Source organism: Neovison vison, chromosome 3 (assembly GCF_020171115.1).
Source record: "Neovison vison isolate M4711 chromosome 3, ASM_NN_V1, whole genome shotgun sequence".
Taxonomy (NCBI): Eukaryota; Metazoa; Chordata; class Mammalia; order Carnivora; family Mustelidae; genus Neogale; species Neogale vison.
This window is the reverse complement of record NC_058093.1, coordinates 103,977,504-104,121,085: the sequence shown is the minus strand read 5'-3', so window position 1 is coordinate 104,121,085 and position 143,582 is coordinate 103,977,504. Positions and strand designations below refer to the sequence as shown.

The 143,582-nt window shown below is 45.5% G+C and overlaps 3 protein-coding genes, 1 non-coding gene and 1 pseudogene across 5 annotated transcripts; 1 reads left to right on the top strand and 4 right to left on the bottom strand.

The window, feature by feature from the left end:
* Positions 1 to 22,944: 22,944 nt before the first annotated feature.
* Positions 22,945 to 29,203, bottom strand: TMEM177 (transmembrane protein 177). Of its 2 annotated transcripts, XR_006383856.1 has the most exons (3): positions 29,152 to 29,203; positions 25,838 to 27,598; positions 22,945 to 25,663 (listed from the first exon to the last, which is right to left on the bottom strand). XR_006383856.1 is itself a non-coding variant. In XM_044242624.1 (2 exons), the coding sequence occupies exon 2, from the start codon at positions 27,574 to 27,576 to the stop codon at positions 26,641 to 26,643; it is 936 nt and encodes a 311-aa protein (XP_044098559.1). In that variant the 5' UTR covers positions 27,577 to 27,598; positions 29,152 to 29,203; the 3' UTR covers positions 22,945 to 26,640. The 2 variants fall into 2 exon arrangements, 1 of the variants encoding a protein (XP_044098559.1); XM_044242624.1 differs by having other exon boundaries at positions 22,945 to 27,598.
* A 4,577-nt stretch (positions 29,204 to 33,780) lies between these two features.
* Positions 33,781 to 33,881, bottom strand: LOC122903695 (annotated as a pseudogene).
* A 9,592-nt stretch (positions 33,882 to 43,473) lies between these two features.
* Positions 43,474 to 128,456, bottom strand: CFAP221 (cilia and flagella associated protein 221). Its single transcript, XM_044242623.1, has 24 exons — positions 128,369 to 128,456; positions 126,656 to 126,841; positions 124,362 to 124,462; positions 116,769 to 116,855; positions 116,550 to 116,648; positions 114,868 to 114,968; positions 100,751 to 100,854; positions 86,532 to 86,691; positions 81,779 to 81,899; positions 81,583 to 81,694; positions 81,276 to 81,384; positions 78,716 to 78,803; positions 74,648 to 74,737; positions 73,599 to 73,697; positions 70,274 to 70,379; positions 68,151 to 68,284; positions 65,690 to 65,770; positions 65,011 to 65,118; positions 64,390 to 64,521; positions 54,549 to 54,707; positions 53,131 to 53,222; positions 48,114 to 48,206; positions 45,455 to 45,550; positions 43,474 to 43,682 (listed from the first exon to the last, which is right to left on the bottom strand). Exons 2-24 carry the CDS (start codon positions 126,792 to 126,794, stop codon positions 43,574 to 43,576), a joined length of 2,520 nt encoding a protein of 839 aa, XP_044098558.1. The 5' UTR covers positions 126,795 to 126,841; positions 128,369 to 128,456; the 3' UTR covers positions 43,474 to 43,573.
* On the top strand, positions 58,055 to 58,699 carry LOC122902733 (60S ribosomal protein L17). Its single transcript, XM_044242622.1, has one exon. The coding sequence runs from the start codon at positions 58,090 to 58,092 to the stop codon at positions 58,642 to 58,644; it is 555 nt and encodes a 184-aa protein (XP_044098557.1). The 5' UTR covers positions 58,055 to 58,089; the 3' UTR covers positions 58,645 to 58,699.
* Positions 58,680 to 58,786, bottom strand: LOC122903823. The gene has a single exon (XR_006384042.1). It is a non-coding gene; the product is annotated as a U6 spliceosomal RNA (small nuclear RNA).
* Positions 128,457 to 143,582: the final 15,126 nt, after the last annotated feature.

Here is a 143,582-nt window from a genome sequence, read left to right as displayed (position 1 = left end):
GTGTGTGTGACACCTTGTGCAAGGACTGTTCAAGCTTAAAAGACACTCAGGGAAACAAAAGACACTCAGGAAACATACCAACCAAATGCAGTGTGTGGACCTTGCTTAAATCCTAATTCGAACAAACCAACTGTGAAATAGACATCTTTGGAACAACTGGGAGAACTTGAATATGAATTGGGTGTTAGATGACCAGAAGGAACTTTTGCTCATTTTGTTAGGGATGCTAATGTGTGAACATAACATGGAAACGATTTAAATATACTTGTTATAGCCTTAATTTTTTGGAGATACATCCTGAAATCATTTAGCAACGGACACCCCCCCCCCCCCCGCCAACCCATAAACATAAAAATAGATGACGGTTCAAAAAAAAATAGGTGACTGAAGTATGGCAGATTGCTAATCATTGTTAAATGTACGTGATGGGGGCAGGGTGGTTCCCGGGTGCCTCAGTCATTTAAGTGTCCATGTCTCTGGTCAGGATCCCAGGATCCTGGGATGGAGCCCTGCATCAGCTCTCTGCGCTGTAAGGAGTCTGCTTCTCTCTCAACCTTTCTCCTTGCTCATGCTGTCTCTCTCTCTCAAATAAATAAAATCTTTAAACTAACTAACTAAATAAATGTACATGATGGGTGTTTGTTGTTTACTGTACAGCTTCTCTAAGTTGAGATCTAACCAGGAGGCAAACAGCCCCTGAGCCTTTAAGGCACAGGGACTCGAGGCCAACTATTGGTTACACAGGAGCTGGGAGACTGGGGAGGCCAGCTGAGCACCCAGAGATTAGAGTCAGCCACCACCAGCCCTGGGTTGGAGGGACAAGACAAGAGGATGTTCTCATGGGGAGCTGCTTAGCAAAGTAGAAACCCCAGCAGGCCTTTTGTGGGGGAAGGGCATGGGAGCCACGGAGCAGTCCCACCTGCTGTGAAGACACTCTCCAAGGTAGAAAGGGAGAGACAAACCCTGCTTCTCCCTTCCATCCATGTTCCAGCCTCCTGCGGGGGTGGGGGGGGGCTCCCTCTCAGTCAAGCCCACTGTGCCACCAAGATGAAGTCCCTGGGGTTCAGCCCCCTGCAGCACAGAGAAGAGTAGCGTCAGGACAAGGGGCATGGGTCTGAGGGCAGACAGCTAAAGGGCCCCCACATTGTTCTCTCTATATCTGTGCATGTTTTGAAAAACAGAAGGAAAGGAGACCTCCAGCCTAAAACATTGCTTGCACAATGACAGCTCATAAAGACCCCTTGCTATCCTGCCAGAGCTCTGCACAGCCGGGCTCTTGGGGAAGAAGAGCCCTTAGTTCCATTTTAAGGCATCTCCCAGTTGCTCAGATGATGCCATTCCAGCAAATAAACTGAGCGTATTGACAAAGAACCCAGAAGGAATCAACTGTTGTCACTGCAAAAACCATCGACTTTGAGAAGCCATGAAGATTTGGCCTACAATAACCCTGCTGGTGACCCACAGTAACCCTGCTGGTGACCTACCCCAAATACATTTCCCATCTTTCCGCTAATAGGACGTTGATTTTGTTCCTGCTGGCAATGGGCCCCCAAATTAATTTCTCCAGTTCTCTTGGAGTTACTGCTAACTATGTGATTACATTCTGGCCAATAGGATGGAGGTGGAAGTCCTTGGGGAGGGTGATCCTTCCAGAATAAAAGGGCAAGTCTCTTTGCTCTGCCTGCCTCTTCTTGTGTGAAATATGTATGCAATGCCTGGTGATGTTGCAGCAGTCTTGTGACCATGAGGACTAAAGTTATATGCTGGAGGAACAGCTGCACCAGCCCTGGACTGCCTGCCTACCCCTTGGCTTCTTGCTAGATGCTTAGAAGAAATCCCTCCTCCTCAAGTCACTGTTTTCTGGGTCTTCTGTGACTTGAAGTAGAATACACACCTTAACTCAAAGCAAAGAAATATGCTTTTACTCAACAAAAGTGAATGAGTGTGTGACCAAGGCAGAGGCTAGCACATTATCTCTATGTATAACATCAGGCACACAGCAGAAGCTCAAGAAATATATGCTGCTAAGTGCCATATATGCCACTTTATCAAAAGGGTGACAGTCTGTCCCCTATGCCGTACCTTGTTGGTGCCAATACATGGTTGGGTCAGTGTGGACAATGAGTGGCCGCCTGAGTGGCGAATCTGAAGAGTATAAAGGCTTCTAGAGATGAAGCACCTCTTCCATCACCTCAAAGGAAGCCGGTGGCAGACATCCAGGAAACCTGATGTTAAAACAGTGATCTGGACATAAGGAATTTCTTCCTGAACATTCTGGGAGAAAGGTAAATAGTGTATATGTAAGGAAAATATATGTGAGCTCATCGCCCAACAGATAACAGGACTCTGAGAGGATAGGTGTGGTGCATATACCCTAAGGTGACCCCTCAAGGAATCACACCCTCTATAGTCCCCACCCTCTCCCAGTGGAACCCGAGACTTGCTTCTGAACAGTAGGAATACGGCAATGTGGTGGACAGTCATTCCTTTGACAAAGTTACATTATATGGTGAAGGTGATCATACACACACACACACACACACACAAACACGCACACGCATGCACACACACCTGGCCCTGAGCAGACCGGTGTGAGAGAGATACTCTTTCGTGCTGACTTTGAAGATGAAGGAAGGGCACCACTTGGCGAGGAACTGTAGCCGGCCTCCAAGAGCTGAGAGGGGCTCTTTCTGACAGCCTGCCGGAAAACGAGGACCTAAATCTATGACTAAGGAGACGTAATCCTGCCAACAATCTGAATGAGTCTGTGAGATCTCCAGGATGGGCAACACTGCAAGCCCAGGCTCTGAGGCCGCCCCAGCAGAGCCTCCAGATAAGAAGGCAGCCCACCATCTCCTCAGGCACAGCCTGTCAGTCCCCTCCCTGCATACCCAGCTAGTCTGGGCCCAGAAACTCTGAGATAATAAATGTGTACCGTTTTAGGCGACTAAGTTTGGGGGGGGGGATTTCTCAGACAGAAATAAACAACTAATATGCGGGGACAGAGAAGAAAAATTCTTCGGTGAAAGAGTGGAGGCTGGGAAGAGTCTTCCCGGGACCCAGCTTGGGGAGGGAGATCCCGGAAGAAGTCTCCCTTGTTCCTTCACTGATTTGTCGACTCTCCTTGAGGGCCATTGCTAAGCTCTAGGCACTAGGTGACAATAGGAAGCTGTTGTGTCTCACGCCCCATTTCTTCTTCCCCATGCAGTCCCAGCACCGAATGCCCTCTCTACACATGGCGGAAGGGATAAAACGGGGACTCACATGTGTTCGGTTCCCATGATGACCTGGGCGCAGGGCCAGACCCTTCACATACACTGACTCATCCATCATCACAGCGCCTCTTAATATAATCACTCCACAGATTAAAAACGTTGAGGTCACACAGTGTAGTGCTGGGAGTCCAGAACGTGAGTTGGCTCCTCCCATTTTAAGTTGGGTTGGAATTTGCCTCGGGGAAAAATCAGGTCATCTGAGCTCCTGTGGCCTACTTTATCAAGCAGCCTCCTCTTCCTCCTCCTCCTCCTCCTGCTCTTCTTCTCAGAAGCACATTCTTAAAGAGTTACAGTATTCTGCATTAAAAAAACTACAATCTGGGAGTCGCTTTATGGAAATAAGCTGAAATGGAATAAATATCTCGTGGGCCCTCTTCACTTTTTTCTTTGTCAGCATATTCTTCCCTGTCTGTAAAGACATTATTAGAATGTTCCCTCAAATGCTTTTTTTTTTTTTTAAGATTTTATTTATTTATTTGACAGAGAGAGATCACAAGCAGGCAGAGAGAGAGGAGGAAGCAAGCTCCCTGCTGAGTAGAGAGCCTGATGCGGGCCTCGATCCCAGGACTCTGAGATCATGACCTGAGCTGAAGGCAGCGGCTTAACCCACTGAGCCACCCAGGCGCCCCCCCCCCCAAATGCTTTCTAAATTTGAATCTGGTGTCAACCCTTCTCTCCACTGCATTCCACCGCTTTGCTGTGAGCGCTCCGTGAAACAAGAGGGTAAAGCCCTGGGCCCTTTTTTTTCTTTCTTTTTTTCTGTACAAAGCTTCCTATTCTCTTTTCACTTAACCTGTGTATTAGTCAGGATGCTGGCAGGAAACAGCATTCACGCTGATGGTTCAAATGAAAAGCCATTTAGTGAGCTATGATTTACAGAGGGTGTGGGAACTGGCCAAAGATGCTGAGACATCCAGGAGCCGGCCAGAGCAGGAAGACCTTCTCACCCTCAGATCCCAAAGGGAGAGCAGAGAAACTGATGGGAAGAGAGTCCAGACAGCCCAGAGAGTGCTTCAGTCTTAGAGGGGACTGACCAGTAGGAGCTATAGTCCTAGAGGAGGAGAGGCGGGGGAATGGAGAAGACACATCCTAGTGTGTCTCTCTTCCTGCCCTTCCATCTCCTGTTCACGTCCTTGCATTGGCCGAACCCACCCTGCAGCCAGAGGGCAAGGGAACAGGGACACGTCCTGGGGTGCAGAGTGGGGCACAAAATGATTCTGGAAAGAATGGAATTCTGGAAAGATTCTGGAAAATGGAGAAGAACTAGCATATTGTATTATGAGCACTATCCCATGTCATTAAAGACTATTCTTTTTTTTTTTTTTTTTTAAACAGGCTCCAGGTCCAGCATGGAGCCCAACATAGGGCTCAAACTCATGACCCTGAGATCATGACCTGAGCTGAGATCAAGAGTCAGAAACTGAGGCCCCTGGGTGGCTCAGTAGGTTAAGTGTCTGCCTTCAGCTCAGGTCAAGATGAGTCCTGCATTGCATTGCATTGGGCTCCCTGCTCAGTGGGAAGTCTGCTGCTCCCTCTGCCCCTCCCCCTGCTCATTTTCTCTTTCTCTCTCTCTCTCAAATAAATACATAAAGCCTTAAAAAAAAAAAATTGGTCACTTAACCCACTGAGCCACCCAGGCACTCCTGAAGACAGTGTTCCTAATGGCTACATTATATTTCATCATTTGGTGAGTCTATAATTTATTATTACTAGTTATTAATATTAGTAGTAGTAGGGGCACCTGGCTGGCTCTGTCTGTAGAGCATATACATATACATCTTGATCTTGATCAAGATCTATGATCTTGATCATATACATATACATATACATATGTATATGTATATACATATACATATACATCTTGATCTCGGGGGTAGCAAATTCAAGTCCCATGTTGCACATAGAGCCCACTTAAAAAAAAATTAGTAATGCAAGTAATAGCAGCAGTAAATTGGAGGGTCCTAAGAGTGGTCTCTGTCCATTAACAGCAATGGTGTCTTTGTTCATAATTATGTTTCATTTTCCATACCTGCCATTTTAAGTGACAGAATTCATGGAGGTGTCTCCACAGCTGGAAGGCTTGCAGCCTAGGCAAGAAAGCAGCCCAGCCTCCCACCCCAGAAACCACCTTGGGCCTGCAAGATCTGACCTTTCTTTGCCCAGTTGCGTGCACGTGGGAAGGCTGGGAGTGGGGTGTGCACCTGAAAGCACTGTTCTTCAGAAATTGCAGGGTTTAGGGAGGATGGATGGATGCCCAGGGGTGGGGGGTGGTTTGGACGCCCACAAAGGAGCCCACTCCCTAGAAGACAATTAAATGCTGGGACACTCCCACATTGGTTTTCCATCCACCCTTCTCCTCCTGGGCCTTGGGCTGTGGCCAGCTTGCTCCCCCTGCTGGCCAGCCAGGGCATCTAACAAGAAACGGTGGCCAGCCGGATTCCGGTGGGTCCTGTGCATTAGTCGCCCTGGGCATAGTCAGCAGTTTGTACCCAGGCTCCACAACCAGCTCCCTTGAAGAGTTCGTATGGGATTTTGAGCATCTAGGGTATGTTTGGACCCACTTTCCTAGAACAGAGAGTTGTCTTAGCTACAACAGGATCTCTTGGACACTGGTGGAAATTTAAATTGACCCACGTAGGGAGAAGTTACAACTCTTCCAGAAACCACGTTTGAACCTTTCAATCAGGAATTTTCTAACGAGGTAATCCGCACAAGAGGAACTTCCCTCCCCCACCTCTCACTTCCTTCCCCCTAAGGGAAAATGACCTAGCCAGAAAGAATCCTTTCTTTTGAGAAGAACGTTCTTGCCCCACCCTCCTTCCTATAAAAACCTCCCATTTTGTACAGCTTCTCGGAGTTCTCCTCCTTGTGGTAGGTGGGGTCGTGCCTCTTTGTTTAATAAAGCCAATTAGAACTTCAAATGTACTTGATTGAGCTTTGGGTTTTTTTGTTTTTTTGTTTTTTTTTGTTTGTTTTGTTTTGTTTTGTTTTTAGATTTTATTTATTTATTTGAGAGACACAGAGCACAACTAGGGGGAGGGCCAGAGGGAGAAGCAGGCTGAGCTCCCCACTGAGCAGGGAGCCCTAGGACCCTGAGATCATGACTTGAGCCCAAGTCAGAAGCTTAAAGCTTGGTTTTTTAAATACAGGTTTCTCTGTCCTAGCGGGAGGTGGAGGAAAGGGGAACGCTTATGTCGCTGAGGCCTTAGGGGACAGGGAGCTACCAGGCTTCTTGGTCTGTGGGCACTGGATTTCTGAAAGAACAGCTAAGGAAAAGATAAAGCTAAGCTCTTTACAATTTATCCCCTCCCCCCACCTGGTACCTCCCAGGGAAATGATGGCCAGGTCCCCCCTGCTCTCACATCCTGTCACCCCACCTGGTCCTGCCACACACCAGGGTATCCCCTCAGGAAGCAGGGCCCTGCACGTCTGCCTCTTACCTCCTCCCCTCCAATTCGTCCCCTTGACCCCTCCTCTTGCCCACCCCAGGGAATCTAAGCTAGGGCAGGAAACCTTGCTCTCCTTCCCGGCGGTTTACTCCCTGGTCTTTTGTCCAAGCCCTTAGCGACTCTCTGCCCTTAGTGGTCTGAGAGGGCTTCGGAAAAACAAAAGCCAGGAAGTGACCGCTTTTACTCTGCTCCCTCGGCTCACACACACTTTCCTCTTCCCAGAGGGGAGGAGCCCAGCTTAAAGGAAGAGGTGAAAGGAAGGCGGGAAAAGGGGGTGGAAACCACCCAAAGTTTCAAAAAAACGTCATACCAGCCCGCCTTCTGGCGGCCTCACCTGTCGTCATCCATTCTGTCCCCTGGGGAAGGGGGATTGCACAGGGTCTGCTGTCTCAGGTAGAGGGGGCCAGAAGCCCTTGCATGTCTAGCACAGGCCCGGCCTGCACACCCTCAGTCTGTCTCTGTGAAATGCCTGTCATTGGGGAAGATCTTCAAGAGGCCAGAAAAAGTGAAAAAGGGAAGCAGAAGGGACTCCATGTTAGAAACGCTCTGTCTCCGATGCTTTCCTGCTGGGCCCCACTGACTCATGTTCCACATTTTGCTTCTGAATAAGCCCAGAGCTATGTTCCCACTTCAGTATGGAAGCAGCAAAGTGAATCACTCTGAGTGCGGTCCTAGGCCTCAAACACCTGCTAACACTCAAGAAGAAACAGATCCCAGACATGTCCCGGGACGTTAGCTTCAAATAAATTGGCTGATGTTGGCATCAACACCCCCACAGCAAGGGGAAACCAGACTTCGTGGTGGTAATTTTTTTTTTTTTTTTTTTTTTTAAGGAGAGAGAGTGATGGAGTGAGCCTGTACGTCCAAGCTGGGGGAGAGGCAAAGGCAGAAGGAGAATCTCAAGCAGACTCCAGGCCCAGCGTGGGGCCCCAAAACAAACCCATCTCACGACCCTGAGATCAGAACCCGAACTGAAATCAAGAATCTGACTCTTAACCCACTGAGCCACCCAGGCTCTGCAACCTTTGGTAATTTGTGGAGTAACACCTGAACTTGCCTTTGATTGGACCTACCCTGGGTTCCTGGAGGAACACAGACCCTAGACTTGTTGTAATATAAATCCGTGGCCCCAAGCGGTGACAAGATTCATTCATCTGTTCTTTCTAAGTCTCCCAGACACTCTATCTGCTCTTCTCTACCTGTCACACATTCAATAAACTCTGTTTTCTGTTTGATTTCTATTCTGCGTGAGGCCAAGGACTCTCTCGGCTGGTCCCATGGGACCCTCCCTAGGGCTCTCAGACCCAGCCTGACTGCATCCGTTTAAATGTCCGGGGAAGTCTTGGGGTCCCAACACACGGGAACTGAAGACTGCATGCTTCATGCCTTGAAAGTCTGCAGATTCTCACCGTGTCTGGCTCCCTCTTTTCCTGCCCTCCTTCCCTGGCCCAATGATGATGTGAGAAAAATGCTCTAAAGGCTTGATATACAAGGGAAGACTTTCTAGCTTTTCTTCTAAGTTCACAAGACTATACATAAACTTAATTCAAACCCCAAAGCCTGATTTATGGCCCACCGGGCACGCGTCATGCATCTGCTTTGGGAATGAGAAGCCTTAAGGAAAATGATCTTGCCCTTGAGATACCCATCAATGCTCCTACTTCCTGCATTCCTTTATGACCAAACTCTCGATCCCTGCCTCTATGTGACTCTGTAATCTCTCGAGCTTTTACAAGTTGTACGAAGTATAGAATCCTGTCATAACTCTTCTTTCTCTGGAGTCCGTCCTTTCCTGATGAAGAGCCTGTTTCCCGGGGAAGCTGTTTCGACTTGGGCTTCCATAGAACTCTCTTTCTGACTTTTAGAGATTCTCAAAGGTTTGTTCATTTTGCCTCAACAATGCACACCGGCTTCCCGCCCCCATATCCTGTTTCATTTCCGCTCCTGGCTCCTCTCCACCCTGAAGTCCAGGTTCCCCTTGCTGTTCAAGCAGAATTTCCCAAGTTCTGCGCACCAGCGGCAATCATGGGAGATGCTTGCAGAAAGGGGAGTGAGGTAGACTTGTTAGGAGGAGAAAGAAGGAAACCAAGGAATCACCTGACACATGATCCAACAAAACAACAGCAGAAGCCGGTAGGGGGGAGGGGAGGGAAGGGGAGTGGGAGGGATGGGGATGGGGATGGGGGATGGGAGGCTGCAGGTGCACGGACAGGGGAGAGGAGCCGGTGTGTGGAATCAGGCTGGGTTTCCCCCCAGGGTTTCGGGGTCTGTAGGAGCCATGCAGAGAAGGTTGTGGGTGTTTCAGGGGAAAAGGACGGCTCATGCAAATATCTGGAGGTGAAAAAGAAAGACGCTTCTAGTTCCAGACAGCTGGATCCCCGAAGTGAGGTGTTATGGGAGGCATGGAGCTGAGGCAGAGGAAAAATCTCAACCTTCCTTCACAAGACCCTACACAATCTAGCCCTTTCCCCCTCCTATTTTCTCTCCTGCTTCTCCCTCCTCCTCAAGTCTGCTCCTACCCACAAATATGCAGGGCTCGCTCCTGCCCTGAGGCCTTTGCCATGGCCCATACCTCAGCCGGGAAAGATCCTTCTTACATTTCCCCTCCCTCATTTTGTTTGGGCCTTTGCTCCAAGGTCACCTTCTCAGTGTTAGGCCTCCTGCGGCCACCCTATCTGGAAAAGCACCTGTTCCCCCAACCCAGCCTCTCCCATCCCTTGTCCCACAGCAGCCCTGATCACCGTCTTATAGGCTCTATAATGACTTCTTTCTCATTTCTTGTCTGTGCCCCTCAGTAGAATATAAAGGCGGGGATAGTATCCATTCCTGCGTTTCCAGTGCCTGGAACAGAGCCTGGCACATAGTAGGTACTCAGTAAATGTGTGCTGACGAATAGCTGATGGTAATGGTGTGCCCCTCCCCCCACCTCCATGGTCACCATGAGGTCAGTGATGATACTATCTATCTATTGTCTCCCCAGGTCCCATCCTACTGGGACAAGCAGAACTCTTAACAGTGAACTCCACAGCTGTCTGCCCGTCCACTGTTCCCAGGATTTGGTCCCTCTGGTCACACTGAATCTATGAGCACTCATTTCTGCCCACGTGCTCTCAGACAGCTGGGATATCTGGACAACACCCCCGCCTGGGCTGCCCAACCTCACTCTGCCATTTATTCCCTGCAGGGTTCCTTGGCTGGGGCCTGTAGGGTGAGTGGAGGCCAAAGAAAGGATCTGCTCTAGGCCTCCAGCCCCTGTGCCTGATCCTTCTCCAGCCCTCCAGGCCTGAGCCTGGCCCCAGCCGTAGAGGTCAGTGGCTGGAACATTCCAAGGTTTACAGTGAAGCTGGGGCCCTCCAGGAAGGCTGTGAGTGCTTAGCCAGTCCTTCCCTTTCCGAAGCCAGGACGCTGAGCTTCCTGAGGTGGTACGCAGGTTGGGGGCAAAGCCAGGACTCAAAACAACATGCACGGCCCAAGGTTTTCTGCTTTTTTGTTATACTGCCTGTAAACCCTGCAAACCCCCACTCTTCTGAAGGAAGACAGGACAACTTACGAATCTGAAGTTCAGGACACAATATGTATGATAGTTTGTAAACTGATTAGTGTATCTTAGAAATCTAGACTTTTCCCCAGAGCCTTCCTTGCCTGGTGACTGTGTATACAGCGGTGCTCAGTAGATGCTTCTGGATTGGGTTGCTGCTGTCAGGCCCACAGGGTCTTCCCTTCCAGTGCTTCTTCCCTTCTCCCCACCTTCCCCCCCACCTTCCCCTCCTCAGTCTACGTGAGCCCCGCCCCCAACGCAGAGGTGTTCAGTCAGGTGGCCAGGATGCATGATGGGAGACACTGTCCTGCCCGCCAGGCATTCACAGCGCAGTTGGGAGAGCCTGACAAGGAAGCAGACGCAAAGCTCCGTGTGAAGAGTGCACCCAGGAGCCTGCCAGGCTGCCATGGGAACAGAGGGGGGTTTATAACCACAAGAATGAAAACAGCTCCTCGCATCTGTGGGTTGCTTTCAGCTTTTCAAAGAGCTGGGTGTGAAGGGAAGGGGGTGGGATGAAGACATGGAGCTCCCCCCCACTTCCTGCTTTGTTTTGAGCCTGTGGGCTGTCACCTCCGTTGAGCTTCTGCTCTTTCCATGGGGAGGGCGGGGGAAGAAGAAAGACACACAGACGCTCACACAACCCTAACACAAGGCATTAGTAGCAGCTCTGTGTTAGCAAGATCATTTCTTTTCATTTCCATACCACCCTTTCTCGATGTTTGTTTTTCAGAAAGGCATCGCTGAGGCTGGAAAGGCCTGAGCGGAAAGAATTGGCAGGACCACTTCAGCAAGCAGAATTCTCACCTCCTGCTAATGAGCCCCTCCACAACCCAATTCTAGTTGAGTGCCCAGATTAGGTGACTTGTCTAAGCATAGTGAGTTTAACCCTTGTGGTGGCTCATCTCGTCAGTGTGGTATAGCAGCAGGAAGGGGGTAAGTCATGGGGTTGGAACAAATAACCCCAAATCTGGGCCTTAAAACCACACAGGTTTCCTTTTTAGTCTCATTACATGTCCATCCGGGGTGGGTGGGGTCTGTGTCCCACGCTGTCCTCACTCAGGGACACAATATTTGGAGGCCAGCTGGGGGAAGGAAAGATGGAGACACCTTGGATCTCAAATGCTTTCACATGTAAGTGACTCTGATCACCTATCAAAGCCACTGGACATGGTGGGTCATGGGGTCAGGGCTACCTCTAACATGGGAGCGTTGGGACAGAACCCAGTCGATAGCTGCACAAGTGGCCAAGAGCCTAACCCACTCACAGCACGGACTCCATCACTGTTAATCTCTGAGGGTCTCCCGGTTCTTCAGCTTTCACCATGGACTCTTGTCTTGTACCCGTGATTTAACTATCCAAGAGAGAATGTGATGGTACAGTGAATTAACGTCACCTTTATTTAGGACATATTTCCAAATATTTCCTGGGGCATGGTGTGTGTGTGTGCGTGTGTGTATTTGTGTGTTGGGGTGGGTATGGTATGTGTCTGTGTGATGGGTGAGGGTTTGGGGTGTGTGTGCGTGTCTGGGTTATGTGTGTGGTGTGTGGTGGTGAGGGTTCGGTGTGTGTGTGCTCTGTGGTGAGGTGGGTATGGCATGTGTTGGTGTGTGTGATGTGCTATGTGTGTGTGTGTATGTGTGTCCTCTGTGGCTCCAGTCACAGACAGAGGTCAGGTGAGGGGACACATGGTTCCTGCAGGATCCCTTTGCCTCAGGAATGGCTGAAACCATTTTCCTCAGAAGGGGCAGCAAGCCCTGGGAAGGGCCCACTCCTCAGGTATCAAAGAACATCAACCTAAATTTTGGCTCACCCAGGGCACTCCTCCCACTTTGGGGTCCACACAAATCATCACCAGGAGAAGCTGGTGACGAATGGAGCTTCCTGCGTCCCATTGGCAGACTGTCTAATCGGCTAGTGCTCAGGCAGGCCTGGGGATCTGCATTTCATGAGCACCTCAGGCGGTTGAGAAGCTTCCTTTTCGAAAGCAGATTTAATTTCACTCCACCTGAAGGAAGTTTTACCAAGAGCCCACTTTTCAGGAGAGGCCTCGGGCCAGAATCAGATCCCCCCCAGGAGAGAGCGGTGAGTCAGTGACCAAAATGTTCCAGTCAGGGCTCCAGGGTGCCCCGCGTGCTTCGAATCCCTCACCAAGAACGCCCCAGCAGGGAGTGGGGCTCCCTGGCATCTCCAGGAGGCTCTGCTGCTTCCCAAAAGGGTGCTGCTGTCCCAGATGTAAACACCCCCTCACCCCCTGACAAACCCCCCATGATCCCTACTTCCCCAGTGAGGCTACAGCTTTGGTAGAGAGCCCTGCACAGTGCTCCAGGGATCCCATCTTGTTCCCACCAGCAACCGCTGGGTGTCCTTGGGCAAGTTACATACCCTCTCTGGGCGGCAGCTTCCCAGCTGGGCCGGAGGACAAATACCTGCCTTCCTTTCTTTAAGGGGTTTTGTGGGAATTTAAGGGGATCGCATGAGCTGATACAAGGCAACGGCGTGGCCCAGAGCAGCAGTGCACACATGGTAGCTCTACTACTGTTCCACAGGGGCGCTTCCCTGTGGGGCTGGGCAGAACTAGCAAGGGGAAGACTCCTTTTGAGGGGCCTGGGGAAACATGGGAGCTCTGTCCACCTGGATGGGCACCGAAAGCCAACCGTGCTCCCTCTGCTGAGGTGGTCCGGGGTCGGGCCAGTCAGGGGGACACGGGCCTGGTCCTCTCATGAGGACCACCACAGGGGCTTCCTCCTGAGGCCACAGGGCCTTCGGCTTGCTGGGCCTCCATCACTGTCTCTAGGCCTCCCGCCTGCCCTTTCCCTGGGCTGTCGGTTCTGCCTTCCTCAGGTTAATGGAACCCCTGAATGATTGAGCGAGCCTCCCCTTGCTCGACTGAAGATCTTCTTGCGAGGCAAAACAAAATTGATTTCTACGTATGCCAGCATTTTCCCCGGCAGCTGCTGTGGGCGTTGGCAACAGACGGCTCCTGACATTCGTTTGGCTGGCACGCAGGGCCTTGGGTATGGGATCCAAAATGGGTCGCACAGGAGTTGGGAGGTAGAAGAAGCTGTGGGGTGGCCATTGGAAGGAGGCACCGTTGGGCCAGGGCTGGAATGGGGCAGCTGGGGCCCGACTGCCTGTGGGGCCTCCCAGAGCCTCACTTGTCTGCAGCCTGGGACTGCCACACGTTTCACACATTCGTCCTCTTCAGTCCAGACCTCTGGGCTGGGATACCTTTCCTCTCCAGGGACCAGTGCAGGACAGTCAACGTGTCAGCCAGCCTGGATCAGGATCTGGGGATGGAGGCCTGAGGGTGGCCCCAGCTGCTGTCGGGAGCCATGTCACAAGGGGTTGGGGGCCCCTCTTGGGGTGACCTATCCAGGGGACAGGGGACAGGACTGAGAAGTTTGGGTTGAGCTGTGGTTCCCAAGCCAGGGCCTCCGGGGTCTCTTCACTCGTCACGCTCCTTCCTTCCCTTCACTCCTCACCATGTCCTTGCCAAACACTATCGGAACACTGACTCTCAGATATTAGAATAAGGAGGTGGGGACAGTCTCAGAGAGGTCCCAGGCTGACAGGGGAGTCCGGCACATGAGTAAGACCGGGCTGGAGGTCAGAGGATGCTGTGGAGGGCAGTACTGTCACAGTGCCCAGCGTGGGCACTGTGCAAAGTGCTTTACAGATATCAACTTAAGGTTCTTAAAACAACCCTAGAAAGCAGACATTGTCATATTTCCTATTTCCAGACTGGAGAAACTGAGGTACAGAGAAGGTGAATGACGTGCCCAGGAGAGTACGTTGTAGAGCCAGGATATTTTTTCTTTTTTAAAGATTTTATTTATTTATTTGCAGGAGAGAGAGAGAGAGTGAGCGAGAGCGAGCAAGAAAGCACAAATAGGGGATGTCTCAGAGGAAGAGGGAGAAACAGACTCCCCACTAAGCCCCGATGCGGGGCTCAAAACGAAGGCAGACACTTGACCGACTAAGCCACCCAGACGCCCCTACAGCCAGGTTCTGAAGCCAAAGGCTGCCTGGAGAGGCACCCACAGATTTCCCCCTGGCCATGAGCCTCCCACTGGACCTGGGTCTCCCAGGACCCTGATTCCGCATCTCTCCTGCCTCCACCAATCAACAGAGACATGCATGCTTCAGGACTGCAACAGGGCTGCCCCCAACTAGAAGGGGGCAGAAGTCAGCGGGGGGTTTGCTCTGAGGAGGAGCGGCTGGCTGGTCTGAAGCCCTGAGGCCCAGGTAAGGGAGGGAGAAAGCTGTAGTAAAGAGAGCTGTGACCTTGGGCTTTTCACATGTGGATGCTCTTAGGGAAAATTCAACCCTGACATTGATTGGAGGTCGTGGAAACTGAAGCTAGCTGGTGAGCAGACGATGCCCACCTGATTGTGACCTGTCCATGCCCGGCCTGCTGCTCAGTGTCCAGGCATCAGACTCTGGCAGGACTTGTCTGTGATGACAACAGTAAAGTCCAGAACCAGAGAGGGTCTCGTTAGAAAGCAATGAGATACCGTCGTGTGCTGTGTGGATGCCCATTCCCTGTCTCCTTCCATGTGGGCTCTGGCTCCATAGTCTGTTCCTTTGGCCCAGGTCCCAGGGGACTGCCCTCCACCCACTGGCCAAGCCTGCAGGGTCCAGCAGCCCACTCTCTCAACCATCCCATGCAGCAGGCAGGGGGAGGCCCCAGGGATCCGGATTGGAAGAAGTCCGGAGCTAGGGTGTCTTTGAGCCCAGGTGACTCCAGGCCGTGCAAGGGCTCGGTGTGTGCTTCCCAAGCCTGCTGGAGCTGAGCGTGGCTGAGAGTGCAAGGAGGAGAGGGCAGAGGCAGAGACATAGCCGAGGAAGAACTGGGCAGCATCCCGCCTGTGAACCCCAGCTGCTTACCTCCCTTGGCCTTCACCCTGAACAACCTGTGGATGGTTTAGAGAACACTGCTGAGGTCTCCTTACGCATGCTGCCTCAGTCTGGGAGTTCTCAAGCATTCCATGGGCTGCCAGGTTTCAATCGTTGCCACCGCCGCCAAAACTCTTTCCAGGGAGGCAGAGTCAGTAAGGGAGGAGGGACATCCCAGGAGACAGGAGGAGAATGGAACTCAGCGCCTGCCAGCCCCGCAGCAGAGATAGGAGAGACAAAGGGTACACCGCAGACACCCAGCTGCCAAGCGGGAACCAGGGGACATTCCCTACCCTTGAGCCCTGACATTCGTCTCTTACACCCCCAGACCCAGCCTGCCACCAAATTGCATCAATACTCTCTCCTGGAGGTAGTCTTGAGTTCTGCTTCTTTTCATCCCCACCGCCATGGCCCATTTCAGGGCAGCACCGTCTCTGTCTGTCTGGAGAACCACGGTCTGAAGCAAGATTCTGAGCTTCACGCAAATCAGAGCTTATGGGGGAACCCAGAAATTTGAACCCTGCCTTTGGGTTAGTATCACCTAGGTACCCTCCAGTTAACTATAGGCGTTCAGAAACAGGTTCCTGTCTAGAAGCTGCTTTTGAATTCTGTTATGTTGAAATACAAGAAGTAACAATGACAGCAGTGAGTAAGATCCCAGAGATCATTAGGTCAAGGAGACCAATGATGAGCTCTGCATAATTTTCTTGTAATGAAGTGAGGCGATGGGAAGAAGGGATTGGGTTATCTACCGGTGCGTGTGTGTGTATGCGCACGCGCGTGCAGGTTTGTGCGGCACGCACACGAGTGTGTAATCCACTCCTTTTTCTTTGAAACTCCTAAGATTAAAATAGTTTCTATGACATTCCTAAGATTAAACTACATGTTGCAGTGATAGATTTTTTTTTTAAATATTTAGGAACTCAAAAATCTTCTAGGCTTTCCATCCTTTTAAAAAAGTTTATTTATGGAGCGCCTGGGTGGCTCAGTGGGTTAAAGCCTCTGCCTTCGGGGCGCCTGGGTGGCTCAGTGGTTTAAAACCTCTGCCTTCGGCTCAGGTCATGATCTCAGGGTCCTGGGATCGAGGCCCGCATTGGGCTCTCTGCTCAGTGGGGAGCCTGCTTCCCCTTCTCTCTCTATCTGCCTCTCTGCCTACTTGTGATTTCTATCTGTCAAATAAATAAATAAAATCTTTAAAAAAAATAGAAGGAGGAAGAAGAAAAGAAGAAGAAAGAGAGGAGGAAGCAGGTTCCCCGCAGAGCAGAGAGCCCGATGTGGGGCTCGATTGCAGGTCTTTGGGATCATGACCAGAGCGGAAGGCAGAGGCTTAACCCACTGAGCCACCCAGGCGCCCCTAAAATGCTAGCTTGTAAAAGAAAACTGGTTTAGGGGCACCTGGGAGGTTCAGTCATTTAAGCATCTGTCTTCCACTCAGGTCTTGATCCCAGGGCCCTGGGATCAAGCCCTGCATCCGGCTCCCTGATCAGCAGGGAGTCTGTTTCTCCCTCTCCCTCTGCTGCTCTCCCTGCTTGTGCTCTCTCTCCCTCTCTTCTCTCTGTGTCAAATAAATAAAATCTTTTAAAAAGAAAGAAAACTGGTTTATGCACTAAATATTTTGTGCCTTGGTCTGACATTAACATGATGTATCTTTATTATTTTTATTTTTTAAAGATTTTTTATTTATTTGACTTAGAGAGAGAGACAGTGAGAGAGAGAATACAAGCAGGGTAAGCAGGAGAGGGAAAAGCAGGCTTCCTGTGGAGCAGAGAACCTGGTGTGGGGCTCCATTCCAGGATGCTGGGATCATGACCTGAGCCAAAGGCAGATGCTTAATGACTGAGCCACCCAGGCAGCCCCATGATGTGTCTTTAAAATGACAAAAAGAAACAGCGTGGAATCACAGAATCACATCACATTCTCCATCATTTTCTGTTACGTCAGACTGCTAATTGTCTTCTAAGAAGTTTGATTGAATCACTGTCTACATTTACTGTCACAGGTGACAGTCTGTCATTGTTAGAGATTTCAGTAATTAAAATAGGAAACAGAAGTTTACATTTGTTTTTTGTTCCTCTTTTAAGTAGGTCCCAGCGTGGGGCTTGAACTCACAACCCTGAGATCAAGATCAGCGCTGAGATCAAGAGTCTGATGTGCAACACACTAAGCCACCCAGGCGCCCCAAGTAATTTTCTTTATAAAAGTTATGTTCCTTGGAACCATGTTGTGGTTGTTTTTGTGCCCTTTATACGCTGACTGGCTGAACCTGAGTGCTGCTGAGGGGATCTTTTCTAATTACACGAAGGTACTTCTTTCCTCTGTGCTGGGACCTGACCCAGGACAAGTCTGTACGACACACTATGTAAGTGGAGGACAAGCCAACTGCAAACTGACTGAATGTGCGAATTCTTCAGAAGTCATCATGATTTCAAAGTTTGTTTTGAAATCTGCAAGCATCGAGTGTCAGTCGGAACGGAAGACGAGGCATTAATGAACGTTGATTCGCATGCTTTATGCATACTGCCTTTTTAGATTTTTCCATTCTGTTGCATTTACATGTCCTACACACTAACTTGGTGTGATTAAATAAAATTGAGCCACATGTCTGAAAAGCCGAGAGGTCAGCAGGCGGGTTCTTGAGCCTTCACTGCCTCGGTCCCACCGTTTACTTGTTAGACAGTCTCTTCTGCAGGACTCTGGGCTCCCCAGATCCTCACAGTGCAACTGACCGAGTGACTAACCTTGCTAGTTCAAGTCCTCTGGGGAATAGACAAAGAGGCAGAATCGGGGGGAAATGCCTGTGAAGGGCAGAGGGGGTGGGCATAGAAGCTGGGGAGAGGCTTTGAGCCACTTTGCAGGTCTAACACCTGGAAAGGAGCGGGGAATAGACAAGGACTGGGTCTCATACTTCAGAGCAGCTCTAAGAAAGACCTGCCTAGACCCCGGGGGAGTCCTGCAGCCATGGTCACCCATCGGAGGAGTCCCCCAAGTCACTGGATTGGGCCTGCCATACTAGTGCCACCAGTCCCGCCACGGGCTGAAAGCAGCCCATGAGGCATGGCCTCAGTGAGAATGTGGCTGTGGATCTAGAGAAACAACAGCTGCGGCCGTCAGTCAAGTCTGCTCCTTGCAGATCTGAGTGGCACATTTTTATGACGGCCGTGGCAAATGACAGACAGAAGGTTGGCCACACCCCAAGGACACAGAGCCAAAAGCTGTGATGCCAGGATCTGTCACCTTGACACAGGGAGAGGGAGCGGGTCTATGGGCCCCTCTGAGGAAGCCTTCATGCATATGTGTAAATACATACAGCAGGCAGTCCTTACCTATACCGAATGCAGAGTCATTCAAAATTCCACCCAAACAGGTTTACTTTCTTATTTATTTTATTTTTTAAAGATTATATTTATTTGAGGTAGAGAGACAGAGAGAACAAGCAGAGGGGAGGAACGCAGGGAGAGGGAGAAGCAGGGAGCCTGATGCAGGGCTCGATTCCGGGATCCTGGGATTGTCCCCTGAACTGAAGGCAGACGCCCAACCGACTGAGCCACCCAGGCGCCCCCAGATTTACTTTCAAGTTTGTGAATTTCCTTCCAGGTCTTACCATGGTTACATTTTTGCTATCACCATGCAAGTAGTACTTCACATTTTCTCAAGGTTTGATATTCATAACTAATATGTCTACATTTCTCTGTGAATCTTCGTAATTACACTTTTTAGTGACCATAGAATATTCAACAGATGGGTGTACCACAATTTCCTAGGTCCTTGCTGTTCAACAATTCCCTCATTTTGATGTTTTTTTAAAAAAATTACCACAGTGAATGTTGTTATGTACATCTTTGGGCATATACTACTTGGTTTCTATTGGGTTATAGCTCTAGGATAACTTTTTAGGTTTCAAGTTACTGGATCAGAAGATCAAGTTTTGTGACTGTATAAAGTATTGTCAAATGGCTTTCTGAAGACATTATGTCCGTTAATCCTGTACATTAGTTATATATCACTGCACAAAAAAGTACTGTAAAACTAAGTGGTTAATACAACCCACATTTATTGTCTCACTGCTTCTGTGTGGGTCATGGATCCAAGCATAAGCTGTGTGTTTTGCTTCATGGTCTGTCACAGGTTACAGTCAAGGTGCAGTCTCTGAGGTTATGGTCTCTTCTGAATGCTTGGCTAGGGATGGATTACCTTCCAAGCTCACTTGGTTGTTGTCAGGATTCGGGTCCCCATGGGCTGTTGTACTGAGGGCCTCATGTCTTAACCAGCTATTGGTCAGAGGCTGCCCTTAGTTCCTTGCCGTGTGGGCCTCTCCAACATGGCAACTTGCTTTATCAGAGCATGCATCTGAGAAAACAACAGCATCTGCTAGCAAGACAGAAGTCACAACATTTTGCAACTTAATCATGGAAGTGACAGCACCTTAATGTTGCTGTATTCTCTTGTTTTGAACCAAGGGAGCAAGGGGAGAGGCTGACAGAGGTCAAGAGCACCAGGAGTGGGGGGGCACTGAGGGCCATCTTGGGAGCTGTCTACTACAAATGTCACCAAGAGCACATGCTTGTACTAATTTTACAACAAACACCCTAACACTGGTGGTTTTAATATTTTAAAATTCTAGTATTTTAAAATTACCAGTGTGTTAAGTGTAAATGACTATCTCCCATTTTAATGTCCGCTTCTCCGGCCTGCTATCTACCCCTAGGATCACATGGGTCCTCTGCTCCAGGGGGCTGCCAAGGAATTTTCCAGTTGTCAACCGATAGCAACCAAGACAGCTAAGGAACTGCCCTAATTGGGACTTTGAGAAGCTATCAACACAGACCTGTATTAGGCAGCAGTGAATTCCCTAGGAAGGTTCTAGTCTCAAGGAATTGCTGATATTGGGGCAGCAACTCCAAGACCTTGAACACCCTGGTACCTGACCCACTTAAAAGCACAGAATGTAGGAACCAATTTTCTTTTTTTCTTTAAAAAAGATTTTATTTATTTGTCAGAAAGAGAAAGAGAGAGCACAGTAGAGGGACAGAGGAGAAGCAGGCTCCCAGCTGGGCAAAGAGCCTGATGGTGGGACTCAATCCCAGGACTTGAGCTGAAGGCAGACACTTAACTGACTGAGGCACCCAGGTGTCCCAGAAAACCAATCTTCTTTTAAAGCTTACTCTAAGGAGGCATCTGGGTGCCTCAGCTGGGTGTCCAACTCTTGATTTTGGCTGGGGTCATGATCTCAGCACTGTGGGATTGTGGGATTGGCCCCAAGTTGAGCTCCCCACTCAGCACAGAGTCTGGTTGTCCTTCTCCCTCCACCTCTGCTGGTCCCCCCACTCATACTCTCTCTCTCTCATAAATAAACAGAATATTTATTTAAAAAAAAAAAAAAACTTACCATATATACTGGGCTCCAGGTTCCCATCAGCAGAGGGCAAGGCGGTGTGGATAGCAGCCCCAGCACCCTGTCCCCTGTCCCCCTCGCCTGCTGTAGCCTGATGACTGCCCGACAAAGATCATCAGGTGTGTGGTGGTGGGAGATGAAGCTGTACGTGAAACTTCCCTACTGATCAGCTACACAACCAGTGCATTTTCTGGGGGATATATTCCCACTGTCTTTGACAACGACTCTGCCAATATTCTGGTAGATGGAAAACCGGTGAATCTGGGCTTATGGGATACAGCTGGACAAAATTAGAACAGATGAAGTCCCTTATCCTATCTGCAAACAGATGTGTTCTTAATTTGCTTTTCTCTTAGGGAGTCCTGCATCATTTGAAAATGTTCAAGCAGGGGAGCCTGGGTGGCTCAGTGGGTTGGGCCGCTGCCTTCAGCTCAGGTCATGATCTCAGGGTCCTGGGATCGAGTCCCGCATCGGGCTCTCTGCTCAGCAGGGAGCCTGCTTCTCTCTCTCTCTCTCTGCCTGCCTCTCCGTCTACTTGTGATTTCTCTCTGTCAAATAAATAAAAATAAAATCTTAAAAAAAAAAAAAGAAAATGTTCAAGCAGAGTGGTACCCTTAAGTATGAAGTCACTGTCCCAACACCCGCATTATCTTGGTGGGGACTAAACTTGATTCAGGGGCGACAAAGACACGACTGAGAATCTGCAGGGAAAGAAGCCGACTCCCATCACCTACCGTGGTGTTTGACTACAGCTAAGGAGATCGATGCTCTAAACCACTGGCGGTGTTCGGCTCTCCTGCAGTGAGGCCTCGGACAGTGTTTGATAAAGCTATGCGAGCGCTCCTCTACCGACTCCTGTCAAGAAGAGGAATAGGGGGGGACGCCTGGGTGGCTCAGTTGGTTAAGCAGCTGCCTTCGGCTCAGGTCATGATCCCAGCGTCCTGGGATCGAGTCCCACATCAGGCTCCTTGCTCAGCAGGGAGCCTGCTTCTCCCTCTGCCTCTGCCTGCCATTCTGTCTGCCTGTGCTCGCTCTCTCTCCCTCTCTCTCTCTGACAAATAAATAAAATCTTTAAAAAAAAAAAAAAAAGAAGAAGAGGAATAGGGGCACCTGGGTGGCTCAGTGGGTTAAGCCTCTGCCTCAGCTCAGGTCATCATCTCAGAGTCCTGGGATCGAGCCCCACATCCGGCTCTCTGCCCAGCAGGGAGCCTGCTTCCCCCTCGCTCTCTGCCTGCCTCTCTGCCTACTTGTGATCTCTCACTCTCTGTCAAATAAATAAATAAAATCTTTAAAAAAAAAGAAGAGGAAGAAAAATTCCCTGCTACTGTAACTGAATGGGCCCCTTTCCTGGCCTGTCACCCTCGGAACCTTTGTACACTTTGCTCAAAAATGGTGGAGCCTTCGTCCTTGGTGCCATGTTTTTGTTACAGATTTTTGTTACTTCTTCCATAAAACCATTTTGAACCTATCAGTAATTTTGAGGTTTTATTTGTTTAAAATGTAAAGGCTTTAAACTTACATTATATTAAAATTGAGCCCTAAAATAGCAAGCCTTCTTAAAGCCTTATTCTTTTACTTTTAAAAATATTTTATTTATTTATTTATTTGCCAAAGAGAGAGAGAGAGAGAGACAGAGCACAAGCAGGGGGAGCAGCAGGCAGAGGGAGAAGCAGACTTCCTAGTGAGCAGGGAGCCCGATGCGGGACTCAATCCCTGGACCCTGGGATCAAGACCCATGTAGAAGGCAGACGCTTAACTGACTAAGCCACCCAGGCATCCCTTAAAGCTTTACTTCTCAAAAGCCCCTATTCTTGCCCAGATGAAGCATTGCCAAAATACCTTGTGAACTAAAATGTGTTGTTGTGCTGAGAACACTGAGCACTAATCCTTTCAAGACCTTTGTCTTTAAGGAGATACTGCTGACTGGGTGGCTCAGTTGGTTAAGCTGCTGCCTTCAGCCCACATCATGATCCCAGGCTGCCGGGATCGAGTCCCGCATTGGGCTTAGTTCAGCGGGGAGGCTGCTTTTCCCTCTCCCTCTGCCTGCCGCTTCCTCTGCTTACATGCTCTCTGACAAATAAAAAAAAAAAAAAAGTGTATTCCCTTCTGCTGAGACTTTGAACAGACCTCTTATTCCTGGGTCCCACTGAAGAAGTATGGCTCTGGCTGTGGGTGCACAGGAGTGGGTGTGTGCTGCGTGTGACATGATCAAAGAATGAAGACAGTATTTTGACAAAATATGGAGGCTCATTTACACTACGTTGTACATGTCACAGTTAAACTAAGTAGAAGTGTCACAGGTAAAAATTTAAAAGGGTAATTTCTGTCAAATGCAGTAAATGATAAAGACAGGTCATTATTACCAAAAATAAAATAAAGCTTACTATATACTCTTGTTGGGCTTTGCATTTTGCAAACTTTATTTCATTTCATCAAACAATACCAGGAGCTACATGTTAACAACCCCATTAAAAAGAAAGCTCGCGGGCAGAAATGTGAAATCACTTGTCAAAGTCACTCTGCTAAAGTGGGAGGACCAGCATTTGACCCCACAGCTCGCTACCGAGTCCTTTCCTGCTTCCCACAGTAACCTTGTCTTCAGCCGGGGCCCAAGGGCTCTGTAACCCATGGCGCTTTCACCCCATTCCCACCTCAGCACCAAATCAGATGGACTGGGCAGCCCCCTTCTCTTCAGCTACCTGAAAGGGTCTCCCCTGGAAGAGGGGAGATCTGCTCAGTGGCCATTTTTTCCTGATGAGAGGTCAGGTTGGAAAGCTGTCTCTAACCGGCATGGAAGAAAGGCTGTAGAGGCCACAGCACAAATTTCCACGACAAAACCCTCATGATTAACAGGACAGTGTAAATGAAGGCCTCCCAACAGGGATCTGGAACCAGGGTGCTGACTTCAAATCCCTGTTCTGTCACTTTCAAAGCTTTAAGGTTTGGGGCCCATTTCTTCACCTGTCTTGCCTTGCCTGTAGAATTGAAATGACATTACCAACTACCTCTTCCAATCTGGGGCTAACTGAAAAAAGATTCTAGGAAGCTTGCACAGTGTCTGGTGCACAACAGAGGTCCCGTGGGCATTACTGTAGGGCTGTAGTAGGCAGGAGGTCTCGCTGGGTAAGGACCCAAACATGTGTTCCAGCCCAGCCTGGGGTATAAACCTGCCTGGAGATGTGGGTCCCACGTGTATACATCAGCTATAGGCACGGCTGCAGGGGGCACAGCGCTGTGGCTCCTGGACAAGGAAGTGGGGCCTGGTAGGGTCAGGAATGGGCAGAGCCAGTGATGGCTTAAGACTCTGGGACGCCCTTTCCTGTGTTCCGGCTGTGTCTGCATGTGTGCGTGCATATGCAGGCACAGGGAGGAGCACGGAGAGCATTTGTGTTGCGGTGCCCCTGTCAGTTAGCCTAGTTTGGAATCCTATGGAGGACTGTTCTGGGGTGTTGGGTATCTTTGCATATTCACACTCAGAGAACTGTGAACATGTAGCTGGCGGGGGCAGGGGGGGGTACTCAGGAGAATAACGTTCGCCTGGGACACAGGGCAATGCTGATGACTGAGGCACGCATCTGGCATCTGAGGAAAGATGTGACCTGTACCAGCTAACCCCCTGCCACCTAGCCCATCTATGAAGCCATGGAGCATGTTTTTGAAGCTTTCTGGGCACAAACCGCAAATCCATGTGTGGGGGCACAATATATCATAAAACTTGGAGGTTCCCCTTTTTCCTAAAGCTCATTGGTGGGGGGGGCGGCTGGTGGCCCAAGTGGCAATCTGTGCTCTATTGGAAGCGACCAGAAGTGTCCTGTGTCCCCCACTGGAACAACAACCCCTGATCCAGGCCAGGGCAGGCTCGGCCCTTGGAGAGTCCCAAGTTGGGAAGCCAGGATAGGGTCACATAGGATTCAGATGGCCTTGCCCACGTGCACAGCCAGCCAGATGGTCACAGCTCAGCCTCTAGGGTGCCAGGCCCGGCTACTGTAGCTTCAGAGCCTTGCTTGCGCCTTCAACAATGTTATGGAAGGCCTCAGTCCAGAGAAGTAACAAGACCCACCACCCTGCCCTTGCAAACAGTATGTTTCAGTGCAGGGGAGGCTGAGTACTATCTGCCAGGTAACTTCTTTACAGTAAGCCCTGAGAGGGGCGGAGAGGTACAGGGCATGGGACAGGCATGAATGGGGAAGGTTCGAAGTCAGATGGCTGAGTACTCCTGCTGGAGGAGCTCTGAGGACCTGAGACAAGGGCAGGGAGGGAAAGAGCAGCCCAGATCAAGGCACTGAAGAAGGGGAGGGCCAGCAGTGAAGCAACCAAATGGCTCCTGAGGTGAGGCTCCATATAGCTGGGGCGGGGGGGGGGAGCACACCAGATGGCTAGAGAGGCCATTAGGCCGGGGCTCAGAGAGACGGCCCTAGCCAGAAAGCTACAGGACACCCACAGAGGGTTGTAGGCAGGATGGAACCCAGTCAGATCTGCATGTCCAAGAGCTGGGAGAGGTGGGGACAATGGCCTGGAGGAACCACCTGGGGAACGCCCGAAGCCATCACCCTGCTCCTGCAGTACTGAAAGCCGCTGGCATGGGGACTGGGGAGCAGCTGGAGCTCCTCAAATCCAGACCCCAAGCTACACTTCTCTGGCCAAGATCAGTCACACATGGCAGCAGCACTTGGATGACAAGCCAAGGGGTTCCTGCAGTGGCATTTCCCAGAGCGGAGACTTGCTCACCCACTCAATAACTCATCTTCCACCTCTGCATCCATCAAGCATGTGCCCACCGCCATCCCAGGATCTGAGGGATGGGGTGTCTGCCAGGCCGAACACGGGGACCCACATGCTGGTTGAATGGACCTCCAGCCACTGTGACTGACCCAGCAGGAAGACCTGCTACTGCACCCTGCTCACTGCCCACTGCCCACTGCCCACTCGGTCTCCAGCAGGAAGTGCGTGCCACGGCCAAGTGGGCTTCCTGGTACTGCCCTGCGCCCTTCCCTGGGTGTGGCCCCGTCTCTTCACCCTGAATTACACTGGCGCCAGGCCTGAAGGCTTCCATTCTTCCAGGGAAAACACACAATCGGCAATAAAAACACATGAATGGCCAAGTAAGTCTGGCTCTCTGGCCACAGCTGCCCTCACCTTTCCTGGGAAGGGGGTCTCCTGTCCAGGGATTAAAAGTGAGGTCTGATCTACCTGCCACCAGGAAGCTTTGAAGGAAATGAACAGAGTAAGGGTGCAGCATTCCCCTGGGCCCTGGGTGTGACACTAGGCTCAGTCCATCGCACCCACCTCCACCCTGCTTCCTCCCTGCCACCCGCCTTGGAACACCCCAGTTCCTCTCCTCTCCAGGTACTGGCCACGCTCTGGACTACATCAGCAGGTGCCCTCCCTGCAAGGCCTTGGTTTTGCAATGGCTTGTTCCTTCTTCTTCCTCTGCCCAGAGTTCCTGCCAAGTCTCCCATGCCACAGGTCTTGCCAGGTTCCAGCAACACTTTCTCTCCCTTTCAGGCCAAGGGGTCTGTCTGAGCATGCCATCAGGCCTGGGGAAACCTGCTCTGAAATCCCACCTCAAGCTCCTTCTCCCAGCCTCTTAGGGCCATGCTAGCTTCTCACCTGGACCTCTAAAGCTTTACTTTCTCCCACGGTGGAAGGAAGTGAGATGAGACCACCAGATGAACTACATGGTGGTTCTTCACCATAGGAAAGTGTTCCCGTCCTATAAGCACTTCAGGTGGGGAGATGTGGCATAACTCCCACAGCCTGCTGGAATTCTAAGACCAAGGAGGGACATCCCATTATTGATGGCGTGTCCTCTTGGCCAGGCCCTTTTGTTCATAGCTCACACAACCCCCAAATCCTGTCAGGTGATTTACAAATACCCCCATTTTATAGCGGAGGACACTGAGGCTCAGATTCAAAAGGGACTCGCCCAAGGTCACTGGAATCATGGACAGGTGTAGAATCTAGGCTGTTTTGTTTCCGAGTCTCTGATTCATTTGACACTGGGTTCTGGGGCCGAAGATACCAAGAGCCCCCAGAGTCAACGCAGGTTGGTGTCTGCATGAGCCCCATCCATCCTTGTGATGAGTCCCTCAGGAACGGCCTGCGGTGAGTGCTGCCCTCCACATCTGCAGCACGGAGTCCCGGCGGGTCGTGTAGGGTAAATGTTTGATGCGGAACCAGTGTCTGGGAACGATGTTCCCGCTGGGCGTATACAGCTTCTCTCCGTGACTGCCCAAGACACTGCGCAGGGCTACATTGCCCGACAAAATCTTCTCATAGAACTCCACGCCCCCCCGGGCATAGGCTGCAGACAGTGCAGCTGTGCGACGGTCCAGCCAGCCTTCCAGGGCATGAGTGAGAGAGTCCGTGGAGAAGGCGTAGGCCACGAAGCCCACCACTGCTGCCACCAGGTTGAAGGCCGCCCGTAAATTCATGGGGCCTCCGTAGAGCCCCAGTGCATGCTTGGCACCCACGCCCAGGGCCCAGGTTCCTGCTAGACAAGCTGGGGCCGGCAGGGCCTGGAGGGCGGCTGCACCGCTCTCCAGGTATACCACTTCCTTGGCCAAGGCAAACTTCTGGGCCTCGTGGGACAGGGTCAAGGCATCTCTCAGCCGGGCGCCTGCTGGGCTCTGCCAGTTCACTCTTTGCCCGTGCACCACCACTGGGTGATCGCTCTTGGTCAATGTTCTCCCCAGGAAGGTGGCTGGGATGCCCACTACAGCCCCCGCAGGGAGTCGCGGGAAGCCAGCACTCACAGGCTGGAAGGTGAACGTGGTGAAAGCCTCGTAGCTATGGCCTGAGGGGACCCCGATGTCCTGGAGCACCTCTTGGAAGAGCCCCCCCAGCTCTGGGGAGAGTGGGGCTGGCTGGCCCTGAGGCCAGTACCGGTACAGCCATTGGATCACGGGATCTGGGAAGAGGTGGTATGAGATCTGGGCCCCGAACAGCCCTGCACAGGAACCCACCAAGAGGCCTGTCCTGTGCCTCTGCACAAATGCTGCAGCCCGCCACAGGAGACCAGCCATGAGTGCTGGCACCGTTGTAAACCTGAGCCAAGAAAAAGAGAATCAGCCAACGGTTCCCTGGGTGAGCTGGCCGACTGAACATAGCCCAGGGCCACATCCTTTTGAACAGAGGCAATAGAAGAAGGAGGTTAAGAGCCTGAGCTCTCAAGCCAGAGTTCAAATCCAACCTCCATCTCTGTGCACCACCTTCCCCATCGGCCATACAGGCACCCGACAATGGCATCCCTGGGGAGGTTGTGATGAGCGTATGAATGAATGCACATAAAACGGTTGGTCTGGCACAGCAGGAGGCACCCCCTGTGATAATGTTGTGATTGTTAACTTGTATTCCCATGGCTAGGCACGGCATGAAGTACCAACTGCCTCACTCCACTCTTCATCCCACTCTGAAGTCCTACGATCCCTAATTTATAGGTGAAACCCAAATTCAATTTCTTACCTCCTGTATGCTAGACACAATTCTGAGAACCTTATATATACTGTCCAACAACTGAATCCTCACAACTCCATGACCTAATTATATTGCTCTTATTTTTGAACATTGGAAACTGAGGCAGAGATAGATTAATTGGACGAAACCCCAAAACTAGCCAAGTGGCAAAGTTACAGGCTGAGTGGTGGGTCCCCTCCAAAGTCATATGCTGAAGTCTTAAGCCCCAGTCTCTCAGAATGTAACTGTATTTAGAAATGGGGTCTTTAAAGTGAGGTCATTAGGGTAGGTCCTAATCTAATCTGACTGGTGTCTTTCGGAGAACAGATTAGGACACGGACACTTAGAGAAGAAAGACCATGAGAGCACAAGCCAGAGGGGACCATCCACAAGCCAGTGAGTGTGGTCTCAGAAGAAATGTCATGCTGACACTGCAATCTTGGACTTTGAGCCTCCAGATCCCGAGAAAATTAAATCCTGCTATCCAGTACTTGTCCTGACAACCCTAGCCAACACAGGCACACAGGCTATCAGAGAGCTTTTCGTTTCAGAAACAATTTTAATTCTAAATTACAAATATCTACATAAGTAGACAAAACAGCACATTAGCCAGCTTCAACCAACTCATGGCCAATCTTGTTTCCTCTCTTCTCCCACCCACATTCCTCCTCCAACTGGCTTATTTTGAAACACATCCCGGGTGTCCTCTTATTTCATCCATAAATATTTCAGCAAAAATTCATAATTATTTTACTTTGGTTGATGCTTACTGTCTTCCTGCCTGCTTGTGATAGGTTTAATTAGCATGTTGGTTGCTGCAAACAAGAACGTGGGGGTACCGCCTGGCCTGTTTTCACGAAAATTCCTAAAGGGGCACATCAGTTGGGCCTATATTTCCAACTAAGGGACTAAAGCTAGGAAAGCAAGGGTCCTGGACAAAGTTCCGACGCCCCCAGGCCCACCAGCGCCAAGGCCCTGCTCCAGGCTGGGCGAGGAGATGCTGCGGCAACTTCGCAGAGGGCTCCCCGTTGGGCGTCCCGGCAGCTCCGTGAGCCGCGCAGCTCGACCAAGAAACTGGAGAAGACCCTGGCGAAGGGGCCCGTCCCACTTCCGCGAATCGGCGCGCGCGCGCAACCGGGGCTCACCTGCTCCGCCGCAGCCTGGGCAGCCGCGACACGTGCGCGGGGCGGGTCTGGCGCAGAGCACGCCGGCCCGCGCTCTGGGGGCGGGGACTACAGGGGGCGGGCCGGGAGCAAAGCAGGATCCGGTGGGGGCGGGCCTCCGGGGGAGGCGGGCCTCGGGGGGGGGCGGGCCTCCGGGGGGGGCGGGCCTCGGGGGGTAGGGATCGTGGCACGCTGACTAGCCGGCTGGTGGCTGGTGTCGGAGCACCTTGCGGTGGGGCTGCGAACTGCCACACTCTCGCTTCAGGATGACCAAAGCGGACTAGCGCTTCCTTGTCTGCACTCGAGAGACCGCCTTTAAGGAAACAGCGTATCTGCGTGGGTCAGGAGGTGGCTTACGGCTAAGCCCCCAACGGAGCCCCTGCCCACGTGACTACCGGGTCGGTGGCCTTTTCTGTCTGGAAGCGTTTACCGCCAGCAAGCTGCGCTGAGCTTTATTTTATTACCATAGCAGCTGCCCCTCCAGTTCCTCGCAAATGATCCACACTGTACAGTCCACAGAGCAGCGTCGCGCCTGTCACCTCATCTTCCTAGCAGCGCTCCAGTTAGGTCAGGGATCATCACCCTGAGGGTGGACCAAATGTAGTGCGCCATCCGTTTTTGTAAATAAAGTTTTATTGGAAGACAGTCATGCCCATTTCTTTATAGTTTCATGTGGCTGCTTTATCCCAGAAGGACAGAGTTGAGCAGCCAGGACAGAGACAGGCTGATACAAAAAGCCTAAAATTGTGACATCTGGCCCTTAACAGAAAAAGTCTGTGGACACATGAAGTACATTATTCCCATTTTACAGGTAAAGAAGGGAGGCATTTAGTTTGAGCAGCTCATATGCACCTAGCATGCACCTGAATGTCACAGGACTCCTGTCCCTGTACATTTTCTGCTCCATCTCCTGCCTCCATACAAATTCAGCCTAGTGGGTCTTGCTAATTCTCCCAAATGGGCCTGGCCTCTGCATCTGACTCTCTCTTCCATCCAAGCCCTGGAGTAAGAGGGGAAAAGAACTGATCTCCTGGGTGGAAAGGTGAGACTGTGAGGGAAGATGAGATGTAAGGAGATCCAGAAACTTGTGGACATTGGGGCTTCTGACGTTTAGCAGGCTGTGGACCCTTGGGTCTCCAGACAAGCCACCAGCTCAGCCCTTTCTACAGGGCTCTTGATCACAAAAGAACTAGCTGTAATGGTCAGTCAGGACCATACCTGATTCAAGGTGGAGAGACCGTGGGGCTGGTGTTTCCTGTCTCAGGCTTGGCTCAGCAGATCCTTCTGGAGTCATAGGTTGGTTCGGCAGAGATAACCGTGCTGATACTAGAGAAGAACCGAGATCTGGTGTGGCTGCCCCCAGACTTGGGCTGGTGCCTCAGCTCAGAAGCAGTGCTCAGGGAGACTGCAGCCTAGGGAAAGTTCTCTTTCTTAGGAGGCAGGGGGTTCTTGCTCTTTTGTAAAGGATGTCACCCCTCTGGATCTCAGTTTCCTCATCTCTAAAGTGAGGATAATACCGGTCTTAAGGTATCCTGTTACATCCTAATTGTGAAAGTTTTCTGGATATCCTTATCTATATAACTAAAGACAGTGAAGGCAGGCACTTCAAATCACATGTCCCTGGATGGCATTTGGGGGTCTCCCTGTAATCTTGGCCCTGGAAGTCTGTCATAAAGGGGCCTGTGACCAGATGTAAATCTAGCAATGGTGAACAGCACGGATGCTGGAGCTGGACTGCTTAGGTTAGATCTTGGCTCCATCCCCTACTAGCTGTGTGACTTTAGGCGAGTGAACCTCTCGGGGCCCAGTGTTCTCATTAATAAATTGAGATGAGAGTGGGGTGCCTGGGTGGCTCAGTCAGTTAAGCCACTGCCTTCAGCTCAGGTCATGATCCCAGAGTCCAGGGGCTGAGTCCCGCATCGGGGCTCCCTGCTCAGTGCGGATGTGTGTGTGTGTGTGTGTGTCTGCTTCTCCCTCTGCCTGCTGCTCCTCCTCTTGTGCTCTCTCTCTCTCTCTCTCTGTCTGACAAATAAATAAATAAAATCTTTTTTAAAAAATGAGATGAGAGTACCATCTACCTCCTAGGCTTATTGTGGGGACTCAATGTGTTCATGTATATATAATGCCCAGCAGAGTTCAGACCATAGAGCTATTAGCTTGTATTACTGAGATATGTTTAGGTTCTGAGACTCCACGTCTGGCTGCTCGTTCGTGTCTGTAAATAGTGCTATAACCTGCTTTCATATGTGACCTCAGCTAGATTTGGAATGTGGGATAGTCCGCAGGGCAAATGATGCGCTTTCTCTAAACAAGACAAGGGCATAAAAAAAACAATGGAAAGGAGAATGTTATAAAATAAGAGATGTGAAAGACTTAGCAGTTAAATGCAACACATGGCTTTTGTTGGAATCCTGAACTGATAGTTGACAGTAAAAAAAGAGAGCTTTGAGACCACGGGGAGATCTGAATATGGATTGAGTGTCAGGTGATGTTAGTGAAGTGCTTGTTTTGTTAGGTGGGATGAAACACGAATTTTACGTAAGCCAAAAAGTCCTTATCGGTTAGAGATGCATAACGAAATGTTGATAGGTGCAGTGACATGAGGTCCACTCTTTAGTTCAAAATATTACACCCCAAACGAAACCACAAGCACCACCGCAAAAACCAGGGTCTGATAGCAAACAACATCAACAAAATGATGGTAGTTGTTGTAGCTTCCTGATGAGTTTAGGGGAGAGCTCATTATACTGTGCTCTACTTTATGTATGTTTGGAAATTTCCATAATAAATTTTTTTTTTTAAATGTGTATAAGGAGGTGGTGATTAGAAGGTAGGAGGCTGGAAATGGATGCTTCAGAGGTGGTATCTGTTGGGTCGAGGGGCTCCGGGAGTGCTGGAAGAACAATAGAAATGACCGGGGACAGTGCAGGAAGAGCAACGGAAATGACCGCTGCCTTGGGGTCTGGCCTCCGCTGGGTCTCACCGTCTTCCGGCCCACACCCCCATTTAACCCTTGACGCTCCCGCCAAAAGGATGTATGCCCAGGTCACGTCACCATAGGTAACCCGATACCTATTGCAGGAGACAGATAAAAGACCCCTGCCAACTCCCTCCCAGCGCGACTTCCCCTACTCTGCTTTCCAGAGTTGCGGAACCTCGCCTGAGGTGCTCACCTCCTCCCAGCGCAACTTTCTTGGCTCCCCTTCTCCTGAGCCCTGAAACTTCGCCAGAGAGTGCCTTTCATAAATCTTGCCTTGCGCCTACCTCGCCTGGTGTCGTGTTTATCTCGCCTGTAAAACCTTACAGTATCCATACTGGTGATGGCAAGGTCAAGTGTATGAGTGTGGGAGTCAATGACTGTGATGGGGTGGCAGAGATTCCTGAGAACTGAGGCAGTGTTTGAGTCATGTTTTTAAAATTTTCCATATTTTAGGAAGTTTTATAATTTGGGAGCCTTGAAAGACTGCCTCTCCTGGGATTAGCTATTTCCTAGAGATAACAAATGACACCCCCCCACTTCCACCACAAGCATGCCTTTCAAATGGCGAACCAACTAATCCAGAGCCCTTACCCCCGACCACCTCCTTCATCTCACACATGCCAACCCAATATTTTCCCTGTTCTAAATAATACCAGAGTAAGGTACTGGACAACTAGAGGCCACTCTGTAAGACCAGAGCCTGCCAAAATTATTCAAACTATCCAATCCTAAACTTCTTCCAAACTCTCCCCCTGCCTCACCATTCCTCCCCATGGAAACCTCAACAGAGAAAGCTCTGGGCGCTGCTTTCTACTTGCTCCTCCTCCTTCCTGACTGAGCCTGGTACCTCCCCCATTGCCCCACAGGGCATGGCATATTCCCTCCTCTCGGTCAATGTAAATAGTAAGTACTTCTTTCAGTGGCTAATTTTGACTAAGTATCTCATGTAAGTGGAAACTTGCAGTATTTGTCTCTTTGTGAAGGGGGAATTTAACTCGGCATAACGTCCTCAAGTTTTGTCCATGTTAAGGCATGTGACAGGATCTCCTTTCTCTTTAAGGCTGAAAAATATTCCATTATATGTATGCACCATATTTTGTTTAATACATTCATTGGTTAATAGACATTGATTGTTTCCACCTTTTGACTGTTGTGAATAACGCTGTTATGAGTATTGGTGTACAAATTCTCTCTTTAAGACCCTACTTTCAAATCTTTTTACCTAAATTAACATATAATGTATTATTTGTTTCAGGGGTACAGGTCTTCAAATCTTTTATATGAACCCAGAAATGAATTGCTAGATGAAATGGCATTTTTTTTTTTTTTTTTTTGAGGAACCGCCATGTTGTTTCCCACAAAGCTATACCATCTACATTCCCATCAACAGTGAGCGAAGGCTCCAGTTTTTCTACATTCTCACCAACACTTGCTGTTTTCTGGACATTTACAATAGCAACAAAAAGAACAAAGTACTTAGGAATTAAGTACTTTGGATAGCAGGCATCCTAATGAATGTGAGATAGTATCTCATAGTTTTTATTTGTACTTTCCTAACGATTAGTGATATTGAGCATCTTTTCATGTGTTTATTGGTCACTCATGTATCTTCTTTGAAGAAATGTCTATTCAAGTGCTTTGTCCACGTTTTGATTTGGTTGTTTTGTTATTGATATTAAACTGATAAGAACAACGACTACACTTGATCTTAGCCGAAAGGCCGGGAAGCGATGTGTTCTGTTACTGAGTTTTAGGAGTTCTCAATAGACTCTGGATATTGATCCCTTATCAGATATGTGATTTGTAAACATTTTCTCTCATTCTGTTGGTTACCTTTTTACTCTGTGGACATTGTCATTTGATGTTTTTTGAGAAGTTTTAAAATTTTCACCAAGTCCAATTTGTCTATTTTCTCTTGTTGCCTATGCCTTTGGTGTCATAGCCAAAAGCCATGGCCAAATCCAGCATCATGAAACATCATGAAGCCCTATCACCATATGGCAACTATGCTTTCTTCTGGAGTTTTACATTTTTAGGTCTTACAGTTATGTCTCTGATCCATTTTGAGTTAATTTTTTGTATACAGTGTTAGATAAGGGTCTAATTTTATTCTTTTTCATGTGGATATCTAGTTTGCCCAGCACCATTTGTTGAAAAGACTGTCTTGTCCTCATCGAATGGTGTTGGCACCCGTGCCAAAAATCATTTGACTGTATATGTATGAGTTTACTTCTGGACTCTGTATTCTGTTCTATTCGTCTGCCATTATGCTAGTACCATGCTGACTTGATAACTGTAGCTTTGTAGTACGTTTTGAAATCAGGATGTGTGATTCCTTCACTTTGTTCTTCTTTTGCAAGATTGTTTTGGCTATTTAGGGTCTCTTGAGGTTCCCTATGAATTTTAGGATGGGTTTTTTCTATTTCTGTAAAAAAAAATGACATTGGGATTTTGATAGGGATTGTATTTAATCTGTAGAATGCTTTAGATAGCACCGACATCTTAACAAGATGAAATCTTTCAATTCATGTACATGGAATGTGTTCCCATTTATTTATATCTTCTTAAATTTCTTTCAGCGTTTTATAGTTTTCATTATGTCTTTCACCTTTTTAGTTAATTCCTAAGTACTTTGTTCTTTTTGTTGCTATTGTAAATGGAAGTATTTTCATAATGTCCTTTTCAGATTGTTTATTGTTAGTGCATAGCAACTGAAATTTATGTTTTGACTTTGTATCCTGCTACTGTGCTAAATTTGTTTACTAACTCTGACAGGTTTTTTTTGGTGTGGAATCTTTAGGGTTTTTAACATATAAGATCATATCATCTATGAGCAGAGATAATTTTACTTCTTCCTTCCCAATTGGATGCTTTTTCTTTCCTTGCCTAACTGAATTGCTCTGGATAGAACTTCTAGTACTATGTTAAAGATAGTGAAAGCAGGCATTCATGTCTTTTTCTGGATCTTAGAGGAAAAGCTTTCAGTCTCTCACCATTGAGTATGATGTTTGCTGTGGGTTTTTCATATGGCTTTTTATTACATAGAGGCAGTTTACTTCTGTTCCTGGTTTGTCGAGTGTAGGAGTGCTGGCAACGCTGACTCCATCTTTGGCCTTCCATCTTGGTATAGATGATGTCACTTGAGATAATGAGTAGCGAGCCCGTTGGGCACACAGGTGGCACCACTTCAGATAACTACCCTGGGACCTCACCACCATGCCCCTCGCTTTATAAGAGCTGTGGGTTGCAGTTAGGACCTGGCAGAGAGTGGGTGGAGGATAAAAGCTTGGTACCACCTGGAGTGGTCGTGGCAGCCAGGTCTCTGGAGGCCCGTCCATAGTTACCAGCAGGTAAGTGGTATGGAGCGGCTTGCTTTGTGTTTTGTTGTTAAAAGTGCCTTCTCAGGGGCGCCTGGGTGGCTCAGTGGGTTAAGCCACTGCCTTCGGCTCGGGTCATGATCTCAGGGTCCTGGGATCGAGTCCCGCATCTGGCTCTCTGCTCAGCAGGGAGCCTGCTTCCCCCCCCCCCCCTCTGCCTGCCTCTCCATCTACTTGTGATTTCTGTCAAATAAATAAATAAAATCTTAAAAAAAAAAAAAAAGTGCCTTCTCAGTCTAGAGGATACATTACTGACTCTCTTCCACCTTCTAATAATTGAGTGTTTTTTTCATGTAAGTGTGTTAAATCTTGTCAAATTTTGCTTTGGTTGAGATGATCATTGCCTTTTTTGCTTTATTTTGTGAACATGGTGTATTATGTTGATTTATTTTGTATGTTGAGCTGTCCTTGCATTGCAGGAATAAATCCCATTCAGTCATGGTGTATAATCCTTTTAAATGTGGTGCTGAATTTGATTTACTAGTACTTTGTTGAGGGCTTTTGCATCAGTGTTCATAAGGGATATTTGCTGAATTTTCCTTGTCATATCTTTGTCTGGCTTTGGTATTGGGGTAATGCTGACCCTCACAATGAGTTAGGAAGTATTCTTCCTTTTCAATTTTTTGGCAAAAGTTTGAGAAAGATTGGTATTATCTCTTCTTTAAATATTTGGTAGGATGCACCATTGAAACCATCAACTCTGGAACTTTTCTTTGTGGGGAGATTCAATGTCCTTACTTGGTACTGGTCTACTCAACTTCTCCATTTCTTCATGAAAAAAACTTATGTGGGGCCTTTTGGGCATGATAGGAATACTTAAAAGTAGCTTGTGTCTTAATTATTATTGGTTAAAATAGCAAGCTTAAATATCCCATGTCTTCTAAGCCTAGAACCTCAATTTACAAATACTATCTTATTAATAAACCCAGTACTTTTTAATATATAAAATAAGAATTTTTTCTACTTGTTCTTTGATTAAGTTTCAATTAACTACAGGCTTTACATATTAAATCTTCCTTAATTATACCACACCAGTCCTGTACTTAATTGATCAAATTCCCTTAGACATTTCAAAGCACATTTTCAAATTTAATTTAGCTGATTCTTTTAAATGTACTACCCCCAAAATGTAGCCTTTCAAATCTAATAAGCAAAATCTTTCTACACCCTTAAGCAACTCTTGTAAATCTAATAAAACAGTCACATAAATGTAACAGATACTCTGACGTGTTTTAAACCTCTTAAACTGAAGTATGTAGGAAACTGTGCGATGAAACTTGTTATTACAGATGACTTGACCAGGACGAGAGTATTAATTGAGGGAGAACCTTTTATTCACCCTGACATGACAAATGTGGTCTCCCAACCCAGGGACACAGAACCATCCTGGCGACTCATTCCACACTGCTGAGTTCTGGGTTGATCTTTGAGCGGTATATTCTTGCCAAGGTTGGGCTCAGGGTGATTTCCCAGACGATTGATCATGAGTTTGTTTTTATTAGGTTGAGTCTCTGTGTGGATAATCAGACTTTCCAAATCTATGTGTCTCTGTGTGTGTTCTTTTTTAAAGATTTATTTATTTAGAGGTGCCTGGGTGGCTTAGTAAATGAAGCTGAGGTCATGATCCCAGGGTCCTGGGATAGAGCTCTATATCTGGTCTCTCTGCTCAGTCGGATGTCTGCTTCTTCCTCTCCCTTTGCCCCTCCCCTGACTTGTGCTCTTTCTCTCTCTCAAATAAATAAATAAATAATAAAGTCTTTAAAAGGATTTTATTTATTTATTTGAGAGAGAAAGGAGAGGGTAAGGGAGAGGGAAAGAGAATCTCAAGCAGACTCCATGCTGAGCTGGGAGCCCAGCATGGGACCTGATTCCACAACCCTGAGATCATGACCCAAACTGAAACCAAGAGTCAGATGCTCAACCAACAGAGTCGCGGAGGCGCCCCTGTGGTTTTAAAAAATTTTTAGTAGTAAATCTTCCATAATTTTTCATTGTTTGAGTAGAATGGATGAAATTCTGAATCCCCTGCCAGGATTCCCATTAATCTTTTAGCTGTTTGACTTGCAATGATGAAATTTTGACATTGACCAAAGCTTGAATATAGTATACACCCAGTTTGGCTTTGTCAACATACTGTAAACATCATTAAGAAGTTGTTTTGGTTAAAACAACCTTTTCTTTTCTTTTTCTTTTTTTCTTTTCTTTCTTTCTTTTTTTTTTTTTAGTTGCCTCATATGGTTGTGCAGAGAACTACTGCTTTCTTTCTAATGTCATAACTGTCACAGTTTGCTCAGTGGGAGTGCTTTTAACCAGCTCCTTTATCCCTTAATTGCCCTGGATAATTTTGGAGGCAAACTTTCTGGCAACAACGTGATGCTCCAGGGGCACCTGGGTGGCTCAGTGGGTTCAAGCTTCTGCCTTCGGTTTGCGTCATGATCCCAGGGTCCTGGGATTGAGCCCTGTGTCAGGCCCTTTGCTCAGCAGGGGCATGGATGGTAGAAGGTGGCAAGGGGAATTGAGGAAGGCAGGGAGGCAGGTAAGGACTCAGCTTCACTCCCTTGCCAAATAAATATTGAGATGCTAATAATAGCTAATATTTACTGTGCACTGTATCGTCCGATTCATCTCATTTAACTCCACAACCACTCCGTAAAGTTAATATTGCCATTTTCCCCACTTAATAAAAGGCAAGGAGATTGCACAAACTTGCTATTTTTGCAGAGATACACCCATATTTATCTGGGTGGGGCTAGAGGAGGTTCTACATCCTTCTGATTCTGATGTTCTAGATTCAAAATTCATCTATTATCTTCAACTCCTATTTTTTTCTATAGTGAATACACTGTATAAACACATGTCCATGAGAATGTAAATGGATATTAGACCCATAGTTTTCATATTTCTTTCATATTCTTGGATTCAACAAACATTTATTGAGAGTCTATGTTGTGCCAAACATCTTGATTCGTGCTGGGGACACATAAATGTGGCCACTGCCCTTGTGGGGTAAATGTATTATCTGGTTTCTTTAGATCCAAACTGATTTTAGAGCTAGAAAATTTGCTAGTTTGCTGTGGAAAATTTGCTTTTTCCATATTACATATTTTAAAGAATAATTAAGTGAAACATAAATATCATTTTTTAAAAAAATTTATTGATTTATTAGAGACAGAGAGAACACAAACAGGGAAGAGAGGGAGAGGGAGAGTGAAAAGCAGACTCCCCCACTGAATGTGGAGTCCGATGTGGGACTTGATCCCAGGATCCTGGGATCATAACTTGAGCTGAAAGCAGACACTTAACCATCTGAGCTACCCGGGTGCCCCTAAATATCATTATTTGACACTTAGAAACCCAAAACCTGAATATTTAAATAAAAAGTAAAGATATATAAAACTATAAAATTTCCATTTCCATTGATTTTTTTCGTGTGGTAGAGAGAAACATGGATTCTGAATTAGGCAGCCTGGGTTCTGCCCAAACGTGGTTCTTTTGTTAATTGGACAAGTCCATGAACCTCTTTGGGCCTCAGTTTCCCCATATATGTCACGAGGATAACAGCCAGTCTGTGTGTCTCAGAACATTGTGAGGATCATTGAGAAAATACTTGACAAACTGAAAGTCCTAAAAAGGAAGCAATTGTAATTACTTGTAAAATGAAGCAACACTATTGAATTATCCTGAGGTTTTGTGGTTTAAAAGTTCTCCGGATTGAGAGAGAGAGCTGAGATAATCTAAGTGAACACAACAGAGAAAGAGCTGGCAGGTCTTGAGAGACCACTGTTTAGCTCTGAGCTCCTCACTCATGCAGTCAACCTTTGACTGGGTCCACCATCCCCATAGAACCAGGCTAACTGAGCCCAAAAGGAAGCCCCCAAACTTCATGTGGTTCAGTGATTCCACTGAAGCAACTTTTTCTATGGAACTGATCATGGAAGACAATAAAAAGAAGGCTTTCTTGCCTTTTCCCATCTAAAAGTGGTCTGAAAAAAGGAAGAAAAGCGCATACAATATTAAATTTTTGGAAACTGGTTTGTTTCCTGGAGGAAATCGTAGGCTACTGCGTACGGGGAAGGCAGACAAGGCCTTTCTTAAGGCATCCACCAGGTGGCGCCAGATCCCCAACACAGTCACAGAATCCTCTAGAGGGTCGTAAAATGACCCTTGGAAGGCACGGAAAGAAACGAAATAAATTGGCCCTTGTTTATAGGTGGGGGAACGGAGATGGGTGTAAATAGATGCACTGACAGGAGCCCAGGTTCAAAGCCATGTAACAAGCCCTGAGCAGCAGGAATGTTCACCTAAATACTACAGCGCTGGGTGCCCAGGAAGGAAGGGGGAAGGAGTAGGTGGAGCTAGCGGGTGGGGGGGGGGGCTCACTGAGTGCGGGCTGGACGCGTGGGACGCAGCAAGGTTGACAAAGTGGTGTTGAGTCTGGATGATGAGGGCAGCGATTCCCTGGAGCAGCAAGGCCGGGCCCCTCCCTCCTCCGTAGTGGCAGGCAATGAGGTAGGCAGAGGAAAGATTTAACCCCTACCTGAGAGGGAACGGGTGCGGGAGAACCGGAGGCCAGGGGGCCAGGGGGAGTCTGAACTAGGGCTGGAAGGCTGGAAGGGGGTGGAACAGCCCCTCAGGAACAGCAAGGGCCCAGGTGCAGGGTGTGCTCCAGCTGGCTGTGTTTGGGGAACTGCTGAGAGGCCTGAGTGAGGAGGAGGAATGCAGGGCGGGAAAGTAAGGTTTTCAGCCCCACAGAGGTTTATGAGAATTACGGATTCGTAGGATAAACCAGAAACTAAAGAGCCTGGTTACCTACAGGGTGGGTATGAACAGGGTAGTAAGATGAGGAGGGACGGGCCCTTCCCCGAGCACCTCTTTCGTGTGGCTGTGAGAACCACGGGAATGTTGTGCGAACCCTGTGCACATCCTAAATATAAACGAATAATTAAACCCAACTAGGATGTTGGGGAACCAGAGATGGAATAGAAACAGGAACAAACGAACCTAACTGCATCCCAAATGCATGGCAGAACCACATGGACACGCGTGGAAGGGAAGAAAGAGCCCTAACTTTGGAAAATTGTATTTTTATTGAACTCTGTAATGCTAATGACAACAAGAAGGCAAATACTGTCATCTAGTCAAAACATGGGTTTCAGGCACCTGAGTGGCTCAGTTGGTTAGGCCACTGCCTTCGGCTCAGGTCTTGATCCTGGAGTCCTGGGATGGAGTCCCATAACAGGCTTCCCCTGCCCTGCAGGGAGCCTGCTTCTGCCTCTCCCTCTGCTTCTTCCCCTGCTTGTGCTCTCTCTCTGTCAAATAAATAAATAAAATATTAAAAAACAAACAAACTACCAAAAAAACCCCAACAACATGGGTTTCTCACAGGAGATAGGTGAACAATTGGGTCATTCCTTCACGGATGTGCTAAAAGTGAACAAATAAACATACTGTAGATAATGAGAATGGGGTTAATCACTGTAGGGGGCGGGTTACAAAGGAGTTAAAAGGAAGGCTGAAACAAACTGGTGATTAGAATCAGAAGTCTCAGAATCAATTCATGTTCTTTTCGGGACTTGATCCCAGGACCCTGAGATCATGACCTGAGCTGAAGGCAGAGGCTTTAACTCACTGAGCCACCCAGGTGCCCTTAAATTCATGTTTGTTTGTTTTTTTTTTTAAAGATTTTATTTATTTATTTGACGGACAGAGATCACAAGTAGGCAGAGAGGCAGGCAGAGAGAGAGGAGGAAGCAGGCTCTCTGCGGAGCTGAGAGCCCGATGTGGGGCTCGATCCCAGGACCCTGGGATCATGACCTGAGCCGAAGGTAGAGGCTTTAACCCACTGAGCCACCCAGGCGCCCCTCATGTTCTTGATAGATGTGGAGAGTGAGCTACAGAGCGATGTATGTGTGTGTATGTGTGGGTTGGTAAAAATACAGAGGTGTCCCAGCTCTGTCCACGGAGAGAGCCTGGAAACAGAGACCCAGGAACAATGAACACCCAGGGGTTGTCTCTGAGCATCCTTCATAACAACATCAATAAAAGGAGTCTAGGCTAGAAATAGTTGACTCCAGGGCTGAGGCTGAGAAAATATAAGATGAACCTGGAATTTTTTTTTTAAGATTTATTTTTTAAGATTTATTTTTAAGATTTATTAATTTATTTTAAGAGAGAAAAAGAGTGCGCAGTGGTGGGGGAGGGCAGGGGTAGAGGAAGAGGGAGAAAGAATCTTAAGCAGACTCCAACACCGAGCGCAGAGCCTGATGCCGGTCTGGATCCCAGGACCCTGGCATCAGGACCTGAGCTGAAGGCAGAACCTATTTTTTTAAAAAAATATTTTATTTATTTATTTGACAGAGAGATAAAGCGAGAGAAGGAACACAGCAGGGGGAATGGGAGAGAGAGAAGCAAGCTTCCTGCTGAGCAAGATGTGCAATATGTGGTTTGATTCTAGAGCCCCGGGATCGTGACCTGGGTGGAAGTTAGATGCTTAATGGCTGAGCCACCCAGGTGCACCTACATTAGTCTTTCTTTGTAGCACTTCTCATACCCTAATTTTATACCACAAACGTAAAATCTGTTTTTTGTTGATGGTGTGTCCCCTTTGTCACAGGGCAGGCTTGGGGTAGTATCGCTTGCTGGACCTGGATCCAGGCCCAGCTCTTGGATGGCCCTCAGCAACTCTTTTGTATTTTGTGTGTCTTGTGTGTATTTTGTGTGTGTGTGTGTGCGTGTGTGCCATACCCCAGGCCACTCTTCCCTCCTCCACCTGGAGAACCACTATTTGTCCAGCTGTGATGGCCGAGCCTCTGTCCCCACAGCAGACAGGCATCCTGCTGAAAGCAGGCTTTGGGACACCGAGCTGGGGAAGTCAAAGGCCTGGGCTCCTTACCAGGTCATTAGGACCAGCCCCTTGGGCTGAGTAGGACTCCCCAGGGTGCTTGGCCTTATCCTGGAAGGAAAAAGGACCATCTGGAAGGTGAGTGTGATCTTCCTGTTTTGGTGGGATGGGAGATACAAATTGTGATCTCTGAACAGTAAAAGTAATGTGACTTCCTTGTGTTCCTTAAGCAGACAAGGCAGGACAATTTGGTAGCTTAAGACAGGAGGAGAAGGTGGCAGTTCTGTTGTGGGTGATTCGAGAATGAAGACTCTGGTGTCCTCAGGCAGAGGCAGGCAGTGTCCCTATCTCCCACTGCCCCTCCTGCCCAGCACGGCTGACGTCGCCTGAGTTCTGGGCGCCTGAAGACTCCCTCCCTGATTCTGCCCAGCCTTGAAGTCACACAGGCCTTGTGGGTTTTCACCAGCTTGACAGGTCCCCTGGCTCCTGGGACCCTTGGGATTCCCTTCCCTGGGAGGATGTGAGGACTCCAAGAGCTGGCCTGCAACAGGGGGCCTGGCACGCGGCAGACTCCGGGGAAAAAGGAACTGTTGTCCTCGTTTGGAAAGCCTGCCTCACACCTCACACACGACTCCCACGTCACCTACTGCCTCTTCTCCTCGGGCAGCCAGCCCAGCATGCACTTGCACAGCATCTCTCCCAAGACTGCTAGGTGCGGAACACTGTTGGCAGATTTGGCAAATACAAATGTAGGACAAGCTTGTGCCCTTGCATAGATGCCTGGGAAGTGAGTGTCCTCACCAAGGATGGGACGCTCAGGGGCGAGGGGCGGCTTCCATGCAGAGGTGAGAGCGCAGACCCGCTCCACACCTGCCTTTCTCTGCCCTCTCCCCGCCTGCCTAGCCCCCCTCCCAGCACCACACCACTTGCAGAAGGCTTTGGGGCTCTCCACGTGGTGGGTGGCCTGTGGCTTGCTCCAGAAGTCTTCGTGCCAGCATTGAATTTTTGCACCAAGGAGCTTTCCAACACTGCCATCCCACTGGTGAAGTCTTATCTTTCAAAAGAAAAATGATTACTTACAAATATATACATCATCCACCTTTCAATTTTATTCTCTAGAGAGTTTAACTCCTCAAATGACCGGAACGTCAATGGACACAGTGACCAGCAGAAAGCCAATGAGAGGAACTGACCTCCTGGGGGGTTTTATCCTAGAATCAGGTACGAGTTGAGAGCTTTGCCCCGTAGAATCTTCATCTCCTCCAGCATCTTTTCTCCTGGCTTCTCCGTAGGTTGTGCTTGCTCTTTGATCTCTCTGTACATCAAACACCCGACAGGGACACATGAGGGCACTTGGTAGCAGCTCGGTTGCTCACCCGCACCCAGAAGCTGGCTCAGGGTCACGGGAATAGTGAAGCCTGGAGGACTTTTTTTTAGATTTTATTTATTTATCTGAGAGAGAGAAAGGGCACGTGAGCACAAGCAGGGGGAGGGGCAGAAGGAGAGGGAGAAGCAGGCTTCCCGGTGAGCAGGGAGCCCAATGTAGGACTCGATCCCAGAACTCTGGGATCATGACCTGAGCCGAAGGCAGATGTTTAACCAATTGAGCCACCCAGGCACCCCTTGGGACTTGTTTTATGTTTTTATAGAGAATTGATATCACATATATCTATTTCAAACTATGTTTGATGATAATTTTGTTACTAGTGAAAACACTTGGCTGGTAAGTGATTCAAACCTGGCTTCTGATTTCAGCTCCATGAGCTTCTTAGTGTGGCCAAGTTCCCTAACTCAGGCTCTGTTTCCAGATGGACAGACAGTGGTAGTTCCCATCTGCCAGTGTTGTCAAGAAGGTGAAAGGAGAAATCACTCACATGATGTCTCCTAAAGGTTCAGTCAGCATTCGTTGCTGCTTCATGTTTATGAATAAGGTAGGCCTGTAACATGTCTGACTCTGACAGTGGACCCAGAAGTGGGGGGAGTCAGGGGGCGGGTTCTGTACCTGGATCAGGTGGCTGCTGATGTGGAGCCCAGCCCTTTGCTGGGTGTGGCAAGGGGGTTTCTGGTAGAATATTCCAAATATCTGGGAAGGAACTGAGGAGTGCATTTGGTTGGAAGGACAGATGTCTTAAGACTGTGAAGTCAGCTCTATGATCTCCTAGATAGAATACAGTATAAACTCAAGTGCTTCTGGAACGTTTTCTAAACAGGGTGAAATGTAAAGTTCTGGCAAATGCCTGGCAGTTTAGAAAAAGCAGAAATACCTGAAAATGAAGAATTAATATGTTCCCTCGGGGCGCCTGGGTGGCTCAGTTGGGTAAGCGTCTGCCTTTGGCTGAGGTCCTGATCTGGGAGTTCTGGGATGGAGCCCCACGCCAGGCTCCCTCATCAGTGGAGAGCCTGCTTCTCCCGCTGTCCCTCACCTGCTCATGTTTCTCCCTCTCTCTCTCTCTCTCTCTCGCTCTTAGATAAATATACAATTAAAAAAAAAGAGAAACCAATTTTTTGAGGGGTAATGATGACGTGTTTGCTTAGCTCTCCGGCCCCTGAGGGAGAGGTGAATGGAAGCGCTCACGTTTGCCAAACAGCCAGTTCACATCAAGCAGCTGGCCGTCCTTGCACTGGTGTCTCATTTACTCCTCACACTTGTGAGGCCTGTGAGGGAGACTTTATTTCCTGCATGGCGCACATGAGGACACCGCAATTCAGTTTAATGAGGTGTCAGGAACTTGGCTGGAGAGCTCGCACGGCATAAATGGTGGGGCTGAGCCTCGGCCACGGGTCTCCTCCGACTCCAGAGCCCGGGTTCCTGATGCCGGATGAGACTCGTTCAGTTATCAATAACAAACAAACTCACCTCTGAAATTAGATGATAAGCAAATGGAAAAATTGGATCCAGTTCTTAAATGTTTACCTGCCAACCACACTTGAGAGACTGTAATTGTGCATCAAATAAGATAGACACACCCCTCTCTCTTTTTTAAGCCTGAGGTAGTCCAGATGAGGTGACAATTCCTGTCCTTCATGGAGGACCAATTCTATCAGAAGGCTGCCTCTTCCTAAGGAAGGCATAAAGCATCCACTTACTTCTCCTTTTTGGGGTCCTTGTGGTCCAACATAGGGAATTCTGCTTCGATCATTTCTGGAGTCAACAGAACTTCTATAGTCTGTTCGCAGAGCTCACTGAAAAGGAAGAACATGCTTAGCTGGAAAGGGTTTTCCTTCCCCAAATAAAGTAGAGAAATATTGTGATCATTTAAGATTTATGCAATTCTTGGGGCGCCTGGGTGGCTCAGTGTGTTAAAAACCTCTGCCTTCAGCTCAGGTCGTGATCCCAGAGTCCTGGGATCGAGCCCCGCATCGCATCGCATCGGGCTCTCTGCTCAGCAGGGAGCCTGCTTCCCTTCCTTTCTCTCTCCTGCCTCTCTGCCTACTTGTGATCTCTGTCTGTCAAATAAATAAAATCTTTAAAAAAAACCAAACAAACAAATAACAACAACAACAAAAAAAGATTTATGCAATTCTTTTGGCTTTCAGTGTTAGTTCTACCCACTTTTGTTGAGTCTATGTTAAGAGAAGCATAAGGCTGATGAACTGCTTTGACCTACAATGGTAGGAATCATAACCAGAGAGTAAAAAGCAATTTTTAAAGTGGGGTTGTAGAATTCATATTCTCTGCAAGTGCATGTGGTATATTTACCAATACTGACCATATCTTGGACTGTAAAGAAAGCCTGAATGATTTCAATCTTTTTGAAATCATTCACAGTATGTTCTCTGGCCACCATGAAATTTAAATAGAAAGTGATAGTGAAGAAGATCACTATCTTCTTCACTAAAAAAAACCAAAAAACTTACAACTGTTTTAATATAATTTTAATATATTTAAATAATGTATTTCCAAATAAACTATTGGTAAAAGAAGAAATTAAAGGGCTGGAGGTGACTTTTGTCTTGTGGTCTGCTATCTGCTGGAATGGGGGTCAGCAAGCTTTTCAGTAAAGGGCTTTGTAGGTCATATAGTCTCTTTTGTAACTACTCAGCTCTGCTTTTGTAGCATGAAAGGAACCAAAAGAAATAATACATGAATGGGTGTGGTTATGTTACAATAAAACTTTATTTACAAAAATAAGTGGCAGGCCAGAGTCAGCCATGGGCCATAGTTTGCTGACCCCTGGCCTGATGGTTAAAGCGTGGTTGCTGCATGTGTGGGTTCTAGCTGGAGGAAAGTAGAGAGAGAGACCATGGAGGAGATAAACTCACTCTTTCAATGGTCATGATCAGAAGTGGAATATCTCCCATCTCACATTCCCTGGGCCAGGGCCTTGCCAAATGGGTGACTTTATTGCAAGAGAGGCTGGGAAATGTCATTACTACTTTCAACAACCCTATTACTTTAGAAAAAGAGAATAGATTTTTTGATAATGGCTCAGTTAAGAGAAACGCTTCCAAGATCAACCAAGTCTTCAAAGTTTGGAATTAGAAGCAGGTGCACAGGGGCGCCTGGGTGGCTAGGTTGGTTGAGCAGCTGTCTTTGGCTCAGGTTGTGATCCCAGGGTCCTGGGATCAAGCCTGCCTCTCCCTCTCCCTCTGCAGCTCCCCCTGCTTGTGCTCTCGCTATCTCTTTCTCTGTCAAACAAATAAAATCTTAAAAAAAAAGAAAAAAAAAAAAGGGAGGAACACCATTCAGCCATGATACCCTGAAGTGGCATAGCAAGGTTCCATTACAGAAAGTACCCTTGGAAGGCACAGACGCTGTTCCAGTCCCCTGTGACTGAAGACTAATGATTGCTAAGCAGCCGCATGTTGGTGCTCTGCGAGAATCAATTTCCTGTGAGTAGTTTCCTGTCTCTAAGGTGGGGATAACAGCAAGACCTCATCGTGGGGAGTAAATGAGACCGCGGGCAAAGCCCTGTGCTGAAGTGCTTGGTAAATGTTGTGATTGTCATCAGCATCAGCATTATCTCCTGCAACTCTGACAACTTGCAGGAAATAGGTTCTACTATTATCATTTCAAAGATGGGGGAACTCGGTCACGATGGTACCCACATCAGTGCCAAGCGGAGGAGGGGTCAGCTAAGCTACGGCCTGCTGGGCACCACAGCCCTGCCAGACAGGACATATTCCTCTGAACCTCACACAGACTGGTACCATCCGTCCAGGCTCCAGCATCCTTGCCAGTGTCCTCACCAATGTCCTTGCGCAGTGGTTCCAGTAGATGGCGCTCCCAACGCTCAGGTATTGCCAAGTGTCACCGCGCGTGGACAAGTCTTAGCCCGGGAGAGAAGCCTCAGATATTTAGGACTTCACTGATTGATGATTTACATGGACAAATGCTGAAATCGGCACAGCAACAGGAGATTCGAGGCTGTTGGATGCTCACGAGTAAAATGAAACATGAGCACCTCGGTTTGGGGACTATAGTTTTTTATGCCTCTCCAAATCCTACTCTCTTTCAAGGACTAACCCAAGTGCATGTGACCATGAAGCCTTCCCAGCCCACTGAGCACCACCTCTGCTCTCCCCTCCCTTGAGCTCCCTCCCATCAGTGAATGTGAGGCTGCAGAGACCATCTACTCCACACCACTAACTCAGCCTGCCATCTCCTAGTTAGGGCTCTGGCTGCGTGTGTTAGCCCTAACTCATCTGGGTTGCAGACCTGGGCACCGTGTGCTTTTTTGAAATCGAAGCGCCTGGTGCATTTTGGTAGAACAGACTATATTAGAAAGCAAAGGTGAGAAAGTACCGTTCAGCCGTTTCCAGTCTATCTTCTTCTGGTAGGGCATCGAGAACGGCAGGGACATTTTTCGGAAGCATGACTAGGTTGAAGGAATCACAGCTGTGGAAGAACCGCACAGGCAGGGGAGGATAAATGCTCACATTCGCAGTCTTGGGAGCTTTACATCATGTGCTAAAGTGCTTGTACGTTCCCACTGGGCAGGACATTCCCCTTCTGTCCCTCACTCCTGAAAACCCACTTGTGTTTGCCTATGGACAAAGGCAGCATGTGTGATAGGTACTGTTCAAACCCTAGAGATGTGGCCAAGTAAGCCATTTTCTGGGGTTTAGGAACAGAACTTTCAAGTTGGTAGTGTCTAATATTATTTCTTGGAGGGCACAGGGCAGTACTGGGACTGTTCACTTTTCTTAATAGTTTCCCGTCAACTTTGCAGTCTTCCTTAGTTGTTCCATTCTGTTTCAAACCTTCCTCCCCACCCCCAGATATATTATTTGGTATTATAGATTTAGAGCTTTCTATAAAATCCTGAGAATAGAGCACATTAAGATAATTAAAATAGGTAGAAAAAACATGATTAGTTTAGAAATTGGCAGCAAACTTCTGTTTCAAGATGGTAGAACAAGCATTTGCTTTTTTTGGTCTCAACTACTTAAAAACTTCTATTTAAAAAAATTTTATTTATTGGTTTTTAATTTTTTAGAGAGAGAGAGAGAGAGAGAGAGAGAGAGAATGAATGAGCCGGGATGGGCAGAGGGAGAGCAAGAGAGGGAATCTTAAGCAGGCTCCATGCTCAGCACAGAGCTCCATCCCATGACCCTGACATCATGACTTGAGTGGAAATCAAGAGTCAGATGCTTGTCCAACTGAGCCACCCAGGTGCCCCCACTTATGACGTTTTAAAGGAATAAAAAATTGAACACATGACAAAGAAGAAGAGGAGGAGAAAAAACCTACATGGATAAGAGTTTTCAACAGTTTTCTGGACTTAATTTTGGAAGCTGGGGAGAGTGTTGTCTCATGAAGAAGAGTACATAGTGACAGACAGTAGAACACATAGGAAGGAAATGGAGCTTCCCCCAGATCCTAGAAAGATTGTGAGTGGAGGTTAAGGCAGGAGGCAGATGCAGAAAACAAGGGGTTTTGGCTTGTGCACATGTATCTTTGATGGGGCAACTGGGTGGCTGAGTCAGTTAGGCATTGGCCTTTGGCTCAGGTCATGATCCCAGGGTCCTGAGATCAAGTTCCACCTCCAGCTCCCTGCTCAGCAGAGTTCACTTGTCCCTGCTCCTCTGCCCCCACCCACCCCCCACCCCCGGTCCCAGCTCCGGCTCTCTCTTGCTTACTCTCTCTCAAAAAAATAAAATCTTAAAAAAAAATAAAGCATGTTATTGTTTTACCTATTACTTAAAAAAAGATTATATCAATAACAGAAAGGAGGGAAAACCCCCAAATTGAAAGCAAACTGAAGCAAATATTCCACATGAATTCCATAATCATGGTGAAAGGAAAGAAAGAAAGAGGAAGAGAAGGAGAAAGAAAGAAAGAAAGGAAAGAGGGAAGAAAGAAGGAAAGAAAGGAAGGGAGGGAGGAAGGAAAGAAAGAACAAGGAAAAAAAAGCATTAATCCAAGAAACTTATAAATACTGTATTTGACTATATAGTCATAGTTTTGGTGGGATGTACTTGGGGGAACCTGCAAACAAACCTGACCTCTATTTATCATGCTTGTTCATTAACATGGCTTTAGGTGAGACAATTGTGAAACTATTTTGGACTTCTATAAAATTGATTAATGAGTAAATGCATTAGGAGCCAGGGATCTCACAGTGGAAGAAGGGACATACAAACACAGAATGGGGGAAAGCAGGCAGTAGCTTTACGGATGCAGGCTAGAATTGTAAGCACCGGTGTGAATTCATCATTTCTGAAATGTGTGTATGTGTGCTTATGTGTGTGTGTGTCTATGTGTGTGTGTGTCAGGTGGTCTGCTGAGGAAGCCAAGAAACAAGCCACCCAGTAGCAATGTGTCCACCTTGTATCCAGCTTTTGGTTTTCATACCGTTCTTCTCGAAAGGGAACCTGACAAAGCATGTGGGTCCTACCTGCCAAGCCCACTGCCGCTTTAGAGTGGGGTGGTCCGGAGCATTCCTGCCCAGCAGAGGTACTAAGAAGTGGAAAGCCCAGACCTCTCCCCAGAGAGCAGACTAGTCTGGGAAGAGAGCCTGGCCGCAGCCGCGTCTTTTTCATGAGACCAAATTAATCCAAGTTTTAAAATCTAAGCCCGCGTTCCTCTTACTTTCATGTGTGTGTTGATACGTTCTGAAATTGAAACGGTGGAGACAGTAGATGGTGGTCGGACACTTCGTGTTGCTTTCCTTGGTTTTAATGCTTTTCTTGACAAAGCAGAACTCTGATGGCCCTAAAATTGTTTTCAAAATTCTTCCGGACAACACTGTATGTTAATTAATTGAATTTACATAAAGGAAAATTTAAAAATTCTCCTGGACATTTCACTCGTCTGTAAAATCTGAAAGCCAGGGCACTACTGGATTAGATAATGTCTTCAGCTGCTGCTGATTTGCAAGATTTTCATGAAAGTCCTAGAGAGACTCAAAAAGTCCTCACTGAATTTATTAAAGAGCAAAGAAGCCAAGTGAGCTGTTTTGATTATTATGAATGCAAAAGTCACTTGGAATAAACAAATAGTAAATAGCTCTATCATGTGGTTTGACAGCAAACAGATATTCTCAGGGGCAAAGGAAACATCTCATAAGTAATAGGTAATTTATTCAAGCCAGAGGACTGCAAGGTTGAAGTATCATTAATGGATTTGTAGGAACTTAAGAAAGAATACCATTCTTATTTTGTAACTGCTTTTAAAAATAAAAACAGGGTCTAGAAGCTTACATCCTGGAAATCTATGAGAAGGAAATGGTGAATCCTCTCTTGATTTTATCATCTCTTATGCAATTATGGTTTATCTTGAAATGAATTGGCCCAACAGAGCGCTCAGGCACAGAAGTTGAAAGTAACAGCTCCTAGTTGGAGCGTTTTCTTTAATTCATGTAGAATTCATGTTTAATTCATGGTTAATTGAAGCCCAAGGTAACTGCTGCTGACTGCTTTTTGAAAAGAACAGCCTCAGGAGGTTTTCCCAAGGACAAAGCGTGGGAAAAAAAGGGACTTTCCCCCTCTTTAATTCTTGAGAGCTGTGCGTGCCGACAGCTGGTGGCCACTTTTGGCCATTTATTCATTTGTCATTTTGCTCTTTCAGTCTCCTGACCTTACCCCACAGCCAGCTCCGTCTGGTATATGGGGCTGAAGCGTCCTCACCCCACTGGTGGCGGCTGAAGCCCCACCCCTGAGCAGGCTGGGTGGCAGACTACTGCCATCTGGTGGCAGCAGAACCACCGTAATGCTTAGTGGCGGGGGTGAGGGTGGGGGCAGCCATGGCTGTCCCAGCTTCGCAGACCAGAAAGGTATTGTTCAAAGGGCTTCAGTGATAAGTGACTTGCCCAAGGACCCAGAGCGGGAGTCTCCACTCATGAGGAACAGAAGCAGTCTCCAAGGCCCTCCAATGTGTTCATTCTCTCTACTGTGCCACTATCTTCCCTGATTCTAGAGCTTTCAGATTTTAGGACTGTGCGTAAGTGAAGAACAAAGATGCTGAGCTTCTTCTAGGTGGCTCCAGGAGGGATGAAGCAGGGATGAACCCACAGAAAGGGAACTCCTGTTTTTCTGAGCTCCTGCCAGGTCCCAAACACCCCAGGCGGGGCACTTTTTGCTTGTCTCCTGTTAAATCTCCAGGTGGAGGACAGTAGCTGAGAAGCAGTGAGGAAATAACCCAAAAGCGACGGCCCCTGGCAGTGCCTAGGGAAGGGAGGCTGAATGTTGCTTAATTCAGGAGGAGCTTTTCTCTGACAATGAGGGAAGAAGTAAAATTCAGTGTTCTCAAGCCACAAACGTGCTTTCAGCGGTGCCCCTCAAATTCCCCCCGGGGGTGGGGGTGAGGGATAGACGGGTAGTGTATACAGGGTCACACACTGGACACCCAGTGAGCTCTTTCATTCCTACTAAAATGAAAATGTCTATCCCCTTGTTTTAATGGCCAAGAGGACTGGGAGAAGAGGCCGAGGAGTGGGGCCGATGTCACATAGCTCCCGCAGGACTGGGCACTCTGGGGAGAGAGAGGCTTGAGTTCCTGCCTCAGAGGAGCCAGGAGATGCTGGTGGGAGTGGGGGTGCCTGCTGATCCCAAAGGAGCAGAGCTCATGCACTTGGGGTGCGCCTCATTTTGGATCAAAGGACTTGAAGGAAAGGTGACTGCAGATGGCCACTGTTTTTGCATACGAGTCACCTCCACACACCAATAACCTGTTTATGTTGGTAAGGACAACAGACCAAAGAAGCAAATTTAGAGGCTTGGGAGTGGGTTACTGACTGGCCAGAGTCCTAAAGAAAAGGCCTCAGATTCCTTGTTTGAGATCTGAGGGCTCTGAAGAGGAGCTAAATGAGCAAACTAGCAAAAATGTGTTTACTCTAGATTCCTTCTTTCTTTGCTCCAACAATATGCTCATTGGTCTGTTCTGTTTCTGCCCCTGAGCTCCGTCTGTGTATGATAGTAGCTGGGGCCTTCCAGGAACGGTAGGCTGAGGCGGAGAGAGCAGGAACCCCCCTGAAGTTGTATATGGAGGGCGCAGAAGGCTAATTTTGGCAATTCAAGAACATTAAAAATTGACCATGACTATTTCAGCTGAATTCTATGGATTGGTGGTCCACATTTACTGAAACAGGGATGATCAGCCACTTGTGACATTCATTCTTTTCAGAAGTAGATCTCAATGAAGAGAATTCAGAATGTGTGAGTCTGCAATGCATTATCGTGTTTCTCCACCTAGTGAACTTCCCTAAAACCCTAAAAGTAGGATTTGAGACCATATTGGCAGTTAACTTTGAGGATCACAGCCTCTGTAATCTGTGGTGCCAAGAGACCTCCAGGAGATGAACAGATGAGCTGTGGCTTACCTCTGGGCTGTCTCTGTCTTCGAGGTTTCGGGCAGGGAGGAGAGAGCCAGGGGCTGGAACTTCTTCCAATGCATTATCCCAGGAATAATGTCCTGTAGGAAAAGCCGGGCACAGGGTCCCACATGTAAGGGAACTGTTTGGCGCGGTCAAGCCTAGGAAGAACTTTTGTTTCATTCAATGGGCTTTTTGGCAGTCTTCAAAGCTGAGCTTCCTTAAGTTCGACTGCTCTTCTGAGGCTTAAAGACGACTTCCCTAGCAGAAGACATTAAGCAATGGGAACTAAAGTAGGGATGAAGGAGAGATTTTCCTCCCCCTGATTCATCAGGCACACAAAGAAACGGGGCCTGGTGATGGAAAACATATCGGGCCTTACAATCTGTTTTGTGAACGACATGCTAGAGTGATATTCAAAGCAATGTTTGCTCATCAGATGGTATTCCTGGCAGGGCCCAGTGCCTGCAAATGCACAGACATGCGAGGGAGGGCGCTGTCAGGGGACCACCAGCTGGGCGGCGTTTGGTGGGGGGGTGCACCGCCAGACAGGAACTAGTAGGAAGTGAGTCTGCAAAGACAGGCAGGGCACAAAGGGCCTGTGGGCCAAGCTGATGAGTTTGGAGCCGCTCCATTGGGCCGCGGGAATGACTGAGGGTTTTTAAACTGGAAAATGACGAGACCTGCTTTGTGTCAAGAGAGAGCTTTGGTGGGGTGGGGTGGGGCACTGCACAGTGGGGTGAAGCAGGAGATTCGCCTGCTGCGGAGGGCACACTGGGGGATCTTGTGATGGGTGGAAATGGGGAATGAAAGAGAGGGTGGGGTCCCAGGCATGTGGGTCCCGCCACAAGAACATGTAGTTCAGAAAGGCGAGTGGGTAGCTGAGGAAGAGGAGGCAGAATGAGGTGTGGTCAGCAGAAGCAGGGCAGAGAGAATGACCCGTTAGGGACTTGGTGAGTTTGCAGGGCCCGAGGGCCACCCCTAAGAGAGGTCTCTGGCTGTTCAGGTCAGGCCAGTCATCTAAAGGGAGAAGGAATTCCCTGGAACCTCTCCCAGACTGTGCATTGGTCCCATTACCAGCGTGTCCATTCTGATGTTACGCTTGTTGGAGCCGAAGAAAGAGGAGATGAGACCGTGGGGTTTCACCTGGCATGTGACCATTTTTTTTACATGGTGGGAACAGGACTAAAATGAGTATCAGGCACAGCTTTCAAGGGCAAAAGAAAAGAAGAAGGTTGAAAGAAGGGCCATGTGTTGCCTATACAGGGGATACGGACAGGACAAGAGCAGAGCCGAGCTGGTGGTATGAAAGGGTACCGTTCTTGTTCTGTGACTGTGGCTGCAGACCTTCCCCCCAACTCCAGCTGTGCCCACCCATGCTTGTCCGCCCGCCCCTCCCCATAGCCCAGGGCCAGCTCTGCCATTACCGTGTGATGGAGAAATTGCTTTTGGGTGAGAGGAATGCTGGAGCCCCTGTGGGACTCCCTGACGAACTTGTACTTGGGGTGAGGGCACAGATGGTAATCTATCAAGGTTTCTGCATAGGTCAGAGGGTGCTTCACAGCAAATAGTCCTGGGTTGGGATTCTGTAGGAGAGAGAGAGAGAAAATCTCTTTTGTTTACAGGTTTCTAAGCCCAGCCAAGCCAGGCAGGCGACAGCAAATGTTGTCCGTGGCTCCCGCTAGCACTAACACTCTGGGTCCCTGTCAGCTTGTCTGGGAAAGAGCTGCAGCTGAAGAGAGCGTTTTTCAAACTGGACAGCAGTCACGGTCGTTCATAAATGTCATTCTTGCTTTAAGAGTCGCAGCACATGCCATGTGGATTTACGAAGTTCTCATGGAAACAAATACTGCTGAAGCGAGGGCTTAAAACCGCTTAAAGTTCTGTATTTATTTCTACATTTGATGAATTTGTTAACTAAGCAAACTAGTTTTAAAAAGCAAAGAAGCTTTTGGTTTTGGAAAACAAAAATAGCTTCTTAAAAACTACAGACAAGACGAAGAAGAGGTTGACATTTGATGATCAGGAAATGTCAACATTTAATGTTGTTTGGGTAATGTTTTTAATTCAGGAAGGCTCCATTTGGATGCAGTATCTGGTTTTATGGGAGAGCCTGTTTTATCCTAATTTCCCAACAGAACTCATGGAGACCCAGAGCGACTACATCAAAATATGAAAATAGAGAGTCTTTTAATGTCCCTTCTGGGGTTAGTCCAGCAAACCCCACTGCTGTCCCACACAGACCCACTAAGTTGGCATTTTGTTCTTTTTGTTCATTTGTATAATTTTTAAAGGCTTTTTTTTTTTTTTTTTAAAGCAAAACAAAACAAAACAACAAAACTCCACATTGGGGCCCTAGGGGAACCAGGCAGGGGAGGTCTGAGAACATACAGGAAGGTGTGTGAGGAGGAACGAGGGCAGGGAGGGTGTGGCAGGCGGGGGTGGGGTGGGGTGGGGACATTTCCCATTCCAGTGTATTATAGAAGGAGAACCCAAGGACAGAAGACAGAGGGAGCCCTCCCCACCCTCCCTGGGAAGACCAGGTCCTCTACATAATTATAGCAGAGGGACGCCCAGAAGTAGAGCAAGGAGACCTTTGGCCTCCCCCAGCCAGAAGTAGGGGAGACTGGCAGGACTGAAGAAGGGAAAAAGGAGCGCAGCTCCACTTTCTGGGTAAGCGTAGTGACTGGAATGTAATGTATCTGATAATTGCTGACTCCCACTGCCAGGAGTCACCACCCCCACCTTATCCCAAGATATGAAAGGCCAATCAGGAAGGTGCCTAGGAAGGGAACTGGGGCAGGAGCGGCAGCTGGCGAGAGTCACTGTGAGACCAGGAGACAGTGTGATGGGGGAGGGGCTGGCTGCACCCTAGTCTGGTGGTGATAGGGGTAAAGGCACAACACCAGTGAGGGGGACTGAGCTGTGTGGCTTGCAGGAGTGTTTCCTATGCGGAGGGTATAAGGGTGCTGTGTGACCAGCTCTCTCGCTCTGTCTTGGGCCAAGTGTATCGATGAAATATTTTTGGAAATGACAGTATTACTGTTTTTAGTAGCTGTCATACCTCGGATTCCCCTGGGTGGCCATGGCTGCCAGAGTAAGTGGTCTGAGTGGTCGTCCCATAAGGTTTTTAATTTTTCTCAAACTAATGCATGCATGTGGTAGTGACTCACTCAGGCTGGAAGGATCTGGAAAGATGAAAAGCAATGGGGCTCCTCCCTCTTATCCCCAGGCGCATATCCCAGAGGTCGTTTCTTTCCATTATTTCTGAGTTTAGTGTCTCTGATGGTCACTACTCTACACATGATGCTTATTCTTCCATTCCTCTATTTTCAACCTCAGACAGACGGTATCCATTGACTCATTCCTATGCAAGGTAAGGATTTAGTTCATGTACACAAATGCTCCTTCCAAACTTCCTCCTTCCAATTTTGAAAATCACACCATTTTTAGTTCTGCTGTGAGTTATCTTTGTGATTTGAAATAATGCACTACTACCCCTATTTCTTGCTTCATCATCTTAAATTGAGTGTTTCAACTCCTCCCCATCATATGAAAGGAAAACATGACCATTCCCAGGCTTTCTTGTACCTTTCCACCCTCTTCCACAATTTTGCTTTTGTGTTATGGAGATTGTTAACATTTGCATTCTGGAACCACAACCAAGACCTCATGCTTTGTTCATAAGTTGTCTTTGAGAGTTGGAAACTAGTCAACGGGTTTTATTTTGTCTTAACTGTGTAAATATGCTTCTTTACCAGGCCAAGCAGCAGCTCAGATTAGTTTTTTGTGAAGGTTCAATATCGGGGCACTCATGGACAAGTGTTTTAGTAGCAAGGCTAAATGGATTCTGTTTTTTTCTTCTATTTACTATTTACCCTTTTTTGTTTGTTTGTTTGTCTAGAGAGGTGGTGGAACAGAGGGAGAGGGAGAGAGAGAATCTTAGGTAGGCTCCATGCTGGGCCAGCGTGGGGCTCAGTCTCACAACCCTGAGATCATGACCTGAGCTGAAATCAAGAGTTGGAGGCTTAACCAAATGAGCCACCCAGGCACGCCTATGATTAACTCTTAAAAATCATATCAAATTTTAGTTTGGTTTAGATTGGTTTCCTATTCGGAACACATAGCGATTTTTAGTTGATTTTCTCCCCCTAGAGTTTATAATGGCCTTTTCTTTTGCTTGGATGATGAACCTTTATAAAACCCTTGAATATTTCCATCCTCTCAACTGCACTATTAGTGTGTGGAGTCTACCCTTCCCTCCAAATCTCTCTCCCAGAGCTCTTTATCTTTCCTCCTCCAGGCTGAATGCACGAATATCATTCCAAGACTTCGCTATAATGCTTTTCCAGTTCTGACTGGTCTTTCTCTCCCTTTGTTTTTCTTTCTTTTCTTAGGATTTCCAAATTCCTCCTTTTCTATATATACAATAATTTTGTTTGTGAATAAAGATAGTTTTTCTTCTTCCTCTCAAATCTGGATGCCTTATATATTTTTTTCTTACCTTGTTACACTGACTATAGTTACAATCTTTTTTTTTTATAATTATTTTAAAAAGATTTTATTTATTATTGGACAGAGAGAGATCACAAGGAGGCAGAGAGGCAGGCAGAGAGAGAGGAGGAAGCAGGCTCCCCGCTGAGCAGAGAGCCCGATACAGGGCTCGATCCCAGCACCCTGGGATCACGACCTGAGCCGAAGGCAGAGGCTTAACCCCCTGAGCCACCCAGGCGCCCCTATAGTTACAATCTTAATAGAATTAGTAAGAACAGACATCCTTGCCTTATTCCTGATTTTAGGGGGAAAGCATTCAGTCGATTACCATTCAGTATGATGTCAGCTCCAGGTTTGTTTGGTTGGTTAAATACATTTATTGTAAATAAATTTATTGCAAACTAAAAATATGGAATGCTTCAAGAATTTGTATGTCGTCCTCTTCCTCTCAGCGGCCTGGGGTGACCTCTGAAAATGGTTCGCTATTCGCTTGACCCGGAAAACCCTACGAAATCATGCAAGTCAAGAGGTTCAAATCTCCGTGTTCACTTTAAGAACACACGTGAAACTGCCCAGGCCATCAAGGGTATGCATATCCGAAAAGCCACCAAGTATCTGAAAGACGTCACTTTGCAGAAGCAGTGTGTGCCATTCCGTCGCTACAATGGTGGAGTTGGTAGGTGTGCCCAGGCCAAACAATGGGGCTGGACACAAGGTCGGTGGCCCAAGAAGAGCGCTGAATTTTTACTGCACATGCTTAAGAACGCAGAGAGTAATGCTGAACTTAAGGGTTTAGATGTCGATTCTCTGGTCATTGAGCACATTCAGGTGAACAAAGCCCCCAAGATGCGGCGTAGGACTTACAGGGCTCATGGTCGCATTAACCCATACATGAGCTCTCCCTGCCACATTGAGATGATCCTTACTGAAAAAGAGCAGATTGTTCCTAAACCAGAAGAGGAGGTTGCACAGAAGAAAAAGATATCCCAGAAGAAACTGAAGAAACAAAAACTTATGGCCCGGGAGTAAATTTGCACAGAATAAATGCAAATAAAAATAAAAGAGAAAAAAAAAAAAAAAAAAAGAATTTGTATGTCACCCTTGTGCAGGGGCCATGCTAATTATCTCTGTATCATTCCACTTTAAGTATATGCGCTGCTGAAATGAGGACAGCTCCAGGTTTTTAATAGATGCTCTTTATCATGTAGAGAAAATTCTCTTCTGTACCTTAACTGCTGACAGCATTTATCAGGAATGACAGATTACTTCTCTTACCTTTTGAGATGATCATATAATTTTTCTTCTTTAGTCTGTTAATGTGGTGAGGTACACTGAATTTTGAGTGTTAAACTAATCTCATGCTCCTGGCATGGGTTCCTATTTGTTCCTGATACATTATTCTTTTTTGTATGATGAATATGGTGAATATGATGAATAGGATTTGTTAATATCTATCTATCTATCTATCTATCTATCTATCTATCATCTATCTATCTACCTCTCTGTCTATCTCTATGCTCATGAATCATGAAGGATACTGGTCTATCCTTTTCTTTTCCTGTAATGTCTGTGTCTGGCTTTGGCATCAGAGTGACTTCTGATAATACTGACTTCTAGAATGAGTTGGTAAGTAATCTCTTCCATCTTCTGGAAGAGTTTTTGTGGATTTGGTGTTATTTCTTCCTTAAAAAGATGGCAGAATTCCCCAGTGAAGGCATCTGCACCTGGAGTTTTCTTTGTGGAAGTTTTTTAACCACAGATTCAATTTTAAAACAGATATGGAGATAGTAGAGTCATCTACCTCTTCTTGAATAAGATTTAAAAGTTTGTGCCTTTTAAGGAATTTGTCCGTTTAAGTTGTTGAACGTACTTGAATATTAATTTATTATCTTTTTGATATTTGTAGAATCTGCAGTGATGATAACTCTTTCCTGGTATTTGTAATTCATGTCTTTTACCTTTTTTTTTTTTTTAAGATTTTTATTTATTTATTTGACAGACAGAGATCACAAGTAGGCAGGGAGGCAGGCAGAAAGAGAGATTGGAGGAAGCAGGCTCCCCACTGAGCAGAGAGCCTGATGCGGGGCTTGATTCCCTAACCCACTGAGCCAGCCAGGTGCCCCTGTCTTTTACCTTTTATCCCACAACCAGTTACATCAGGTTTATTCATGTTATTGATTTTTCTCAAAGAAACAGTTTTTCTTTTCTTTTTCATTGGTTTCAATCTAATTTTTATTGTTTCTCTTCCCTGCTTAGTTTGGATTTCATCTACTCTTCTTTTTTGAGTTTAAAGGGATAGCCAAGGACATTAAGTCCCATCCTTACTTTCAAATATAGGTGTATAGCATTATAAATTTCCCATTAAATTTTTTGTGCTTTCATTTCCATTAAGTTAAAAATACCTTCCAATTTTTCTTTTGATTTCTTCTTTGGACTAGACTTTGACTTTCTTCTTTGGCTGTTTTAAAGTATTTAATTCAGCTTCCAAATTTGGGGGGCGGGGTTTCTAGATATCTTTATGCTATTCATTTCTGGTTAAATTTCTTCAAAGCCAAAAAAAAAAAAATCACTTCATATGATCTGAATATTTTCAATTTTACTGAGCCTTGTTTTATGGCCCCAAATATGGTCTATCTTGGCAAACCTGTGTATACTTAAAGAGAATCTGCATTCTGGGAGCACCTGGGTGGCTCAGGGGGTTGGGTATCTGTCTACGGCTCAGGTCATGATCTCAGGATTCTGGGATCAAGCCCCGTCTAGGGCTCCCTTGCTCAGCGGGGAGTCTACATCTCCATCTCCCTCTGCTGCTCCCCTGCTTGTGCACTCTCTCTCTCGCAAATAAGTAAATAAAATCTAAAAAAAAAAAAATCTGCATGCTGTTGGTTTTGGGTAGAGTATTCTAGCAATGCCAATTAGGTCAAGTCAATTGATAATGGTATTTAAAACTTTTATATCCTTACTCTTTTCTATTTACTTGTTCTATCAATTATTGAGGGGGAGGTATTGAAATCAACTATTATTGTGGATTTTTGTGTTTTTTTTTTCCTTTGCAGTTCAATTAATTTTTGTTTCATGTATTTTGAAACTATTAGGTGGATAAATTAGGTGGATTATTAGGTGGAACTGTTGTGTCCCTTTGATGAACTGCCTCTAACCTTAGGTTCTTAACCTTAGCCATGCTCTCAGTGTTTGTGGAATTAATGAATTAATAAATAACTACTGATATTTTCCAAAGAAGTATGAGTGTGACTGGAAAATTCCTGTAACTCCTCTAGACCTGTTTCCTCACTTTTAGAATGGGGAGGGGATGGTAATGGTGAATCTAGGGGATTCACAAGAGATTGAAGAGTGTTTTTCAAACCTTGCTGTGGGGAACCCCACAGTTTTGCAGGGACATCCTCCTCAGGAGAACCCCCTACTCACTGCTATTCCCAGCAGTAAGCAAGACTCTAGGTATATTACATATTGACTTTTTATGTCAAGTTTCAGCTGATTTGAGGACTCTGGCACTAAATCAAGTTTGAAAAGCCTTGAGTTAAACATCCTGTGAGGTTATCCCAGCTCCAAGACTCTGAGTCTCTGAGGACCATTCCTTTAGCCAAGGAGATTCTATGAAAAAATGCCCCACAATGACCAAAGCCAACATCACAGATCTCAGGAGGAAAGCAGCACAATTCAGAGGAAGAGCCCCTGAGCCAGTCAACCAGGAAACATGCAGCTTTCTGTCTACTAGCTCGGAGCTCTCCCACTGACCAACCAAGAGACCTTGGGCGTGACTATCAGCAATTCTGCCCACATTACAGATACAGATTCTCATTTGGAGATTCTCAAAAGGAGACTTTCTCAACCAGTATCCAAGGTTCTTAATTGTGTGTATGTTTGTGTGTCTGTCTTTAAAAATGCAGACCAGTCATACAGCAATTCAGTAACATGGCAGGATACAAAGTCAATGTACAGAAATCAGCGGCTTTCTTATACACTAACAATGAAAATACAGAAGGGGAAATTAGAGAATCGATTCCATTTACTATTGCACCAAGAACCATAATATACCTGGGAATAAACCTATCTAAAGAGGTAAAAGAACTGTACTTGAGGAACTACAGAACACTCATGAAAGAAATTGAAGAAGACACAAAAAAATGGAAGACCATTCCATGCTCTTGGATCGGAAGAATAAACATTGTTAAAATGTCTATACTGCCATATATACTTTTAATGCCCTTCTGATCAAAATTCTACCAGCATTTTTCAAAGAGCTGGAGCAAATAATCCTAAAATTTGTATGGAATCAGAAGAGACCCCGAATCGCTAAGGAAATGTTGAAAAACAAAAATAAAACTGGGGGCATCACATTACCTGATTTCAAGCTTTACTACAAAGCCATGATCATCAAGACAGCATGGTACTGGCATAAAAACAGAGACATAGACCAGTGGAACAGAGTAGAGAGCCCAGATATGGACCCTCACCTCTATGGTCAATTAATCTTTGGCAAAACAGGAAAAAATATACAGTGGAAAAAAGACAGTCTCTTCAATAAATGGTGCTGGGAGAACTGGACAACTATATGCAGAAGAATGAAACTCGACCATTTTCTTACACCGTACACAAAGATAAACTCAAAATGGATAAAAGACCTCAACATGAGACAGGAATCCATCAGAATCCTAGAGGAGAACATAGGCAGTAACCTCTTTGATATTAGCCATAGCAACTTCTTTCAAGATATGTCTCCAAAGGCAAAGGAAACAAAGCGAAGATGAACTTTTGGGACTTCATCAAGATCAAAAGCTTCTGCACTGCAAAGGAAACCGTCAACAAAACAAAGAGGCAATCCACGGAATGGGAGAAGATATTTGCAAATGACAGTACAGACAAAAGGTTGATATCCAGGATCTATAAAGAACACCTGAAGCTCAACACACACAAAACAGACAATCATATAAAAAATTGGGCAGAAGATATGAACAGACACTTCTCTAATGAAGACATACAAATGGCTATCAGACACATGAAAAAAGTTCATCATCACTAGCCATCAGGGAGATTCAAATTAAAACCACATTGAGATACCAGTTAGAATGGCCAAAATTAGCAAGACAGGAAACAGCATGTGTTGGAGAGGATGTGGAGAAAGAGGAACCCTCTTACACTGTTGGCGGGAATGCAAGTTGGTGCAGCCACTTTGGAAAACCGTGTGGAGATTCCTCAAGCAATTAAAAATAGAGCTTCCCTATGACCCTGCAATTGCACTACTGGGTATTTAGCCCAAAGATACAGATGTAGTGAAAAGAAGGGCCATCTGTACCCCAATGTTTATAGCAGCAATGGCCACAGTCGCCAAACTGTGGAAAGAACCAGGATGCCCTTCAATGGATGAGTGGATAAGGAAGATGTGGTCCATATACATCCTTTCTGATGGAGTATTATGCCTCCATCAGAAAGGATGAATACCCAACTTTTGTAGCAACATGTACAAATACACTGGAAGAGATTATGCTGAGTGAAATAAGTCAAGCAGAGAAAGTCAATTATCATATGGTTTCACTTATTTGTGGAGCATAACAAATAGCATGGAGGACAAGGGGAGATGGAGAGGAGAAAGGAGTTGAGGGAAATTGGAAGGGGGAGGTGAACCATGAGAGACTATGGACTCTGAAAAACAATCTGGCGGTTTTGAAGGGGTGGGGGGGGGAGTTGGGGGAACCAGGTGGTGGGTATTGGAGAGGGCACAGATTGCATGGAGCACTGGGTGTGGTGCAAAAATAATGAATACTGTTATGCTGAAAAGAAATAAAAAAAAAAAGAACCTGGGCAACTACTGTGGCATTTCACTGATTAGCCCACTGTTACAAAGAACCTCATCAGATGCCCTGTCTGGGTTCCATTCAGTTAGGACTTGGGTAGCAGGAACTATAAGGGTGGGAGTGGGGACCCCATGAGGGCAGACAGGCAGAAGAGAGGACCTGGGGAAGGAAGGAAGTGCACCAAGTTCAGCAGAGACTTACACAGGGGTGCAGAGAAGGGGGGTGGTTATGTTGCTGGCCTCCCATATGCTTGGACTTGGAAGAAAATGGGGAGTCAGTGAAGAATGCAGAGCAGAATAGTGGCATGTTAGGATGTGCTGCAGGGAAGTTAATTAAGCGTGGCCACAGAAACAAAGTGGAACCGACAAATCTGGGAATCAGAGGCACAGGTATGGAAGGGGAGTGCTGCCCAAGGATGGAATAAGGAATTGATTAAGCTCTGACTGATGAAGTTTAGGCTGATTTTACTTTCTCTTTCTGTTGTGTTTTGTTTTGTTTGTTTGTTTCTTCTTTTTTTAACACTATATATATATATATATACACATATAATAATTTGTAATAATAATATATTATAGTTTATAATTATATTATATAATATATTATATAAATATAAAAATATATCATATAAAATTATGATTTAATATATATTAAAGTTTCTAAGTATGTAGTTCAGATAGCTTCAGATATACACACACACATATCATATGTATATTTATATGAAATTAGAAAGGACCATAAAGCTATTGCCATAAACATAAATAAATGCTAGAATTGTTAAAAGGACAGAAACACTGATATTTTCCCAATAAATGCTGGCAAGCAACTCCAAAGGTGAGATACCATTTCATACTTGTAACTCCAAAGACAGAAAAATATTCCTAACTAATGCCTCTGTTTTCTCATAAAGTAAGTCTTGAGATAGACACACATAGAACACGAGAGACTTCTGCCAGTTTTCACTTACAAAAATATAAAGCGGGTCATAATTTGGAGACACGGCTAAGGCCTCTGGTGGTTTCATGCCCAAGACTGAGGTTTTGCTGGGGAGCTGAGGTGCGGCATCCTGCTTGGGTAGGGTTATGATTGTGGCTTCATCCTGTTAAGGGACCAAGTGGTGTGTTAGCCTTCTTTTTTTTTAATATTTTATTTATTTATTTGGCAGAGAGAGAGATCACAAGGAGGCAGAAAGGCAGGCAGAGAGAGGGGGAAGCAGGCTCCCTGCTGAGCAGAGAGCCCGATGTGGGGCTCGATCCCAAGACCCTGAGACCAGGACCTGAGGGCAGAGACTTAACCCACCGAGCCACCCAGGAGCCCCAGTGTGTTGGTCTTGATGCCAGGACAACAGGGGAAGTGTGAGAGCAATTCTTTTTTTTTTTTTTTTTAAAGATTTTATTTATTTGACAGACAGATCACAAGTAGGCAGAGAGAGAGGAGGAAGCAGGCTCCCCACAGAGCAGAGAGCCCGATGCGGGGCTCGATCCCAGGACGCTGGGATCATGACCTGAGCCGAAGGCAGAGGCTTTAACCCACTGAGCCACCCAGGCACCCCGTGTGAGAGCAATTCTTAAAGCTGGAGATGTGTTACCTCGGCCCCTTGCTTCAGAGCTCGGGCAAGCTTTTGAGGTTTGTAGCTTGTTGACGACTTCTGGACACAGAAAGGCTGATAGCCTTTAATTTTGTACAGCTGAGGAACCTGAGGTCGAAGAAGACAACTGATAGAATGTTCTTAAATACCGTCACTGATTAAAGGGATCTAATTCTCAATAAGCATACATTGGAGTTTCCTGAAGGGAGAAGTCCCAGCCCCACTCTGGGGCCCTGCTCTGGGTCCCTGAATAAATGCTGGGCATTTGCAATAACTCTCCTCTACCATAGGACTTACCTGTGGAAATACACTGAACACTGGTTGGTGGATTTGAAATATTTACATTTTCAAAGCCGGGAGTGGCTATACATCAAGGAAGGCCAACTAATTTTTGTTCACTTCATCTTGTGTTCCCTGAAGTTTCTAACACATGTTGTTCAGATAGTTTCACAAATGCATAATATATCGTATATCCACAGAGTAAAGATCCTGGTGTCCAGAAACCACATATGTTATACCTCGCACATACCATAAAATAACAGCAGAAGAATACACACAGAATGCTATGGTGTATAATCTACAACAGAACAAAACTAATAAAACGGTACAATTCAAGTTCAAGAATATTTTGTTCATGTCACAAGAAACCTATTAACTGATACCGTATGGCGGGTCTGACCTGCAGACTGAAGAAGGAAAATCTCTGCTTGATTTGAGTTTCTTGAGATTTAATTGGAACTGGTCCAAGGCCATCAGGAGCCTAAAATGCGGGAATTCAAAAACATTGACACATGATCAACACCGAGCAAAAGTCACTGTGCTTTTGCTGAGAAACATCTGACAAACTTTCTGTGACCTCAGTTCCACCCGATGTGTGGGGCAGGGAGGCTGTGCTGACCAACCTCTCCTCCTTATCTCGTAGTGTATGGGATCCTTTTTTTATTTTCTGCTGTTGTGGTTGCTGCCATGTGCCACCCAGAATCCCCTGCGGGCTTCAAAGGATTCTGGAGTCCTTTGACAGAAACAACTCTTAGGGGTCAGCCCTCTTCAGGAGCTGCCTTGGCTGAAGGGAGCTGCCTCCGTCAAGGTCGTGTGCCCCTCTTAGGGCAGACTGCCACCAACCACAAGTTGAAACAAAGGTAGAAATGCCGGGTCCTCTCCCCCCATCCCAGCTTCGGGGCTCCTCATGAGTCCAGCTGAGGCCTTAGTCCAGGAAAGATGCTCTACTTCTCCCTGTCCAACCCAAGTCCCTTCCATGGAGGCTCATCTCCAAAGCACTACTTTCCTGCATGCTGTCTGCCTCGGTCACCCAGAGAACCTGGAATAGTGCCTGACATACTACGGACCCCTCAATAAATACTGTATTTTGCCTAATCTATCATCATTAAATTAATATGTTGCATTGCTAATACACATTGCTTATATGACATTTATTGATTTCAATGCTGCTAAATATAAAAAGAACTGATGAAATAAAGTATAGAATGAGTTACAAAATTCTTTATAGACAGGAGTGCTGAGTGTTCCATCTTTCATCAACCACAAGCCACAGAAGTCTTTGTAGAACTAAGGCAACAAATGAATGTGTAAGATGGGAACTACTCAAAAATAATGAGACAGGCTACACAACACAGTGATCTACTCATCACTATCACCCTTTCCGCCCCGTTAGTTATTATTATTATTTAGAGAGAGAGAGTGTGTGTGCTTGTGAGTGGGGAAGGAGAGGGGCAGAGGCAGAAGCAGAGAATCTTTTTTTTGAAGGTGTATTTGTTTTAGAGAGAGAGGGTGTGAGCGGTGGTGGTAGAGGGGAGTGGCAGAGGGAGAGGGAGAGGGAAAGAAGCAGACTCACTGCTGAGCACAGAGCCTCGCATGGTATTCAATCTCATGACCCTGAGATCATGATCAGAACCAAAATCAAGAGTCGGGACACTTAACTGACTAAGCCACCCAGGCGCCCCTCCACCCCATTAATTATTAAGTGTGTTTATCCATGCTTAAGAATCATAGATTTATTATTTCCTAGGAACTACCCAGTCTGATGTCTTAGGTCATTTGATGATCTAATGCAGAAAACCCATGGAATTTCTAAAGTTGGTCCTGCAGTTCTCGAGTAGATTAACTTGTGATGTGTAACATACGATGTAGGATGTGCACAGCAAGTTCATTCTTTGAAACTAAAAAATTAATTTGCCTATGTGCTTTTTTTTTTTTTTTTTTTTGAGAAGGAGAGCAGGAGATGGGAGGGTCAGATGGAGAAGCCGACTCCCTGCCGAGCAGGGAGCCAGATGCGGTACTTGACCCTGGGACTCCAGGATCAGGACCTGAGCCAGAGGCAGTCGCTTGACTGACTGAGCCACCAGGCGCCCCACGTGTGTGCTTTCTTTCTTTCTTTCTTTTTTTTTTTTTTTAAGATTTTATTTATTTATTTGACAGAGAGAGATCACAAGTAGGCAGAGAAGCAGGCAGAGAGAAAGGAAGGGAAGCAGGCTCACTGCTGAACAGAGAGCCCGATTCGGGACTCGATCCCAGGACCCTGAGATCATGACCTGAGCCGAAGGCAGCAGCCCAACCCACTGAGCCACCCAGGCGCCCCCCACGTGTGTGCTTTCAACGTCAATTTAAACATGCTGTTTATTGCTAACTACATGCTACATGAGCTTAGGAAACATTTTATTATCAGCCATGTGGCCTTGTGTCTCAGTTTCTTCCTCGTTGGTAAGATGATAAACCTATCGCATAAATTTGCTGAAGAGTAAATGCATTGATACAAGTGTACTTCAGACACTTTCCATCTGCCCAAAAAGCAGAAGGGTCCAGCTGAGCAGAGCCCACCTCCCTAGACCGGGCCCTCCTGGATTCTCCATCTGCCCCTTTGCTCTCAGGCCCAGTTCCTAGCTGTCGGGAGGGGCTTTTGATGGGTTCCAGGCTGGAAGGCACCCAGCCCAGGTTACCACGGAGCTCGGCACAGGTGAATCTAGATGATCTCAGGTTTCCCAGTGATCGTAAGTCCCTGGGCACAGGTGTCTCAGGGAGCCTCTCAGGAGGAAGCAAAGGGACAGAGCCTGAGGTAAGTCTTGCTGCCATCTAATAACCCTCTGATTGTGCCCGGCCCCAGCCCACAACCCAATGGCACCCACCAACTCGTTGGAGCTCTGAGGAGGACTGTAGGACGGGAAGGCGAAGGGCAGCACTTCCTTGGGGGATACAGAGAAACGACTGGAATAATTATCTTGACTGATCCGAGCCAGGAGGAATCTGGAGGCATTCGTGTCTGGGGGAAACAGAAGAGCATTTGGGGGAAGTTCTTACAGTATTTTTATGTGAAACCACCGTCTTCAGTTTCCTATCTGCCATACACCAATCGGTGGGCACTTGTCACATGCCAGCTTGGAAAGAATATATATGTCTATAGGCATCTGGGCCCAGTTCTCATTTTCTTTTGTTCTTTACCCACCCCTTCTCCTTTTTAAAGCTTTATTTTTCACTTCCAAAAAAACTACAATTCCCCGTGAAAGACTCTCTAATGAATCTTCTTTGTCCTTATCAGTCAAGAAAAAGATTGCATTAAAAAACACATGAAGACATTTTACAGGGGTCCATACATAATTCACAGATGAATTTTACAATATTTTAAACAAGCATTTCTTCATTAGAAATATCAATACTGGATGTAATAATAACATAGGAGAAATTTTTTGAAAGTATAATTAAAGAGCGAAAAAAAAAAAGGGTTACAAGAAACAAAATACGCATCTGGATTTTGAAGGGGAGGAAGATGAGGAGTGGATGCTCAAGACCTGAGCCTGGGCCACCAGAGCTCCTTCTTCCCTTGGGGCCTTGGGGGTCTTGGGCCCACCCATTGTTTAGGGGCAGTGTCTGCGGCGAGGAGGGACAGGGTCCTGCTGGATGCCATGCCCAGCGTCTGTCAAGTGTGTCCGCAGGCAAGGGCTGGACAGACTACTGGTCCTCTGCAGGAACCCAAGTCCCACACCTGCTGTCCCCCAACCCACCCCTTTGGAAGACCCTCCTGTGGTGAATCCCTGCCCACTGCTTTTTGTGATGAATAGTGAGTCCTTGCCTCTGATGATGGATTCAATAAACAGCACTGGGTCAGGCCAAAAAAAAGGGCAGGGGGAAAGGGATTAAAATGCAATAAAATGCTTTGGAAAAAAAAATCCATCTAGGTCTTGAAGGAGTGGAAGACTGAAGAGTCAGGTTTGGGGGCTCCCACTAGGGAGGGCAGACAGGGTTTGGAAGGATTGGGGCCTGCCCATGTATCTGCAGATGAGCCTTGGGGAAGAGAAGATTATAATGGTAGCCCAAAAGCCACTGAGAGTGTGCTTCCAATAGCCCAGTCAACCCAGGCATCCGAGGACTAGAATTCCTTTAAGTTAGCAAAGATTGTATGAGGTCAAAAGCTTTATGTGCGAGGCAGCTGGGTGGCTCAGTCAGCTGAGCAGCCAACTCTTGATCTCACGGTTGTGAGTTCAAGCACTAGGTTGTGACAACACTAGATGTATCCAGTCAGTAACAAGTATGAATGTTGACCACCCTGGTCTCTCTGGTGACAGGAGAGAACCGAGGGCACAAAACAAGAGGTCAAACCATGGCCAGACTCCATAGATGTCACAACTTGGCTAGGTCGGCCAGTCTGGCTGACTCTCACTTGGGTAGGCATTTCATCCAAATCCAATCAGGTTTGGAGGTCTGATTTATGTCCTGGGTAGGCCTGATGGTGGCCCTCCCCCAAAGATGCCCACATTCCATCCCTTGCAGCTATGACTCTGTCACCTTCCCTGACGAAAGGGACTCTGCCGGTATGATTAAGTTAAGGATCTGAAGATGGGGAGAGTGTCCTGGGTAGTCCAGGTGGCCCAGTGTTGTCACAGGACCCGTATGAGGAGGAGGCAGGAGGGCCAAAGTCAGGGGAGGTGATGTGACAACTGAAGCAGGGTGCAGAGTGATGTGGAAAGGCCTGGAACAGACTCTTCACTGGAAATTCCAGAAGAAGCCAGCCCTGCTGACACCTTGGTTTTCAGACTTCTGACCTCCAGCAATGTGAGATAATACATCTGTGTTGTTTAAAGCCATTAAGTTTGTGGTGACTCATTACTGTGGCCATTAAAAAAAAAAACAAAAAACCTAATGGATGTGATTTACAAAAATATTTTACCTCTGCACAGCTAAACACCTTATACAGGATGACATGCTCAGAAGCCCTAGGGTTGAAGCTTCACTGCACTTGGCAGCTGTGTTCTACCTGTTATTATTGACTGTCTTCCTTGGCTCAGTTTTCTGCGTATGTTCTCTTTGTCCATGTTATGAATAGCACTCAGCATACTGATTAATCTTCTGTGAATCATGACCTGGAATTAGAAGGGATGATTTCAAAGTATTCACTCATTTTGTCTTTCAATTTGATTCCCTTTCCCCAACCACAGCTAAGGGCTGAGGCCCGCGCTCTAAGTCAGAATTCACAGGGATCGTGGCGCATTGCCCTAGGTACAGGCCACGGGGGACTTCAAGGTCTCGGCCATGTTGACTTGCCTGAATACAAAAAAAGAAGACTAAGTTGTCATCTGGCCTTGTTCTGCCCAATTTATGAGCCCTGTTCTTCTATTTCCAGAGTGGAAAGAACGACCAGTTCCACGCTGCTTCTTTTCAGTGTATCTGAATAGCAATGCTTCCGCCGTGTTATTTTTGGAGCAGAGGGACCAAATAAATGGGTGGTTCTTGTGGATTATGGGCAATGCTAAATGTATACCACGTGCTTTGAGCTCAGAGTGCGTGCTACTGGAGGGGTCTGGTGCCCGTGTTCTGAACTGTGGCCAAAGGGACCATTCCTTCCATGATTAATAGCCCTTTCCATCCCGTAAGGGGCTCTCATTTAACAAATTAATAGTATGACGTGCTGATGCCCTGGTCAGTTCTGTTCAAGGCTTATCAGATGCGGTTGTTCCTGCCTGCACCGAACTGACATTCTAACTCTGTGTGTGTGTGTGTGTATGTGTGTGTGCGCGCGCGCGCACGTGCGTGCTCACACACCCAAGGGCATGAAGGGGGGAGGACGTGGGGAGGGGAGTGGTCTGGCCACTGCTGCAAGGGTAATGATAGAAGACCTCACTGAGAAGGTGAGGTTTGATCTAAAACTGGAATGATGAGGAGAGAATGATCTGAGGAAGAGAATTCAGAGCAGAGCAAATAGCAAAGAGGACGATCCTGCTTCAGGAACAAATGAGACAGGTCTAAGGGACAGAGAGAGTGGCCTATGGCCTTGAAAAAAGTTGTATGCTTCATTTCAGTTGCAATGGGAAGACTTTGGAGGGTTTTGCTGGAGGAGGGGTACCCTCGCCTTTTGGCTTCGGGAATACTACTGTGGCTGCTGTCGGCGGGGACTGGAAGCAGGGAAGGCAGGGAGAGTCACACTGGTCTAGGCAGGGGATGACGGGGTTGTGGCTGAGTTGGAGAGATGACAGGAAGTCATCAGGCTGGGGATGTATCTTCACCTTGATCTGACTCACCTGGGGAGTGAGGGAAAGACTGAGCCATTGCTCAGCGCAAAGCACGCAACAGCTGACAATACCTTTATCACCCTGGAGGGCTCAGCCCAGAAAGGCCAGGTGGTCACACTCATGGAGAAGCCAGCCTGGCCAGTATCGCTGCTGTTTGCCCATTGTCAACAGCTGTGTCCTCCTCCCTTGGAGCACAGCTTTGCCCTGCCTCTTTCCACCACTTCCTTCCCCACACTGAGTTCCTTGTGGCCACCTCTGTTCTGCACATAGCAGCCTACCCAGACAGAGTCTCAGCAGGGATAGGGTCCCGCCGGACCCTGGAGGCTGGTGCGCAGGTCACTGATCAGTGAGCTCTGCCTCTCCCCTAGACTGTCCTCAGTCCAGGCTGAAAACACTGCTCGATGGAGAAAGTTTATAAACTTTTGGAGCCCTTATACATATTTGCCCAGTTAAATGTTCACAACAACTCCGAGACAGGTCTTACTGTGATCCTCAGTTATGGAGGAGGAGGAAGGTAATGGAGGTTATAGAACTTGTCCAAGATCAGAAAGCTCATTAGTGGCATCAAGAATTAGGGGCAGGGGATCCTGGGTAGCTCAGTCATTAAGTGGCTGCCTTTGGCTCAGGTCATGATCCCAGGGTCCTGAGATCAAGCCCCGTGTCAGGCTCCCTGCTTAGTGGGAAGTCTGCTTCCTTCTCTTCCTCTGTTCTTCCCCACTGTTCACATGTATGCTCTCTCTCACACTCTCTCTCTTAAAAAAAAAGAAAAAGAAAAAGAAAGAGAATAATTAGGGGCAGGCCGCCTGGCTCCAGAGTCCAGGTCTCGAGCATGACTCTCCCCTGCTTGAGGAATGGCTCTCTTCTGCAAGGCAGCTGCACTTGAGTGGCTGGGACAAGAGATCTACTAGCAGCATAAGAAGCAAGAGGCACCTTGGCTTGGTGATGGCTCAGTGGGCTCATACTGGCCCACAGGACAAGTATGCACATGGAGAGGAGATGGACTGTCTCCTCAGGTGAAGCATGACAACGTTTGTAGTAGGGAACGGGCTGATGTGTTTGGGAGATGAGGACTGGGACCACACAGAAGATGGAGGTAGGGAGCGGGGTGGAGGGTGGGGCTAGGCTAAAGAGGTATGGCTGCAGCTAGACTAGGGAGTCACTGACACCTTTTATTTTTTATCCCGATCACAGCAAGCCATTGGAGGCTCTAATGGGTTGGGTGGAAAGCCTCCATGAGGGTGAAATGAGATGATACATCTTGAAGGGAAAGCCATAAGCCTGGGTGAGACTAGATCTCACAGGAATTCGCGATTGCTCTCTCTAGAAGTAACTGATCAAAGTCCAAATGTTCTAGTGTTACCACATGACAGGGAAAGTCTACTCTTAGGTATATATCCAAGAGAACTGAAAACATGTCCACAAACTTATACATGAATGGAATGTTCATAACATTATTATTCATAATGACCAAAAAGTGAGAACAACACAAACATTTCAGCGGACGAAAAGATGCAATATGGCGTATCTACACGATGGGATGATGGGACTGTATCCACCCATAAAAGAGAAATGAAGTACTGGTACAGGTTACCACATGATGAACTTTGAAAACCAGCTGAGTGAAAGAGCCAGTTACAAAAGGCCATGTGCCCTATGATTCCGTGTTCATGAAATGTCCAGAAACGGTGAATCCATAGAGACAGAAAGCTGATCTCTGGTTGCCAAGGACTGGGGGATGGAGAGGGACTGCTAATGGGAACCAGGTTTCTCTTTGCAGTGATAAAAAATTATTCTAAAATTAATTGTCAAATCACTATGTTTTACACCTGAAACTACTATAACATTGTATGCTAACTACACTTCAATAAAATTTTTTAAATGTTCTAAAGTTAGATCATGGTGATGGCTGTAGAACTGTGTAAATACATTAAAACCCACAAAAATGTATACTTTACAAGAGTGAATTTTACAGTAAGTGAATTATATCTCAATAAAACTGTTAGAAAAACTCATTCGATTTTCTTGTGCTGAGGACTAAGCCAATTAAAATTTCCATTTGGTGCTGGGACTTACCTTGCGTGCAGCTTGCTGAAAGCGCTTTTGTGCCCTGAACCTGTTGACCCAGGTATTATTAACGAGTGGATCAAAATTAGGATGGAATTCCTTGATTTTCTGTGAAAATAGAACACAGGCATATCTTAGGTTTAAATTTAACTCCAGGTAGGAGCACCTAATAAAATTTTTTTAGAGCCTAATCCTAAATCAACTTATGACTTATCTGTTCCACCATGGAATGAACATTTATTCTACACTCCTAGTGTATGTAGCAGTATAGGGAATACTTCTTGGGTTGGGAGCCCAAAGTGAAATTTGAGATTTGGGTTTCAATAAATTGACAGTGTAGGGGCGCCTGGGTGGCTCAGTTGGTTAAGCATCTGCCTTTGGCTCAGGACATGATCCCAGGACGGGTCCTGGATCCAGCCCCCCATTAGGCTCCCTGCTCAGCTAGGAGTCTGCTTCTCCCTCCGCCCTTCACCCTGTTCTTGTGTTCTGTCTCTCAAATTGTCTCATTGTTAAAATTAAAAATTGGGGTTTTAACCAGACACTATCACATGACAGAGGACACTCAGGTGAAGGAGCCACTGTCCCCATTTTATGTTTGAGGAGTCTGAGGTACAGAAACAAAGAGGGCTTTTCCCAGGTCCCGAATCTGTAGGAGAGCTTGAGAATCTCTAGCTTCTGGCCTCCTGTTGTGTATCCTTCCCACCAAGGGCAGAAGGCAAGGAACATAGGCTCAGGGACCCACCAGGAAGTACCTGCAGACAGGGGCTTAGAGAGCAAAGGGAAACAAAAAAGAAGACCAAGAAAGAGAAAGTAGGAGGGCGTAAAGGAGGAGCCAAAGAATTTAATGCTATTAATTTTAAGGGAAACATCATGATTTTTGATACTTCACTTGCAAATATATAGTAAAAAAACACTCTGAAAATAAACATTAAAATGCAAATTTTAGCTTAGTAAATATCTCTTGGTAAAAGAATTTCTATAAAACTGTTTAGTGTTTTAAAAATAAGAATATAAAGGGCTATTGATAATTAGCTCCCAAATAAAGGAAAGTTACCCACTTCTTCTAGACTACGAACGACCCGTTTCTGGTGGACTTCTGTCTTGATACGCTGAAATTCCTCATCCAAAACAGGATCTCCTCGATCTATCTGGGTTTTTCAATCATCAAAAATATTAAAATTGAAGACAAACACACACAACTGTATATCTCTTTAAAGCTGATAGAAACCTATCAAAGGATCAGTCACACCCACACATGAAGTTCTGGCTGGGAGTGGGTGACAGAGAGTTAAAGGGCTCATTATAATCATACTCACTGTTTAAACATAGGGGGTTCTAAGAGCTGAGTGGACCCAGAGCTTTCTTTCCATAACCAGGGGATAATGGCTCTGGAAATCATTTCCAAAGCATTTAAAACTCACCAGAAGGATTTTAAGAAACCATGTAACCATGGGAGTGTGGAGATTTCATTTAAAAAAGAACTTAAAAGTTTCAAGTTCCTCCTCAGAGCTGATTATCCCAGTACGGGGTTTAACAAAGGTGCCTAAGTCCTCCCCTCTCGTGGGATCTGCCCTTTCCCTGGAGTAAGTGTCTTCTCCCAGGTTGCTGCCCTTCCCCACCTCCTGCTTCCCCAGGACCCTGGAGTTCTCTGGCCCATTACCCAGGAGACAAGGCACACTTCCCCGGAAGGCTGGCTGGCTGGGCTTGGCTTGGTGTCTGCATACACCTGCCTCCATGGAAAAAGGGACTGTGTCCACAGCAAAAGCTTGTTAGTTTTTACCTATCTGTGGTTTTTATTACTTGTTAAATTATATCCAGATCTAGCTTGGCTTGTATGTATGCTGTTTGCCATCATATTTAAAGACTTAACTGGAAGCAATCTACTCTGATCACTACATTAACAGAAGAAACGAGAGAGTTGTGTTATTGACACCAGGTGGTGAGCTGTCTAGCTCTGATTTGCACATATCAGGGAGCTGAGTCTGAGACTGAGGCTATGGATGTTAGCCTCAAAAGACAGATTTTGTGGGAAGAGACCCAGACCTCCACTACCACTAAAAATAAAATAAATAGCATCTTAAAGGAGGGATTAGCAAATAGGTTGATAGCTAGAAGAGAGAGGAGGGTGAGGTCTTATATAAAGACTCTATTTATTATGATGTGTTTTGAAATTTACTATCATCAACCATCTCCTGGGTAAAAGCCCATCATCCTGCCCACTCCCACTCCCTCCACTCCCTACCCTCCCCACACCCCCATCTCCCAGCCCAGCTCCCTTGTCTCAGCTTTCTGCCACATGGCCTGGGCCTTCAGGTGTTCCTTGCCACTGGGTCACCCGCCAGGATTCAGCTGCCTGATGAGAGCTCCCAGAGACACAGAATACGGTCTCTCAGCACTTGCTGCCAAACTATACTGGGGCTCAGGGGCGCAGTGAGTGATGTTAAGCACATGAAGTCTTCTTTCCTTCTCCCCTTGGCTACCCTTGTGACTACTAGCTCCTCTCTGCAGGCCTCTTTCCAGCCAGTGCTCATGGCTATCTCTGCAGCTGGCCTGGCCTCCCGGGACACCCAGAAGGACAAGGCCACATGCAGCCTTCAATGGCCCTCTCTCGGCATGCAAGCCTGACACCATGTCCTTCCTCAAGGTCAATCTTCCCCGCCGACCAAGGCCTCTTCCCAAATTTCTTTAGCCCTTCCTTCTGTGGTTGTTTTTTGCCTTCAGCGTACAAATGCTGGAGTTTTCCAACTTAGAAACCTCCTCTTTGATGCCACATCCCCTTGGAATGGTCCATGCCCTGATTCTTCGCTTCTGGTCATCTCAGCTTCTCAAGAATCCAGCCACTCACTTCCCTGCATTCCTTGAGCCATGGCCATTTGGCTTTTCATCTCCACCTCTCTCCTGGGATGGCTATCGCTACGGCAAAACAGGCCTTCTAAGTAGTCCAACACACCATGTACTTCTTGGGCCCCACCATCCTGGATCCCTCCCTGTCTGCTTTTTCAGTGTCACCCGGTTCTCCTGACCTCCTGACCATTTCTACTTCTGGCTCCTTTGCTATCTGCTGCTCTCCCCTCAAATCATGAGGTTCTCTGACTTTCCCACCTGGAGCTACCAGCTTCTCACTCTATTAACTTTCCCCAGGCCATGGAGCTGTTCTGTGTCTACTCTCCACCTCTCTGCTGAGGTATACTTGTTCCTGTAGCCACCACCAGGATGCCCTCCAGGCCCTCCATGTGTAACATGTCTCAAGTTGAACTTCTCTTCTGTATTTGGGATCTCATTTAAAATCGCCAGCACACACCTAAGCGGGACACCTATGAACCATTCAATCCCCTGCCCTTCTTTGCCCCTCAGTGACAGCACTTGGCACATTTTAAATCATCTCTTAATATTTCTGTGCCCCTTGTGGACTGTGCCTTTCTGAAGGGCAGGGACAGTGGCTCATTCACTAGCAGAATCTTATAGACAAAGAGCACTTGTTAAACATGCTTGCAAGGCAAATACACAGTTGAGTTCCCTGGAGACCAAAGGCTGGCAATCCAGCCTTTGCTGTCACACTGCCCTGCCTGGTTGTGCCACGTTTGTGTCACCTTCATCTCTAAAATGGTTATAAAGTATCATCCCGTTGTGGGGTGGACAGAATACTCAATGTTTTGTTTTTAAAATCCAATGTAGAGAAACAGAACTAGAATCCAACTAAATTTCAATGCCAATCTAATACGTACCTTCCCTAAATGCTAAGGTTTACGAATGCAATAATTTTACATTCTCTCTTGTGAAAAATAAAGAAAAGCAAGATAAATTTACTCAAGTATCTGATTTGGAATCCAATCAGAAAGAAGCACTAGGAAGAAAACTGTATTCTGTAAGAAAAATGTATTCTAGGAAGAAAAATACATTCCTATCCAACAAGATCCATGTTTTTCCCTAATCCCTCCCACCCAGTGTGGCCACTTCGTGTAGCACTGACCATGGGAAGCTCACAATCCCAAGCTTAAATATATGTGTTATGGCGGAATTATGTCCCTCCAAAACTCATATGTTGAAATCCTAACCCGCAGTCACCTCAGAATGTGACTGTGTTTGAAGACACAGTATTTGAAGGTGTAATCAAGTTACAAGGAGGTCACAGGGTGGGCCCTACTCCAGTGTGACTGGAGTCTTCTCTAAGTTTGGAAAGAGGAAAAAAATGTGAAGGCACAGGGAAAAGATGGTCTGTAGGTCGAGAAGAGAGATCATTCCCTCATGTCCCTTAAAAGATCATGCACCTTGACCTTGGGCTTCCAGAACAGTGAGAAAACACATTTCTGTTGCTTACACCTCCCAGTGTGGTACTTGTTACCACAGCCTGAGCAGACTAGTATGACACAGGATGGTTCTGCCAGTCCTCCCAACAAAGTCCCAGCCCCTGAGACAGGAAGCCGGAGCTGAGCCTTATCTCCTCTGGCCCATGAGTGTCCTGTGCTTCAGTGACTATGGGCCTGTCCCCAGCAACCCCCGCATCTGCTCTCAGGAAACAAGGTCTTTCACACACGGTGAGCCCAGGGGTGTGGCACAGTTCCACCATTCCCTTCTCCACCCTCCCCTCCCTGAATCTGCAGGTGCTGCCTTGACAACCCAGCCGTGGCTCCCTCCCCTCAACCAGTTTGTCATTCTCTCTGCTCAGCCCCCTTGAGGGTCTCTGGCTTGGAACTTTTGTCTGGCTCTGGCTCTGGCGTCACTCCTGGTCCCTGTCTGTAGGTCCCTCTTACTCTCATGCTCTGCAGATCACGGGACAGGCGTACGCCACACCCAGAACTCCAACCTGAATTTGAGGCATTGCCCTCCCTCTGAACTGAATGCCTTTGTCCTCTTTACTGCCTTTCAAAATCATACCATGTCTTGGAGGAAGCTTTTCAATTAGATGAGTTCTTTCTCCTCTTTGGCCTCTGACTCCCCACAATATTTAGTAGAGGTTTCTTGTGACATCTACAGCCAGCCTTGATTTATGGTTAACAATTAACTTGTCATCAGCCTCCTCCCCTCCCAACGGAACTATGTGTTCCTTCTTCCCATGTAGCCTCTTGCATATAGCAGGAATTCAAACTATTTAATGCAATCAGTATCATTGAATTAGCGACTCTGACCTTATATTTGATGTTTTCTCTTTGCCGTTCTTCAGCAAGGTCTTTTCTAAATTTAAAAGACATATGATCTCTACCGAGGTGCACCTGCCTGGGGAGGAAACAAACAAACAAACAAACCCAGCTTCCAGAGCCCTTCAGAATACCATGGTCAGTTTGGGGATGGAGTGTCTTTGCTATTCTCAACAACCGAAGGGGGTGTGGAGATACTGGAGGAGGGCCACGGGGAAGAGAAGTTGTAGAGACTATAGCAACACTTTGGCTGTTTCTCCAAATGCTAAACATAGATTTACCATATGACCCAGCAATTCCCCACCTTAGAGAACTGAAAAGATGTGTTCACACAGAAGGTTGCATGTGAATGTTCACAGCAGCCTTCTTCACAATAACCAAAAAGTGAAAACCATCCAGATGCCTGTCAACTGATAAATGAGTAAATGAAATGTAGTCAATCCATGCAATGGAACATTACATGGCCATGAAAAAGGAACAAAGTCCTGACAGATGCTATGACACAGATGAACTTTCAACTCGTGTTAAATGAAAGAAACCAGTTACAAAAGGCCACCTATGTATGTAGGATTCCATTCACTGGAAATGTCTGGCATTAGCAAATCTATAGAGCTAGAAAGAGGACTGAGGGCAGGGAGGGGAGAGGGAATGGGAGTGACTGCTTAATAGGTATGGGGTTTCCTTCTGGAGTGATGCAAATGTTTTAGTGTAGCATGATGGGGACAGTTGAATGAGCCTGGGAATACAATAAGAACATCTGCATTGTACATGTTATAATGGTTAACATGGTGAGATGTGCGCTTTGTGAACTAGCAGAGTTTAGAAAATTCTGGTATGTAATGTATTGATCACGGAGCCTGGCACATGTTTAAAATAAACAGTTGCTATGATTTTAAAAGGGGACGGTGTGTCTGGAGAACTGTTTGACGGAAGGAGCCTGGAGAGACCTGGAAGCTAAGTACAAATGGTCTGACCTTTGTTTGGATGGCGGAGTCTTCCTCTCCCAAAACCAACCAAACAAAAGCCCAGATGGAAAGGACATTATTGAGACCACTAGGTAAACGTGCAGAGAGGCTGGTGATTCTGATATTATGGTGTCAGTTTTAGATTTCTTGGAGGTGATGAGGCTACTGTTGGAGAGTGTCCTTGTTCTTAGGAGCCACGTGCTAACGCCTCGAAGAGCAAAGCTCCATGATGTCTGCAACTCACTTTCAAATGCTTCAAAAGCAGGTGTGTGTGTGTGTGTGTGTGTGTGTGTGTGTACAGTGCAAGTGTATGTGGCATAATGTCAACAACTAGTGAACCGATGTCTAATGTATGTGCGTGTTACTGGCAGGTTTAAATTCTTTTTCTGATAAGAAAAAGCCAGAAGAAAATACTCAGTGAATGACAGAGCCTTCAGAACTCAATTGAGGCTGTGATCTCAGGCACTCTACAAAAAAGCACCGAAGGAGGGAAAGAACCCAGTGTTGGCAGCAGTCAATGCATTCCAGATTTTTTCCCCCACTTCTCTCCCCTTAAAAAATATATATGTATTTTTCAGGTTTTCTACAATGACAGTGTGGCCATTTTTTGTCATAGGGAAAGAGTATTTTAAAAAATGATCTGCCGTGACTTGGTGTACTTTGCATTTAGCCAGGGCCAGACCGTGACAGAGAGGCTGCTGTGGAAGGAAAGATGCTTCTGTGAGACATGGAGGGCACTGCCCTGGGCAAGCAGGGTGGCGGGATGGGGGACATCCGTGAAGGCCTGTAGACAGGGCTACTAGCCTGCCTACAGAAGCTTCTGGAGTCATATTAAGGGCTGTACTAGAACTACTTCATGTTCGGTGCTATGAAGCATTTCTTTAAGTGAGAATATGTGAATGTCTGCTTTGTTATGTTATAACAAAACATAACTAACCGGGAGGTTGGTGTGTGTTCTCTCCGTCTGAGAAGTATGTCTGTGGGGCATGGGCAAGTGGCCTCTCCAAGATTCTTTCTCAGGGTTTCTTTTTTAGCTCAACTCAAGAGTTTTAAAAGTTTACTACTTTAGTGGGGTCTGGGCACATGAATACTTCTGGTATGATCTGGTAAAAACCTGGGGACAGGGATGTATTTTGACCACAGAAGGACAGGACACAGGTCTCACAGCTGAGCTCTGGAACCTCCACCCAGAGCCTCCCCACTCCAGCCTGCACTGCTGGGATCCCCAGAGGCACCTGGGCAGACACCCCAGGGCACAGGGGGCTGAGTTGGGGTGGGGGGACGAGATTCGGGGCCCCTAAAGGAGAGACAGGATGCTGGCAGCAGTGGTCAGTAGGGAGCAGTGTCCTGGTGTCTCCTACAGTTTGCTCTGTGTCTGCCACTATCTGGTCACATTTAGGAAAGAGCATGGTTTGGTCATGGTGATTTATGCTAAAGAGAAACGTCTCAGGTCCAGTAGAGGAGAGGAAATAATGAAACTTTTCAAAGGGCACAAAGCGATTACACTTCATCATGTCTCATGTATAAAAAGCCATTACTAAAAACGCTGTCCTCTCCCTTGATATAAATAACTGCTCAATATTTACCACTTAAGGTGATTTTCGATCTCTTCGTAAGTGTCCTGTCTGACTTTCTGTTCAAAGAGTGCTTCCTTCATCTGTCTTGTTTTTGAAATCTCATTGCCTTGGTCCAAAACTGAGGGCAAGAGCAAACACTGATTATGTCAGTAATCAAATCAGCATCATTTGCCGAGACAAAAACACATTTCTAATGGCAAAACATAACAGCAACCTAACTGGGTTTTGCTGTTGTTGTTCATAAATAGTAAATGTGACGAACAATAATTCTTCCCTATTCTGCCAGTGGCTGATTTACAACGGATCAGCTAGTTACCTTCTCTTAATTCTTTAATCTTCAGTTTTCCTGGTTCTTGGTTTAAAACAGTTGCCACGGCATATGGATTTGATAAATCTACCGGAAACCTCAAGTTCTGATATTCAATTTCCTGAGACCAAGATCAGGAGGGACAAGTCATTATTGTGCTTCTCTGTCATTCCTTCCATCATATTGAGCATAACACCCAGGTTACCTTAATCTTCAGAGGCTTTAGTTTTGGTGGAAGCTGCTGAAAATGTATGCGTGTCACTGCCTTTTCTGGAGGATGGTCCACTTTCTTAGAAAGAGCATTTAATCTTTCAAATTCTTCTAATCTATAGTTTAAAACAGATATTAAATTACTATATAATCCAACAACTCAAGGTTCCTACTGTTTTTTAGGATTTGGGGAACAGGAGAGGGAGAAGCAGGCTCCCAACGGAGCAGGGAGCCCGACACGAGGCTCAATCCCAGGACCCCGGGATCATGACCTGAGCTGAAGGCAGAGGTTAAACTGACTGAGCCACCCCAGGCACCCCAAGGTTCCTATTTTTTAAAGGCTTTTTAAGTAATCTCTCCACCCAACATGGGGCTCGAATTTACAACCTCGAGATCAAGAGTTGCATGCTCTGTGCTAACTGAGCCAGCCAGGTGTCCCACAAGGTTCCTATTTTTATATTCCTTCTGATAATATAATGACTTTCAGTCCAGTAGTGAGTCTATCTACACTGAAAATAAATCTGTGTGCTAAAACAGAGGTCTACTAAAATGAATGCAATGTCAGTGTACCACACTGTAATCACACAGGCCAAAATCGTCTACTGATGGCAGCTCCTCCTTACCTTTTCAAAGAACATAACAAGTAGATAACATGACAGGCTAGAAAATGCTCTCCTGCTCTAGTGTGATTGGTTTCCCAGCTGTTGGTTTTCAATAGCTAAATCTACTGCATTAAAAAAAAAGTTCTTCCACTGATGTATGTTTCTAGTAAAAGAATGACTATGCCCAAGTGACTCTGACTAATGTTTGAGATCTTTTCAGCAACTGAAAAGTCTTTGGACATATGTACGTACAGACAGGGCTACTAGCCTGCCTACAGAAGATTCTGGAGTCATATTATGGGATGTACTAGAACTATTTCATGTTTGGTGCTATGAAACATTTCTTTAAGTGAGAATATGTGAATGTCTGCTTTGCAGGATTATGTATGTCCCTGATATTACAGAAATAAGAATACACTGACATTCAATTCATTCTGATGGTCACAAACAATCTGCTGAACATCTCCTGAATGGACCCCACTGCACAGCACAGGAGACGTGTCAGCCATCTCAAACTTAACATCGCCAACAAAAGAGAATCCTGAAACGTCAATGGCCTGAAAGAAGTGACCTTTGGTGACATACACATTGACCAACAGGCTGTGGTGGGCACAGTGGAGGCACTGGGTTAGGGAGCCAGCATGGGCCCTCCACCCATATTTCATCAGAACTTTCTGACATCACCTCTGCTATAAATATTGGGGAACAACAAAAAATGTTTGAAACTCTTAAAAAAGTTTCTAAGAAAGTGATACATTTTCCTAAGGAGTTACTCGTGGGACCTGAGTAAAGTCCCTCACACACTTCATTCTGAAAATAACAACAAAAAGCTACCTGTGACACTTTTCAGAGAATGCCATGGCCCGGCTAATTTTTTTCCTGCATGGAAAAAACTCATAGGTTCTAGTACTATCTGCAGTCTGCAGAGACATGCAGGTCTTGAGACAGAGTCCTTGAAAACTTCAGGAGTGCACTAAATAAGATATTAAACTCCAGCTGGATGACCAAAACATAGTAGTTTAGAAAGAGGGGATGCCTGCATTTACGTGGTGATTCTTCCATACAACGCTCTTGTGTTTTTTTTTTCAATTTATTTATTTTCAGAAAAACAGTATTCATTATTTTTTCACCACACCCAGTAACGCTCTTGTGTTTTTAAGAACACGTCTGTGGGAAGCAAAAATCCCATTCAAGTGATGTCCTTAAGAAAGTCATTTGTAAGGCAAAGGAAACAAAAGTGAAGATGAACTTTTGGGACTTCATCAAAATCAAAAGCTTCTGCACAGCAAAGGAAACAGTCAAGAAAACAAAGAGGCAATCCACGGAATGGGAGAAGATATTTGCAAATGACAATACAGACAAAAGGTTGATATCCAGGATCTATAATGGAACTCCTGAAACTCAACACACACAAAACAGACAATCATATCAAAAAATGGGCAGAAGATATGGGCAGACACTTCTCCAATAAAGACATACAAATGGCTATCAGACACATGAAAAAGTGTTCATCATCACTAGCCCTCAGGGAGATTCAAATTAAAACTACATTGAGATATCACTTTGCACCACTTAGAATGGCCAAAATTAACAAAACAGGAAACAACATGTGTTGGAGAGGATGTGGCGAAAGGGGAACCCTCTTACACTGTTGGTGGGAATGCAAGTTGGTGCAGCCTCTTTGGAGAACAGTGTGGAGATTCCTCAAGAAATTAAAAATAGAACTTCCCTATGACCCTGCCATTGCACTCCTGGGTATTTACCCCAAAGATACAGATGTCGTGAAAAGAAGGGCCATCTGTACCCCAATGTTTATAGCAGCAATGGCCATGGTCGCCAAACTGTGGAAAGAACAAAGATGCCCTTCAACAGATGAATGGATAAGGAAGATGTGGTCCATATACACTATGGAGTATTATGCCTCCATCAGAAAGGACGAATACCCAACTTTTGTAGCAACATGGACGGGACTGGAAGAGATTATGCTGAGTGAAATAAGTCAAGCAGAGAGAGTCAATTATCATATGGTTTCACTTAATTGTAGAGCATAACAAATAGCATGGAGGACATGGGGAGTTAGAGAGGAGAAGGGAGTTGGGGGAAATTGGAAGGGGAGGTGAATCATGAGAGACTATGGACTTGTGGAGCATAACAAAAAGCGTGGAGGACATGGGGAGTTAGAGAGAAGGGGGTTGGGGTAAATTGGAAGGGGAAGTGAATCATGAGAGACTATGGACTCTGAAAAACAATCTGAGGGGTTTGAAGTGGCGGGGGTGGGTGGGAGGTCGGGGTATCAGGTGGTGGGTATTATAGAGGGCACGGATTGCATGGAGCACTGGGTGTGGTGAAAAAATAATGATACTGTTATGCTGAAAATAAATAAATGAAAAAAAAAAAAGAGGACTATAGGAAACAATTTCCAAATAACCACAGCTAGAACTCAGATTCATGGTTTACTTAATACTTCCTGGCATGAGTATTTTAAAGGTTCAATTTTAAGGAGATAAGCAGTTTTCCCTTAACGAAAGCTTACTCTATTACATAAATTTAATCTATTCTTAAGAAAAATCATATTAAGAATATCCAAAAGAAACAAAAAAAATGTAAAATACTACCAAGAGAGAAGAGCTTATGATTAAAAATTTGGAACTCCAAAGCGCTCTAAGAAGATTTCTAAAAGCATAAATAAAACTGACATTATAGAGCATAAAAAAAAAAAAGAAAGTCATTTGTACATTGCAGCATGTGACGTGACATGGCAAATCGCATTTTCTTGGCCAGAAAATAGCAGAAAAATTACTACGGTCTTTTACTTATATACAGTGCTACGTGTTTATTGCTGGCATGATTTTCTTTCTCCTATAGTACCTGCAGGATTTGGGCTCAGCAGGCCACCCTAACATCCTACAGTTGATTCAGGCTCCTTTGAAGTTTTCGGAAGAAGATCATGATATAAATACATAATGAGTCATGGAGTTAGTTCATGTTTTGATATAAGGATGTTACTCTACATAGTAATATGCCGAGTGAGGGTGCTATGTGAGGTCTATGTGTGAGGGGAGAGAAGGAATGGCCAGCTATTTCTTTATCATTTTCAAAAATCTATAAGGATTTTCCTTATAGATTTCCTTATAGATCAAAACTGTGACAAGTTTTCCTTCAGCTTTTGTAAGTATCATGAATATTGGGAAAAACTTACCATTTTAACCAGGTACATTGGGATATAAAAATACAAGCTCACATTCAAACAGAAATAGGGGTTTGGAAAAAAATTTTTATGAAGTAAAACTTAATCCCATTTCACACCTTTACACAGACTTGAATGCTGAGGGTTTTTAAAAAACAAAACCCAACAAAACCTCCCATGTGGCACGTTCTCATTTTTGCCCTATGCTGAAGTCACTTGTGATCCATGACTTCTTTTGGTCCCTCTGCTGGGAGCATCTTCAGGTGGACCATGTTCCATGGGGCTTTGCAGGGGACACTGCACACAGCAGGCCCTCATTTCATTATAATGTTATAATGAAATTTTGAAAATAGTTATGCTGCTCCTGTCTTATGATTTACATTTGAAAGAGTGGGGGCACCTGGATGGCCAATCAGTTAAGTGTTTGACTCTTGATTTTGTCTCAGGTCGTGATCTCAGGGTCATGGGACAGAGCCCCACGTTGGGCTCTGTGCTTAGCGCAGAGTCTGCTTAAGATGCCTTCTCCCTTTCCCTCTGCCCTTCCCCATAGTAGGTGTTCTCTCTATCAAATAAATAAATCTTAAAAAAAATTTGAAGAGCATAATACATAGAGTCAGAGATATACATACATGTGATACACACATATATAATACACACATATGGTCAAAACTGGTCATATGATCAACCAGCACAGCAGCAGGGTTCAGTGAAGGCAAGTATCTCTCCATCTACCTTTTCTTGATCATCTCTTCCCTCGTGTCAGGAACAGCTACCGACACAAGCCTAGAGCTATTCTATGCATTACTGTTAGACTTTAAAGAGTATTTTCTGAAAGTGCATCATTTTAAGTATGGTTTTTGATGGCATTTTGTTATAAAAGAAAGAATGGAAAACATGGAGACGCAGATCTTTTTTACAAAGTTTTAGGAAGAAACAAAGACATTCCAAAGCAGCCATACGGTAAAGCCATGTTGGGACGGCACGTTCCAGTGAAGACACATTCATACGGCCGAGAGTTGAACTGTGAGATCCACAGCTGCATTTTTATCTGTGCAATCCCGTACTTGAATGGTGTGAATTTGACTGTCACGTTCACCTTCCCATTAGCCGGGATTATTCCTGAGGGGAAGGAAATGAGACAACACAATTCTTTTTCCTGCGAAGTCCCATCAAAGAGGTTGACACACAAACACACTCCTCCCCTAGTAAGCCCAAGTATTTCTATTACCCTTATATAGCCTTTTCATTAAATCCATGTGAATTGACTTCGCATGTTTACGTTGATCTTATTTGCCAACTGCTACGTTAATTCTTTATAATAATTATTTGACTCTCAGTTATAGAAATATATACACATCCATCAGTGTTAGTGAGTCAGACATGAACTCCCAGAACTATAATCTCTCAGCCAGTTATCAGATGTCAGTGTTAACACTCTAAGCTATAAGAAAAACTAGGAACACACATACAAGTTTCTGCCCAAATAATTCAGTTCCCTACATTTGGGCATCATTTGAATCTCTCCTTCCAAATCTTTGGGTTGGGCCACTGCTCTTTCTGAAGTCAAATATGCCACCATGTCTTGTTCCTCTTTGTATCTCTGGGGTCAGTGGGGCTTGGAGCATAGTAAGTGCTCAACAAACATGGGAAGAAAAATAGAAGAGAGAAAGGAAAGGGGGGGGAGGAAAAGAGGAAAGATCAATGTAGTAGGTACAAGAAGGGCTACTGCTTGCTGTGATTCCCACTGAGGCTCTTTGGTTTGCCTTCTAGATGACTTCTTAGGCCCCTGTGCATCTTTTGTTTGCATGGTCCCTACAGAGGATTCACACAATTCCCTCATAAATGCTTGGCGCTCCCTCCTTCTCATCTATGTCCTCTGAATCTTATACCACTGTATCCCCTCTTCTCTATACTCAACCACATGAACCTTTCATTTGGCCATCTCAGCATTCACTAAGCATTTACTCTGTGCCAGGCAACATGTTAGGCACCTGAAAAATAGGAATAAACAGAACAAAGTCCCAGATCTCACAGAGTTCACTTTCTAGCTGGGGACAGCAAGCAAGCAAACCAAAAATGAATATAAAATATAAAATCATGTCATGAATACCAACAAGAAAAAAAAAAAGCAGGGTGTGGGGGAGGCAAGTGAAACATGATGTACTATTTGAGAGAGGATGGAGAGAAGGCTTCTCTGGTGAGGAGATGTTGCAGCCAAGATCTGAAGGTGGAGAGGGGCCTATGCACTAACTCTCCCAGACTGGGCTTCTGCTGCCCCAGGGCCTTGGCACCTGCTATTCCCTCGGTCTGGAAAGCCCTTTCTCCAGATCTTCTTTTAGTTTCTTAATCCTACTTTCCAAAATCACTGTCTTGGCATCTGCTCTACCCTAGACTCAAACGCAGTTTTACCAACGTCCATTACAATGTCCCCAACTCAATAAATATTTGCTGAATGAGTGAATGAAACTCCTCTTGACTCTCCATCCCTGGAAGCCTTCACTCCTCTACAATTCTGTCAGCCCTGCAGTACCCATGTGCCCCCTGAAGGCACAGTACCCATGTGCCTTCTCAAGTTTAGAGCTCTCCTACTTGACTGCAAGCCCCTAGAGCTGACACGTGGCCTCAAAGCTTGTCCACCTTCCCAGAACCCTAGTGCAGGGCTTCAGAAATAGGTATTTGTCAACTTCCTGAGAGCAGAAGTCCAAATCTTTTTTTTTTTTTTTAAGATTTTATTTATTTGAGAGAGCGAGCGAGCAAGCACAAGCAGGGAGGAATGGGAGAAGCAGGGAGACGGATAAGGCTCCATCCCGGGAACCTGGGATCAGGACCTGAACCAAAGGCAGACGCTTAACTGACCGAACCACCGAGGCACCCGCAGAAGTCCAAATCTTGAAATGCTACCCACTAGTGACCCAAGAGGTCGCTGCAGGGGACAGCGAATCAGCAGAAGAGCTCAGTTCTGTGGGCCAGCCTAGGATCAGCGGAACAGAAACTGCTGCATACAGTTCGGGACATCGACCACCCAACTAGGTCAGAAAATACACTGTCTGACCTCTGGTTTGCTGGCGGAGGAGGCTGGGGGGGGCGCTTCCAACTGCGAACATTCTAGTGCTTCTGCTCCAGCTCATTAACTTAAAAAATTAACAAGCTCTGGAGCAAGGATTAATGTTTGCCTTGACCTGGCTGATTTATTTTTAAGTGCTCCCAGCCTGCAGCTAATGGCTAAAGCACACTGGAGGCGTAGCCCGGGAGACCAGGTACACTGCTTTTTCCATCAGTGCGGCTCTTTAACGGAACTTGGCTGCGGCTGTCAGAGGCTAACTGCTCTTAAAGGTGTGCCTCACAGAGACAGATTACTGCTTGGCAAAACTAATGCTGGGAGAAGGGAGAGAAAGTGTCACATTTGAAAAGTGGGAAGGCTCCCCTGCCTCCAAATTATGACTTCCTTTCCAAAAACCCAAACCACGATTTTATGGCTTCAGTCCAGTTTCGTCTGGGGCCGATTTTGGATCGCAACCCTTAACATCAGCAGGGATCATGTGAAATCACAGGGCAGGGAGGCTGTTGAGGCAGAGGGAGAGAGAAGGGAAAAACGGAGAAATCAGTGAAAGCCTAAGAAAATCCTACTTTATCGATAAAATGGTATAGTGAAGAAAACATAGCGACACTGAAAAATGCTATGATTAATGGTTGACTGGGAAATTCCACTGGATCTTTGCCTTGATAATAATTATGTAAAGTATGCATAAATATGGCCAGTCACCAAAAGGAGATGGAAAAATAAAAGTACGGTGTTAGGGCAGTTAGGCCCGGGGTGGGCATAATTTTTTAAACATTTCTTCTTTTAGGTTCATATGGCATCATTACAATATTGTTATACTTTTAAAATAACTTTTTCTTTGAAATCCTCAGAAAGCACAGATCATCTTCCCGAAATTATCACAGAGCCCTATAAGTCCCATGCTTGAAGTGTTAGTAAGTACTGGTCCTAATCTTCCAGGATTTAGGATTTTACGAGCTGAGTGTTGTTCGGTTAATTTCTTAATCTCTCTAAGCTTTGTGTGGGAATTTAATAGCTGTGTAGTTTAAAAATTGTCCATGAACAAGCTATCGATGATCCCAGTGTTTTAGATTCACTGGATTACAGTGGGGTGGGGGCGGCTTCAAGAACGTTCCTCCCATCTGACTTACCACCACAAGTCACACACCACCCACTGGGACACTCACGGGCCGCCACCACCACCCCCAGGGTGTGCGGATAACACAGACCCTGATTTGTTGGGTCCTGTAGGAGCTCTGTGACTTGGCTTGTTACTTTAACTGTGGCTCAGTTTTCTCATCTGCAAAATGGGACAAGCTTTAAAGAAGAAAAGAATGTACAGGTCTGGGATAATATGTACTTATTACAGAGTGTGTGTCCTATGAATGTGTCCTTCCCAAAGTTTGTGCCAAGTAAAATGAGTAATAATTTATTATGTATTATATTATTAGTAGTATGTCAAGAAGAGGGAGCCAGCTGGCTCAGTCAGTGGAGTGTGTGACTCTTGATCTCAGGGTTGTGAGTTGGAGCCCCACACTGGGCATGGAGTCTATTTAAAGAAAAAAAAATCAAATGTCAGGGAACCCAGGTTAAGCATCTGGCTCTTGATTTCTGCTCAAGTTGTGATCTCAGGGTCCTAGGATTGAGCCTCACCTCAAGCCCCACATTAGGCTCTGCCTCAGTGGGGGGTCTGCTGGAGATTCTCTCTCTCCCTCTCCCTCTGCCCCTCCCCCCCAAAAAATAAATCTTGAAAAAATAAATAAAATAAAATGTCAGGAAGAGGAAATAGTTCTTGGGAAAACTTACGCAGTTGACTACGGAACAACATGAGGGTTAGAGACAATGACCTCCTATGAAGTGGAACATCTGTATGTAACTTTTGCCTCCCCCCAAAACTTAACAATGAAAAGCTTACTATTTATCCAAAGTCGTACCAATAACAAACAACACACATTTGTATGTACGTTCTATGTGTTATATGCTTTATTTGTACCATAAAGCAAGTCAGAGAAAAGAAAATATAAAGAAAATCATAAGAAAGAGAGAATACATTTATAGTCATGCTGTACTTATTGAAAGAAATCTGAATAGAAGTGGACCGGCATGACTCAAACCTGTGTTGTCAAGGGTTAGCTGCACCTGACCCATTTGAGTGTTAAAGAAGGAAGACGCAATTGCCTCATGATGCCAAGTCTCTGGGATGAGTTTCCCAAAAGCAGGTGATTCTACAAGTCAGGAAACAAGGACTGAGCTGCCTCTGGGAAGGTCAGCTTTAAAATTTAGGCCATGGGGGGCCTGGGTGACTCAATCAGTTAAGCCTCTCCTTAATCTATCCCCCTCAGCCTCCCAAGTCCCATCCCCCAAATACCCCCTCCCACCTGGCTCATGAGTGCACGCATGCATGCTCTCTTCTCAAAAAAAAAAAAAAAAAAAAAAAAAAAAGACAAAACACTGAGTCCTCAGACTTTCTGGTAAGGGCAAAATATGAGTCCCAAGACTTTCAGTTACCAGTTCATTTCTAGGTTTCCCTGGGAAGGACCAACTTGCTAAGCCACAACAGATACTGACTGTTAGTTACACCAGCACTCACTTTATTAAAGAATATATTTATTTGAGAGAGAGTGTTTGCGCATGCAAGAGTGGGGGGTGGGGCAGAGAACCTGTACAGACTCTGTGCTGAGTGCAGAGCTGACGCGGGGGCAGGGGAGGGGGGTAGGAGGAGGGGGGCTCCATCTCATGATGTAGAGATGGTGACAGACTGAGCCAGCCAGGTGTTTCTCTCAGTGCTTATTTTAATCTTTAATTACCTTCCCTCCAGCAAGCCTTGGTGGCTGAAATCAGAAATAATTAGTAAAATGGAGTCTTTTGGGATCTCCCTTTTCCTCCCTCCCTGTCCACCAAATACCCAAAATGCAGAGACATGGGGAGCAGGAGCAGACAGCCTGGGGGCCCTGACTATACTAGAGGGAAGCTGCAGAGCAGGCAGTCTGAGTAAAAGGATGCTGGGGAGAGCCAGGCCAGCCCAGCAACTCATTTTCTGTCCAGCCTGTAACTTGCTGGCCGGGAGCCGTGAGTGCCGCCCTCATGTATTACAACGCCCCACTCCTGGGCGCTGTCCAGCAGCGCAAAGACAGCTTAGGGAGGCCAGAGAGACTGCATGGGGATGCTTCTGGCTGAATTCATGAGCTGCCTGAAGCACCTCGCACAGTACCTGCCTTCTCTCATTGCTCACAGGGACACCAGGAGCCTCCCCCTGACCACGTCCCCAGCCTCACCAACCCTTCAGCAAAGCCTGTCCATGCCACCATTTGTCATTTCCATGGCCGGCACCCATCCAGGACAACCTGGGCTTTCTTCCTAAGGGGACAGTCAGCTCCCCGTTTGTGCTACTCCAACCCCGTCCCCGCTCAGAAACATAATGAGGTCAAGCCACCACCCCCTGCTGAGAACCCTCTCCTGGACTCCCTCCCAGCTCAGAACCAAACCCTAACTCCTACCTTCCTCAGGTCCCTGAGGCCTCTCCAACTTGGTCTCCCTTGGGGCACGCCCTCTTCTGCTTGGGCGCACCGTCCAGACAGTCTGGGCTTTGGGACTTCCCTCAAACGTGACCCCAACAAGCCTGTTCCAACCTGATGGCATTGGGGACTTCCTCTGCTTGAAACCCTTTTCCCTAGCTTCTGACTGCTGGATGACAGCAGTCACCTGGTCCCATCCCCCACTGTCACAACCATTTCTACCCTGGGCAATGTCCTCTCTGGGTGCCTGTGTCTCTCCGCCATACTGGGACATCAGAGCTGGAGGCAGGTCTTTCTTGCACCCCGGGGCAGCCAGCACCTATCACAGCACCTGATGGACAGCAGGCGCTGAGTGCTTAGTTCTAGAATAAATGCAAATGTGGGGCCACAGGACAGGATTCAACCCAGCATTATTTCTGATAAAAGATGGTCAAGTGAAGCTGTTTTCCCTTGAAAACCCTGTCAAACTCACCAAAACAAGAAAAAATTGTGCAAAATGGAAGAGAAGGAAAATCTTCTGTTAAACCAGGGAAATGACTATACTTCCAAAGCGTGAAAAAGCAGATGCTCCCCAAATACTGTACAGTAAGGTGTGGGAGTGAGCAGAGAGCCAGGAAGGCAACTGATTTACCAAAGGGGAAGGGGAACAGCCATGAAAAAAAATACATCTACCTCCTCTTTGATTAAAGTGGCAAAACAGGGAATGTGGCTGGGCCCTGGAGAAGGAGGGATGAGGACAGAAGAGACCGGACCTCAGCATCCTAGAGTAGCAGGGAGGGAGCTGAAGAAGTATTTACCTTGCCCTGACATTTCTATTGTCTTAGACCCAGGACCTGGAGGCTGGAGGTGACTTGATGGGGACATAGGGGAGCAGGCAACCCCGTGATGGCAGCACGCAGCACAGACGATCCACCTGGCTTTCGTGAGCCCAGGGCAGCAACAGGAGGTTTTCTGTCAGGATGTGGGAGCCCACGGACTGTGGCCAGACCCAGGCTTCCAATCCTAGCTCAGCCCTTGGACAACCCACTTAAACCACCCCATGCCTCAGATTCCTCACCTGCAAAGCAGACCTACTCATAGCGTCGCCTGATGAGTGTGATTGGGAGTGTGACAGGAGCGATGCTGGGGTCTGGCACAGGGTAAGGGCCGCGCAAGCCTTAGATACTACTATAATTATTTTCATCATCATCGTTCCTTTCCCACTTTATTCTTCTTTTGGCAGCAGGCCCTACTCAAAGCTGAGTAAAATGCTGAGTAGAACCAACACAGGTATTATGCATGAAAACTGTACATTCAAGAATGAATATGCTTTGAAGAAGGAAAGGGACATAAGCAAAAGCAGGTGAAGAACACACAAGAACATCACAAGACGGATTACCTCAGAACTCAGGTGGTTCACCAGAGTCTTAAAGAAATGACAGACAGCCTGACCCTCCCACAGCGAGAGTTACTAGGTTCAAGGAAGTGATGGTGGAACATACTAGAAGGAGATAAAAAGACTTGGTGGGTTTGGGAGACACACAGAAAAAGGAAATGGAAGGGTAACTGAAGTAGACACTGCATGAGAAGGAGCAACAAAACACACACACATACACAATGCACACGTATGGACACATGGGTAGAGCCATGGCAGGAAGGAATGAGGAATCCCCACAAAATTCAATTATTTTTAAGGAAGATAACAGATACCAAGGGCAAAGGGTGACCAACACGTACACGTAATTTATGTTCCTGAGCAAGAGAACAAAGCAAATAGATTAAAATACTCAGTTTAAATAGTTGAAAAATTTCCTAAAATAACAAAAGTCCTTTTTCTTCAGATCAGAAGGATATGCCGCATTCAAGGAAAACAAATGATACAGAGAAATGCCTGGCAGATTACTTAACCTCAAGACTGAAACAAACACAAAAACAAAGAGAATCCCAAGGGCATTCAGAATTCACCTTGGGCAGGTAAAAAGATTCTGGCCAGCCTCTGACTTCCCAACAAATTCTCAAAGCAAGGGGCACTTGGGTAATGTCTACAAAATTCTGAGGCCAACAGTCTTGGTAAACCAAGACTCTTCGACCGAGTCAGGTTGTCCTTCAAGATGACAGGCTGCAGAGACATGGTCAAACATGCAAGCATTCTTGGTATGTAGCCTCCAGGAACCTCTGGTTAACAAGCTGCTGGTTTCACATTCCAGACAAGCCAGGGAAAGAACGGACATAAAGAACTTAGAATGGAGGAAAAGTGGACCAAAGAATGGAGGTGGACACGCGGGTTCCACTGAAATAGAAACGAAGTAACTGTGGCATTTCTGGTCACAAGACAGAATGCAAATGCTATCAGCTCAGATAAGGGAAGATAAACTTACAGAAGGTGAAGCCATTAAGGAGGGAGAGAGACACAGAGCATGGAAGCTCCCTCCCACTGTCCGCACCGCCATGTTTCCAGCTGGAGTTGAAGCATGCAAGATAGTAGCTCTGAACTCTTGATGTTTTTGATACTCTTATTTGTAGCTGTAAATTTTAAGACTATCACTTATATCAGTGTAGTTCATCAACTCCTTTGGCTTCACCTGTTTGTTTTTTTCCAATCAGTATCAAGTCATGAAACATATTTTTATAACATACTTCATTTTTATAAAGCCACTCTTAAAGAAATATTTATGTTTGCTCAACCTCCTATCTCCCACACTCCTTTCCACCCAGAGATCTTCTTTCTTTAACTCTGTTGTTGCTGTTGCCTGGTCTGGGGCATATCACCCTTCCTGGACCATCCCTGTGGGGAACCCCAGAAAGGCTTGCTCTCTTGCAAGCGAAGCTGGCATTCCCTTTCAGTCTCCTGGAAGACAGGATTTTCCAGCAGGAGGAAGGGTTGGCTTAAGCCATCCCTGGCCCCTCCCTGGGCCTCGCTGGGCTAGCACCCCTGAATGGGCAGGAGAGATCCAGAGCTCAGTCTAGGTGCAGGAATTGGCCTCTGGGTGAAGTTCACTGAATGCTGTTGATCAACCAAGCTCAAACCAGCCCAGACTGACAGGCCATCAAATGGTCATCTCAAACAGGCAATACCTAGGGATCCCAAAGGCAGGAAGAATACACAAGGCTGGGTGGAGAGCTATTATTAATCTCCCTAGCTTTTCTCTCGAAAAATAGAATTTTCCTAAACTCTTGGTCTGTGATACAGTTCTTTTTGTCTTCCTCTCCTCTATTTCAAGGTGTCCTCGTTTTGTTACCCTTCTAGCTTAGGGGAGGGGGGTGAGATCTCGAGTCTGGAGTCAGACAGACCCTGTTGCCTTGGGCAGGTCATCTGGCCTCCCCGAGTCTTGGTGACATTGGCAGTAAAAAATGATGCTACTAGTTCCCGCCTCGTAGGATTGTGGGGGGCAATGGGGCGGTGCCTGTCACATGGTTAACAATTAGTAAATGGGAGTGATTCTTAGCATTACGCCCGCAACTCTGCGTAGAACCACCATCACCGGTCAAGGACATACCTAATGTCCGGCAAAATGTAACATCGCTTCCAAAGTGACACAGCTGCTTCAGGGCCTCTCTAGCTTTTCCTGCTTTCTTCAGTATGCTACTGCAAATCAGTTACATATGCCCTTAAATAAGGGGCATAAGGAACCCATTTGCATTCGGTGTATTAACTGTCCTTAAATGTTCTCACTTCCTCATTATTCAGTTTGGTGCTTTAGAAAGTCATAAAAACGTCTGATCCTTGATTTTACTTCTCATTAGCATTCTATTCCAACCTGGCTTATAGCCTCTGGCTTTTCTCAAATTGGCTGAACTGGAAGGTGATCAGAAGCACTTCGTTGGTATATCTCACTCATTTCTATCACTTGCCAAAGACATACCTGGATGTCTCCATTTCTCTGTATAGCCATATAATCAGCACTATTTTCTGGGATGAGGCTATCCATGATGGTCTTAGCCACCAATAAGAAACATTTTATGGGGGCGTCTTCTGTGTGCCAAAGATCCAAAGGTCGTACCATCCTCCTGACAACCCTGACCTGTCCCCTGCACAGTTTGTGCTGGAGACCAGGGGTCTCCTGTCTTACCCATTCACAGGTGTATAGTGAGGCAGGAAGAGAAGCAGGGCAAACTTCCCCATTCATATTCTTGTCTGGAAAGGGTTTGCTCATGGATGCCCAAAGGCATCTGGACCCTGTTGCTGAGGCTTGTTATATGATAAAATACCTCAGTCAGGGAGGAAGGGGGCTTTGAAGAAGGAAGAGGCAAAAAAGTGGGTTAACATTCACTTTCTTTTGAAACCTGAACAGGTAAATGCTGGGGGGTGGGCAGCACATTGGCAGGTGTTGTGGGAGAATGAATGAATCCAATTGAGATCACATGATTGGGCTAGGTCAAGACCCTATACCTACCCCCCTGCAGAATAGGAGGTATACAGAGGTGCCTTGGACTTTGACGGGTAGGGTTCAGTGTTTACAGTGTCCTAGTGCTCATCTCAGGTGAAGGGAAACTCCTTTGGTGGACCTGGGCCTACAGGTAATGCTTATAACCAAAAAGCAGTCTGGGTCCAAAGCAAGGCCACAGGTTCTAGGATTACTCCCAAATCAATATAAAATAGTTATAAATTTGCATTTCATAAGAAAATGAAAAATATAAAATTATTTCTAATGGCTGATCTTGTCCTCATAATTGGGGGGATAAAAGAGAACAAAAGTATTAAAACTTTCCATAAGAGGGGCGCCTGGGTGGCTCAGTGGATTAAGCCGCTGCCTTCGGCTCAGGTCATGATCTCAGTGTCCTGGGATCGAGCCCCGCATCGGGCTCTTTGCTTGGCGGGAGCCTGCTTCTCTCTCTCTCTCTGCCTGACTCTCCGCCTGCTTATGATCTCTCTCTCTCTGTCAAATAAATAAATAAAATCTTAAAAAACAAAAAAAAAAACAAAAAACACTTTCCATAAGAACTCTGGCCAATAGTCCTCAGGAACACTTAACTAGCCATTTTAGGCTACAATTTGCCATTGATATGAATTGCATGCATTCTTCTTGATGTATGTGACACCAAGCAAATGGCCAGGATCTCAAAGTGGTCAAAAGTAAACAAGTTCTACAATTTTTTTCTGGCATTTGGCTCTTCTCCAGCACTAATAGGATCTTAGCCAAAGTCATGTATTGCTGGCTCTTCCAAAATTATCGAGAGTGTTCTTGATGTTTTAATTGTATATGATTTCTTGTCAGCAATATAAAGCTCACAAAATCCTTTACTTCTTTTCCCCAAGTTCAGGAAGATCTTGGCCCCATCAACATATCCAGCTTCTGGCAGCTCTAGGGCACACATGAATCCTAAGGATGCCCAATGGGCAAATGGCCAGTTGAATTAAAGTTGGGAGCCCTATGTCAGAGTCATATCTTATAAGTGGAATTATCCTATCCAAGTTTTTTCGTTTGGCAAGCCTGAGCACAGAATGCCTGGAAAGCATGAATAAATGATGCTCCTAGTTCCTAGAGAAGATGTTGCTGTATAATCCTGTGGACGACGCATGTCTCCACGGCCTTTAGATAATCAGTTAGTAAGATTTGCCCAAAAGAGTGTCCTGCACTAAGCCTCATAAGGAGGCTGAAGGGTCCAGCCTAGGAGATCATTTTTAAAGCCACATCAGCAAGGCCATCCACATGATGCAAAACATGTCAAATCGTAAAGGTGGGGTCCACAAAGTTCAAGAGCCCTGGTTTATTCTCATTTGTTTTCATTCATTTGCTAGCTCCCTCCCTCACTCATGTCTTTGCTTGCATCAAACTCTTCTGATTTTCCTCTTGGATCACTATCCCGGACCCACTTCCTCTCAGTGTCCCCTGAAGGCCTATGTGTTCAGGGCTCAGTGCTCTGTCCACCTCTCTTGTCTAGCCACACCCACTCCCCGGGTGACCTCCTCTCTGTCTCATGGCTGTCCATTTCATTAGTACCTAGGTGACGTGAAAATTTCTGTCCCTCACTCCCACCTCTCACCTGTCCTTGGGTTTTGAATAGGCTGTTTCAAAACCCTTCCAGCAGATTAATATTCTATATCCTAGGACATAGTTCTTTGCAGAAGTAGGGCTTGGCCATAAGAACCTCTCACTTCCTTCCCAATTCCCCCTGCCTTTTCCTTGCCACTGACACCAGCTTAGTTCAGGCTCTCAAGACCTACATGATTTCATTCCCAACACAATGATTTCCTGGTCTCCTGCCTCTACCAGCCCCAGTCACTCCTGCACACTGGAGCAGTAATGACCTTTCAAAAAAACAGCTCCTATCACAATTTCTCATAAATCTTGGTGGTTCCCTTCTGCCTATGGAGTTTCACAGAATTACAGACCATCAAGAGGGGCAGGATCATATAGATGAACCTAGTCTAGTGATTGCCAAACACCACTCTGAGGAATGTCCACATCAGGATCACTGGTAGGTGCTTGCTACCAGTACAGAAAACAAGACCCTTCCCAGAGCTATTAAGTGCAAATTACCAGGGATGGGTCCCTTGGCTTCATAGCTGTCATAAATGTTCAATGTCTTGGGGCACTGCCCTGCTCTAAGTCCCATCTGCTGACTCCCCTCTACAACATTCCCACCAGTCTTCAGTGATGGTGAACTAGCTACATGATAAGAGATCAATTTCCTATTTGAGCATCTTTGATGATGCACCAGGAGCTGCCAGGCCCAAGGCCATTCCTTTTTATACTACAGTGATTATTTTTTTAAAATAATTTTTAAAAAGATTTTATTTATTTATTTGAGAATGAGAGAGCGAGAGAAAGAGAGAGAGAGAGAGAGAAAGAATGAGCAGAGTGGAAGAGCAAGAAAGAAACAGGGAACTTGATGCAGGGATCGATCTTGGAACTCTGGGATCATGACCGGAGCTGAAGGCAGACATTTAATTGACTGAGCCACCCAGGTGCCCCTACACCATAGCGATTCTTGTTACTGACACAGCTGGCCTGTGTCCAGTGCCTTTTTCTTCTCCCCATTCCTACACTGACCTGATGCTCTTTCCCTGGTTTATCTGGATCTGTCTTAGCACCTGGCTTTCAGGGACATTCCCAGAGGTCCAATGTGGTCTGATGGCCCAGGGAAGGACAGGAGTCCCTCCTCTGTCTTGCCGTCATCTCTCAAGTAGAGACTAGACTAAGATCACAGGAGCTAGTTCACTTTACCAACTTACCTCATAGGTGAAATTCTTTTTTTTTTTTTTTTTTTAGTATTTATTTATTTGACAGAGAGAGGGCCAGTGAGAAAGGAAACACAAACAGGGGGAGTGGGAGAGGTAGAAGCAGGCTTCCTGCCGAACAGAGAACCTGATGTGGGGCTCAGACCCAGGACCCTGGGATCATGACCTGAGCTGAAGGCAGATGCTTAATGACTGAGCCACCCAGGTGCCCCCCATCATAGGTCAAGTTCTTATAACCTCTTCAGAGTGAAGATGGAAATTCAGTTTGTATTTTATGAGGCAGTGCACCAGCTTCGGAACCAGAATCACTGGTTTCAAATCCTACCTCTGCCTCTTACTCCCGAGTGTCCCTGGAGCTTCATTTCTATGTCCATAAAATGGAAATAATAATTATACCAACCTTACATGGTTGTGGTATAGATTAAATATACAGGTGTTTCAACATATATCAAATGTATCTATATCTGTCACCTGGAATAGTGCCTGGCACATAACAGTCACTAAGTAAGTGCTACTATTATTATTCTAGAAAAGGCCTATAGGGAGAACACCGAATATAATTAAAAGCAGAAATATAATCTTGTTTAGTATAATTTTGGTAACCACTTATTCTCTCTCCTCTTTAAAGCCTAAAAGTAATAAAGCTTCTCTCTGGAAAGAGAATCAAGTACTGTTTTGTTTTGCTTTTTACAATATAAATAGTAAGCTACATTGTGTTTCAGAAATCTTAGAATGGCTCCTGGTTTTCTAGGAAATAATCTATATACATCTCACAATTTAGAAGTCATTCAAAATTTCTGCTTTGAACACTCATATATGCACTCAAAATCAGGAGATTAGTGGATACCCAGACATTGAAGAATAAAGCTATTTTAGTGTTCACAGCAGAACACTGTGAACAGATATTTAAAGCCCACACCCAAACATCAAAAGAGACAGAAACTGGAAGCAGTAATTGCTTTAGAGGAGATTTTTCTTTCAAAAGTTCCAAGCAGAACAAAGATCTATGCCCTTTGGGGCAGGAAAAGGCAGATTGTCCGTACCATGTGTGTAGTAAATTCATGGCAGCCTTCAATAACATCCCAAAAGCTGGGTAAGAGATGCAATTCCCATTTTATCTGAAATTGAGTGAAACGGATACCCCAAGGATAAACCAAGGGCCAAAATTAGAAGAGGAAAGGATTAACTTCCGATTTCAAGTTTTGATCTTGGAAGAAATTTACCTGGACACTGTTACAAATTATCTGCACAATACAAATGATCCCAAAGTGTCCTCATTCTCATGTGTCCGATCCCAATTTACAGTATGTCAGACACGTCAAATCTGTTACCGTTACACATGTGAAGATATCATGTTCAAGTGTAGCTTATTCTCTTTTAGACCTTGAGACTGACTCTCCAAATCCCTTTGATCTGAGAACCCTAAGGAAATAGGAAACTTGAAATCCTGACTCTCCTTACCTGATATTGGATCAATAGTAAAGGCTTCATGAGACTGAGTCAAAGTGATATGAAACTCGAAATCGACAGGGCAGCTGCACTGCAAAGGGATAACATATTTTTTGCTGTAAACAAAAAAAGGAAAAAAAATTTTCTTGATAATGGGTTCTTTTGATCGCAAGGAATAGAGACTCAAGTTACATAATAAACAACCACAACAGTGAAGGCTGACACAGCAGCTCGAGTAACTCCTGGGTGCCTCCCGTCACATACATGTCCCAAACATTAACTCCTTGAATCCCGGGAGGTGGTGTTGTGACAATCCCCACTTACAGACAAGGCAAACAAAGCACCAGAAAGGGTAAGTGCCCTGCCCAAGGTGACCCAGCTAGTTCATGGCAGAAGTGGGCTTCAAGGCAGGTCAACCGGGCTCAGTTTCCGCACTCCAAATACCTCTGTCCCCGCTGCCTCTTGAGTACTGTCAGGTTCTTTCTGTGGACACCCACAGTTACAGGGAAAGGGCTTCTCTGCCACCCAATGGGCCCCAGGGAACCTAGAGAACACGGCATGAGCAGGCTTGACACAGAGAAGCCTGGGAAGCCCCTGGCCTTTACGGAGTTTGGACCTAGACGGCATTGAAGAAACCACACTTCCGGTTGTGTTGGACTGAAATGTGCCAGAGACTTCTTATGTGGTAAGAAGGCCAACAAGCAGCAGAGGACCCAGATATGCTCCCTCACCAAGGACCTGGAGATGCTCCCTCACCAAGACTAGTCCGACTTCTGAGTGTGCTTGAGGTTGTCCCTTATGGTACTGCAGGAGCTGCTATAGCTGGGCCATTGCTCAGAGGGCCCTGAGTTTCTCATCATGTCTTCTCCTACTATCAGGCCAAGCCCAGGTGGGCCAGAGTTTGTGGTGAGTGAGGCATGGAGAAGCTGAGCTTCTAGCACTTGGCCTCCCCACAGATATGGAGCTGGTGTGGTAGGTGATCCAGCCTCTTTCAGCAGCTGGACATTGAGCTCAGTCCTGCCCTCTATCCCTGTATTTCCTTCTGCCTCCTCCCTTCTCTACCTCGAAACTCCTGCGCCCTCACGGTCCATCTTGTCCTCCTGCCCAGCGGTTGGTCTCCACCTCTTGACCTTTCAGTGAGAGCCTTCCTGCCAACTCTTCTCCCTCCCATTTCCCAGTCTGTGTGGGAGACTGAGACTACAATCGGGCTAAGCAGAACTGTCAGGCCAGCTAGCATGCTGTCTTCTGGGTGGTGCCCAACCTGACCTTGTCTGCCTCGGGGACTTTTCCCACCAGGACCTGCTTCCTTACCTGTCCCACACCTGTCTACCTGGGAGACTCTGAGTTCTATGAAGGCAGAGCTGAGTCTGCTTGCTTCTCCAGCCTAACCTCAAAAAAATTCCAGAACCCTGCATCTGTTGAACATTCAACAAATATTTGTTGAAACAAAGTAAAATAACCTTTTTCCATAGTAATTCTGGGGATACAGTATAGGTCAAATGTGGTTTTAAAAATTATGCCAAGAGCATTTTTATTTGGCTTTAAATTCACTACCTTTTTAAAATTTGTGGACTATTCTGAATATAAAGAAAGAAAGATATAGAGAGTAATATAATAGAGATCCCTTTATCCACTACCAAGCTCTCAAATCTGCTTTGGGTAAACCAAAAATGTTTAAGTGTTTAAAAATGTTTATGGAAAAAGAAGATACGGTCCATATATACAATGGAATATTACACAGCCATCGGAAAGGATGAATACCTAACTTTTGTATCAGCATGCTTAGGACTGAAGGAGATTTCACTGCTGAGTGAAATAAGTCAAGCAGAGAGAGTCAATCACCATATAGTTTCACTTATTTGTGGAGCATAAGGAATAACATGGAAGACATGGGGAGATGGAGAGGAGAAGTAAGTTGGGGGAAGTTGGAGGGGGAGACAAACCATGAGAGACTGTGGACTCTGAGAAATAAACTGAGGGTTTTTTTTGGGGGGGGAATGGGTTAGCCTGGTGGTGGGTATTAAGGAGGGCACGTATTACATGGAGTACTGGGTGAGGTGCATAAACAATGAATCCTGGAACACTGAAAAAATAAAATTAAATTTAAAAAAATGTTTTAAATAAATAAATAAATAAAAGTGTTAAAAGAGTTTAAAAGTAAAACATTGCCAAACACTTGAAACTCCCTGTACACCTCTCCCCACCTCCACTTTGTCCCTCCCCAGGGCTGACCCTTACCCTGTCTCCACTGTCCATCATTCCCATGCATTTTTATAATACCATTACACATGTAGATACTGACAAAATCTATATTTTTTTCAACAATATCGCTCTAAAACTTGTTAATGCTGTTCAGTGCTATATGTCTGATATTTATCCATTATATAAATTTAAAAAAAAGATTTTATTTATTTATATGTCAGAGAGAGACAGAGACAGAGACAGATAGAACATAAGCAGGGGGAGCAGCAGGCAGAGGGAGAAGCAGGCTCTCCAGTGAGCAAGGAGCCAGAAGTGGGACTTGATCCCAAGAGCCTGGGATCATGACCAAATAAGCCCAAGGCAGACACTCAACAGAATGAGCCACCCAGGTATCCCCATGATATATGATTCTTATCCATGACACATGGAGTACTGTTCATTCATTTCACTAGTGATGAATATTCCATTCCATGACTATCTCATTCCCACTTACCTATTCTCTTGCTGAAGGACATTTAGGTTATTTGCATTTTTTCACTATTGTGACGTGGCAATGACAATCCTCGCTTGGGGTTCCTTGTGTCTCAGTACCAGAGCTACTCCAGGTATACCCCAGGAATGGAATTGCTGGGTAATAGTAAAGTAAAATGATCAACTTCACTATCTATGGCCAAAATGCTCTCCAGGTGGTCAATGTGAAATCTAAATGGCTCAGACACAGTCTCTGAAGATCAGGCCAATGACTCATGACTCACAGCCACATGAGCCAGATGGCACTTGGGTTGGTAATCCCAGTGATCTGTTCAGAGCTGCCCAGCGAGGTCAAGTCAGCTGCTCAAGAATGTTCTACTAAGAGCTGCATATTTTCATTTTCCTGAACTAAAACCAAAAAAATACTGCTGGGACTTTTTATATATGCCCATTTTAAAACTAATTTTAGAGCTCTGACAATTCCCATAGAAAAGGTGTCAGGATATTTGTTTAGTGATGATTACGTGAAGCCAAGTTCCTGATGCATTAACCAATCTGGAAAAACAAACAATTCCCTAAAGGCACAGAATTCCAAATAATCTGATTCAGAAGGACACACAGCAGTGCAAGTAATACAGATTTGCTTTCATTACTGCAGCTTGTTATTACGGGTGCCGAATCAGCATGGATGACGGCCATAATTGTGAATCAAGAACAGTCTAGATGAATTTGGGTCCCAAGGAATTTTGACAAATATAAAGGTTAGCTTATTTAGAAATTTTTCATATTTGAAAAAAACAGAATCCCCTTAGATTCTAAGAAGACTTAGAGATTCTAAACACCCATGTTAATTACCATTAAAAGTGATTTATACTGAAGAAACATGAATATATACATCTTATGTCTATGGTTCCTGAGGCACAAACAGTACTCTGAGTTCTTCTAACTTATAGGAAGAAGCCAATTGAAATATCAAAAGCATATAGAAGCTGGTATTTTTGAAGTTAACCACAACTTTTATCCCCATTACTTTATTATCCAAACATTTTATCAGTTACACTAAGGCCATGTATAAATATGAAGTACTTTAAAATGATGTATAAAAATATACCCAATACTTTAAAAGAATTATTTCCTATTTTGAATAAAATCCAACCCAAAACTTTTACTTATTCCTTAACTATTTTTTATTTTAAATTAATTTAATTAACATATAGTGTATTATTAGTGTCAGAGATAGACTTCAGGGATTCACAGGTCTTACATAATCTCCAGTGCTCATTACATCACATTTATTTTATTTTTAAATTTTTTTTTTAATGTAATCTCTAAGCCAACATGGGGCTCAAACACACAGCCCTGAGATCAAGAGTCACATGTTCCACCAAATGAGCCAGCCAGGTGCCTCCCAACCCAAACCTTTAAAATATATTTTTTAAGATTTTGTTTATTTATTTGACAAAGAGAGAAAGAGAGAGCCCAAGTAGGGGGAGCAGTAGGCAGAAGGAGAGAGAGAAGCAGACTCCCAGCTGAGCAGAGAGCCTCAACTAGGGCTCAATCCCAAGACCCTGGGATCATGATCTGAACCAAAGGCAGACATTTAACTGACTGAGCCACCCAGGTGCTCTCATAGTTTTTCTTTTTAAAAGATTTTATTTATTCACTTGAGAGAGAGAGAGAGCATAAGTGGGGGGAGAGGCAGAGGGAAAGAGGGAAGCAGACACCTGCTGAGAGAGAACCCGATGCGGGGCTCAATCTCGCAATCCTGCAATCAAGACCTGAGCCAATGGCTGATGTTTAATCCACTGAGTCATCCAGTTGCCCCCAACCCAAACCTTTTAAATACTAGACTCATATCATGATTATATACAAGTTGTGTGCCTATTAGAAGAGAGTACACATTTGACTTACGGAAATTAGATATTATAAAATAACAATATAAATTCAAATTTTTTCCTTCACCCTTCTCTAAATGCATGCTAGTAAGGGTCAAATATCTCACGGGTTTCCAGTTAATTATATAACACTTGTTTTTACCTTAGTCTGATGTTATTTTTATCATTCACTCTAAAATTTAACATTATATTTGTCAAGAAGCTAATCAAGCCTTTTTTGAGAGAAGGAATGATCTCGTGAATTTGTAGATAATGTAAAATCAGATTTTCTCTGTAATTCCAAAATCTCAGTATGGAGAGAGGGGGAAGAAGCACTTTGCCATATACAGGATCTGACTCTTTTGGAGAGAATGCAGGTTAACTGACAACAGCATGACTAATGCTAACTTACGACAAGATGCTGGACTCAGACCGCACAGTAAATTAACCACTCATTAGCTGTGATGCCTACATAAAAATCTGAGGGACACACCCTCAAGATAAAGGGAGGTCTCCCCATGGAGACGTGTGAATAACTTAAACTATCACGGAGGCATGTGAATAATTTAAACCATAACATTGACTGTCACATGTCAATTTTATAGGACTTTCGCTCTGTCAAGTGCTCACTGATGAAGGATCATGGTTAGATCCAAAGATGTAGGCAGCAACAATGTATCCATGTCACAGTCTTTCCCTTGCAAATGTACAGGAGACTCATGAAAAAAATCACATCTGGGCACGCTTTGGGATCACACGCTGTAATAGCTTTAAAACAACTCTGTGAACTCTTCCCACACTCCTTCCATTGACAGGGGGGTGGAGGTCTTCTTTCCTGCAATCTGGGCTCCAATTGCCAGAATGTGTTGGAAAGGATGCTGTACTCCTTTCCTGAGGCCAAGTCTAAGAAAAGGCTCCCTCTGCAACCTATTGCCTGTGTTGTAAGAAAGCCCAGGCAGCCTGGGGAGAGAACCAAGGCTCTCAGCCCTTGGCCCGGCTGAGGACCCAGATAACAGCAAGCACATGAGTGCAGCATCTTGGAAAGTGGATCTGGCAGCACCCTCCCTGCCCTCCCCCCAATACGTTGATGAGCTTCTCCACGTGGTTCACACCAAACAAAACGAGGGATCGCTGTTCTTTTAAACCATTACCTTCTAGGGTGGTTTGTTACAAAGCAATAGAAGATGGACCCAAGTGGCATTCTCTCTGTCTTGTTTCTTCTTTAGTAAGTGACCACCTTATCCCCTATTTATAGTTGCAACCTTAATTTGGCAACTTTAAAGCCCTCTCTTTTTTTTTTTTGTACTAGCCCTTCATAGGTACCAGTCACCACTAGGCTTATATTTTGGTTAACCCTTCTGACGACTTGATATGTACTATTACTATGCCCATTTTATGGATAAGTAAACTGACCTACAGGGTAGTCCAAAGGCAAGCAGTTCATAAGAGATGAGTGGAAATTAAAGGTTGGACCCCAGAACCTGAGCTGTTCACTGCTATACTTCATTACCTCTCTGGTCTCTAAAGGGATAGCTAATGACATCTCATTGTTTGCACTGTAGTCCTCTTCTCTATTGACATTCTCTTTGAAACTGAGTCCTCTTTGCCTTATTTTTGAGCTTTCTAGAAGGCCTTTCCTTTAATTATCCCACAAGCAAGAAAAGCCTAGAAAATCCCAAGGCCTGTTCTCAAATGTTACCAACCTCCCTTCAAGCACTACTACATACATAGAGACAAAGGAAGAAATCTGGGGGTTGACTCATTGTTTTCCTTTAAGCTGTGGATGTAAACTGTTGTATCCAGAATGTGACTCCAAAACCAGAAGGCAATCAGACAAAATGATTAGTTGCCTGATAAGCCAGACCTCCAACCCCCTAAACAGGCAACGATTTAAAAAGATATAAAGAGCTGAGGGTAAATTATGTTTCAAATTTCAAAGTATGCCCTTTTATCTAAGATAATTTATGTTCTTATGAACTTTCATGTGCTGCTTATCTTATTTTCAAAGATACAATTAATCTCACCGGGATTCAAGCCTCAAATGAGAAGCAGAGGGGACCCACGATCTTTAATGATATAGTCAAATAAAGACAAACAGAGATTTACATAAAGAAATGCTCAAGTAACAGGCATTTACTTATTTTTTACACTGAGAGAATTAAACACTACCCTCATTTTAGCCTAAGCTTAGACCAGTATTGGAGGTAAAGAGCAAGAAATAGTCAAAGATTCAGGGAGGGTCGACATCTGTCTCTTGCTGGCCTGGCCTTTGAGTGCCTTTCTTGCCTCTGGTTCAACTCTTTCCTCAACCTAATTGCTTAGTCCTTCCTGTTGCTAAAACTCCCTACTCCCTGCCTTCCCTCAGGCCTCTGTAGTTTAGGAAAAGGTGGAACCCCAGGGAACAACCAGAATTAAAGGGGTCACCTCTGCATTCTTGGTATAAGAAGGTAAGGCATTTCTCTAGGGGCTGGAATAAAACTGAATTCAGAAAGTTAGAGGTGACTGTGACATGCTCGCCCTCTGCAGAGATAATACGTGCCCTATTCACATATATATTTTTTAAAAACCACTTTAACTAAATATGGTAACACATACATAACATAAAATTTACCATTTTAACTATTTTTTAGTATACAGTTTGGTGGCATCAAACCATTCACACTGGTGTGCAGCTATCCCCACCCTCCTTCTCCAGAGCTCTTCTCATCTTGCAAAACTGAAACTCTGTCCCCAGTAACGCCAACTCCCCTTCCCCCAATACTCCTAGCCCCTGGCAACCCCCAAACCTTCTACTTTCTTTCTCTGAATTTGACTACTCCAAGTACCTCATATAAATGGTTTCATAAAATATAAAATAGCTTTGAAAAACTAAGCGTCAGGGGTGCCTGGGTGGCTCAGTGGGTTAAAGCCTCTGCCTTTGGCTCAGCTCATGATCTCAGGGTCCTGGGATCGAGCCCCGCATTGGGCTCTCTGCTCAGCATGGAGCCTGCTCCCTGCCCCACCGCCTGCCTCTCTGCCTATTTGTGATCTCTCTCAAATAAATAAATAAAATCTTAAAAAAAAAAAAAAAACTAAACATCAACTTCACTTAAAAATGCAATAATTTTTATTTTGTTCATAAAGATAATTATTTCTAATAAGTATTATAAATAACACATATTGGAAAAAACAGCACCTCACAACTCACTTGAGTTGTAGATAATGTGGGATAAGATGGAGTAAGGAGTGAAATTCATGAGTGGCCCCTTTGAGTCAGAGCAGGGCTCATGGCTATGACCAGAGAATAGGGACATCTGTCATCAGGAAGAAAGTCATGTTCGGGCGCCTGGGGGGCTCAGTGGGTTAAGCCGCTGCCTTGGGCTCAGGTCATGATCTCAGGGTCCTGGGATTGAGTCCCGCATCGGGCTCTCTGCTCAGCGGGGAGCCTGCTTCCTCTTTCTCTCTCTTTGCCTGCCTCTCTACTTGTGATCTCTCTCTGTCAAATAAATAAATAAAATCTTAAAAAAAAAAATACTTATTAAAAAAAAAAAAGAAAGTCACATTCAAGGGAAAGGAAGCAACTGAATTGTGATGTGAGGGTAAAAGAAAAGCCTCCTGCAGGCTGATTTCTTCTTTTATTGAGAAAAATACAGCATTTATTTGGCGATAAGAGGATACATTAAAAACGACTGCTGCCTTTTTCTTCTTTTAAAATAGGGGGCACAAGGAGCCACACGCTGACTGCATTCCAAACATACCTCCTCAGAGCTGAAGGACCTGTCACATTGGGCCTGACACAGCACGGAGGGGACCTGGCTTGGTCTTGCGTCTTACCCACTAGCAACTATTAGAACAAAAAGCTCACAGGAAGAGTAAGACATGAATTTTTAAAGCAAAGTAATTTGCATTCAAATAATTTCAATCTTGAAATGGCTGTAGATAAGGAATTTCCGTGAGCTATTTCGGGCATGTTGAAGAAAAAGCAATTATTTAAGAAAAGAGTCACAATTCAGTTGACTGTTGCTAGTTACTCTGCTTTAAGTATTCCGACAAGCATGAAATAATCACATTCTAGAAACCATGTTTGTTTTGTCTTGTTTTTAAAGATTTATTTACTTGGTGGGGGGCAGAGAGAGAATATCCAAGCAGACCCCTACTGAGCTTGGAGTCTAACGCGGGGCTCAGTCTCACGATCCTGAGATCAGGACCTGAGCCAACACCGAGCTGGACACTTAACTAACTGAGCAACCCAGGTGCTCCTATAGAAACCGTGGGAAGAGCGCATAGGTATGTGTACACTGTGTGTGTATGTGTGTGTGTGTGTGTGTGTGTGTGCACATGCATGCGTGCAGGTATCAGAGACCTGGATGCTGAGCATGGAGAACAGCAGCAGTGGTGACCAGATGTGGCCTCTTGGACAGGGCTTGGTGGGAGATCTGTCTGCTATATAAACCAAGCAAGGAGGAGACATGCCCAGAAAACACTTTCCTTTTAGGAGTGTCTCTCCAACACCAAAAACTACAGTGTTTGTCTTTGCTGCTTCCAGGAATGTGCTTTAGGGAGACACAGAAACTCTTTGTGTTATAGTCTTAAATATCAGAATTGGGGACTGGCCCCTGGATATTTTTTGTAGAATTTAAAATGTAGTTCATTTTTTAAGTTCTTACTGCTGGGGCACCTGGGTGGCTCAGTCGGTTGGGCATTTGCCTTCGGTTTGGGTTGTGATCCCGGGGTCCTGGGATTGAGTGCCGTGTCAGGCTCCCTGCTCAGCGGGGAGTCTGCTTGTCCCTCTCTCCCTGCTCGTGCTCTCTCTCTCAAATAAATCTTCTTTTTTTTTTTTTTAAAGATTTTATTTATTTATCTGACAGACAGAGATCACAAGTAGGCAAAGAGGCAGGCAGAGAGAGAGAGGGGGGAGCAGGCTCCCTGCTGAGCAGAGAGCCTTATGTGGGGCTCTATCCCACGACACTGAGATCATGACCTGAGCCGAAAGCAGAGGCTTAACCCACTGAGCCACCCAGGCACCCCTCAAATAAATCTTTAAAAAAATATTCTTACTGCTTAGTTCATGATAGCAGCTTGGTAGTTTCATATAAATCACAAAATGTATATGCTATGGAGTTTAAGGAATCATTCCAAGAATGTATTCAATGCCTACAGGAACCTAAGCAACAGAAATAACCCACCTTTCATTACTACCCTTATGCACGCATTCATTTGTTCTAGGTGCTGGCCAAACATTGGTGCCACTCTGTCCCTTAGCCCCATGCAAACCAATCAAGCAATTTTCCAAATCAAATTTGTACAAAATCTAAGGGAGAAAAGCAGAGTATTACAATATTCAAACCAGGCCTTAATAAGGTCAATACTGCTTCCCACATTTTCAGTTTTCTAGTCTTTCCATCACTTACCCTAGGAGTCAAAAGTCTAAAACTCAACATTTTGTTTAAAAAAAAAAGTGTAGGCCTTCCATTAAAAGTTTCCTTTGGTGACTGTCTCAAGTTGGCACCCAATTCTGCTGAATGAAAGGGGGAAGCAGTTATGCCCTTCCATTATTGATATAAATCCCTAAGGTTTAGGAATGGGATGGTTTTCATTTCCTGTTAAAATTCACAAAAAGAAACTGGCATAAGATATTAGGTCAGCAAAGGGGTATTAAATCAAAGCAATTTTAACTATAAAATATGATAGAATTTTTTATATAGTAAAAGTTCAGGCTGTTATCAAGTGCCTTTTTTCCTCCGAATATCAATTTTGAAATACAAGTTCACTGCTGCTCGATAAACTCAAAGTAGGGGCTGAAATAAAGCACTGGTGTGTTGATGAGTTCAAGTCACCCTTGTCAGAATATTTCCATAAAAAGTCGCTGCTCCTTTGTGTCAACTTTGACTCTGGGACATAAAAAAAATGAATCCCTAGCATAAGGACAGTGTTTCCCCGGATGAACTGAAAAATGTGAATTTATTCTCTTCGAGTAGGGAGGGCTTCAAAAAATATCCTTCTGAAGATCAATGTTGTGTTGCAGTCATTCTGGCCCCTTCATTCTAACCCGGTTACAGCTGGTTTGTGGGCCCTTCAAGCAGAGGCTCTTTACTCGCACTATTCGAAACAGGACCCAGTTGCTGTCTATGCCAGTCACCCTCACTGTTGATCTTTCCCTCCCAGAGCTACTCGCATTCTCCTGTGGCCCATATGCTTTCAACCAGAGGGCAGTGAGAGAACTAGGTTTCATTTGGACATCCTATTATGACCTTGGGTATTCCCACACTTTCTGAAATGAGCCATGAGGTTCACTGCCTAAAGAAAAGCATGCTTTGGTAAATTCTTAAACTTAATGATATAAAAGTTCCAGCCCGGGTTTGGGATGGTGTAGCCAGGGACCTGCTCTTCTGGTGTTGTTAATGTGACCCTGTGGTCTACACAGCATCTGCAGCCCCGAGATGGACTCTTAGTTCCACTTGCTTTGGAGCAACATGACTGGCTGGCCCATGGGACCAACCAGGTCCAGAGTGGAAAATGGGGAAGTGACAGGGAGTCCAGGAAAGGGCCCAGGTGACTTTCATGTAAGCTTGTCTAGAGCACACTACCCAACTGGACAACAGTCATCTTGGTGCAAGGAAGACATGTTGATGCCGCATGTAGAGAACTGGTCAACTGACTGGGTTTGTTACAGATTTTGACCGGTTATTGGGTACCAGGTAGACACTGCTAGAGAAACTACAGAGCTTGATGAATCTATGTGAATCTTTTTAGAACCACAGGAATGAAAAGATACCAAATTTCAGCACCTAATAAAAGCATGTTCTTAGTTACTTGCATCTATAGGAAGGGGAATATTGCACTTTTTAAAAGACTTTAATTATTTATTTGAGAGAAAGAGAGAAAGGGTGAGCAGAGGGGTAGAGGGAGAGGGAGAAGCGGGCTTTTTGCTGAGCAGGGAGCCGGTTGTGGGGCACAATCCCACGACCTTGAGATCATGACCTGAGCTGAAAGGAGATGCTTAACCAACTGAGCCACCCAAGCACCCCAGGGGAAAATTGTATTTTGTCTATAATACTCCGTAAAATATAAAGTGGTTATGAAATTTAATCAGCCATGCTGGTTAGACTAGTTATAAAGCAGAGTTTCAACTTCCAAAAGGGAAAGAGAACTAAAAGTCCTCTGCACCCCACAGTGTTTGGTTTAGAGATGTTGGACAGAGACCAGAATGCAATTTTTTGTTATTTACAAAAAATTACAAGAAGCTCTAAAAATACATTTTACCAGATCTTAAGCTGCCATGGTTGTTTAGAGGCAAATGTCCACATAGAGTTTTATTTCAGCAAGGAAAATTTACAACCATCAAATCCAGCCAGTTGCAAATGTGGTTGGTGAATATATACAAGTACACTTCATGATCTTGTGGGAAAGGCTATCCAGAACTCAGAGAGGCCCTATCCAGACCACAGTTGTTTCTCCCCAGAAGCAACCTCAAAGTAAGAAAGCAGACTCGGTGGTATTAAATGTAGATCTCGTAACTTCTGGCAATTTTGTCTGAATGGATTCTACATGCAAAGAGAAAACACATTCTCTGAAACTACCTTCTGTTAGATTTGTGTTTTCCCATAACCTTTGTCCTTCTCCATAATATACAGGAATTTCTCTTTAGCTGTAGGTAGAGTTGCTCTCCTCTGACATTCACAAATATAAGTGCCACTGGAACTCACACACTGCTGGTAGAAATTAAAAATGGTGCAATCCTTTTAGAAAGAATTCTGGCAGTTCCCCAAAATGTTACACATAGAGTTCCCACATAACCAAGCGATTCCACTCCTCGGTATATATCCAACACAAATAACCACATATATACCCAAATAAAAACATACACACAAATGTTCACAGCAGTATTATTCAAAGTAGCCAAAAAGTGGAAACAACTGGGGCACCTGGGTGGCTTAGTCGTTAAGCATCTACCTTCGGCTCAGGTCATGATCCCAGGGTCCTGGGTTGAGCCCTGCATCAGGCTCCCTGCTCAGTGGGAAGCCTGATTCTCCCTCTCCCACTTCCTCTGCTTATGTGTCCTCTCTTGCTTGCTCTCTCTCTCTCTCTCTCTGTGTCAAATAAATAAATAAATAAATAAATAATTTTTTTAAAAAGTGGAAACAACTTGATATCCATCAACTGATGGATAAATAAAATGTGGTATGTGTACATAATGGAATATTAAATGGCAATAAAAAGGAACGAAATACTGATACCAGGAAAACCTTATGCTAACTGAAAGAAGTCAGTCACAAAAGACCTCCTAATGTATGCTCCCATATATATGAATGTCGAGAATAGACAAATTTATAGAGACAGAAAGTAAAGTGGAGTTTGCTTGAGACTAGAAGTTTGAAGGAGAAATGAGAGATGGGTAATGGGTTTCCTTTTGGGGTAATGAAAAAAATGTTCAAGAACTGGTTGTGGTGATGGCTGCCTGGGCTAGAAATGATCAGACTTCATGTTTTAAATTAGTGAATTTTATCATATGTGAATTATATCTCAGTAACAGATTGTTTTTTTTTTGTTGTTGTTGTTGTTTTTAACATATAAAGGCCAAGAGAAAAGGGCCCCTCCTCCCTGCCCTGCTGCAGACCTGCCAGTGGGCCACTCTCCCCAGCAGAGGCACAGGCCCTGACCCGCTCTTCTGGAGCTTCACAACTACCCCTCAGCTCTTACCCCTTCAATCAGTGTTGGAAGCCCACCTTCAACTTGGCCACCAGCCTTTCCTTTCCAAGCTTCTCATCATAATTTCTCTATACATTGTCTACCTTTGCTAATGTGTGAGTCAACCTGTCTGGATCTCACTTTTTTTTTTTTTTTTAAGATTTTATTTATTTATTCTACAGAGAGAGCGAGCACAGGCAGACAGAATGGCAGGCAGAGGCAGAGGGAGAAGCAGGCTCCCCGCCGAGCAAGGAGCCCGATGCGGGACTCGATCCCAGGAGGTTGGGATCATGACCCGAGCCGAAGGCAGCCGCCCAACCAACTGAGCCACCCAGGCGTACATTAGTTAGGTCAAAATCTCTTTGGTGATGATGACGATGGCTGATAGCTAATTTAAATCAGTAGCTACATGCAAAACACTGTTCTTACTATTATTAAGTATTAAAATGTTCAAATATTGCATAATTCAAACATTCAAATATTGTTAACTATTGTTGTTAAATTAAATTATTGTTAAATTTTACTTTAACCTATTTAAATCCTCAGGACAATTCTCCCAGGTAGGCACTCGTTTTAAAATACTATATATATATATATATATATATATATATGAAAGAGAGAGCTTAAGCAGGGGGAGCAGTAGAGGGAGAGAGAGAAGCAGAAACCCCGCTGAGCAGGAAGCCTGATGCAGGGCTCAACCCAGGACCCCAGGATCACGACCCAAACCCAAGGCAGATGCATAACCTACTGAGCCATCCAGGGGCCCCTTGTTTTGCCTTTCCAACTATAAGTCCAGTCTAACTCAGCTACAAGCATAACCTGCCATTAGGAAAAATACAAATCTAAGTTTCTATGTGCATATACCTTAACTTTTCATGACCTATAACATTTTGGTAGTTCATCTTGGTAACTCACCTTTCACCAAGGAAAACGTTGGATAGATTTATAAATGAGGGAAAGTCCAATGTGTTCATGACAGGATAGGCATGGATGGGAATAAGCAAAGTGTCATCTCCCTAAAATTAACAGAGGGAAAAAGTCAAGTTTACCATACTGGAAGCTCTAATTTTCAAAAATGAACTTGTAAGTACTTTCTTATGTTGTTTGCTATCACTAAAAAACATTTCCTTAAGAAACCTGAATGCTTACATATAACACCAGAAATATTGAGCTTTCCCAACTATAAACAAACTGTAGGAAATTTTAAGTACATTTCCTTGAAGTGATATTCACTATTATCCAGTAAAGCCAAAGATAACAATGTCTTCCTATAGATACCAAGACAGTAATCTACCTACTTCTATTTGAGAAAATTATAAGCAAACCTAGTCTGTAGGAGCCCAAAAGAAACAGAGAGCAATGAACCATAAACCATGAACTGACATTGGGCCCAGAGGGTTGCTGGCCATCCCGCTTCATGTTTGACCTCAAACAAAACCTCTCCAAGCCTTGTTTCTTCCTTTGCAAAATGGGAATACTTCTGCCTATATTTTTAAGGGAGGCCTGGGTGGTTCAGCCAGTTAAGCATCTGCTTTTAGCTCAGGTCATGATCCCAGGGTCCTGAGATACAGTCCTGCGTCAGGCACCCTGCTCAGCGGGGAGCCCTCTTCTTCCTCTCCCTCACCCCTTGCTCATACTCTCTCTCTCTCTCTAAAATGAATAAATAAAATCTTTTTTAAAAAAACTAAAGATTAAACAATTTTTAAAAACAAAATAAAGGTATTTTTAAGAATTAAGGCAGATGATGGCCTGAAAGAGATAAGAGCATTATCTGTGCAGAGTATTATATCAGCCTTATCCCTGAGTAGCAGGAGATGGGCCCTGGCCCTCTGTACCATGCCTGTCCTCAAGACTCATCTTCTTGGTGCGGGTGCTCCTGCTGAAAGCCATACCCTACCTTTGTTTTCAGTTTAGCTTTTCAATTTTCTTTTTAAAGATTGGAACTCATGGGTTACTAAGGTGTACTTTTAGTTCCCCTTAAGCCTTCTCGACTTGCAAGAACTGGACCTAGGGGAGCAAAGGGACATATGGGGGGGCCGCTAGAAGAGATGGATTGACAGCACATGGAGCTGGCCTTGGCTGGTGGCCACAGGATGAATTTGGTGACCTCGAAAAGGCTCAGAGGGACCCACACAGCCCAGCCATCTGGGGTCAGTCCACCAGGCTCCTATCTCCCTGCTGGCCCCCGGGGGCTGCCTCTGAGGACATTCCAACACAACACCATCTAGTCCCTGGGGTTCATAATCACAATTCGGGGATCTTGATCATAAGCTATTTGACAAAGGTTTTTTTTTTTTCTTTTTTTAATCAACTCTTACAGCTTCATGATAGAATTTCCAGGTCAGGGCAGGCTGGAAGCCTGAAGCAAATGATGTCTCATGGCTCTGCCCTGGTTCTTGGTTCTTGCTCTTGCACCCAGAACCCAAGTCACTGGACAAGGACCCTTCGTGCTACTCCCACTGGCTGCCCAAGGAACACACGCGCTGGGTGAGAAACCACACTTATTGCTCCATTTCCCTCTGTTCTTCCCTCAGAGTATAAGTTTTGACATCACCCTGTCCCTTACCCTCCAAAAAAACAATCTTAAGAAAACTTACCTTACAGTGAACCCGAATGCAATCATAATAGTATCGCCACTCATCTGGAGAAAACGTAACAGTGACAGTGAGGGACAAGCCGGGAACGAGGCGGTGTTCCTAAAAGACAAGCGGGCTGTGGTGGCGGCATACTACACATGCGTCCCAAGCAGACCCGCCACATGGAAAGTCACAATCCAAAGAGAGCGCCATGGAGAACAGGCAACAGGCCGTGCTTACCGTTTTCACATACTTGATCTGAAAGTATTTGGTTTGAGGGGGTAAAATATGCACATGTACGTCTTCATTGGAAATATTGACCAGATGCTGTGAGAGAAAGAGAAGTGCTTAGGGAAAACATTGTTTTAGCTAGCTGCATATCTCATCATCTTGTTCCTAAAGGAATTTGAGGAGACAAAATTTATTGTTTCACTTTTTAGAAGATTTGAAAGCATCATACACCATTTAAAGAATAGTAATACAAACACAGCACCACTTACAATTTTTTTTTGAAGTAGGTTCCACACCAAATGTGGGGCTTGAACTCACAACCCTGGGATCAAGAGTCACATGGTCTACCAACTGAGCTAGCCAAGTACCCTGAAAACAACACCCATTAAAGGATAATAAAGCATACCAAAGTGCCTTCTGCCCAGATTAGGGACTTTACTAGAACCTGCAGCCCCCAGACAGTAAACTCCTCTACACAGCTCTCATTCCCAATTCTGACCAGTTACCACGTGTGCCTTTTTGTTGAGCTCTGTTAACCTCAAAAACAAAACAAAACAAAAAAACCACCAGTTACTCTGCCAGCAAAAAGTGGGTTTATGCAGAATAACAGAGATTTGCAAACTAGGACAAGAAGGCTGTAGCAAAACCATAGACAAGTCCCAGACCAAGGGAGATGCAAGAGGGAACGGGGTGAGGACTATTTATAAACAAAAGTCCATTGGAGTAAACTGGGAATTTGAAGTGTAGGGACTTTTCACTGGTTGATTGTGACTGTTTCTCACTGGCTGGGCTTGGGCTGTTGCTAGGGGAGAAGGAAAATCTTCCTTCCTCTTGCTGGGGTCAGTGAAGTAGTACCTAAAGTACGCACTTGCAAGGTGTATCTCTTCCTACGGGGTCTGCAGTCACAGAGGAATAGCAGGGTGTGACAGCCTCCCGACTCCATTACGAACCAGGTTTCCTATCACTTATGAATTTTCACAACTCCATTTCATCCTCTGATCCAGCTAAAAAGTCAGCCACCCACCACCTCCCACAACTACTTCAAATTACATGCCACTGATCCTGGGGGCCCGGCAACACTACGGTGGTCAAAATGTCAGGAAAAAGAGTGTGGCTAAGGCAGCCTCCAATCCATGCCTGGGGCAAATGGAAAAGAAGTCGGAATTCAGGAAAGTCAGGAGTTCTCCGATGGTGACCAGAGAAGGCCCCCGCTGTGAGGCAGGACAACTTGCTTCATAAAATAACTGGGTGGCTAAATCTCTGCTCGAGATGGGACCAAGAACCTCGGGATCTGGGGATTGGGTCTTCACCTGGGCCAGGGGACAGTTAAGAGGCCTTTGTTTCCAAAGTCCAGACCAGAGGCTGGGCCTGTCATGGGGCTCATTGCCCAAGGCCTCATGGTCACTGAAGCCCTAAATTAAAATTCAGACATTACTTCCTGATGAGGTTACAGTGGTGTTTGGATTTGTTAAAAACTCTTGTTTGTCACCTGTGAACATTCCTAAAGTGACCCTATTTTATGCCCTGTCTTGACATATCTTTTCTTTTTTTTTTCAATATGCTATTAGCCTTAAAAAAAAAAAAATTCTCCAGGCTGTTCTGGACCTCCAAAGGGCCCTGCACAGGGGCAGTCTTGGTGAAGGTGTGGGCTCCTGGGGCTCTATGGACAAGATGGTCCTTCCAAGAGAGAGGGGGGAGGGGGGATAGGTATGGTGGGACCCAGGATGCCTGGGGCCTGTGCCCATCACACCCGGAATCCTGGGGTGGTGGGACCTGCCTGGGGAGGGTAGGTAGCCATAGAGCCCCAGGCCTGGAAGCCTTGACAAAGAACTCTGCCCCCATGCTTGTCATCAGGGGAGACCCTGGAGTTGGAAGCCTTGAGTGGAGAGTCCAGGAAGAACTGGGAACAGAAGCAGTTATATTGGCTGTCACTTAAAAAAAAATTTTTTTTTTAAATCCAGTAAGGACAGGGCAACAAACAAGGGTGTAGGGACTGCTTTTAATATGCATCCCAAGTGTGGTAAACCTTAGAAAAAATCAGTAATCTGCACTCCAGGAGTGCTTAGTAGACAATGTGGGAGCCTAATCCAGAATCCATACTCCAGAGGTTGTGACTCAGGCCATTTCAATCCTTCTCACCTGAACTGGCACTAGAGGGTCTACAATATCAGGACAGGTGTATTAACCAGAACTTTCATACAGGCATTCCTGCTTTTAAACAAAAGGGATCTGAGAATCCAGTGAGCCCAGAACCCAGGATCCTTTAGCATGACCTTCAAAAACCCAGGACTCCCTCGGGTCTTGTGTTTTGCACAGCACAAAAAAAATCCTGTCAGCTGGTTGAAAGGTAGGCTAATCCTATCAGTGGACCTACTAGATCTGCTGCCAGCAAAGTTTCCTTGCAAGGAGCTGTGGTTGGGCCTTCCTGGAGATGTCAAGTATGGTCATTCGTTTTTGCCTGCTTGCTAGTGAGTGTCATATGCACAGCAGAATTTCTTCTCGGACCTGTTTCATAGCCGCAGGTACACCTGGTAGCAAGGCTGCTGGGAGGGGACCTTTGGCTTCCACCTCCCATCAGGGTCAGGTTCTCAAAATCTACGTAATATGTAATCACTCGGTGGGTTTAGGTCAATTTTCAGCAAGCAGCGTCACGGGCTGGAGACCAGAGGTCTGTGCTCAAAGCTGCTGAGTGGGCTCAGGTGTTCCACTATCCCTGAAAGGTCCCAAGGGAGGAGATAGGCGCTGGCTCTCCTGAGACTGAAATACAGCCAGCACCTGTGGGTGAGGGCTGGGGCACATCCTAATTAAAAAAAATAAAAATAAAAATAAAGAAACCTGTCGCTTCCTCCAACCTGAGTGTGGCAGAGCAAATTCAAATATGCCCGCAACTCATTTTTATGTGAAGGATAAGCACTGGAATTCAGTAGGTAATATCTACATTGTCAAATGAATAAAAAATTACCAATTAGAAAATACTGAATTCATTTCTTTCTTTCTTTTTTAAAAATTTGACAGAGAGAGACACAGCGAGAGAGGGAAAACAGACAAGAGGAGTGGAAGAGGAAGTAGCTGGCTCCCAGCAGAGCAGGGAGCCCTATGCAGGGTTCGATTCCAGGACCCTGGGATCATTACCTGAGCCGAAGGCAGATGCTTAACCCACTGAGCCATCCAGGTGCCCCTAAATTCATTTTTTTTTTAAGATTTTATTTATTTATTTGATAGAGATCACAAGTAGGCAGAGGCAGGCAGAGAGAGAGGGGGAAGCAGGCTCCCTGCTGAGCAGAGAGCCCGATATGGGGCTCTATCCCAGGACGCTGGGATCATGACCTGAGCCGAAGGCAGAGGCTTAACCCACTGAGCCACCCAGGCGCCCCCTTGAATTCATTTCTTAAGGAATTAAACAACATAGGGGAGTGCCTGAGTGGCTCGGTGGGTTAAGCCTCTGACTCTTGATTTTAGCTAAGGTCATGACCTCAGGGTTGTGAGATTGAGAGCCTGGTGTTGGGCTCCACACTGGGCATGGATCCTGCTTAAGATTCTTGCTCTCCCTATCTATGCCTTTTTCCCACCACTTACTTCTCGCTTGTACCACTCTCTCTCTCAGAATAAATAAAAATAAAAATAAAGTAAAGGGGCACCTGAGCGGCTCAGTTGATTAAGCCTCTGACTCTTGATTTTGGATCAGGTTATGATTTTGGGGTCCTGGGATCAAGCAATGGATCTGGCGCCCCACTCAGCAAGGAGTCTGCTTGGGGGCTCTCCCCTCTCCTTCTGCTTCTCCCCATAACTGGCTTGTGCACGTGGTCTCTCTCTCTCTCTCTCTCTCTCTCTAAAATGGATAGATATATCATTAGAAATTTTTTTTAAAAAGAATCAAACAACATAGATTCCATTCATTATAATAAAAGATGTAATATTTGGCTATATGTTGGGGAGTGGTGTTAAAGATTGCAACAGGGAATTGAAAACTAATGCCATTATTTCAGAAAGCCTAAAGGAACTGTTAATTTCTAACAACTTTGTTTTAGGCTGGCAACATCAACACTGGTTGTCTTGTGAGAAACCTAATTATTTACTTAATAAATATAGTTTTCCAGACAAACAAAATCTTTCTGTGAGGAAAAAAGAATTTAAGAGGTCTTTGTTTTGAGAAACCTGGGAACCATTCTTTCAAATTTTAAAGTAAGTCAAAGCATTGATCTCACTATGAATCCAAGTAAAATGCTTTAAATCCTATAACCAGATCTGGATCAATCTCGAATGTTAATGAACAATTTATTGTGGTTTTTAAACCCACATTCAATCATTCCATTCTTGGGCAATTTGCATAGTTTCCTGTAGCAAAACCAAGATAAAAGCAGAGCTGGATTTTCCCCTTTCTTTGGCAAGAATCTCAAGGTAATTGCCTTAGGCTTCCGCTTAACTTTGCTAGTGGAAACAGGAGGCTGGCCCTCCCAAGATCTCCCGGAATGTTATTAAGATGAAATCATTTTGTACTTTTATCTGTGCCTGTTTGTCTTCATGTCTGAAAGAAGCAGTATGATTATATAGACTTTACACTGTATTTACTTGGGAGTGTGTGAGTCTTCACCAAGTCACTCTCTTCCAATGAAGTGAACTCAGTGTCATTCACAAGTGTTTACTGAGTAACTTCTATGTGTTAGGCATTGTGCTGTATCAAAGAGATGGTCTCTGTTCTTCAACAGAATGAAGCTTTTATCTCCCTCCCCAAACCCTACAATCCAGGTAAACTAGATTGTACACTAGTGACCAAATAAGGAGCATGCACCCTGGACCTCTCTCAATGTCTTCCTCTATGCCCTGAATATCTTCTTCCCAGTTCTCTTTCCTTTTGGGCTATCTCAAGTGGCTTCTCCTCCCACAAGCTTTTCCTTTCTTTGTTTTTAAAATATTTTTAAGTAATCTCTACACCCAATGTGGGACTCAAACCTATAACCCAGAGATCAAGAGTACCATGCTCTACTGACTAAGCCAGCTGGAAGTTTCCATAAGCTCTCCCCCCCCATATTGTTAATTATTAGAGAAATGCAAATAAAGCATGCAAATAAAAAAATACAAATAAAATAGTGAATTGAGCAGATGGCTTCTCCTCTGCTGTCCTGCCTGCCACTCCCTTGTGGTGCATTCAATAAGCTTCTATCACCTTAAAAAAACAAACAAACAGTGAGTTGAATGGTGGCCTTAAGAAGGTATGTTCACATCCTAATACCTAGCCCCTGTGAATGTGACCTTATTTGGGAAAATGATCATTACAGATGTTATTAAGTTAAGGACCTTGAGATGAGATCTTCCTGAATTATCCAGGTAGGCCTTAGTCCAGTGATGTATCCTTTTAAAAGAGGAGAAGTCACAGAGCCAGAGAAGGTATATGAAGGTAGAGGTAAAGAGTGGAGTTACATACACACAAGCCAAGGAACACCTGCCAGAAGCTGCCAGAAGCAAACAGATTCTCCCCAAGCACCTCTGGAGGGAGCACAGCTCTGCATACACCTTGATTTTGGACTTTGTCCTCCAGAATAAATTTCTATTTTTTTTAAGACCTTCAATTTTTGGTTATTTGTTATAGCAGCCCAAAAAAACTAATATACCGACAACCCAACAATTCTACTCCTTGGTATATATCTAAGAGAAATGAACATCTGTCACATAAAAATACGTACAGGAATGTTCCTAACAGTGTTATTCATAATAGCCTCAAAGTTGACATCTAAATGTCCACCAACTGATGAATGGATAAACAAAATGTGGTAGAGACGTACAATGGAATAGTATTCAGTTACAAAGAGGAATGAGGTACTGATAGGTGCTACAAGGTGGATGAGCCTGGGAAACAACACTAAATGGAGGAAGCCAGTCACAAAGACTACGTTGTGTTACATGATTCCATTTACATGAACAATCCAGAATAGTTAAATCTATGCCAACAGAAAGCAGATGAGCAGTTGCCTGGGGTAGGGGTAGACTGGGTGGGGAAATAAGAGGAGTGAGGGAACTGGAGGGTAGGGAGTGAATTATTTATTCCTATATTCATTATAAACATGAACAATTATGAAAGATAATTATTTTAGATCTACCCTATCATCATGGAGATAGCAAACCTAACACCAGAAAAAGTAGGCTCCGGAACCACTTCCTAACCTTGGTCTTTGATGCTCTGTTCTAAGAAGTGCATGCTTGTAGGTTGACCAGCAGATTGCCTAATAGACTGGTTTTCAAACCTTACCCTCTTTCTGAGAGGAAACGCTTAGCACCTAACAGATTTCTCTCTGGGTTTATTCTCTCTCTACCCACTTCGAAGCGCTAGGATGCATGGAAATGGCATCCTCTGTTGGGGACTACTTGATAGAAACCTAACTTTACCTCCCTACAGCTTTAGCATTTGTCAGCTTCCCCCTGCCCTCTAAAAGTAGAGACTTTTGTGGTTGCTGGTGACAGAGCCAGAGGCGGAACGTCGTATACAAAGCTGGAGTCTCAGAGGGCTCATGAGGAGGGAGGCTGCCTCTGCCCCCCTCCAACCACGCATAGAGGTCATTTGGCTCAGACCCAGAGCCCAGCAGGGATAGTTCTGAGACACCTGCTCAGTGTGACTTTAGGGGACTGAAGTGAAGTCATCGAGGTTATAGAGCTTAAATGTTCAGGTCCTGGGCTCCCGGGGGGCTCAGTTGGTCTGACTCAGTCAGTGTCTGACTCTTGATTTCATCTCAGGTCATGAAGTCAGGGTTGACAGGCTATGGGCTGGATGTGGAATCTGCTTAAGATTCTTTCTTCCTCTCCCTCAGTCCCTCCCCATCCCTTTAAAAAAAAAAAAAATTTCAGGTCCCTCTAAGCATAGGAGTTAGGAATGCTGGAGCCACCCCAGGCCCACCCAGTCTGAACCCGCAGGTCAATGAGGGGACCCTTCCCTGGTGGGCTATAGTTCATCCTTTCAACTGCCCCTCCTGGAGCCGTCCAGTAGAATGGACCCTTGCCACCCAGACCTGGCTTGAATCTCTCTGGCCAGAATGGCTGATTTAGGCATGAGCACTGGACCCAAGCACGTGAAACAGAATGCTCACTGAAGCCTCCTAGGAAAGGGATACCCCTCTCCCTGGTTGTGTAGGCTTGGAGGAGGAAGGCACTGGTTTGGAATAAGGCAGCTTAAAAGTCAAAGTCAGTCTCTATCACTTTTACTAGCTGTGTGTTCTTGAACCAACTATTGAACCTTCTGGAATCCTGGTTTCCTCATCCATATAATGAGAATAATATTACAACCTCCACAGAGCTGGGGTAAGGATGAAATCCAATCATGTGAGACGTGATCACCATGAGACAGCAAGCACAGTTGCTAGCCCCTAAGAGTGGGTCAACAATGACACCTCTTTGGAAAGAATGCTGTGAGGAGCCCTTGGCAGGGGGAAAGTAGCTTGTCCAAGGACACTGGTGTGGCTTTAAAATTTCTCATCCTAGACCCAACTTTCTGGCCCAACTCACACCTGTGCTTCTGCAGATAATGCTGCTCTTTAAATGAATGAGTTATATAAATGCAGAACATTCGTGTCATTTTGTTACCATGATTAATTACCACACTTAAAAAATACCTACCAGAATCTGTTGGTGGTGTTTTTCAACTTCGTAGCCTCCAAAATGCAATATGCCAGGTTTTGCCTGTATAACCTTATTATTCACAACTTTCGCATAAACCTCTATAAAAACAATGTAGGTAAGTACACCATGAGATGAGACATAAGAGAAAATATTAGATAACGAAGATCCTATTAATGTGAGCTTTCTTTAATTTAGGGTATTTTTAGCATATGGAAGTTTCAGACAGAGGATACAAGATCAATGATCTATTCCAAATGAACTGTACTGCTTCTCCTTCTATATTTACACATCATTTGGGAGATAACCAGCATCACAACACAAATTCACATGTATTGTTTATTACCCACTAAAATAATCTGCTCTTTAAAAAAATAAAAAATCTGCTCTTCCCATTTTGTACAAGTCTTCGTAACAAAACATGAGCTTGCAATAGCACACACCCTAACTTTGCTGCTCTGTGTAACCCTGATGTGACTTATTATGTAACACATACACAGTTTAAAGACTCCAAGTGTTTAGTTTCATCACTCGATTATTTACCTGTTATCATTGGATTTCCTCCAAATAGAATTACAATGTGATAGAATAATCGTAAAGCTCTGAGTCATTATTGCTCTGGACAGTAAAGTCTCAAACTGTTATTAGTGTAACATGAATATCTTTTTTATTTTTCTCTTTGGTTCTGAGAATGAGGTTAAAACAGCCGATCTCACAGAAGTGTCCAGGTCTATAATACTTTCCCCAGCTCTTCATGAGGCAGGAGTTGAGACGTGTAGAGGAGGCACTGAGAACCCATGGCAACCCGCTAGACATTTGTTCATAATCCTTGTTCCAGCCCTATGCAGTGGGTACTATTTCCATTGTGCCGGTGAAGGAGCTGAGACTCAACAAAATTAAGCAACTTTCCCATGGCCAGGAGTTAAAAATCAAACCCAGGTCTGTCCGATTCCAACCACTGAACAGCCTCCCTCAATATGAAGGTGCTGTTCAGTTTCTTACACATAATGACCTTTCACCTTTGGCTATTGCCAAATGCACATGAGCCTGAGACACCCTCCCCCATTGCTTAGCCTGCTGTGATTCTTATAAACATTTGGAGTGCATATGAAATGATTGGTGGTCTTCTCCTCCCCAGGTGACCTGACACTGTCATCAGGTTTGGGCCAAACCAAAGGCCTGGGATGGGGTCAGGACGGTGTTTCTGGGGGATGGGTGATCACTGTGTGGGTTATTTGATCATTTTTTAAGTATTGAAATGAACCTTCTCTGGTAAACTTGTTAAATGCTGAACATTTTGCTTTCGTTACTAGGGCTGCAAAATAGACCCAGAACCGATATTTTTCTGTTGATGCCCAGAAAGAGTCAAGTCTACTAATTTGCACTCAGTAAGTTCTATGGTGATGAAAAAGCCACACCGAAATACCACATTTCAGCATCTGTGATGGGCCTTGAGAGATGAGTGAGGAGCGGCCTAGTATTATGGTAGAGAGCTGGAGATTGGGCAACCGTGACAGAACAACACCTCTCCACCCAGCTGTGCCGCCATGGATAATTCCTTTGACCTCCCTGGGCCTCAACTTCCCCACCAGTAAGATAAAAACTGAACATTGACATTGTGCGGATTAAGTGAGAATAATGTAGGCAAAATGATTAGCTTCTTACATACTAGCTACAAGATTTTACTAGGCTTTCCATGTGCATGGCAGGGAAAGGATGTGCATGGAAAAAGGCAAGCAGGTATAAAGTGCATGTGGTCTTGAAGAAGCAGGAGCTGGGAAAGAGCAGTGCACAGCGCGGGGATGGTGCTCGGTGGGCAGGCTTGCATCCACAGCAGAGGGGGCCAAATGCCTAGTGAAGGAAATTGCAACTCTCTTCCCAATGCAAGGGAACCACTGAACATATCTGAGCAAGATAGGGGCAGGGCCAGCCATGACTGCACAAAGGAAAATGACGGGGTGTGAAGGTGATACAGAGGAGAGCACTAGGATAACCCAGTGACCCTGCTGAGGATGAGGAACAAGGCAGTGGGGACAGACAGGTAAGCTATTAGAGGAAGCAATAGAACTTGGTGACTTGGTGACTGATTTACATCAAAAGAATCTATCATGAGTGGATGGACCTAAATAGAACCATAATAGTTTAATAATAAAGGCTATTGTGAGCCCATGAAACAATATAACCCATTAAACAATATAGAGAAATCAGCACCAAAAATACCATTGTGCTTTCTGGACTTTGGATCCCCCGGTAAGATGTAAATTGTAAAGCAAATCTCTTTTTTACTCACTTACTTGATTCTAGAAGGTGATTCGGTACTTCTCTTCTTTTCTTGGGCTCCTCCACTAGGCTCTTCAAAAGGAGGGGGGATACATTAGTAAATGGTTCTTCAGCATTGCCCAGTTCTCTGCTGGGGGTTTTCACCACTGCCATTTTATCATGAAAAATCGAGTCTTCTTTTTAGAGCCAAAGGTCATTTCCTGGGTGTGGGGGTGGGGGGGACCAAACAATAGCAGTATGAGAAACCACACACATAGTTTTTTTTTCTCAATCTTTGACAAATGTACCTCTGTGACTGTGTGTACCAGGCCCTCCCTGCCTTGTTGCCTCTCCTGGCCACTCCATTCCCACACAGAGATGTCCCATTAATCTCGTGTCACACATCACAACCCAATATCATGCCTTTGCTCAAAACCCTTCTGTTGTCCTTCATTCTCTCTCCTCAAAAGCTTTCCCCAAAATGTAGTCCTGAGATGCTTTTGAGCTATTAGGAGGAGTATATGAATGGAAAAATAAATCAAATTGGAAAAGTTTGAAGTAAATAGTTAAATAGGCCTCTTCTGAAATTTCTCCAAATCAGTCTCTTTAGTTACATGTGACCACGAAACCCTTTACCATTTGGCATCCTGGGGCCAACTTCCAGGGTCTGTCTCTGGGGTGATGAGAAGTTGGAGTGGCCGGTGGACCTCCTCCAGCACCACAGAAGGCATTCCTAGGAGCTCTGCCCTAGGATCTAGGGTCTTGGTTCACGGGGACCCTTTGTCAGACTTGCTTTTCCTTATCATGTTAAGTTCCACTCTCTTCATAAAGTCTATGTGGACCCCAACACCCTTCCACATTCTTCAGCAATTAACGCCTCTACTACTCATTGGGTCTTAATGATTTATTGCCTTGTACACTCTTTATAAAGCCTATATATCTTGCCACCTTCTACAGCTAAGTCTCTAAATTTGGGGTCCTTGTACCTGCTTGGGGGGCTGCTCTGCGATGTCTCTGAGAGTGAATATAAAATCATATGTGGATCTTTATGTGCTTCTTTCTCTCTCTCTCTCTCTCTTTTTTTTTTTTCCTGGAGAAGGCTCATAACTTTAGATTCCCTGCAGTCCACAGCACCAAGCAAAATACAGTAACCACACTGAAGACAATGTTTAATAATCATTGCCTGGAAGTTTCTCCTTTCCCCTTACCTCCTCCCACCTCCTCTCACTAGCATCTCTGAAGATTTCCCCCTCAGCACAGCCTCCCCTACACCCGTGTACTTCCCCTCCATCCCTTCAACAGCACCTGCCTCTAGTTCACTTTCAGGCTCCCTCTCCGTGGCTGCCTCAAGTTCCCTGCCTGTACTTCGCAGGAACAAGGGCTAAACCATTTTCAGGAGAGCTCCAATTCCAGTTCACTCACTCCGGGGTGAACCCCGTCTCTTTTCGCACGCCCCTGTCCTTGGTCCCCTTGCCGCACCCTCTCTACCCCGCAGGCCCTCTCACCCTAGCCAAACGCCTGCTCCCCTCAGAGCCCCTTTACTCCGTCTCCTGCTAGGGGTCGGGGTCGACCCCAGACCCACGCAGCACCCCCATCCTCACACTACCCTTTAGGCCGACCTCTCTCTCTCCTCTGACCCCAGCCCAGGCTGACTCGCAGCGGGACACCCGCCCCGGGTTCAGGCTGCCTGAGCAGCTCAGCGGCGGCCCAGGGAGCCAAGTCCGCGCCCCAGGTCCCAAGCGGCTCACACAGGAGGTGGTTCCGGGGCGGAATTCGGCGGGCGCCCATGCCGGCGTCGGCCTAGGCGTCGGCGTCCGCTCCGAGCGTCGCCATGACGACGCGGACAAGCTCCCGGGGCGGTGTCTGCGGCCGGACGCGACCAAACTCCCCAGGGATGTGGGGCGGAGGTTGCGGTGGGGGGAGGCCCTGCGGCGGCGGCTCGAGGTCCGGAGGCCGCAGGAGACTTCTGGGGACTCGGAGCAGTCTGTAGGGGCTCGAGAACAGAGAAAGAGCGATTTATGAGGTGCGAAGGCAATGGATTCCCGAGGGGAAGTGAGAAAGTCGGGAGACACCGTAAACTGGAACCCTGAGAGAGCGGACCGCGGGAGGGCGGCTGGCCCAAAGGGGCGGGGCCTCCCCAGCTCAGTGGGCGGGGCTTCCCGGCACACCTTCATTCATGGAATCGCTGAATACTTAGGTATAGTTTGTTCTACATTTTCCGTTATGTAAATTTCCAACACGTAAGAAGGTAGGCAGAATAGTACGATGAACCTTCAACACCTATCTGTAACGATGGTCAAGTCATGGTCAATCTTGTTTCGTCTGCACCTTTCCCCTACTACCTGTATCATTTTGAAGAAAATCCCAGGGATCATTTCATCCATAAGTATTTCAGAAATACCTCCAAAAGATAAGAACTCTTTAGAAACGTAACCACAATGCCAGTGCCTTTAAAAATTAATTTAATTGCCCCATGAGTGTCATAAATGTCACGTTTAGAGTTGCCACGATGAATCAGAATTCAAATAAAACACACACATTACAATAGACTGATAGGTCCTTTAGGTGTCTTTTAGTTGACAGATGCTCCCTCCGTATCTTTTTGTTATTGCAAATTATTCACTGAAGGAACTGTTTCTGATCTGATACTGATATTTAGGAGTTGTAAACCACAAACCTGGACTGGCTCCCCAGACTTCCTGCCGTGTCTGCTCCATCCTGCTCACCCGTGGACACTATTCCTTACACATATGTTTCAAGCTTCTCTCTTCCCAGGAGTTGTCCCTGTCTCATTTTTTTCATTGTATGCCTTGACACTTGCTTGATATTATTTATGGCTTCGTGTTGATAAGAAATTATAGTAGGAATCCAATAAGAGTATCTGCCTGTTCCACACCCACATCACTTGTGCTGTATGTGGTTCCCTCCTCCCCCCCCCCCGGGGAATATTCATTTTTCCCATCTTCCTATTCTCCAATGCGTCCCTGCCGCCAGTGTCACTGATTAAAAGTCTCCCCATCTTTCAAGGCTAGTCTGGAGGTATCTTCTACCCTCCCCGTAGTCCTCCCAGCCAGAAGGACCGTTTCCTTAATCTGGGTTCCATACGCTTTGTTTTAGCATCTTTTTCGGCACTTATCTTTTTATATGTTGCACCCATTACTGCTTGTGTGTCTTAAGCTGTGAAATATATATTTTTTAAGATTATTTATTTATTTATATGACAGAGAAAGACACAGTGAGAGAGGGAACACAAGTAGGGGGAGTGGGAAAGGGAGAAGCAGGCCTCCCTGCTCTGAGCAGAGAGCCCAAGGTGGGGCTCAAACCCAGGACCCTGGAGTCATGACCTGAGCAGCAGGCAGAAATCCAAGGACTGAGCCACCCAGGTGCCCCTAATCTGCAAAATTCTTATCAGGAGGGCACTGTGCCTTATCTTTGGATCTCCTGCAGATCTTTGTTTATAGTGATTATCCAGTAATTGTTGGCCAAGTGGGTGAAAAAAAAATCCATTTGTTTATACAGTGTGTTGTTTTAGTTCTTTCCCTTTTGTTGCCCCAACAAGGTTGTAGATTTCAGAATAAATACTTTGTTTCCCCACAGTCCCAGACCTTTCCACTCCAGCTTAAATCATCAAATGCTTGTTTCTGTACACCAGTTAATGGGTATTGGGTAACACATTTTAATTTTTCCTAAAGTTTTTTTTTTTATAAAAAGTGGTGAATTTTCTATTTCATAGGTAAAGATAGACATAAAAATAGATATGGAGATATGGATATAGATATAATATGTAGGTCTCTGTATAATTCACCATATTACATATTATAGCATAGTGGTTGTCTATTCCCACCTTCCAGCTTTGCTCAGTCTTCTCCCAGTTCCAGTTCCCCAGATCCCCACTCCTAGCAGTAGCTGCTGATTAGTCCACACCTGTCATAGAACTCCCCATCCACTTGCAACAACTGATTTACCATTCAGTATGTAACCAGTTCTGGCCTCAGAGACATTAGGGAAAGACTTCTGGGAGACCTCTGGAAAAGGCTTCCTCCTAAGAAAGAAACACACATGAATACAGTATCTTTCTCTTTCTGGACATTGTAGTCTCCTAAAGTGATTCCTTGGAAACTCAGCAGCCACCAGAGGCCAGGAGGGGCCTGAGCATGAAGGTGAAGCTGGTGAGCAGGAGGCAGGAAGATTCTGGACATGGATGACATCATCTCACCTCTGTTTGCCTGGTACCCACATCCCATTATCTCTTTTTTTCAACTGAAAACATTCTGACATATAATGATATATCTCTCTCCCTCTCTTTTTTAAGATTTTATTTATTTATTTGAGAGAGGGTGAGAGAGCAAGCAGGGGAGGGGAGGGGAGGGGCAGAAAGATGGGGAGGGAGGAGGCAGGAGGGAGAGCAGGGGGAGAAGCAGGCTCCCAGCTGAGCAGGGAGCCTAACACAGGGCTCAATCCCTGTGATCATGACCTGAGCTGAAGGCAGATGCTCAACCAACTGAGCCACCCAGGTGCCCCAACATACAATGATTTCTAAACACTCCTCCAAGTGTGAAATGTTGCACAGGAGCTTGTTAGAAATGCAGAATTTCAGTTCATCCCAGACCTACTGAATCAGAACCTGCATATTGATAAGATACCCCGGAGATTCACAGACACATTAAAGTTTGAGAATCACTGTACCAAATGCCCTACAATTACAGTTGTTTTCAATGATCAATTATTTAACCAATTTGCTTATGTATTTCTCATTTATTTTACTGAGAGTTTTTGGCGAGCAGAATACAAACGTATTGCAGCCTCTGCCAAACTAAATCCATGAAATGGGTGTGAAAACAGGCACAGAAACTCTAAACTATAAGCATCAGCTTCAGAAGCACTGGGGAACAGATAGTTTCCTTGCTTTAAACTCCTCGATGTCGGGGTGACTGGGTGGCTCAGTGGGATAAAGCCTCTGCCTTCAGCTCAGGTCATGATCCCAGGGTCCTGGGCTCTCTGCTCAGCAGGGAGCCTGCTTCCCTTCCTCCTCTCTCTCTTTCTCTCTCTCTCTCTGCCTACTTGTGATCTCTGTCTGTCAAATAAATAAATAAAACTTAAAAAAAAAGCAAAACTCCTTGATATCTTCACACTGTATGGAAAAGAAAATGTAAAATTCTTAACACAGAAAAGAAAAATGTTTGCAAGGCTCTCTAAGATGTTACTTATGACCTTCTCTCTCCACCTTCTCCTTGCTTCCTTGCTGCACACTACTCTCTCCCCAACCCCCACCCCACAACCCCCCCCCACTCCTGCCCTGGCCCTGTGTGCTCCACCCCTCCACCCCACCACATCCCCTTTGCCTGGTGTGGTGGGTTAAAGCAGGCTGAAAATTCTGACACTCCTCTCAAGGGGTCCCTGTGCCCTCCCCTTGAATGTGGGTGGGTCTGGGGCTGCTTTATCTGCCCAATCCAGTCCTGCCTGAATCTCTGATCCCAACGTTCATGAGAAATAATAAAATGGTTGTGATTTCAAGCCTACAAGCTTTGGGATAGATGTAGCTACAGTGATAAATAACAAGAAACTTGGCTAATTCCTATTCAGTGTAAGGATCTCTTCTTTGGAAGAGATCTTCTTTGGGGCTTTCCCTGGTTCCCCTTTCTAAATCAGGCCCTACCCCACCATCTTCTCTCCCCGCACTGGGTGCTCTCCCTTCAATGCGCTTCCTGCAGAACGTGGTTCTAGACCAGTGGGGCTGACCTTTACTGAACTATCAGTTCTTTCCTGAAATATCCGTTTAGTAGAGGCTGACTTGTTTATAGCTGTATGCTCATTACCTTGTATATTGCCTGGCACATGGTAGAACTTCCAAGACAGTTGTAAGATAAAGTCGTTAATGAGTTATGCCAAGTGAGATCTAAATTTATATATATGTATACATGCATGTGTGTGTGTATGTATAGAATTGGAATACGGACAATATATTCATATGGTTCAAAATCTGAAAAGTAAAAAAAAATCCCTCCTACCCCTGTCCTTAATCACCAGGTTTCCTTTCCCAGAGGCAACCTATGTTGCTAAATTCTTTTTTTTTTTTAAGGTTTGTTTATTTATTTTGAGAGAGAGAAAGTGTGTGCACACGTGGCAGCAAGGCTGAGGAGTGGAAGGAGAGAGAGAATCTTGATCTCATGACCCTAAGATCATGACCTGAGCCGAAGCCAAAAGTTGGACTCTTAACGAAGAGCCCCTTGGGCACCCACCAGATTCTTATTTGTCTTTTAGTAATAAATTACACATACACAAGCCATTATACGTATGCTTGTATTTATAAGAAGTTCACCCTCTGTTTAAAAGCCCAAATAGGGATGCCTGGGTGGTTCAGTCAGTTAAGTGTCTAACTCTTGATTTTGGTTCATGATTTGGTCATGATTGCAGGGTCATAAGATTGAACCCCATGTTGGACCCCATGCTCAACAGGAAGTCTGCCTGAGATTCTCTCTCTCTCCCTCTGCTGCTCTCCCACCTCCAGAATAAGTAAATAATTCTTAAAAAATAAGTAAATTAAAAATAGAAGCCCCAATCGCTCACTCTTCTCTTTCCTCTTTTCTTCTACTTAAAAATATATCTGGGTAATCATTCCATATTTGTGCATGAAGTATTATCCTCATACTTTTTTTTAAAAGACTTTATTTTATTTTTTTAAGTAATGTCTACACCCAAATGGGGCTTGAACTTAGCAACCTTGAGATCAAGAGTCACATGCTCTACTGATTGAGCCAGCCATGCACCCCCTTCCTCGTTGTCCTTTTCTAACTGCAGAAATTCTATAACTCTATAATCAGTTTGCTATTATTGAATATTGAGGTTGTTCCTGATCTTCTGCTATATAAACAATGTTGTAATGATTTATATAAGTGCACGTGCCATTTCTATAAACTTGTACATACCTTCATTCATAGGCATGTGAGTGTATCTATAGGAAAAGTTCCCAGAGTAGAAGTGTTAGGTCAGAGGGTCTGTGCATTTGTAATATTGATTAACTATTGAGGTTGCCCTCCATGGCCTTTGTCTTAATTTTACTCCTACTTATAATGTATCAGAGGACTGGTTTCCTTATGACCTCACTACCAGAATATATTATAAAACCTTCATGTTTTTGTCAGTCCAGTGGGTGAAGAGTAGTTTCTCAGTATGGTTTTGTTTTGTAGCTCTCTAATGATAAGTAAAACTGAGTATGCTTTCATATGTTTACAAGACATTTATGTTGCCTATTCTGCAAGTTCATGTCCTTTACTCATTTCCCATACGGTTCTTGATTTTTTCTTATTGAATCACTAGAGCACTTTCTATATTACAGTCTTTTGTTGCAAAAAGTTTCCTTAGTTTATCATTTGACTTTGCTCTTAATGGTTTTTGTCTTTTAGGATTTTAAAGAAATTTTATGCTGTATTCATTGTGTATTGCTCCATAAAAAAGTACCTAAAACTTAGTGACTTAGAACTATAATCCTTTATTCTTTCATGGTTTTTGTGGGAAGGGAATTCAGACAGGGCACAGCAGAGATGGCTTGTAGACCCAAAAGCTGGGATGTGGACTTGTCTGAAGGCATCATTTGGTGATTGGTGCTAAAGCTGTCCGCTGGGGACCTAGATGAGTCTCTAGGCCAAAATACCCACACGTGGCCTGGACTTTCTCCCAAAATGTTCAATAGATCCAAAGACAAATGTTCCAGGAGAGAGTCAGGCATAAGCTAGCTTTGTGACTTAGCCTTGAAAGTTGTGCAGGACCACTTCCAAACTCATTCTATTGGTTGAGCCATATCACAGATCCCCTCAGGTATCCCCACAGATCCCCTGGGTTGCTCAATTGGTTAAGCACTCAACTCTTGATCTCAGTTCAGGTCTTGATCTCAGGGTTGGAGTGGCCTGCCCTTGGCCCCTGCATAGACTTGTAGGGGCAGGCCACTCCAAGATGGGCCACTCTCGCATGAAGATTATTTTGATTTAAAAAGCAAACAATCAATACCCAGCCGATCTAGAAAAAGTTCTTTATCTTCCCCACCTACTCCCTGAAAAGAATGTAGATAGAGGAACTGGTCCAGGAAGGGAGCTATCACCATAGAAAACTACATTATACTATGAACTAGGTATGGCATGCAGGGAAGGACCCAGCAAGGCCTGTTTGATCAAAGTCCTTTAGGTCCCCTTGTTTTTGAGGGGCCCAGTAAACATTTGTTTACCAAGCATTTATTCTTTTTCATCTTCCTGTGAATTGCTTTTTTTCCCTTTGAAGTCCCTGACCCGTACCCCCCCTTCTTAGTTCAGAATGACATATATAACTTATTTCACCTGTCTTAGGAATTTCTTGTCTGTGTGGATTCCCCAAATACATAATATTAAATTTGACTCTCTCCTGTTCATCTGTCTCGTGTCCACTAGATTCTTAGTCCAGCTAGAAGGACCTCGACAGGCAGAGTAAATTCTTCCTCCCCAGCAGACTCCACCTCTCAATGGAGAAGTGTCAGTATCTTAAGGGAATACCACATTCTCTGTTCTCTGGCCCTGACTATGCATGGGAGGGTATAGAACTGCTGTAGCCATCTTGCTATCAGCCTGAGCTTATTCAACTCAAGGGAAGACCGCGCCAAGAGACCCACACGCAAACAGAACCTGAACCACGCATGAGTCCACCTTGAACTATGCTGTCTCTGGGCTCTCAGTTATGTGAGCCACTCTTCATCCCTATCACTACTTCAACAAATTTGAGCTGGTTTGTCCATTACCTGGAGCCAAATGCATCTGAAGTTGTATATGGAGGCCGTTTAATTGCACTGATCTTTTTTTTTTTCTTTTAAAATATTTTATTTATTTATTTGACAGACAGAAATCACAAGTAGGTAGAGAGGGAGGCGGGGGGGGGGGGAAGCAGGCTCCCCAATGAACAGAGAGCCTGATGCGGGGCTAGATCTCAGGACCCTGGGATCATGACCTGAGCTGAAGGCAGAGGCTTTAACCCACTGAGCCACCCAGGTGCCCCTGCACTGATCTTTTTTTTTCAACCTTGTGATAATGCTGAAAGATGGATGTTATTTGCCCCATTACACAGAAGAGGGTGTTAGCCCTGGAGGGCTTAGGTAACTGCCCAAGGTCGCATGGCAAATTGATGCCTAAGTCAGGATTTGAATCCAGGTTTGTTTGCTGCCAGCATTCTTTTCTGTTAGCCAAGCCAAACTGCCTAATCAGGCAGAAATGTGGGGGCCTCTGGGAGATCGGGGTACACCTGATCTTTCTTCGTTCCCTCCAGTGAAGATAAGGCCTTGGGAACACTGGGAACATTGTCTTTCAGATATGGTTTTATTTGCTCTCCTTTATTTGATCTGTCTTAATGATAATATTTCACATAAATATTTAAAAGGATGCTGACAAATGGAGGAGGAAAATGAGAAAAGTAAAGGAAAAACTGCTTTCCTGAGAGAGCCAGCCTACATTTCCAGAGTGTAAACAGTGAGGTGGACCATAAAAACCTCATTAAAATGTCAGTGTTATACCTTTGTACTTCAGCACTGAATAGGAAATCATGCTTGCCCCATTATTTATGGCTCATCAATAATACATTAGTTGGGTTCCAGAAAAGCTCACATTCAAGAGAGGACAGACCTCTTTGTTTGGTTTATTGAGCAGCTGAAGGGGCAGAACAAGTTCATTTCATTGGTGTGGTCATTTGGTGAAGGCCTTAAACCCAGAGACCCAGGGACAGACGATTCCTCACTCCCAATGCTGTCCTCCACCCCTATCCCCAAATCAGTTCTTCTGCTCAAAAGTCACTTTCCCTGGAGAAACCTTCCTTATGTGTATGCCAGGGGACATTTTTACAGGTGACAGAAATGGATTTAAGTGACAGAAATAGATTGCAAGTGACAGAATGAATTCAAAAGTAAAAAAGTTAAAATTGTGTCTCTCTACCTGCCTATCTTCTATTAATGGGAGGCTTCAGTCACAGCTGCATCTAGGTGCCAGAGATAGTGTTAGGATCTTGTCTTTCTTAGTCTCTTGTTCTCCACTCCATTTTGGTTTTATTCTCAACCAGGACTCTTCACGATGTGGGAGGGCTGCCATCTTGCTGCTAGCTTAGTATAATGCTCATGCATAGGTTTTAGTGGTGCCACTCTTATTGGCGTAGCATCAGTCATGTGCCCATCCCTGAACCAATTACTGTGCTAGCTGGTGGTGAGGCCTCTCCTCGCCTAGGTCTGGGTCATGTGCTCACCCTGGGGTTGCTGTTGGTAAAAGCCTCACCCAAGCCACAAGTTCTGAGAGTAGGGGAGGGTAAGGGAAGATCCTTGTACCAGAAGAAGGAGGAATGGAGGCTGGCCAGACACACCAACAGATGTCTATTAGATCGAACCTTATAAAATTATCGATATTGAAATATATTTTACCCATGAGAAGGGTGACCTCATACATTAACCCTCAAGGTTGGGTCTGGTCCCTCAATACAGGCTCCCATAGAATGTATCATAGTTTATAATCTCTTCCACCATACATTCCGTAGTTGCTCACTTCAGCCCACCAATTGGTCTGTTAACTGTGGGGTTACATAAACTTCAGAAGCCTTGACCACCAGCCTCCATCATCTTGCTGGGCCTCCTGAAAGGGGTTGCAATTAAAGTACCCCAGGCTTTGTGCAAGGGGCTGAGATTGCCACAGGCCCTAGGCTTCCATCATTCTGGCAGGGCCCCAAGAAACAGAATAGGTACTCAATGAATATTCATGAAATGGCTGTGCTTAATTAGTTCTCTAACAAGTGTTTATTGCTCCTGGAAAAATGCAAAAAAATGATTTCATGTTGGAGAAGTAATTGAAAATAAAATCTCTAGTCAAGCAGGTGAATCTTCGCCACCAAAGGAAGAAAAGAATGACTCGGTTTTATTATTAAACATTAAACCAGCCTGAGATGTACATCATTGACAAACCACAAAAGAGATGGCAAAGACAAATAGAAATCTTACCCTTTTATAGAGCCAGGCACACGCAATCCCTTACACACACAAGTTAATTGTCTTTACCCAAAGGGAAAATAAAAAGACTTCTATCATTTTGACAAGCAGGAGATTACAACTTGGAGTCAAGTGTCTGTGCTAACCTCCCACAGTGACAGAGGGCTGGGGCATCCCCGAGCCTTGGTATCCATTTTCACAGACGTAGATCGACCGCCTTCAAGAAAACCATTCTCAGATTCAAAACTGGTAATAGGTTCATTTTGCTTTTAAAAAACATTTACATACATCTCAAGGAAACGGAGGTGATTTCTAATTACCAGTTTTCTAAAGGAAATGCTAAAAAAAGAAGGAAGAAGAGAAAAGATCTCTTTCTCTTCAGGCACCAGAGATTTTTCAAATTTAGCTTTTGTGGGATTGTATTGCAGGGGAGGAAAAATTTTTTACCCCTACCCTTCAGAGTTCAATGGCCAAAGCTTGCAAATCAATCTGATAGAAGACAGGTTAACAAAAGCGAAAGCAGTTGTAATGACCTGCTGATCCACTGGAATTTAACAAGGAAATGAAATTTGGGGAGGCAGTCAGATGATTGAAGTATAGATACTATTTTAGGTTAAACAAAGGAACTAGAGGTTTGGGGGCTTCTGGGCTAGGGAAGCAAGTTATGGGAAGAGGAGGGGGAAAATGTATGATGAATAAGGTTTGTCTTGTTATGCGGGTGTCTCTCAGGTGATAGGAGTTGTCTTGGGGCAGAACTCTCTTCCAGGTACAGACTTTTTTTTAGCAAGTGAAAATTTCCTTTATAAATGTAAATTTTCTTTACAAAAAGGCGTATTTATACTTTATCATTAGGCAATCAGAAAGGGGTTGGGAAAAGAGCTTTTCCTGTGGCTGGAAGTTCTCATCAGCTTTTTCAAAATAATCCTTACACCAAAATGGCATATTTGGTGTAAAATGGCATATCTGATGGGTTTCACACATTCTGGTACCCATCAGAGTTCTGCCTCACTGGGGTGAGAAGAATATCTATATGAAACCAATGGAGAACAAGTTACCCTGGAACCAAATAGAGGATCTTCCATCCTCAGGGTAATTTCTAAACTATTGTCATGAAAAGGTGAACTTATGTTTGGGGTGTTCATAACTTAGGTTTGTATGTCCCACTCTACATGCAGGGAGAAAAGGATTAGAATCAAGATCTAGATAGAAAGTCATCAAAATCAAAGAGATAGGGCACTCGAGTGGTTCAGTCGGTTAAGTGTCTGACTCTTGATTTCAGCTCAGGTCATTATCTCAAGATCCTGGAATCGAGCCCTGGGTTGGGCTCCACAATCACAGGGAGTCTGCTTGAGATTCTCTTGTTCCCTCTGTCCCCCTTTCCCACTCTCTCTCTAATTGGTAAATAAATCTTTAAAAAAAAGAGAGAGACAGAGAGATGGCCCCTCCCCATCACTCATGGGGGTTATAATGAAGTTTAGAGAGTGTATACTTTGGTATTTCCCCCCAATGGTCAAAACAGTGTTTATGGTTTCACACGCTCTTCTAGAATCTTTTCATTCTCTCATCAGGAGGTTGAGTCTATGCTGCCTTCCCTTGATCTGGGCAGGCTTTTGTCAGTGAACCCTCTTGCTCAACTATAGACCCCAACAGTTATTACCAGAAATAGTCAAGACCCCTTAACTCAGCTCTAACTTAAAACCATTGTGCTTACTTCTTATTGCACTTTCTTGAGGCATTGACAAGACATTTTGCAATAACTGGAATATTTCAGGTGCCAGAGCAAAAAAGCCCTCATAACAATGGAATACCTAGAAGACCACATCCCACACTACCCCTTCCCCACCATGATCGTGAGCTGAACACATATCAACCCTATGGTCACCTATGACCACTGCTCTCTGCCAGCTCTGTTGCACACCCCCCGCCTCCCTCCCCCGGCAAGCCCTCTCTGTAAGACTCTAGATGTCCATCTTGATGCAGAGAACAAAGGCAAAAGAATAGTAGATAAAATTAAATTTCCTTATAACCCACAGCCCATGGACAAATACTTGAGATAGGCAGAGTAGGACCTTCCTCCAGAAACTCCCAACTGTCTTAATGTTAATACCTTGCTACAGGAAAACAACCTTAGCTTGACAATAGCCAGGCGTCCAGTTTTCTCTCACATATGAAAGTCCGTTTGGAAACTTCCTTTGTCTCCCAGCTTAAAAGCCTATAATCAGTTGCTCCTTAAAATCCCAGAGCAGTTCTTTCTGATCACGGGTTCTGTCTCTGTGCTTTAATAAAACCACTTTTTTGCACTGAAAACATCTCAGGTGGCTCAGTGGGTTGGGCCGCTGCCTTCGGCTCGGGTCATGATCTCGGGGTCCTGGGATCGAGTCCCGCATCGGGCTCTCTCCTCCTCTCTCTCTCTGCCTGCCTCTCTGCCTACTTGTGATCTGTCTCTGTCAAATAAATAAATAAAATCTTAAAAAAAAAAACAAAAAACAAAAAATCATCTCAAAGATTCTTTCTTGACAGTTTGCTCCCGTACTCAAACATCAAATCCCATCACATCTTGTGGGCTGGGAAGATCGGTTGTTAAGAACTGAGCAAGCCACCTCCCTGTGCTGTAGGCACTCAAAATAAATCTCTCCCTTTCTCTTTTCCAAACCCTTGTCTCTTGAGTTATTGGCTCCTCTTGCACACAAGTTTATCTTGAGTTGGTTGAGAAGCAGCGTGGGCAAACCCAGCTAGGAGCTCTCCCCTTTCAATCAATTTGTCCGCCCATTTTGTGATCTCCCCCAACCACATCCTCTCCCCCCACACCCTGACCCAACCAGTTGGCAGTGGAGCCTGCCAGGGCTCACCAGTTCCTTTTCTGAGTTAGTGATGATGATAGACAGATTGGCAATGTAGTCAATACAAAGCAAGAGAAGCAGCCCTGGGTGATTTCCAGGGCTGGGTCATCAGTCACAACATCAATCACAACACAAGTTTCCTATTCGATCTTGGGATGCACACCTTTGGGATCATGAGCCTCTAGGAAGCTGCCTGTCACTGAGACCAGGTGGAGAAAGCACACAGAGACAGCAGGAGATACCTGAGGAGCCCCAGCTGCTCCACCCCCAGCCAAGCGCCTCTCAAGGTAACTCTGGTCCTAGCCACAGTCTGACTGTAACCTTGGGAGAGACTTAATTTTTTTTTTCAAGATTTATTGATTTATTTGAGAGGGGATGAAGGAAGGGGCAAAGGGAGAGTGAGAGAGAGTCCTAAGAAGACTCCCCGCTGAGCACGCAGCCCTAATGGGGCTCAATCCCGTGACCCTGAGATCTAAATCTGAGCCAGGTTGCTGGCTGCTTGCTGCTTTATCAACTGAGCCCTCCGGATGCCCCTGGGAGACACTTTGAATAAGCACTGTCTGGCTGAGGGCAGTCAACCCCCAGAGCTGTGAAATGATAATAAATACTTGCTGTGGTTTTCCATTACTAAAGTTGGGGGTGATGCGTGGGGGACAGAAACAATTCAGGGCTGGGGACCAGAAGACCAGAGTTCAGGTACCAGCAAGGCAACCTCCCAAATGTGGGATTTTGAGCTACAGCCTCATCACATCTCATTATTGTGACACTTGCTAAAATGGTAAGGAAGACTTTTATTCAAGACTATTACTATGGGGGTATTGCAACAGTGAAGAAAAACCCAGCTCGGCTTGGAACACAACAAGGACTAGTGGAGGTTTATGGCCAAGGAGCAGGGTGATGGGGACAGGGGACAGAAAATCATTAAGAGGAGACATCAAGGGGTGCCTGGGTGGCTCGGTGGGTTAAGGCCTCTGCCTTCGGCCCAGGTCATGATCTCAGGGTCCTGGGATCCAGCCCTGTATCGGGCTCTCTGCTCAGCAGGGAGCCTGCATCCTCCTCTCTCTCTCTCTGTCTCTCTCTGCCTGCCTCTCTGTCTATTTGTGATCTGTCTGTCAAATAAGTAAATAAAAATCTTAAAAATAAATAAATAAAAAGAGGAGACATCAAGGGTGGCAGGACTTAGCAGGACTCTTGCTGAAGGCAGGCCGGGATTGGGACACCAGAGGTGGGAGATGAGGAACTTTATCAGAAATCAAGGATGGTCATCTATCAAGAGATGGAAGGGGGGAAAAAAACAGAGTTGGAGGGATTGTCACTAAGCTGAGGATGGTGGGACTCTTGCTGAGACTGGGCTGGGCAGGCCAGAGACAGAGGGGTCCTGGCCTAGAAGAGAAGAGGGCTCTGAAGAGTTGAGCTCAAGTTTCATCAAGGAAAGAGTTTTTGTCATCCTTTTCAGGTTCGTCATTGCTAGTCCCTGGCACCTCACTGTCCCTGGTTGGTTCCCTTAACCTTTCTCACACCCCCGCACCTCAATGATTCTTTCATTAAACACTCTTCAGTGAAACCACCTGTGCAAAGTGTTCTCCCTCTCCTGCCAGGCCGTGGCTGCTGGTCCCGCCACCCCCACAGGGCTGTTTTAAGGGTCAAATAAGATGATGCGTTCCAAAACACTTTGGAAGCCGGAGGGTAATAAAGTCATCTTCATAATGGAAAGGAACCCTGGTACAGTGCAAAAGATAAAGGCAGAGGCTTTGCCCTCAGTCCTGGGTTCAAATCCTCCCCCTACCCCCTTGTTAGCTGTGTTATTGGAGGTGAGTACTTACCTTCCCTAAGCCGTGAGTTCCCATCTCATTGATCAAGGAAAGTAAACATTGCTCATACAATCCTGGAGGACTAGCTATGGTAACACACTCTAAATGCCTAAAAGGTTCTCCAGCTAGCACCTGGCAGGTGCTAACTACCTTGTTAATTCCCTCCCTCTTTCCTTCCACCCCTGTTATGAAACTGTTTTCTCAGATAGGTTTTCTAAGGCCACTAACTGCATCAGTGGCTTGTAAATGGGCTTCTAATGAAACACTTCAGACCCTTTTCTCAATGCTCTGAGAGGCAGAGCCTCCCATGTAAGGAAGAATGGCGTGCCATAGGCCAGAATTTATTAAATGTCCAGAACAAATGTGGTTCTGCTATTTCACCGGAGATCATGGGGCTCCGGTATAGAGCACAGATTCCATTTTTGTATTGTTTTCTTGACATTTCTTCCTATCAAAAAAGCAATTCACACTGTGGTTACAGAAGATATTTGAGCATCACGAAGTCTATACAGCAAAAATGGCAAGTTCCCATGGCATGCGTTTCTGATGTACATTTAGGGAGCAACAACATTCTTTCCAGCCTGAGTCTTGAACCATTTAAGAAATAGCTCAGTGGGTTAAGCCTCTACCTTTGGCTCAGGTGGTCATGATCTCAGGGTCCTTCGATCGAGCCCTGCTTTGGGCTCTCTGCTCAGCAGGGAGCCAGCTACCCCCACCCCCGCCTGCCTCTCTGCCTACTTGTGATCTCTGACTGTCAAATAAATAAAATCTTAAAAAAAAAAAAAGCTCAAGACAGATGAGGTCAAATATCACTTTCATGAGCGATAAAGCTGATCTTGGAGTATGCATTTATACCTGTGGGCAAGCGGGTTTTCTGAAACTGAACTACAGAATTACTTAGACCACCTTGTCACTGGTGATACTGGATGAACATAGGCAGAGCCTTGACCAGCAATAACAGCCTGGGGAGGACAATCCACTTATAGGCTTTCTACAAGGTGGGGGAGCTATCAAAGGAAAGGTCTGGGCAGGATGCAGAATCTCTTGCCAGTCCTTACCCCAAATGCATGAGTCACATAGAGCTCTCCCCACCTCTGCATGTGTGTGTGTGTGTGTGTGTGTGTGTGTGTGTGTGTGAGAGAGAGAGAGAGAGAGAGAGAGATAGGGGGAGGGCCTGACTGAGGGGATACAGAAAGGTCAGGAGGATTATACTAATGGCTGCACTCAGGGAGGAAGGAAACATCAAGGGTGGGGCAGTGTGTTCCCCTTCCACACACTTCACCTCCTATTCTCCACTACCGTACTCGTGTTTCCACAAACATCCTTGCACATAGTG

Bases quoted from the DNA above. Each gene is read 5' to 3' on its own strand.
- LOC122902733 (XM_044242622.1), top strand. From the start codon at position 58,090: ATGGTTCGCTATTCGCTTGACCCGGAAAACCCTACGAAATCATGCAAG.
- TMEM177 (XM_044242624.1), bottom strand. From the start codon at position 27,576: ATGGCTGGTCTCCTGTGGCGGGCTGCAGCATTTGTGCAGAGGCACAGG.
- CFAP221 (XM_044242623.1), bottom strand. From the start codon at position 126,794: ATGGCAGTGGTGAAAACCCCCAGCAGAGAACTGGGCAATGCTGAAGAA. The intron at 78,804-81,275 runs GTAAATATTGAG...TTTCCTCCCCAG, and splicing joins ATCGAAAATCACCTTAAGTG to GCAGGTGCACCTCGGTAGAG. The intron at 70,380-73,598 runs GTAAGTCCCAGC...TTCTAATTCCAG, and splicing joins TTCAGCAAGCTGCACGCAAG to GTCATGATTCACAGAAGATT.